At 40.0% G+C, this 144,179-nt stretch overlaps 1 protein-coding gene across 8 annotated transcripts; it reads left to right on the top strand.

Moving 5' to 3' along the window:
- The first annotated feature begins 36,831 nt into the window (after positions 1-36,831).
- LOC126469654 (leucine-rich repeat protein 1-like) lies at positions 36,832-123,686 on the top strand. Of its 8 annotated transcripts, none has more exons than XM_050096777.1 (7): positions 36,832-36,900; positions 37,086-37,238; positions 69,320-69,592; positions 69,905-70,138; positions 76,068-76,180; positions 107,130-107,315; positions 122,840-123,686. In XM_050096777.1, exons 2-7 carry the CDS (start codon positions 37,089-37,091, stop codon positions 123,129-123,131), a joined length of 1,248 nt encoding a protein of 415 aa, XP_049952734.1. In that variant the 5' UTR covers positions 36,832-36,900; positions 37,086-37,088; the 3' UTR covers positions 123,132-123,686. The 8 variants fall into 8 exon arrangements, with proteins under 8 accessions (XP_049952734.1, XP_049952741.1, XP_049952736.1 ...); XM_050096784.1 differs by lacking the exon at positions 122,840-123,686 and adding an exon at positions 105,821-105,888 and having other exon boundaries at positions 107,130-107,228; XM_050096779.1 differs by lacking the exons at positions 107,130-107,315; positions 122,840-123,686 and adding exons at positions 83,296-83,446; positions 83,987-85,395.
- The last annotated feature ends 20,493 nt before the right edge of the window (positions 123,687-144,179 follow it).

Raw genomic sequence — 144,179 nt, 5'->3', positions numbered from 1 at the left:
TATTTTACAAGATGTACATCTTCCAAAACGACAGAGAATGATGAGCTTTTTCCACCAAATAAAAGAGAGATCCCACCCCTGCAAAATGAATTTTATAAATAAACAGTATATTGTTTGCTGGGTAATTGACATTGATTTGAATTTCCTGTTATGAGATCCTTCCTCTCCAGCACAGCCTAAGTATTTTTCCCTCCAGTTTCCAGGTGGGAGAAAGGAGGGGGCTGGGAGATTTACCAGAGGGAGAGAGCTTAATTAATTTATTAATTTAATTAAGTAGTCAATCAAACTGATAGACTGGGATGTGGCTATATGAATAATTCAGGCCTTAAACTGTACTTGTATCAGCGAGGGCGAGAGGGGAGGGTTGGAGGTTTACAGAGGAGTGGTGGTGGTGGAGGGGAAGGGCTGGGCATGTCTCAGGACAGATTATTCTCAGAGGGTGATAAATCAATTAACAGAACAATAGGTTAAGGTGCGGGGGAGGGATTACATGAAAAATCACTTATCAGAACAATAGGTTAAGGTCATAAATCAATGAGCTCGATTTGCATATCGATTTTATATCGAAAGTGGAGCAGAACACAGTTTATCCCACTACTAAGGGTATGGAGAGTTAAAAGTTCGACCCGACGAACGTCTGGAATATGGCCAAGATGGGTATCACCATTGTTCACAAGCCAAAAACGACTGTCGCTAAATGGGGAATAAAGCAAGTAGGAGCTATCACTTCAGCCAAAAGGGGCACCCTTGTCACAGCTGCTATTGCTATCAATGCACGTGGCAGCAGTACTGCTCTTCCCGTTGTATTTTCTAGCTTGAGGTATCAAGACCATTTTGTTCAAGATGGGTCTATTGGTTATAGTGTTGCAGGAAATGCGAATGGTTAAATGCAAGAGGAAGAATTTTTGGCATTCTTGCACCACTTTGAAAAATTTGCTAAAACAACTCCTGGGCTTCAATACTTGCTGCTTCTTGAAAACAATGAATCTCATGTATCCATCAGTTGCCTGAATTTATGCAGAAGCAAAGGCACTGTTATGCTGCCATTGCCAACACACTGTACACAGATGTTGAGCCACTAGATTGTTCACTTTATGATCTGTTTAAAAAGAAGATCAATCCTTTTGCCAACTGCTGAATCAGGAATACCATGCAAATTTGACATCTCTTCAATTGGAAGGGAAACTCTTCCATTTGCTGTAATTCCCAAAAACATTGCTGCATGCTTTCACTCCCCGGGCATACTGCTGTTCAGTACGAATGTGTTCAGTGAAACCGATTTTGCCCCATCTGCTGTCACTGATAGCCTGTCACCGCAAGCTTTCCATCATGAAAAGAAACTATGTCCTTAATAGAACCATTAGCGAGTTTTAGCGGACATTCAGAAGCTGTGAGGATATTTAATGCTGATGCAGTAGCAATATGCGAGGAACCACTTCCAGATGTCACAACCTGGGATGTGGGACCTAGTGGTTTACATTCATCTCCTTCATTTTGCCTAAGCTTTTCGTCTGATGTTGTTCATCTGTTCCCAAAAGGCAAAACACTAGAAAGGTAAGAAAGAGAAAAAAATCTGTAATTTTGACGGATACTCCAGAGAAATTGGCTATAGAAGATGAAGCATAAGCCTATACCCAGGGGAAGAAAGCGACAAAAAAGCTATATTTAAAAAGCAGCAAACCAAGAGTCCAAGAGCAGCAAAAGAAAAAAAATTGAAGAAACGTCATCAGAAGATGAAGACAGCTACTGCCTTGTATGCATCGAGCATTACCACCACTGTCATCCCAAAGAGAAGTGGATTCATTGTCGGGAATTTAAAGGTGAGTCTCATGTTGCCTGGACATATATATCTGTCACAATTTCGAATCTGAATAGGATTTACGATATGCACAACCCTTCTGTTATAGTGACTCACTGAACGTTAAATCATAAAGCCAGAATTTAGTCAGTGTTATTAATTGCTTTTTCAGATAATTTAACAACTGCAAATGTATGTAGAACTGAAATTTTATGTTTTCCCACAGTTTATGGATGTTTGTTCAATGGCCTCTAACAAGGGGAGGCCGCCAATCGTGAAATTCAGATTCGAGTCATACTGCGCATAAGAAAAGCTCATGGCCAGAGGTGTAATGTGGCAAAGCACCAAGATGCACTTCTCAGCCATTGTCGAGAAAATCGACAGTTAAAAGAAACCGTTGCGGTGAAATACTCTCTACGATTAATAATTTCCTACAGCGTCGTGGCGCAGCGGTAAGCGCTCGGGTTCGTAATCCGAAGGTCGACGGATCGAATCTCGCGCCATGCAACATTTTTTTTTTTGATATAATTCCCGGCAATCAGTTGCAACAATTATGCATATAATAAGTTGTTGAAAGTCGTTTGTCGTGCAAAAACTGGCGACTTCGAACATCATTGTGTTTTCCGCAAACAAAGTTGTATTTCACAAATGTTATTAATTGTCTTCATTATGTTAACCACGTATAGTTAACGGAAGACGTAGAAACGGTATTCCGAAACGAATACGTGTAGCGTAAGTCAAACGTTAGAATTAGAATAGAGACCCCACGAACACAAATTTGCTGCGGCATGTATGAAATATAAACTCCGTTACTCGCTCGTTACACTTGAAGGACAGATGTTGAATGGGCCGAAACGAGCCGCCGCATAACAGCGTAGTTGCCTGCTAACTTCGAAAGAAGGTAGATGCGGTCCCTAGCGCAACTTATAACATCGTCGAAAATCAGTGCGGACGGGAGAGCTTTGGTACACCCTGTTAAAAAAACGGAAAAATGGAGGCGGTACAATTGGAAAGCGATCCGCCTTCACCAGTATGCATAAGCAATTCATTAATAGTATATATATATATATATATATATATATATATATTTGAATTACATAAAACTAATAATAAAAAAAAATTGCATGGCGCGAGATTCGATCCGGCGACCTTCGGATTACGTACCTGAGCGCTTACCGCTGCGCCACGACGCTGTAAAAAATTATTAATCGTAGAGAGTATTTCACCGCAACGGTTTCTTTTAACTGTCGATTTTCTCGACAACGGCTGAGAAGTGCATCTTGGTGCTTTGCCACATTACACCTCTGGCCATGAGCTTTTCTTATGCGCAGTATGAATCGAATCTGAATTTCACAATTGGCGGCCTCCCCTTGTAAGGGCAATTTACTTTAATTTTCTTGTACTATGAGTCTGCAGCTTCTATAAGATGTTTAAAGGACTTCATCTTGCTTTCATCTGTAGAATTTTATTTAGCTATTGCAATTTCGGCATTAAGTCATTTTCAAGCATATACCAAACATAATACAATGTAATGAGAGCAATTTACAGTGGGATTAGCAGTAGTTACAACCAGGTTTGTAGTATACTATCGTTACAGGATTTTGAGATATAGGCAGTAATAAAAATGGAATACACACAACTGCACATCAAAGAACAACTAATCAGCGATATTAATCCATATTCCATTTTATGTGCAGCGATTTTGAGTGGGCTGTATATATCACACAACTACAACTGAACACGTAGAAAAAATTAGAGTAAATGTCTAAAACAATTGACATAATTTTTCTTTCTGGGGCCTGTTTGTTCGTTGAGTATGCATTGAGGTTGTTCTCTGAAGACACTATAAATTTCAGTTCCTTCTAGAGCGTCCATTAATCTATGTTTCTCTATCCCATTGAGTACATTTAAAGATTTCTTGATGCTGTTGGTGTATGTTTATAGTTTGTGCACTAAATGTAGATTTACAGTTCTTGCTTATGAACCTGCACGAGGAACATCTATCTGTTAGCCACAAATAGAAATTTTCACATTCACCACATTTCATTTTATAAATCTCTGATCGTGTAAATGGTTTTGTTTTGTGGGTTGTGTGTCTAATTATTGTCCCTACGTCTTTGTTTGCATGGAACCTGATTCGTACGTTAGTTTTACCAAAATTGTCAGCTATTTATCTGATATGGCATCATAATAAGGTAAAGCAACATATTCCGTTTCTTCTAGTTCTGCTTCTCTTGTTAATATTATTTCTTTATCGATATTGTTGGTTTTGTTATGTAATTTGGTAGTATATATTTTGTCTACCTTATCAGCTTTGTAGCAGTTATTTGTTGCTGTATGTTTTAGTATACGCAAATCTTTGGTAATTTCGTTCTGTTCTACTGGAAGATTAATGATTCTGTTGTTCATGCAGTGAAAAAAGACTTTCTTTTGCATTTCTGGTTAATATGAAATGTTGTGGATTGTGCTGTCAGTGCAGGCTGGTTTCCGAAATATTCCAAATTTGTGGGCGCCTTTGACATTTTTATGATCAAATTTAAAAAATTAATGTACTGATGTTTTTCTAATTCCATAGCAAAAAGGATTTTTGGATGTGCACTATTAAGTTGTGGCAGCATACTTTCTAGTTCCCATACCCCTTGTAATACAAAATTTTAAAAGTTGTACCAGTAAATTTTTCAATGAATTGGTTCTCCATATGGTTAATAAAAATATCTGCTAGTGTGCCAACAGTACTACTGCCCATTGGAACTCCAGGTGGTTGTGAGTGTATCTCATTTTGGAATTTAAAGTAATTAAAAGATAAGATCAATTGCAGCAACTCAGTAATTTCCCCAGTTTCAGCTATTCCATTTTTTTATGTTTGTGTAGGTTCTTTTTTATAATGTCAATGGTTTCCACTATTTGCACATTAACGAACAGATTTATCATATCAAATAAGATAAATTTTCCTTCTATAGATATGAGGATGTTTTTAATCTGGGTAGCTATATCAGTGGTATTTTTTAACTGCATACTTTGTTTCAAAAATGTAATATTTTTTTATCAGAGTATTAAATTTCTAACTAATTCTGAGTGCAGGGCTATTAACATAATTTACTCAGGACATGTGGTCTTATGAACCTCACGTTGAGCATGTAGAGTTGGTGTATGTTGGTTCATGATCCAACTTCCATTGACCTCCCTCTCAGCCAGGATGAAATTACACTTTTTAAAGACTTTCTGATAAAATGTTAAATCTGTTGGTAGTATCTCTATTCAGTTTCGTAATATTATTACTAGCAATAATTTCTGACACCTCACTGATGTATCAGTTCCCATTTATAATAATTACACTAGCACCCTTATCTGCCATGAGGGCAATAAATTTTTTTATTGTTAATTTCACATACAGTAAGATTGTCTTGGATCTTACTGTCCCTTTCTTTCTTGTGTTTTATTTGTTCTGCAATAATCCTAGCAACTTTGTTAGTGTAAGGGTCCACAGGTAGCACGCAGCCGCCGGCCTGAGTGGCCAAGCGGTTCTAGGCGCTACAGTCTGGAACCGCGCGATCGCTACGGTCGCAGGTTCGAATCCTGCCTCGGGCATGGATGTGTGTGACGTCCATAGGTTAGTTAGGCTTAAGTAGTTCTAAGTTGTAGGGGACTGATGACCTCAGAAGTTAAGGCCCATAGTGCTCAGAGCCATTTGAACCATTTTTGCACGCAGCCGTACGGTACGTAACACGCGCTTGCCAGACGACCTATCTGGAATGTAGGCAATTTGATTGGTCAGTACACGTGCATTCGGTCGCAGGGGGTAAGCGTCTGGCCGCCGTCCTCAACGTGCCGTATTAACTAGTGTGGCCTCAGGCGCGAATATGTCTCTTTTCTTAGTTCACCATGGAGGCTTTCGATACGACCATAATTAGGATGTATGACACAGTGATGATGGGAGCGCGTACTATGCGTGTTTTATCGTCAGCCTCTTAACAAAACTGTTTAAACTTCTTCTCGGTGTTCGCATATTGCCATACATCAAGGACCCACCGCTTACAAATGCTGACAAATATTTTGTCTAATTATCATCCAGGGCAACAACACAAACAACCCCCTTATAGAAGTGGTGTCAGCATGGGAATAATTATGGAAAATCTATAGCAGTCCTGACGAGGTGCAGCACAACGTGAACTTCGAGCAGCAGCAGCAGCATGAACATCTTCCGACTACTGAGGGGGGGGGGGGGGGGGGGGGGGGGACATCCAACGCTGGAATTCACGTTGGTCTACTCCAGTTTGGCTAGAATACGAAAGGCTGTGATGGATTTTTATTTTACGTTTGAGTGACTCATTGGCGTTAAATTAGACGAAATGTGACAATCCAGTCAGAGTAACGTTGTCGATCTACACACTGTTATTAAAGAACTGCAAGAAGAGATTCGGCAGTTAAAAGTAGAAATAAACCAGCATAACATTCCGAAAGACTTGGAAAATGGTAGTTCATGCAGTACAGGTACAACTACATAAAAGAATTTTTCATTATTGCCATCAGTTCCAGGGTTTAGTGGGAAATCCGAAGATAATGTGAAGCTGTTTTTCCGTAAACTTGAAGATGCTGCACTGTTAGGATCCTGGACAGATCCCGATAAGCTAGTGGTTGCCAAATTAAGAATTCAGGGAGCAGCAGAAAATTTCATTAGTGTGGAGCCTACTTGCGTGAAAACAGAAGATTACAATGAGTTTAGAACGATTGTTGTTCAGAGATTTAAATGTAAAAACGCGATCAGATTTTACATAGAGCAGTTTTCCAGTTTGCGAATGCGACGATACGAATCTATCGAGCAGTTTGCCGACAGAATTCGAAACATCAACGCTCAAACATACAAGTTAGTAGAAGATGAAAATGAAAATCGCATTCAGTTGTTCGAAGCCGACCAGAGAGACTTGGATACATTCATTAATGGGTTGCATGCAGAGGAAGTAAGCAAAGCTGTTCGTTTGGCACGATGTAAAACGTTTCAGGAAGCAGTAGAATCAGCTGTTGGTTTCGTTGAAGCACCAAGACGACCGAATGAGATGGAGAAACAAGATCGCAGAGTTTTCAACACAACAGTACAATGCTACAGATGCAATAAGTTGGGTCACAAGCGTAAGGATTGTAAAGAGAATCGAATCTGCTATTATTGCGGGTTGCAGGGCCATGTTTCGAGAGATTGCTACAACAAGAAGAAAGGTAATGCGAACAACAGACAATCTGCCAGATCTTTAAACGAGTATGGGGACGTACGAGCCACCACTCCGTCCGCCCCATGCCAGAGACATAAGCCCTTTTAGTTCCAATGAAAATCAGACCGAAAATGACTTCGTGATAGGTGCTGTATATCGGCGGAGAAACATCAAACTACTTATTGACATAGGAGCACAGACCTCATTAATAGTGGTGCTAGCGAGTGTTAAGCGGAGGAAAGCTACGTAACTATGGAGAAGGTGACGTAGAATTAATTCTTGGCCAAGGCCAAGATGAAGGTGAAAATAAAGATAAAGATAAATACACAGCAAGGGTGCAAGTAGTTTCAAATAACGAAACGCGCTACGACGTTGTCCTTGGATTTGATTTCTTGTCCGCTAACGAGGCAGAGATATTTGTCGCAGAAAGAAAGATCAGACCAGGCAGTAGCAACTACAACCTAGGAAATCGTTCTTCAGATCGTACTCAAAGGAGCAGCAATACTGACGTCATGGGAATGGACCGCCCAAACGATGCATCAGTTGAAACTGTCCGAGTCGATGTTCAAATTGATCAGCCTCAGCAAATTCCCAAGGGAGCAGGAAAGACGATCTACCTCGATGCAAGAAAGGAACTTTGTTATTAATTGAGCGATCCGAGAAAAATGAGTTACTGCTTACAATGCACTGTTATGTTGCTAGAAGCGTAGGTGTCGCTACAATGGTGAGACAGAATGTCGCAATAGTCCCAGTTACAATAACGAATGTGATCAATGAGGATGTTGTTTTGTCATGAGGAACGAAAGTTGCTGAAGTGTCGAGGATAAGTAACAGTGACGTAATACAGATTCCACATGAAGTAACAAACGCTGCAGCTATAAACACAGATTTTTGTAACAGTACCGCAAAATTGCAACAAGGAGACGAAGTTAATAATGAATTGAAGCACAAGATTTGGAAGAAGATAGAACATTTGACAGCTAATGAACAGAAGATTTTAGCGCCTGTTTTGTTGGAGTATGCAGATTTATTCCGAGAACGTACAAATTTACCTGTCACTCATTTAGTTCAGCATTGTATTCATACTGGGAATGCAGCCCCAATCACACAGAAACCTTACCGAATACCATTCAGTCAAAGAGAGTTGGTAGAAGACATGGTTAAAGAACAATTAGAAGCCGGAATTATAAAAACCAAGAGATCCTTCAGACCCATTGTGGGGTTCGCCTGTTGTAATTGTAAAGAAGAAATCAATTTCTGGAGAACCACAGTTCCGTTTTTGTGTTGATTAGCGATCTTTGAATGATGTGACCACATCCGACATTTACCCCTTACCAAATCTAGTGGAAACCTTGGATTATTTGTGCAGATGTCGAATTTTTTCAGTATGTGATTTAATAAGTGGTTAAGACCAGTCAACAGTGCATCCAAATGATCAAGCAAAAACTTCATTTGTAACAGCAACAGGAGTATACAAGTATCTTTGTATGCCATTTGGACTTCGTAATGCTCCAGCTACATATCAACCCCTGATGGATTCGGTTTTACAAGACCTCACCCCCAACACATGCACTTGTTTACCTTGACGATGTAATAATTTTTGGTGAAAACATGAAGCAGTACACTGAGAGACTACAAGCTGTTTTTGAGCTTATATGATGCGCAAACCTGTCGTTATCAATAGATAAATGTCATTCAGCACAAAGTAAAGTTAAGTATCTTGGTTGTGTCATAACCAGTGAAAGTGTTTGATCTGATCCAAAATAATTGAAGATGTAAAGAATTGTCCTGAACCACAGCATTTGAAAGAACTACAATCATTCTTGGGATTATCAAATTTCTATAGACGATTTACAGCCAGTTATGTGAATGTAGTACGCCCAATGACACAGCTACTGAAGAAAGGAGCCACATTTAATTGGTAAACAGAGTGCAAAAAGGCAACAGAAGAACTTAAAACTGCTCTAAACACAGCCCCAGTGTTAGCCTATTCGGATTTCAGTAAACCTTTCATTCTTTCAACAGATGCATCCAATTGTGGCATAGGTGCAATCTTGTCTCAAGAAGTTGATGGTCATGAACATCCAATCTCATTTGCTTCCAGACAATTAAACAAAGCAGAATGTAATTATACTACTACTGACAAGGAGAAGGAGCTTTGTGCTGTAGTTTTTGGTATAACACATATCAGATGTTTCTTAACAGGAAGAGAATTTACAGTTATTATAGATTATGCCACACTTAAATGGTTATTGAGATCAAAGGATCCATGTTCCAGATTAACAAGATGGGCATTAAGACTGAGTGAGTACCAATTTAAGATTATTCACCGACTTGGTAAACAACATGTGAATGCTGATGCAATGAGTCGAAAAGTCAATGTTTGTGTTACAATAAGTGTTGTGTACATAGTTCCGCGTAGTCAGCATATACGCAACTTTCCCACTAGAGGGCGCCCCACTAAGCACAACAGCGCAGGCGCAGCACTCGTCTGTCTCCGCACTACGAGATGGCGCTGCCATAAAGACGGACCAAATTCTGCTTCTGCCGATCCGTGTATTAATATGTCACGCAGCCAATGAGATTGCTGCTAACGTAGGACCTTTTCTCCTCGCGGATCACACTCACGCAGTCATACCTGAACGTGTGAGGTATTATAACAAGTGTACAGACCTCCAATTAGTCAGTCTGCATTAGTCTGTACCAGTTTACATTAGTCTGTACCAGTCTAAAGTCAAGTTTCAGTCTGTGCCTAATAAGATTATCATATTCCTGTACATAGCCATGAAGAGGAATGTATAGACACTTTGTCAAGTATCAGAGATTTGTGAAAATAAGATTAACGTATCAAGACCAAAGGAACTTCAGATTGTCAATTGTAAACAGTATCCAGAATCAAGTTATGTAATGTCTATGATTTTTATTATTTTAATAAATGTGTGTGAAAATTAATCAAGTTCTGTTTAAAGTTGGTCACCGTCAATCTGCTACTATAAGCGTGCAAGTGGCATTTCTATCGTCTGACCTAACGGCAAAAGATAAACACGCCACAATAAGACCCCGAGACATATTGCTGACACACGCCTACTTAGTTAGAGCGACAAGTCAAATAATCTGATGGTGTGTGTACCGAAGGTCTTACAGTATGCACACCACAATAAGTCAAGAAGAAGAGTTAAAGGCAGCTCAAGGAGAAGATTCACAATCAAAATTATGGAAAAATGATCAACATTTTGTCAAAATAGATGAATTACTGTACAAAATCATTAGTAAAGGAAGCCTCCTAGTTATTCCAGAAAGTATGAAAGATCAAATCATGAGAGAATAACACGATTCTTTATTATCAGGACATTGCGGTAATAAAGCAACAAACATTAAAGTAGCTCAAATGTTTTGGTGGCCGAGCCGTAAGGCTGACGTTTTCGAGTTTATTTCACAATGTGATTCCTGTAACAGACGGAATAATGTAGGAAAAAGTAGAGCACCATTGCAAGAACTGCCAGAGACAAGTGAACCATTTGAAAGAGTAGGACTAGATGTCATAGGACCGTTGCCTAAGACAAAAAATGGAAACAAATACATATTGACAATGTTAAATAATTTCTCTGTATACCTTCTCATGACACCAGTACCTGATCAGAGCGCTGGGACTATAGCCAAAATTTCTGTAAAAGAACAGATTCTTAAGTTTGGATCACCATTAAATATAATTAGTGATCAAGGAACGAATTTTATGAGTGAATTACATAAACAGACTTGTAAGCTCATGCAAATAACTCAGTTAAGGACTACACCAGCACACCCTGAAGGAAATGGCAGAGTCGAGCGAGTCCACAGAACAATTATTAAAATGGTTAGCCATTATATGAGCAGAAAACACTTGGTAAGTTGTTGCAATGCCAAAATGCACAGCTCAGCTGGCCTAAGTCCATATGAGATCGTCTACGGAAGAAGAATGCATTCACCCTTGGACTTTGCATGATCGATTGCCGGAATCAGCGATGAACATGTAAGGGATTTAGCAGGCAAGCTAAAGGAAGCATGGAGGGGAGTGAAACAGCGAAATCATCAATCCTTTCTTCAGCAAGCAAGACAACACAACTGCCAAGCAGCAGTGCCACAGTATCAAGTTGGAGATCTTGTGTATCTGAGCAATGTGGTGCTAAAGAAGAGTCAAGTCAAAAAGTTTAAGAAGTTTTGGAAAGGACCATATCCAATCTTAGAGCTGTTGTCGCCAGTCACTCTTAAGCTCCAACTGCCCTTTCGTTCAATTGTCGTTCATGTCAATCGTGTTAAGCCGTTTCAGGGTAGACTTCCTGTATTATCGCAAGACGACGAGGACTGACCGAGAGGCAGACCTGCTGTTCTCAAATGCAGGAAGTGAGAATCGCGAGGTTGCAGTCCAGACTTCGAGGCTGAGGCATCACCACGTTCCAAGTGATCCTGTTCCAGACATCCCTACAATCTGCATAAACGTGTATAGTGTATGAGGGTGCAATGCATATGTTTATTTCTGTGTTTATGTGAATGTGTTGTGAAAATTTAGTTTTGAAACTATTACACGAGTGCACCAGTGAAACTGAACCTTTTATTCCACAGGTTACCACAAGAAACTCATTTATTTTATGTTCATTGTTAACTCTAGTATTTAGAACTAGTTAACCATGTTCATTTTTATTCTAATGTTTGCTATGATAGCGTATTCTACTATTGCTGTAGTAATAGTACCACAGAGTACAGGTGTTTTGTTTGAATCATGATCAGACATCGTAGTTTCAACAAGTAATGTAAAAATTGTACTCAAGTACAATCTGAGTGAAATCCAGCAGCAGTTCAATTCTGTAAAGAAGCAAATTGATCTACTTTGCTCTGTTAAGGGTAATGATACATTTTTGGAAATGGGTACATCTTGGTATAATCACTGGATCAAAGCCAAACTGGAGGTATAGTCTACATTTGCTAATTATGAGCAAGAGATTTACTGTATTTTAAAGCATATGCCACACAAAACTTTAATTGGGCGAAAATGTGCCTGGTTTGACTTTGGAGGGAGTACCCTTCGTACTGTATTTGCTACTTTAACTAATCGAGATCTACTGGAAGTAAAAAGGCAAAATATTAGCTCTTGAACAACAGCGCAGTACAGATTCAACTAACCTCTCTAATAACATTATCGTGTTAAAGAATATGCAAGGAACCATTACTAACCACACAGTTTTCATTGAACAGATTGTAAAGCAATTTATCTCACATTTCCATGTAATTCGTAATGAAACGAATGCAGATATCCAAGAACTATTTCAAGGATTAAATGCTGTGAGTGCACACTTAGATTTAAACACTCTTTTGTTAAGGGTTGCTGATAGTTTATCGAATCCTAGAATTGATGCCCCTAACTTAAGAACAGCCTTAGAAAGGTGTTTGAGCAGTGTACTACTACATCGAGAGCAATTTTTAAAGATCCTATTATCAATTGAACGAAAGCTAGATGCAACATATACTATGATTTACCCTGTTAACTCTTACAATTTATATGCTTACTACAAGTTAACCACCACACACTCTTTAATGATGGTAGATGAATTAACTGTTATTGTTTCTGTATCCATTGTTAGATCAAAGCATAATTTTGAAATCTATAAGATTTATACTTTCCCTGTGAAAAGGAGACAGGCAGCTATTCATGTACAGTACATACTGCATGATTATCTACTGATCAGTAAGGCTCGAAGATATTTTGTGTCCCTAAATGAAAAGATTTGCGTATGTGTAAACGTAGTCATAAGTTAATTTGCCCTGAATCGGCAGTATTCTTAGATAGTAGAGTGTACAGCTGTGAGAAAGAATTGTTTATGAATCATCCCCCAAGAGATGATTGCCCTACAGTTTTGATGCATCTTTATTATCCATTTCTTAAGCGATGTTCTGAAGGTATCATTTTCTCATTTAACTCCACCCTTGATGTCACATTTACATGTAAAAATTATGATATATCTGAGCTACCCTTTACACTCAAATTGAATAATAGTGGATAAATCTTGAACGTCACGCATTGTGATTTATCATGTGAACTATTTGATATGCCTAGTGTATTGCCAACTACATTTCATGCAACTGGACATTCGCCATTAACGAAAATGTTATCTGTTTATTACAATGATTCATACATATTATCACATTGAATGCATTCCTTATCAAGTTTTTCTGAGGACAATAATTTAATTAAGGATAGCCATGAAAATTTGATTTCTTCCAATAATGAGTTAAACTTCATTGAAGCAGCAAGTAGAATTAAGTCCTTCGATTCATCCAGTAATGTTAATGGATGCTTGATTGTCAGTATTGTGTTTTATTGCTTTCATTACTCTGTCTTTTGTCAAAAGCATTTGTCATATATGAAATTGTCATCCTGCAGGCACGCTTCTCTGTACTGAACGTTACTGTGTCTGCTAATGAAATACATGTTGAGATGCCTTCTGATGCCACAAATAGAAAAATAGATTCATATCGCTCAGCAGGTCGTTTTGAGCCACCTATGGTTGCCCTTTTTCTCTGGGGAGAGTGATGTAAGGGTCTATGGGTTGCACACTGCCATACGATACATAACACGTGCTCGCCAGCCGATCTATCTGGAATGCTGACAATTTGCTTGGTCAGTACACGTGCATCTGGCCGCAGTGCGACACAGGGAGTAAGCGTCTGGCTGCCGTCCACAGCGTGCCGTATTAACTAGTGTGGCCTCGGGCCCGAATATGTCTCTATTCTTAGCTCACCATGGAGGCTTTCGATACGATCATAATTAGGATGTCAGGCACATGAAGATGGGTGCACATAGTGTGCGTGTTTTATAATCAGCCTTTGTTAATAAAACTGTTTACACTTCTTCTCGGTGACAGTGTATTGCCCTACCTCAAGGACCCACCGCTTACAAATCCTGACAAATATTTCATCTAATTATCGTCGAAATTTTAGCCTCGACATCATCATTCTGGGACTTATTAGTGAAAGAAGCAATCGAAATTCGGCTGGCGACGAATTTAATTAATAGAGATAGCGGCTTCAGATTGGGCAAATCATGGAATCTGGCACTTCCTGGAATAGACTCACAAACATGTCGCAACGGTGCAGCTCGCAGTGACACATCGACATCACCATGTGGATCAACTGTGCAGCCATACACCTAATTTCGTGTATATGTTGTACCTCTTTGCCGCCGATCAACGTCTCTGGCGGCTTGTGTATCTTTGACCTCATGCGCAATGGTGCGGTCTGCAGGTTTAAAAGGACGGAGCAAGCGCTGAAGCGTTAGTCACCTCGGCTCACTCTGAAGATGGCTAGACGGTATACAGCCGATATATCAGAAGAAGAAGTGAAATTTATTCGTCTGCGCGCCCGGAATTTAATGGAACAATAATTGCGCCGGGAAAATATGAAGATGCACAGGTAGATGTTTCTCCATCAGATTCGGAGATCACACTAACATATGCGAAAACTGTAAATATTCATTATTAGTGCATATCGCCGCACGGGGTTAGCCGAGCGGTCCAAGGCGCTGCAGTCGTGGACTGTGCGGCTGGTCCCGGCGGAGGTTCGAGTCCTCCCTCGGGCATGGGTGTGTGTGTTTGTCCTTAGGATAATTTAGGTTTAGTAGTGTGTAAGCTTAGGGACTGATGACCTTAGCAGTTAAGGCCCATAAGATTTCACACACATTTGAACATTTGATTTTTGCGCCTCTACGAAACTATAGTCATAACACCAGAGCATCAAGGAATGTCTAAAGGTAGGATAGAGAAAGGTACATTAATGGACGCTTTAGAAGGAACTGAAATTTCTAGCGCCTTCAAAGAACATTCTCAATAGATACCAATAAAAAAACAAAAAACAGATCTCAGGAATAAAAATTTTATCGATTGATTTAGAAATTTACTCTAATATATTGTAAGCGCTCTCTTGTAGCTGTGTGACAGATACAATCAACTCCAAATCACCGCACGTAAAATGGAATAGTGACAAGTGTCGCTGACTAGTTGTTCTTTGATGTGCAATTGTGCATATTACGTTGTTATCTCTGCATTTATGTTAAAATTTTATCAGTGCGGTATATGAATGTCAAAAAACTGCAAAACTGATTTTACCTGCTGTTAATCCCACAGAAAATTATTCTCATTACCTTGTTTTATGTTTTGTAGATGCTTGAAAGTGGCTTAATGCTGAAATTACAATAACAAAATAAAATTCTAACAGCTGAAAGCAAGATGATCCTTTAGAAAATTTACTTTCAGTTACCATACAAACAGTTTAGATGACAAAATGAAATTGTACCTGTTATGTTATTTTCACACCCTACCTATGTTACTATCGCCCCCAGTAACGAGATCAAAAGTACCTCATATATTCGTGCCATAAAACAGATTTCACGAATACAAATTATATGTTATTTTAGGGAAACTAAGTTTGTGTTGGGAAAGTCTAAGAGAACACGCACATTAGTCCATTTTGTTTCATACATTTACAGGGGCCTAGTAAAAAAATGCAATATTCAAAATGTTACTTTTGTCCCCAGTCTCCCCTACCTCAAGAGTGTTATAGATTCGCCACTGCTTACAATGCATAGAAATGATTTAGTAGACGACACTGAAAGCTCTATATGGTGTTTGCGGGCGATACTGTTGTCTATAGGGATATCGCTTTGCCAGAAGACTAGAGCGAAATGCATGAAGGTCTGTGGAGGGTCGATGATTGTTGTAGGGATTGGCAGTTGACCCTTGTGTGAATAAATTTGCTTAGAGATCCTGTACTCTTCGATTACATTATTTGCGATAAATCATTGTAAACAGCAGCAACCGTAAAACACCTTGGAGCAATTGCCCGCTGCGACCTAAAGTGGAATGATGAATGATCAGATACATCAAATCAAATTCAGCAAAAGCAAATGCCAGGCTGAGATGCCCTGGAAGAATCTCAAAGAACTATAAGTCATCCACGAAATAAGTGCCTCACAAAACACTTATGTGACTGATTCTTGAGTATTGTTCATAAATCTGGGTCCCTTACGAGGTGAATATATATAGAGAAAATCCAACGAAGAGCGGCATATTTCGTCTCTAAATCATTTAATAACAGAGAGAGCATTATGGAAGTGCTCAGTAAACTCTTGTTTCTGAAGCTACGAAAGAGGCATTGTGCATCACGAAGATGAGTTTAAGGATGTTCTCATCTACTTTTTCAAGTTTCTATTGCGTGTATTTTTTTATTGTATCTCACAATATTTACAAATATATACGACAGGGGAAAGATGTATGCAGTCATTCATGGGCAATTCGTCAAACAGAAAAGGCAACATGTCAAAGTGAAAATTCTGCAGCACTGATATAATAGCCAGAAAATTTAAACTATAGAAACACACAGGTCCCCATAAATAAAAGAGGAATGTACAAGATCAGTGCACAAGAGTATGGTTCATATTTGAGTGGGTGAAACAGAAAGATACAGAGGCTGGACAAAAATATGGAAACACCACAAACATAACACATTACCAAACCCAACCGCTGCCTTTCAAAACAGCTTCCAGTCGTCTCAGAATGGGTAGATACAGGTTCTAGTTGGTTTTTAAGGGAATCTTATACCATTATTCCTGCAAAATACTGGTGAGTTCAGGTAACGATGATGGAGATGGACAGCGATCATGCAACTTTCTCTCCAAAATAGGCCACAAAGCCTAAATAACATTCAGATCTGCTGACTGTAGTGGCGAGGCGAGATGCTAAAAATCATTCTCATGCTCATGATACTAGTCCCGGACGATACGAGCTTTGTGAATGGGGGTCCTGTCGTTTTCGAACACAGCATCATCGTTGGGGAAAAACATTGTACCAAGGAATGAACATGATCAGCCAGAATCCTTGACAGTAATGCGACCTTACAGAGAAATCATGGGGAGCATGGAATACCACGCTATGACTGCCCAAACAATCACGGAAGCCACGTCATGTTTCACTCTTGGGATGTAAACTCGGCCAGAAATTGGAAAGAGCGTGAAACAATATTCATCCGAGCAAATGACATTCTTCCATTGCTTCTTAGCACAAATTTTATAGCTCGAGCATCACGGTTTCCTATTACGGACGTTAGCTGCTTCACTGACGAGTGATTTTAGAATCCCAGCTCGCCCTGCTTATGGAGCTCCCTTCGCGTTGTTATGGTGCTGACAGGGTTCGCGAGTGCTACATTCAGTTCTTTAGTAATTTTTTCGTCACCATCCTCCTGAATGACAGTCTGTCACAATCACACATCACAAACTTTCGTCCACGGACTTAGCGGATGATGTTTTCCTGCTTCCCCTGTATGTGGTATAAATCTTCGATACAGTCTTCAGTTGAAACTTCTGGGCAGTGTCTCTTGAAACACCAAACGTTTCTGCTCGCTTGGTTATAGGGGCACCCACCATATGAACACAAACAGTTTACCACTTTCGAAATCACTTACACTTAGTTACGATGTAATGCACTCACAGCTACACAGAACTGTTTCCTGACCATGATGGACATTCCACGGATGCCGCTAGTAATTAAAAACAACAGTGCAACCTCCAGGCTTGACTAGCATCTGCATTTATGTTAAAGCACGAATTTCTCGTGGCGTTCGATATTTTTGTCCAACCCTGTATCTTCTCCTACCATCCCTGGAGCTACATGCGCACGCCCACTGTATATCGTGAAGAAAAAAATCCGCATTTGGCGGTCGGCGATTGCTCATCCCAGTTCAAGACAAAAGTGTATATATTAAAACCTAGTCCCGCTAATAGGTTTAACACTAATGCAACTTAAAAAAAAAGGCTTTGGCAACGCTGTAGCTGTGGACAGCGTGGCTGAGAACAGGTAACATGAACTCTGTGCTGTGTGTGAGCTGTCCCATTAACTCAGTGAGACGAGGCAACACCATTGGGAACGAGATGCAGACTCCCCAGAGTTTGAGTTGTTTTCACGCCAAACAAACTGTATCCAATTTACACCTCCACATTGCAGTGTATTTCTTTCTGTTACCATTACCTTTATTTAAACACTGAGTCATAACATGAATTTTATACAGACACAGACGAACACTTTGTAAATAAAGCCAATAGAAAATAATAGTGGATACAGTAACATCTTCTTATCTTCACAAAGCTGGTACTTACAAGAGCGAGTAACGTTCACTATAGAGGAGATGTTCAAAACGATCACCTTGCATTTGGAAAAACTAGGCCACACTCTGTATTTTGCTGGACCCTATGCAACACACCTGCATCCAACATTGCCGAAGTGGCATGCATGTGAGCTATTAGGTCGTGTAATTCGTCAGCCGAGTACTATAAACTTGTTCCTTTAAGTGTTCCCACAAATAAAAGTCCAGGTGATTGAGCTACAATGTACGTGAAGGTTAGAACATTGGAAATCCACTACCAATCCATTTCCCTGGGAACGATTCATTTAAATAGTTACACACATTCATTCTAAAGTGTGGCAATGCACATGCTGAAACCATAGCTGTCACTGAACACCAAGCAAAATATTTTCTTATGTATCAGGCAAAGTATTGCAATGAAACGTAAGATACTGGGGCACATTCAGTTTGTCCAGCAGTAGGTAAGGACCCAAATGCACTCCTCTCGCGATTCCAGTCCACAGATTTATGGCAAAGTGTGCTTAAAAGCCACATTCATGGGTGACATGTGGGTTGTGTTCACAGCAATAATAGCTCTTGTGGACATTGAGAATACCTCCGCAATTGAATCTACATTGGTGAATCTGTATCCCATTATTTATAAATTCTTCGTTATCTTCCACTTGTGCAGAAGCGATTAACAAAACTGTAGGCTACTCATCGAATGTGGTCTTCTGGCCACTGATGGTGAGCTATCATATAGTGGTACTGATGCAGTTCTTCATCGTGCAGCATTTCAACAACCAACCTTTGAGATATCTGGAATTGGCTTACAGTGTCATGGATATTTTGCTAAGGTGAATGGTTTCAAGAATCGCACCCTCTGTTTATGAAGAACATCTAGTCCCTGGACGACCTCTATCCATTACTTGAAGATGAAGATTACCACTCTCCAGAGGCGTTGTTCCAGGTGATGAAAAACATTCTTATAGAGATGTGAGAGTACTGTGCAGCATTCACATGAGCAGCGGCAGCAGCAACTTGGTTATTGCATGCACCCAGTGCCAAAAGCACATCGATGTATTCAATGTTTCAGTAGGCGGACCTACATGAACTTGACAGGACCCATAAAGTAGTAGGGCTGGGGGGACATGGCCCCACTCTGCATTGTTGCCAAATTTATTCAAGATGGCGGATCCAAGATGGCAGTAGTAGGTCTGGCAACGTTGCAAGGACGTCAAGGTGGGAACTTCAGACTTTGGTTAGTTAGGTATCTCCACTAACCTAAGTCATCTGACCAACACTCAGCCTATGCTGGGATGCTGGAAAAGGTGGACGGGTAGCTCCATCCAGTGTATTCAGCATGAGGTCCAGAGTCCAACTGATCTAGTACACAGTACTGGCACCAGAGGGACCTATGGAGATCTGGGGGAAAATGGCGGGAAAAGGACTGAGTCTGCGTCCAGCTGCTGGAAAGAGGAAGGAGAGTACTTTTATTTATTTTTTTCGGCAGAAGTTGGCACAACTTATTTAGGGACGGATTTCACGTAGTTTATTTATTACAGATACAAAACACTCGCCCTCACGTGCTTGGGGTCACAGTAATAGCCTACAGACCTGCAAAGTACTCGTAAATCATCTCGTAAAGTCTCAAAATAATACATGTATAACGCTCTGCAAACACACTCACTAATTATAAATTTTCGAAATAATGCATTGTACAGCATACAGACCTGCAAACTACTCGTAGATCAGTGAAATAATGCAGTACACTGATGTACAGACACTTAAACAAATCATAAATTGTCAAAATAATGCATGTATAATGCTCTACAAACATGGACACTAATTGTAAATGGTCGAAATAATGCACTGCATGAACACTCATTGCACCTAAAAATCCTTTCGAGCTATTGTTAAGCAGTTTGACAGCGACATATGACTTAACCATAACCTACAGAGTTCCAAGGCAGAATGATGACCGGATGCATTCTTCCTAGCGATCCTAACAGCACATCCCGTAACACATGAGAGACACGTAGGTCACATGCATGTGTTTACCTGCCCAGTATGGCTCATGCACAGATGCGATAGGTTTGTGTAGCATGGCTGGAATTTTCGGTGTCCTACTACTACTGGTCTGGAGATGTCCTAATGCCACAATGGCGGAAGAGGGACAGCATCATGCCAGGGATGGATGGTCTCTTTCAACTTGTCTTTGAACACTTGGACAAAGAATACATCTTCTTACTCTCAGAACTTTGTGTAGATACCTTGCCCCCATCTTGTTCCAATAAGACTGTAGAGGTTCGTATGTCCCAGCACAAAGGATGTCTTGTGAATGAATGGAGCATTCTGATTGGCTATTACTGAATTTACCAGCCAAACTGAAGCTGCTGCCAGTGTGGGAGCACTGTCTGACATTTTTTTCTGCATACAAGACTTTCAACAGCAAAACTATTTTGTACATCAACTTTAGTGAGGTGGAGGGTGCAGAAAACCACTGAGTACCTAGAAATTTATCTCGTCTGCCAAGACCTTTTGATGAAAGCTCGAAAAAAATAGAGGAAACTGATATTTCCACTTGTGAATACCAATGTCGATGATATACCAGATTCCAAATCATACTTATAATTTATGAAGCCAACTAAGGTGTTCCTCGTGTCTAGAGAACCAGAAAATGTGTCTTCCACTTCTCCTTCTGTGTTCTAAAATTGCTTGTAAATGTAGCGTGGCTGCCAATACCTAGCGCAAATATACTGTTTATCTGGTCAGGTGGCACAGTATAGCACTGTAGTCGATTGCATCCAGTCGTCTCCACCCACATATTCTACATTTGCTGTGCATTTGCTCTGTTTACTGTATGTGTCCCAGGATGGCTCCCAGGACCCACAGTAGACCTGAGTTAGCGTTCAAGTGTGGATCCATACACGGTATATCTGTAGCGATGTTGGGTTGGGAATCCACAATATGGCATGTCCAGGATAGGGTTTGAAGGTGGATTCACCATGCACAATGTCGGGAGCGATGTTGGGATGCAGATCCACAAGATACCACATCTGAGTTAGTGTTTGAGTGTGGATCTGCCACGCATTGTATGTCGAGAGCGATGTTCAAAGACGGATCCACAACATGGGACATCTGGTATAGGGCTCACAGGTGAACCAACCACACGTTTCCTCCGAAGATGTTTTCTATGTTCGAAGTTGGGTCCATCAGTGGGAGGACCGGGTCTTAGGAGCCGTTCGCGACACATTCACATATACAAACATTCATAAAATAGAGCAAACGCACTGCAAATGTAGAATATGTAGGTGGAGGCGACTGGATGCAATCGAATACATTCTAGAGAGAGAGGTTTATGTTGCTACAGGTCATCTGACCATTTCTTTCTGATGATCTGTCAGGATGCATCAGTTGTGTAACATAGCTTGTGTTCGACTCATATACAGCCACGTATTCTGTGTGTGACTTGCGAATGTTAACAGCAAACCTCTTTGTCATCACAGGACTTCCATCTAATGTGCAATGAAACGTGACCATCCTGTTTCGATACTTTCATCTACACGAACGACGATTTATGTGACGTACTCAATTCCCATGTCGCATTTTGGGTATAAAATCGAGACTTCAGTTTCATAACTGAGGTGATTCTAAGTTAGTGATAGGTGTTTGTAAGGCACTGCAATCCCCATGTATACATCTGCTTGAGAGATGTACTATTTACAGAGTTAGTGGCAGGATGATGTGTAATTTCACTTGTCAAACGCCTCTGCTATGAGATAATCTGTTTCATCGTTCTCCGTTACTAACGATCATTTTATAAAGAACTGAGGTGACCACAGTATAATTTTTGAACCGTGATCAGATATGAACAGTGGACGCTGTACATCTCTGGAAAGTTACATTGTGCATGTATCACACAGAATCGATGTTTTAAGGAAGCAGTATTTTCATTTTACAGTTCGTTACCATAGTTTATCATAGAGAAAACTACAAGAAGGATGCATGTCATGCGCTGGAAATGCATTTCTTACATTGGAATATTAATAGCGTTACATTCCATACGACTAATAGGTCGGAAATTGAACCGATGAAATATTATAGCCTTTTTTAAGTGCAGAACCGTGTAGCTTTAGGAGTATGTGTGTTTGTGTTCTCTCTTACCAATACCTTCCTGGTACTGATTCCAGACACTATAACAATACTTTAGAATTGATAGCGTAGTTGATTTACACAAAAATGCTTGAAACTCCATCCGTTTGGATCTCCATCATGCATAAAAACCACCCATTTATTGTTCTTCATAACTGTCTGCTATTACATCACAACACTTTCAAATCTACCACTATACACTGATAAGGGGTGATAAGCTCCTCAAAATGCGCACATCTGTAGAAATCTTGTGCACTTGCAGGGGTGTGGAACACCAGTTATGGACTCGGCAAGTTCCATTCATTCACAAGACGTAGAATGTAGCAGTTTACTTCTGGTCAGCTGCCGATCAGATCGGTATCAGTGCTGCAGAATGGGTCGGTCAAAGACAGTGCGAGGGGGTCTTTCATTCTCTAACGTTATCGTAAGAACGCGAGAATGCCCTGTGACTCCCATCTGCATAGAGACAGATCGTAAATTAGGCACTAAGCTCAAGGTGTTAAAAATATGTGGATCACTGTCTGGTATACTTTGATGATGTATATGTTCGAGAATTAACAATGAATTAACGTACTGCACACTCATCTATCTACATCCGCAATGGTACTCGCAAAGTAGAGGTGGGGACGGTTTAGCGACGATACTGAAACTGGGAAGCATGCTGTTGCATAATTGGTCGGTGTTGAAATTACTGTAAAATTGCTCAAATTGTTTGCACTATCCACTGTGATGCTTATTATTACAGTACACCCACGACATCTTTTCAATCCCATCCATCCAATGGTATGCTGTTGGTTACTACATAATGATTGACTGACATCACTTGTTTGAGATGGAGAAAGAGTTTTGGTGGATGGGCAACACCTCTGGGGGTTTCTAGCACCAAAACAGTGATCACGTACATGACTTCAGTATAAGGAAGCAATCGAAACAGAACACAGAGTCATCAGCTTTCTTGTCACTGTGACAGATGAGTTTATATGTAGAGGTCATCAGTCACCTTCGGAGAGCAGATTGGAAACGCTCCACAACGCTGCAAAAATCTTCCGGTTTCCTTATGTTGTAACTGTCTTTTACTTAAACTTTTATTTAAAATCGTCCAGTGCGTGTGTGTGTGTCATTGTAGCAGCAGCAACAACATGATTTACACTGTGCTACATCTAGTATTCTGTGAGAGGCAATGGTTTGGAACGTGTTATTGTCAGTTTAGAATCTGACGCAAACATCGAAGTCGTGGCGGGAAAAAACAAAAGGTATGGCAGTGTACAAAGGGTGTTACAGCAGAAAAAAACAGTGTTTGAAACAAGGAGACAGGGAGCCTCCCTTGCGACTGACAGTATAGTCTGTGGGATACAGTCATACTCCTACAGCACAGGCGTAAACACTTTACACTGGTCTGGGCAAGCGACTTCGATCACTGGCCGCCTGCTCCAATGGATCAATACCTGTGTATTTAATAGGATCGCCACATGCGCCCGATGCCAGCATGCAGACGGTATTTGTTTTAGATATATGGGAAGAGAGAGATGCGGTAAAAATCATGTCAAGTTCTCTATTGTATGAAGTTAGCAGAGCTTTTATAGTTCGTAATGTTGGGGTGATAGACGTGAATGAACCCTGAGGGACGTGGATCTGCTTCAGACTGTAGTACCTGGATTATGTTGAGTCTTCCTCATTTTCCCAATAAGAAACACCAACATAACTGTTCTTATAGTCTTTATACTACCCCATGTTGCAGGAGCGGGTTTCCTTTGGCACTGACCTTACACGTCGTACACTGTTGGTGGAGCTATGCCAACATGTTCCCATTTCCATTGAATTGTCAAAACACGGTTCTGTCGCTCTAACTCAGCTTAGCCTGTTTCTACACAGGTTGCAGAATGTGGTAGATATAGCTTTCTCTTACTTCTGCTCAGTTCCGACTTAAAATGGAACGACCGCATGTGCAAAGCTGTAGGGTGGCAGCACAGAGTCTAAGGGGCAGTTGCAAGATGCATAGGGACTATCTAAAATTTTACTGTAGCAGATAGGTTCGAAAAAGGTGACTCATTTCGAGATATGAGAGTGCCAGAAATATGATTCACTCATGGCTGTAGTCATTAAAAGACTTCTCCATAGGATCCAACGCAGGTATGTAGTGGAATGGAAAGACTTGATTCCAAATGACAGACATATTTTCTACCAGAAAGCGTAGCGCTAGAGATCTGAAAAGCTAGTGTACATTACTTACAACTTCAATAAGCACACCATCTACTGTTTGTGATCCTTCTCAATCGATCATCGCCCATCACTCTGTGGATATATCACTGAACCTCTGACGTGGCGTCGAGACAGAATGCGTTACAGATACTGGAGAAATATATAGCGACGGCATGAGAGAGTCGCAAATACAGACTTCATCCACGTTCATTAGCTGTATCACTTTTTAAATTCCATGATTTTATTATGAGCTTAAATCCATCGGCTACATGTAACCGCACTGTTGGTCTGATAATATAAACTCCGGCGCTCATCGTCTATATTCGGTGTCGCGGTATTTGTCTGGAAAAACTACCTAGATTTATAAGACTTGTATAGCTTTTGGCATGGATATTGTTAGCGATCCTTGTGAGCGCCTGTAGAACCAAGACCACTTGTGGCAGGAACATAGTCTTGTTTTTAACATCTGGCGGCTTGTAAGACGGTTACGTTTCTCTTTCTAAGACAACGCGGTACCACTCGCAAGAAAAACTTATGAGGCATGTCCACCCATCACTGATTTTCGCTCAGTATCGTTTTGTATCACCAGCAATCAGTTATTGACGAAGTATTATACTTGGTAGTAGGTTTTTTTTTTTAAAATACAGTCAGAGAGAGTCCCTTTAGTCAGCTGTAGTGCCAGTTCTGCCAGTGTCGTGGTAATTGACGTCTGCTTCACATCTCCTATGCAACAAGCTGCATAAATTTAGGTATTAACTGTGTTTTTCTTACTTGTCACTACTTTTTCCGTGTGTTTTTGCTTTTAGGAAACTTTAATTTTCGAGTACTAGTAATAGTGTTCCATAGATTTCGTGTTTGTTTTGAATACAGTCCAGAAACAGTCAGCTTCCAACAAGAAGTGTCTAGTAACCACAGTTTAGTCAGCTATCAACCGCCTTTAGTGAGTTAGAAGTCTAGTTAAAAGTTGACTACTTAACTCTCTACAGTGAATTGTTGATTTCTTAGGATGGATACGATGTGTGACTGCTGTGTACGGTCGCAGAAGGAGCTAGTCACTGTTCGCCAATGGCTGAACGTGCTGATGGCCGCGGTCAGCCGTCTTCAGGCTGCTGCCATGGAGTGTGGCGGCAGTAGGGAGTCTGGTGCGTCGCATGGTACACCCCAGGTGTTACATGCTTCACTCAGTCCCTGCTGTCGAGGCATCTTCGCGGGTTCCGGGCGCCGTTGGGCCACCCTCTCCCCAAGGGGAGTGGCGGGTTCAACGGTGTTCGCGTCACACGAGGCGGAGGGTCAATGTAGAGGCTGGCCATGTGGCATCGCCTGCTCTGCCTGTAGGTGAACATGTGGCTGCTCCTTCAGGAAGGTTCGAGCAGGCACACGGGGGGTGGGGTTTATTAGTGATTGGGAGCTCCAATGTTAGGCGGGTGATGGAGCCCCTTAGGGAAATAGCGGAAAGCTCGGGGAAGAAGGCCAGTGTTCACTCTGTCTCCTCGCCAGGGGTCTCATCCGAGATGTGGAGGAGGCTCTTCCGGCAGCGATAGAGACCAGTGGGTGCACCCGACCGCAAATTGTTGCTCATGTCGGCGCCAATGACTCCTGCCATCTGGGTTCAGAGGTCATCCTCAGTTCATATAGGCGGTTGGCGGAGTTGGTGAAGGCGGAAAGCTTCGCTAGCGGGGTGGAATCTGAGCTAACTATTTGTAGTGTCGTTCCCAGAACCGATCGCGGTCCTCTGGTTTGGAACCGAGTGGAAGGCTTAAACTAGAAGCTCAGACGATTCTGCAGAGATCTGGGGTGCAAATTTGTCGACCTCCGCTATCGGGTGAAGAAATGTATGGTCCCCCTGAATAGGTCAGGCGTGCACTACACGCAGGAAACGGCTACAGGGGTAGTGGAGTACGTGTGAAGTGCACATGTGGGTTTTTTAGGTTAGAGAATGTCCTCCCTAGGCCCGACAAGACGCCTCCTGAGACACGACAAGGTAACAGTAGGCAAAACGCAACAGGGAATGACAATATTAATGTGTTAATAGTAAACTGCAAGAGCGTCTATAGAAAGGTCCCAGAACTGCTCTCATTACTAAATGGTCACAATGCCCACATAGTACTGGGGACAGAAAGTTGGCTGAAACCAGATGTAAACAGTAATGAAATTCTAAACTCAGATTGGAATGTATACCGCAGAGACAGGCTGGACAGTGAAGGGGGAGGCGTGTTTATAGCAATAAAAAGTGCAATAGTATCGGAGGAAATTGACGGAGATCCGAAATGTGAAATAATTTGGGTGAAGGTCATGGTTAAAGCAACTCAAACATGGCAATTGTGTGTCTCTATAGGCCCCCTGGCTCAGCAGCTGTTTTGGCAGACCACCTGAAGGAAAATTTGGAAAATATTTTGAGTAGATTTCCCGACCATCTTTTAGTTTTGGGTGGAGATTTTAATTGACCAGATATAGACTGGAAGACTCAAATGTTTATAACGCGTGGCAGGTACAAAGAATCCAGTGAAATTTTTTAAAGTGCATTATCTGAAAACTATCTTGAGCAGTTAAACAGAGAACCGACTCGTGGCGATAACATATTAGACCTTTTGGTGACAAACGGACCCGAACTATTTGAAACAGTTAACGCAGAACAGGGAATCAGCGATCATAAAGCAGTTACAGCATAGGTGATTTCAGCCGTAAATAGAAATATTAAAAAAGGTAGGAAGATTTTTCTGTTTAGCAAAAGTGACAAAAAGCAGATTTCAGAGTACTTGACGGCTCAACACAAAAATTTCATCTCAAGTACAGATAGTGTTGAGGATCAGGGGACAAAGTTAGAAACCATCGTACAATATGCATTAAATGAGTATGTGCCAAGCAAGATCGTAAGAGATGGAAAAGAGCCACCGTGGTAGAACAACTGAGTTAGAAAACTGCTGCGGAAGCAAAGGGAACTTCACAGCAAACATAAACATAGCCAAAGCCTTGCAGATAAACAAAAATTACACGAAGCGAAATATAATGTGAGGAGGGCTATGCGAGAGGCATTTAACGAATTCGAAAGTAAAGTTCTATGTACTGACTTGGCAGAAAATCCTACGAAATTTTGGTCTTATGTCAAAGCGGTAGGTGGATCAAAACAAAATGTCCAGACACTCTGTTACCAAAATGGTACTGAATCAGAGGATGACAGACTGAAGGCCGAAATACTAAATGTCTTTTTCCAAAGCTGTTTCACAGAGGAAGACTGCACTGTAGTTCCTTCTCTAGATTGCCGTGCAGATGACAAAATGGTAGATATCGAAATAGATGACAGGGGGATAGAAAAACAATTACAATCGCTCAAAAGAGGAAAGGTCGCTGGACCTGATGGGATACCAGTTCGATTTTACACAGAGTACGCGAAGGAACTTGCCCCCCTTCTTGCAGCGGTGTACTGTAGGTCTCTAGAAGAGCATAGCGTTCCAAAAGATTGGAAAACGGCACAGGTCATCCCCGTTTTCAAGAAGGGACGTCGAACAGATGTGAAGAACTATAGAGCTATATCTCTAACGTCGAACAGTTGTTGAACTTTGGAACACGTATTATGTTCGAGTATAATGATTTTCTGGATACTAGAAATCTACACTTGTACGCCCACTGCTTGAATACTGCTCACCGGTGTGGGATCCGTACCAGATAGGATTGATAGACGAGAGAGAGAAGATCCAACGGAGAGCAGCGCGCTTCGTTACAGGATCATTTAGTAATCGCGAAAGCGTTATGGAGATGATAGGTAAACTCCAGTGGAAGAATCTGCAAGAGAGACGTCCAGTAGCTCGATACGGGCTTTTGTTGAAGTTTTGAGAACATGCCTTCTCCGAGGAGTCAAGCAGTATATTGCTCCCTCCTACGTATATCTCGCTAAGAGACCATGAGGATAAAATCAGAGATATTAGAGCCCACACAGAGGCATACCGACAATCTTTCTTTCCACGAACAATAGGATACTGGAATAGAAGGGAGAACAGATAGAGATACTCAAGGTACCCTCTGCCACACACCGTCAGGTGGCTTGCGGAGTGTGGACGTAGATGTAGATGATGTGTGATAGGTTCACCTTGAGCATCAGGCTTATAAAGTATATATATATATATATATATATATATATATATATATATATATATATATATCTGTGTGTGTGTGTGTGTGTGTGTGTTACGACATGTGCAAAGAAAATGACTATGTCCACTCGAAAGGAACATATGGATCTGATGTGAAATACTGCGTAAGCAATGGGAATGGAAGTTTTTTTTTTTACTTGGAAATGTGCGTCAAGTCATAAGAATGGTACAGATATTCCTGTTTCCAGAGCCACAGCCATCAGCAGGGTGTATTAATGATACTTCGCTCGTCGAATGTCGTCCAATTGAGACTGAGATCGTAATATTAACGGTAAGTAGAGTGATAAAATATATATGTAGCCGCTTTCCTGGGATGATTCTGTCTGGAGGTGGGTGGCGTTCGGCGGCGGTGCCCTGTAGCGGGAATGATTCACATTTCCGGCTAAAGGCAGGAGCTGTCCGAATGGGAAGGCCTGTTTCGATACGTTGATGTACCTGACCTAACCATGTCGCCCTCTAGACGGCTCAGTATCGAACTAAAACTCTGTATGTGTTGGGCAGCCTCCGTCATCGCGTGTGTTCTCCATGGAAATTTGTGAAGATTCAATACAGACGTGTGTTTGCACTGGACCATTATTTCCTTCCACGTAAATTGTCCGGTTGACCGCGGCTTCGTATTTCCCGTGGTGCGTGGTGTGTGTTGTGTGCATCTAGCAGGTGAAAGACAGGTGGAAGACATGTTTGCTGGTTCTCTAAACATGAAAAACACCTTATTTGTTTTGTAAATTACAAGGATGATTTGGAATCTGGTATATCACCCACATCGGTATTCGAGAGTGGAAATATTAGTTTCCTCTATTTTTTCGGGCTTTCATGTAAAGGTCTTGGCAGACGAGATAAATTTCTAGTTACTCAGTGGTTTGCAGCACCCTTCACCTCGCTAAAGTTGCGGGTTTCTAGAGGCATAATTACCAGTCTATATCTTCGACATTATAGTGTGCAAGTGATCGGTAGCATACCGCTTAGTGCTTGATATCGAGCAGTATCGCGAAAATGGTATGATATTCTGGCAAACCATGTGAAAATACATATGCTCATGTAATCCCAGAGTCTTGAGATGGGTGCAGAAAGCAAGCAAGTGAGCAAGCTGGTAGGGGCCAGAAACTGTAACCCCTTTGTGCCAAGAGGAACCGACCCAGTCTTTGTACAATAGTTTGGAGAGTCATCTCGGACCACTGAGGGTGCTCTGGTCACATGTTAGGCCAGCTGAGAATGAAATAGATATACTATGCCTGTCTGAGCATCACATTGTTACTGATATGGATAAGGTAAATGTAAGTGGATATAAGCTCTCTGCGCATGTAATGAGAGAAAATATGGAGAAAGGAGGAGTTGCCATATATGTCAAAAGTTATCATTGTGCAAAAAGTATAGAAACAAAAACGTTTTGTGTAGAGAAACATATAGAAGCATGTGCCTGTGAGCTTAAATTAAATAAAGGCACATTTATAATTGTAACTGTATATAGGTCCCCATCAGGAAATTTTCATCTATTTCTGAAAAATTTGGACTACTTGTTGTGCTATCTGTCAGACAGGGGGAAGCAAATTATTATTTGTGGGGACTTCAATGTAGATTCTCTGAAAGAGGGTAATAGGGAAAATGACCTTGAAGTATTATTCGGTTCTTTCAATTTGACACCTGTTATTGATTTTCCTACTCGGGTGGTAAAGGATAGCAGCTCACTGATAGATAACTTCTTTATAGACCAAGATAAGTTTAACCAGATAAATGCTCAGCCTGTTGAGAATGGTCTTTCTGATCATGGTGCACAGCTAGTTACAATATATGACATAGCTCCATTCAGCAATACTAAACAGTCCTCCAAAGTAGTACGTTCAGTCAACGATTTAACAATTGCAAATTTCAGGGAAAGCCTACAGCAGTTAGACTGGGATGAGGTGTGCCGTGAACCTGATGCCAATTTAAAATATAATTTATTTCATGACATTTTTGTAAATGCATTTGAAAACTGCTTCCCCAAGAAAATAGTTAAATATACTCGTAAGAAACCTTGTAACAAACCATGGCTTACTAAGGGTATAAAAATATCTTGTAACCGGAAAAGGGAAATGTATCTGACAGCAAGAAAGAGTAGTGACCCAGAAACTATCAAAAATTATAAAAACTACTGTGTTATATTAAGAAAAGTTATTAAAAAATCCAGGAGTATGTGTATCATGTCTGAAATCAGCAATTCTGATAATAAAATTAAAACAATTTGGAATATTATTAAAAGAGAAACAGGTCAACCAAGAGCAGAGGAAGACAGTATTACCATCAAATTGAATGAAAACTTTACGAACAAAAAGTAAGAAGTTGAAAATATTTTTAATAATCATTTTCTAAATGTTGTGGATATAGTAGGATCCAGGTGTTCATTAGGCTGTTAATGGAAGAGGCCATACCTATGCAATTTGATACAATTGAAATCTCACCCACTTCTCCCTCTGAAATTAGGAAAATAATAAACTTGCTTAAAAGCAAAAACTCACATGGAATTGATGGCATTTCCAGCAAAATACTAAAAGCTTGTTCTCAACAGATAAGTAAGATTCTCAGCCACCTGTGTAATAGCTCTCTGGAACAGGGCATTTTCCCTGATAGACTGAAATATGCTATTGTTATACCTTTGCATAAAAAGGGGGATAGATCTGATGTCAACAATTACCGTCCAATCTCCCTTCTAACAACTTTATCCAAAATTTTTGAGAAAGTAATGTATTCAAGAGTAGCTTCACATATCTGTAAAAATGAAGTACTAACAAAATGTCAGTTTGGTTTCCAGAAAGGTTTTTCAACAGAAAATGCCATATATGCTTTCACCAGTCAAATTTTGATTGATCTGAATAACCGAACACCACCCATTGGGATTTTTTGTGATCTCTCAAAGGCTTTTGATTGTGTAAATCATGAAATTCTGCTAGACAAGCTCAAGTATTGTGGCATGAGTGGGACAGTGCACAAATGGTTTAATTCGTACCTAACTGGAAGAGTGCAGAAAGTTGAAATAAGTAGTTCTCGTAACATGCAAAGATTAGCTTACTACGCCTATTTTCACTCATTGCTTTCATATGGCATCATATTTTGGGGTAATTCATCACTGAGGAATAAAGTATTTATTGCACAAAAGCGTGTAATCAGAATAATAGCTGGAGTCCACCCAAGATCATCCAGCAGCCATTTATTTAAGGATCTAGGGATATTCACAGTAGCTTCTCAGTATATATACTCTCTTATGAAATTTGTTATTAACAACCAAACCCAATTCAAAAGTAATAGCAGTGTGCATAACTACAATACTAGGAGAAAGGATGATCTTCACTATTCAAGATTAAATCTAACTTTGGCTCAGAAAGAGGTGAATTATACTGGCACTAAAGTCTTTGGTCACTTACCAAATAGTATCAAAAGTCTGACAGATAACCAACAAGTATTTAAGAAGAAATTAAAAGAATTTCTGAATGACAACTCCTTCTAGTCCATAGAGGAATTTTTAGATATAAATTAAGAAAAAAAAGAAAAAAATATTTAAAAAATAAAAATAAAAAATAAAGAAAAACAAAAAACACAAAAAAATAAAGTTGTTATATTAACTTAAGTATGTTGTTAAATTAACCTAATTATGTCATGTATTAGAAAATTCGACTCGTTCCACATCATTACGAAATATCGTATTCATGATCCATGGAACTAGTATTAATCTAATCTAATCTAATCTAATCTGCGTGTGCGGGGGCAGATGACTTTTGAGCGTCGGCTGTGGTGGATGACCGCCCGACCTTGCGGCAAATATCTAGTGCTGAGAGGAGTATATACGGTGCAGGTGCTTATGCTGTCTGTCTTCACAGTATATGTACGAGTGTCTGATGGTCGATAGACACATGCACTATACAGAAGTGGCGATTTTGTATGGCGCAGGATACGAATTGTGTGTTTACTACAACGATATGGTATGTGGACATTGGTTTCGTGCTAAAATACTCAAGCTGCCGTCGTCAGTCGCAGAGCAGTGTAATTGAGGAAGTGTCTTTCCATATTTGACCATCTGTAGACCCCTTTTGCAGGGTCTAACTGTCAGTACAAAATGGCAACATGCACAAAATAGTTTTGCTGTTGAAAGTCTTGTATGCAGAAAAAAATGTTTGACAGTGCTCCCACACTGACAGCAGCGGCAGTTTGGCGGGTAAATTCAGTGAGAACCAATCAGAATGCTCCATTCATTCACAAGCCATCCTTTGCGCTGGGACATACGAGCCTCTACAGTCTTATTCGAACAAGATGGCGGCAAGGTATCTACAGAAAGTTCTGAGAGTAAGGAGATGTATTCTCTGTCCAGGTGTTCAAAGACAAGTTGAAAGAGACCATCCATCCCTGGCATGATGCTTTCCCTCATCCGCCATTTTTTTTATTTATTTATCTCTTGTTCCGGTGATCCATGTTGTAACAGTATCACAGGATATGGAACGTGTCAATTTTACAAGCTTTTGGCCAGAATTTATGGTAATACATAAAATAAAACAAAAACAGTAAACAGTAACTTAGGTCCCACTACAAAAAAAAATACATTTTAGAAATAGATAGAGATTACAAAACAAAAAACAGTAAACAGTAACTTAGGTCCCACTACAAAAATACATTTTAGAGAGAGATAAAGACTACAAAATAATAAGTGTTACAGAGAAATAAATATTGCAAAATATATGTTTACAGTAAAAATATTCGGTATTACAAATACAAATTTGGGCATACATTTGCAATTTACAATACAAGAGATGTTAAACACTGTAGTTCAGGAACTCTTCTAATGTATAAAATGATCCTTGCAATAGGAACTGCCTTAAGGTTTTTTTAAACAGGAGATCATCATCTACCAAACACTTAATTCTTGAAGGGAGGGCATTAAAAATCTTACAGCCACTGAAATGGACTCCTTTCTGCACCATACTTAGATTTGGCTGTTCATAGTGGATATCATGTTTCCTTCTAGTATTGTGACTGTGATATGCACTATTCAGCTTAAAGATGGATTTTTCTTTCCTTATGAAGCACATCAATGAGAATATACACTCCTGGAAATTGAAATAAGAACACCGTGAATTCATTGTCCCAGGAAGGAGAAACTTTATTGACACATTCCTGGGGTCAGATACATCACATGATCACACTGACAGAACCACAGGCACATAGACACAGGCAACAGAGCATGCACAATGTCAGCACTAGTACAGTGTATATCCACCTTTCGCAGCAATGCAGGCTGCTATTCTCCCATGGAGACGATCGTAGAGATGCTGGATGTAGTCCTGTGGAACGGCTTGCCATGCCATTTCCACCTGGCGCCTCAGTTGGACCAGCGTTCGTGCTCGACGTGCAGACCGCGTGAGACGACGCTTCATCCAGTCCCAAACATGCTCAATGGGGGACAGATCCGGAGATCTTGCTGGCCAGGGTAGTTGACTTACACCTTCTAGAGCACGTTGGGTGGCACGGGATACATGCGGACGTGCATTGTCCTGTTGGAACAGCAAGATCCCTTGCCGGTCTAGGAATGGTAGAACGATGGGTTCGATGACGGTTTGGATGTACCGTGCACTATTCAGTGTCCCGTCGACGATCACCAGTGGTGTACGGCCAGTGTAGGAGATCGCTCCCCACACCATGATGCCGGGTGTTGGCCCTGTGTGCCTCGGTCGTATGCAGTCCTGATTGTGGCGCTCACCTGCACGGCGCCAAACACGCATACGACCATCATTGGCACCAAGGCAGAAGCGACTCTCATCGCTGAAGACGACACGTCTCCATTCGTCCCTCCATTCACGCCTGTCGCGACACCATTGGAGGCGGGCTGCACGATGTTGGGGCGTGAGCGGAAGATGGCCTAACAGTGTGCGGGACCGTAGCCCAGCTTCATGGAGACGGTTGCGAATGGTCCTCGCCGATACCCCAGGAGCAACAGTGTCCCTAATTTGCTGGGAAGTGGCGGTGCGGTCCCCTACGGCACTGCGTAGGATCCTACGGTCTTGGCGTGCATCCGTGCGTCACTGCGGTCCGGTCCCAGGTCGACGGGCACGTGCACCTTCCGCCGACGACTGGCGACAACATCGATGTACTGTGGAGACCTCACGCCCCACGTGTTGAGCAATTCGGCGGTACGTCCACCCGGCCTCCCACATGCCCACTATACGCCCTCGCTCAAAGTCCGTCAACTGCACATACGGTTCACGTCCACGCTATCGCGGCATGCTACCAGTGTTAAAGACTGCGATGGAGCTCCGTATGCCACGGCAAACTGGCTGACACTGACGGCGGCGGTGCACAAATGCTGCGCAGCTAACGCCATTCGACGGCCAACACCGCGGTTCCTGGTGTGTCCGCTGTGCCGTGCGTGTGATCATTGCTTGTACAGCCCTCTCGCAGTGTCCGGAGCAAGTATGGTGGGTCTGACACACCGGTGTCAATGTGTTCTTTTTTCCATTTCCAGGAGTGTATATTGCGCAGTGGATGTAATTATTTCAAGCTATTTAAAAAGATTCCTGCATGTGGCTGTAGGATGGACTCCACACATGACCCTTTTGGCTCTTTTTTGTACACACAGTACTTTTTTAGCCAGTGGCTGATTTCCCCAAAATATAATTCCAAATGCCATAATTGCATGAAAGTAACCATAATACGCTGACTTCATGGTTTCCATATTTCTATAAGAAGAAACAATGCGCAATGCATATGTTGCTGAACTTAGTCTTTTGCACAGATCCACGATGTGGTTGGACCAATTCAGTTTGCTATCAATATGCAAGCCTAGGTATTTTGAGGAATCTACCCTGGTTATTGTCTGCTCACCTACCTTTACAAATATTTCCTCATCTTTGGATGTTTTGTGGAACTGAATGTAGTTTGTTTTACAATAATTTAAAATAAGACCATTAATGTTGAACCAGTTCACCGTTTCATTTAAAACCTTATTTGCCGTTACCTCAATACCAGTAGTTGTAGGACACCGAAAATTCCAGCCACGCTACGCAAACATATTGCATCTGTACGTGAGCCATACTGGGCAGGAAAACACATGCACGTGGCCAACACGTCTCGCATGTGCTGTGGGATGTCCCGTTAGGATCGCTAGGATGATTGCACCCTGTGTTATTCTGGGAAGGGTTGTAGCAGATTTCTATAGCGCATCCAGAGGGAGACTTGGCTGTTATTTATATAGACATGTGACGTCAGTATACTATTGACAACCTTTTAGCTGCGCCTCTGAGGGTGGGCTGCTATACGAACATAACTGCCTGGCAAGGACCTGTTTATGCTATTAACATAAAACGCTTTTTTATGCTTTGTGATTTTTGATGATATTGACATGTATTTCACAGACTTATTACTAGTCGTTACGGATATATGACGTATTTTTCAAACTTCAAGCCTTTTCCCAAATTGCTATATAATATACCAGTGTGTTATCTATTTTCAAATTAATGATGTAAGCATGTCTTAGGGGATCCTCCGTTAACCATTCTAAAGTGGTGTATACAATGATTATCCTTGCATAGATCTATTAACATTCTTTTGTATTAAGACTCCTTAAAAATTGAATCTGAGATATGATATACACAACAGCCTATTGAAAAATAAATAGTCCACACTAACGCCCCATGGTTGGATTCCTGAAGCTCTGTCATCATCTGACTAGAGAATTTTGTCAGACCATCAATACTTGACCTCACTCGCTCACTACCATATGCATTGACAATACTGCTTGTCAATATTACTAATATTGACAATACATCAATACGCGCTCTCAGACGGTCAATAGATTGACCGTTTGACAATATTATTGAACTTGTGATGGCCTCTTCGTATTGAGTAGGAAATCACAACAGTTAGATATCTACTTGAATGTATGTATCCAGGCGACAGTTTCTTGTGATGAAAACCTTTCTATACGTTTATGTGCCTTCGTATGAATACATTATGGCTTAAAATATTTCATACACTGAGGGAGATGTCTCGGCACCTGCAGCTCGAATATTAAAAGGTAAACCACCTGCACTATGAGTCTTATAAGTTAATATATTACGTGGATATAACACCAACGTAAACATTCAACTGGTATTCTGTCTGCTCTGTGAACCGCGAATGGGAACTTCCCATACATTTAGTAGGCGTATACATGGGCGAATGTACAAATAATATCTATGGAAGGTGTTGAAGTAGCTGTTAACTGCGCAGTGTGTGGTCACTAGTAGATGTATCTGTAAGTGCGGATATTGTACGTAATTATTGTTATTCGAGCTATCAATATTTTAAAAGTTTTATCGATTTTATTACCTGACTATCTTTGTATTAAGCTTGTTAACTCTTCACGTTTGAAATGTGTCAATTGTTTTTGTTGTGATCATTTTGTGATTCGAATAATTATTTGATGTTTCATTATCGAAGACGATGAGGCTTGTGGGTCTCGTGGAAGTTTTCGACTATTCAAAACATCTCTCTCTTCAAAAACGTGAGTCAGTCGTTTCTCTGACTCATGCTCACGGCCATGATTTTCTTTTACTACAAAATCCGCACAACAAAGCTGGCATCAAATACAAGGTAGGCCCTACTTTACATCTCTCTTCAGTTGTGTGTTGCAGTAGGCTTTCACTGTGGTCGCTGCCTTACTTGCAAATGTGCACCGCGTTTCTTCATGTGTTTTAGTTGCCCGTCCGTGGACAGCTATGCAAGTTGTGTCTGCATCATATCAAGGATATAAATCGCTTTATTTTTTACGATATACACAGAGGTACCGAACTTTTAGTTTTTCCGTAAGTGCAGTCTAATTCTAATATGCTCACTGATGTCAACGCTGTGAATCCAGAATATAATTAACACAGTTGTTCAAGTTGAATTGCTGCACTATTCATCCTGCCATATTGTTTAAAGCATTTTGCTGTTATATTACAACGGTCATGTTAATGCACTACACTAACATACCTTTTTTAAATTTAAATGAACTAGATTATTCTCTTTTCTTTAAGGAGTAACAGAAAAATTATGCAGCTTTTGTGTGATAGAAATCCAGAAAAATTTCCTATCAATGAAAAGTTGCTGCTACTTTCCATTATAGTGCATATCGTAATTTGTGTCATTAATGCAGTTGCATTGTTTAATATGCATGTTGTATTCAATGTATTTTGGAGACTGCATCACTGTATGTGATGTTTGCATTCTTAAATGTCTAAAGCTTTGTTTTGTTTGGTTCAGTGTTGCTACTATGTTCTGTTTTGCCCAATCAAGCGAAGAGGAGGGGGGGGGGGGGGAGAGAGAGAGAGAGAGAGAGAGAGAGAGAGAGAGAGAGAGAGAGAGAGAGAGAGAGAGCTACTACACATGGAGCCAGTACAATATGTTTTAGATCACAACCTAAAAATATAGAAGTGCTAGCTGGACATGTAGTAACCACACTGCTGGGGCCATTGACAGACACAGTTTCAAGCACACAACCTATTAAGGCCATTCATTGGGGAGTAACTGAAAAGCAATACCATATTTATTTTGGGTAAAAATGAATCTCTATTGAATGTATAAGTTTTGTGTGGATTTCATAACCTCCGTCGTCCTTTTAACTATTTTTTTCCTGTCAGTCATTGAATCAAAGTGTATTTCCTGAAAGACTAAAATATGTATCGTAAGAAATTTAATTATTTTTATTTTTTATTATTTGTCTTTCATAGACACCAGAAACCAGATCTGTGACACAGCTTTAATTACTGTTGTTATCAGGATTCTAGGGATATAACATGTTTGACTTCATGCAACCCTGAATATGGTTACCAGTGCCATGAAAATGATACAGATAAGATCTTTGGAAAAGTTATTAATTGGTTTTCGGCAAATGGGCTTGCTCTGAACTTTGAAAAAACACAGTACATCCAATTTTCTGCTGCAAAAAGTATAATTCCTTCAATAAACATAACACATCAAAAGAGTCAGTAGCCAGGGTAGATCGTACTAAGTTTTTGGGTGTACATATAGATTATGATCTTAATTGGAAAATTCATATTTTGGATCTCCTAAAGCGACTAGGTTCAGCAACTTTCGCAATCAGAATGATTGCCAATTTTGAGGATGTAGAAATCAGTAAGCTAACATACTTCCACTCTCTGACATCATACGGAATAATCTTCTGGGGTAACTCAACACTTAGGCAAAGGTATTCATTGCTCAAAAGAAAGTAGTTAGAATAATGTGTGGAGTTCATAGTTGCACATCTTATTTATTTATTCATTCGTGTTCTGTAGATCCAGTATACAAAAGAATTGCATGGATATGGAACGAGTCACAGGATAAATTAACACAGTAACCTACTTGTATATGCTAACAAATGTAAATTGCAATTGGTGTATAAGAAACAAAGTATGTTAATAGTTACAGGCGTAAGCAGTTTTTATTGTGAAACAGGAGTATAAAATGATAAAATAATAAATTACAATTTTCCATATTACAAACTATACATTAGCAGGAATTTGATAGTGCCAGTTGCCTGAAGACGAATCCCCATACTGGTGTAAGATGTATTAAGTTACAAAGTGGCAATAGCAAATATTAAAAGTAAAGTATTACATCTAAGTTACAATGTTACATTAAAGAATTGATTAAGAGAGTAAAACACTTTTTCCAGAAGATATTCCTTCAATTTACTCTTAAATTTTGGCATCTCACTGGTAAGATTTTTTATGTCAGATGGGAGTGCATTAAACACCTTTATGCTTGAGTAGTATACTCCCTTTTGTATCAGACTCAAGTTTTTTCTGTCAACATGAAAGTCATGTTTTGTTCTTGTGTCATAGTCATGATAAGAAGTATTGGTTTTGTACATGTGTAGGTTCTTAGCTGAAAAGCACATAAGGGACAGGATATATTGTGAGGTCAATGTTAATATTTTGTGTGTTTTAAAAAGATTTCTGCATGAACGATTACTCTTAACTCCACTTATAATTCAAACTTCTCTTTTATGAGTTACAAATACTTTATTTGCTATTGGTTGGTTACCCCAGAATATCTGTTTATAAGGTTAGGAATTCTTACAACTGCCTCACAGTACATTTACTCAGTAATGAAATTTTTTCTCAATGACATGGACCAGTTTAAAATCGACAGTGACATTCATGATTACAATACCAGAAAAAGGAAATACCTACACTATTCTTTACTTAACCTATCTTTGGCACAGAAAGGGGTAAAATATGCTGCTATAAAACTTTTTGATAAATTACCAGATGAAATAAAATGTCTGACAGACAGCAGTAATAGTTTCAAAAACAAATGGAAATCATACCTCCTTGACAACTGCTTCTATACCACAGATGAATTCTTGAATATGAGTAAATAAATCTGGAGATATAATATATGCATTTTGTGCCATTTAAGGGGATGGGAAACATAATAGAAATATTTAGGTACAACACAAAAAAAAACTTGTTTCCTTTGCGCATTTCTTGTGCATTTGACACGTTCTGCATCATAACGATTTTTCCGTGCTATTGATCAATGGAACACCTAACTAACAAACGAAATGATCTGTTCAACTCTTGCCACATATACACTTGTAAATAAGACATTATGAATGGGCAAACCTTTGCAGGAGCAGTGTTTATTGCTGTCTAAATTAACTGCAGATAAAAAGTGAGCCAGCAAATAAAGAGCATTTCTCGTAGGTATAATACACACACTTTATCTCAGTACGTGAACTCCCCAAATCTGAATTAGTCGAAGCTGGAAGATTTTCTATCAGGTTCCCGCTAATCTTTGCTTTCAACAATACTGCATATAGTAGCATTACAGTAACCATTACTGAATGTGATTTCATTTGACTTATGCATATTTTCATTGCAATATGTGTCATAGAAATATGTGACTCTGTAAGGTGAGTTCAGAGTCACTTACACACTCATAAACTCTGATACATCTGCTTTCACGAATACTTGCTTGAAACACACATTGTAGGTACGGTTCCTGCACTGCATCAGAAGTTGATATCTGGTAGCATTGCACTTCTCCTCTTCCAGCATCGGTCTGCGTGGAGAATGGGTTGTCGTTTCTCCTTTCCTCTACGTATAAGCTTACTCGAGCTAAAATGCAGGCACGATGAGTCCCTTTCATCATTTTAGGAAAATGAACTTCCTCGGAATGAAACTGTTAGATTCAATTCACACTTTCCATATTTCTCCCTACTTACAGCTGATGTCACCATTTGTTAAGCTGTGTGAGACAACATTTCAGCACATGACATAGTTTTAAAGAGACGTCATTGTAGGTCTTAATTTTGCTGGCTGGTTGAATTGTAAAATATCCGTATTTATGGGGTGTTTGGAAGTGGCAGTGGGCAGATGTTGAAATTCACGAGAATGTAAGGACAGGCGTACTTGTTTGGAATTCATGAAAACATGAGGGCAGGCATACTTGTCTCCAAGATACTGGTTCACCATGTCTGGCCATCACAAAAGAGGGTAGCCTCGTTACGCACGAAGAACATCGTAGTCCCTTCAAGTCTTTGCCACCCGTCTGAGAACAAGTAATGGACTCCCTGCAACAATCTGTCCTCCCACACCTTTGGTGAGAGTCTAGCAGCACCGTGACTAGGAAATGACCATCCCACGCATAGGCCGCCATTAATACCGCAACACAAACAACTGCATTTGGGGTGCTGCCACGAGTAGCAAGTGTGAACTGCTGACGAATGCCATCACATTGCATTCAGTGATGTATTGCGGTTCTACACTACCCCTCACTACCATCATTTTCAAGCACAGATTCTTCCAGCATTTTGGAGAGAGTCAGCATTCTTGCTCCTAGTGTCACAGTGTGGGGAACCATTGCACGTGAATTCGTGTCTCGGTCGGTAGTGATTGAGGACACTCTGACAGCACACCAGTATGTCACGTACGTACTGCGTCCTCGTGTGTTCCTTCTCATCGGACAGTATTGTAGTGCCATTTTTCAACACAGCAATGCTCATGCACACTTGTCACATGTCTCTATGAACTACCTATGTGGTACTGAGGTACTCCCATGGCCAGCAAGAGCCCCAAATCTGTCCATGAGAGAACATGGCTGGAACGTCAGCTCCGTCCCAGTGCCAGTATCTAGGATATCGAGGACCATTTACAACAGTTGGGGGCCATCTTGCATCAGGAGAGACTACATTGGTTTTATAACCCCCCCCCCCCCCCCCCCCCAAATGAATCGGTGCATACGTCCAGGCCAGAGGGTGTGCAACGTCATGTTAATATCAGAATGAAATTTTCGGTCTATGGTGGACTGTGCTGTGGAGTGTGTGCTGATATTATGAAACTTCCTGGCAGGTTAAAACTCTGTGTTGGACCAAAACTTGAACTCGGGACCTTTGCCTTTTACGGGAAAGTGGTCTAGCGACCAAGTCACCCGAGCATGGCTCACGACCCACCCTCGCAGCTTTACTTCCGCCAGTACCTCGTGTCCTACCTTACAAACTGAGGTACTGACAGAAGTAAATCTGTCAGGATGGATCATGAGTCATGCTCAGGTAGCTCAGTTGGTACAACACTTGCCCGATAAAGGCAAAGGTGCTGAGTTCGAGCTTTGGTCTGGCACACAGTTTTAATCTACCGGGAAGTTTCAGTGTCATACTGATACGTAGGCTGATACTGCTAAGTTCTTTGTAAAATTGACTAGATTTTGTAATCACTGAAATGACATTACATACCCTCTCAGACTGTGAAATCTCATTTCCACATCCATCTCTGGGTGCTTCACTTTTTTCTTTTTTTAAATAAGTCCACATGTATACTTTTTCAGTAATACTCAACTTGTGTCAAATATCTAAAGTTTATAATGTTGAAATGTGAATTGAAGTAAAATTGCATTTGGTTTTACATGCATCTCATTTGTATGAAATCAACTTTGTTGACGGGAAAGTAGTGTGGAGTGCAACTACGTGATTTGGGTGTTAGAATACAGGGAGATACTGTCGTCATCAGTTGCGAACAAAAGATATATTTCCTTTATAGATTCATTTGTAAAAGGCTGCAATATAAGATTTCTGAGTGTCTGTTTTTAAATTTGTGCTCATCTTTTTCCTTCCTTTATTTGTGGCAGTTGTCCACTAAAGAACCGAGTGAAGTTGCGCAGTGGTTAGCACACTGGACTCTCATTCGGGAGGATGAAGGTTCGATCCCACGACCGGCCTTTCTGATTTAGGTTTTTCGTGATTTCCCTAAATCGTTCTAGGCAAATGCCAGGATGGTTCCTTTGAAAGGGCACGGCAAACTTCCTTCCCTAATCCAATGAGACCGATTACCTCGCAATTTGGTCTCTTTCCACAAACAACCCAACCCAACTCCACTAAAAAGTAACTTGAATATTGTAATGAATATTATTTTTTGCTACAAGTTGTGTTTCTGTTCATCCAGTAGGTATTTAAGGACCTTATATCTGTGTATCAGAAGTTAACAAGTCGTAGTCTTACCTTTTGTCTTCATAAATGTCAGTTGTAGAGACTTCACAGAAATGACAATGATCCTTTGTCTTAAACTGAGAGGTGCCCTGAAGAACTGACAGGCTAATGAGAGATGTGGTCAACTGTAGTTGTTGTTATAAAGCCACAGGTCACTAGTAGAAAGTACCAGTAAAAAATGATTGTTCTGTCAGGCTTGTCTAATAAATTATTTCTCAAAACATAAGAGAATTTGCACTCATTTTTGTAGTTATGGTTGAAAAATTGAGAGCAAGTGTAGCTTTGAATCATACTAGTATATATCATTCATCTCTTCCTAGCCTACTTCCAGTGGATTCTGTAAGCATCTAGAAGTGTCTTGAACAGCAATGCAAATATTCTAAGAAAGTTGTTGGTGGAATATAATTAATTTAAAGAGTGATGATAACAGCTGCTTAAGGCACCATGTCTTTGCTAGGCATGTAAACAAGAGTGAGAACTTTCGGTTAAATCGTTCTTCAGAGCTATAGAGTGAGCATCCTCGCATGCACCTGTATGGCTAGACTGCCTCACCATCATTCATCTGCCACCAGATGAATGAAGAATGCCTCAAAACTGATGTAGCATAGAATGATACCTGCGTTTGTCATCCAAGTTGAGTTCAACTTGCTGCTCATATGATTTACAATCAGTGTTGCTGCAAGAGGCAGCAGCTGTGTATAGAAAATTTTGCATCTGTATACCAGCTAATCAACTACAAATTTAATTAAGTTTGCTGAATAAATACAGTACAGAATTTCCTATCCTTCATCAAGCTGCAATTTTAGTGGTTAGCAGTGCAGAACCCTTTCCAGGGCAGGCATCATGAGAAATTGATTAACAAGACTGTATAAACAGTTCCTTATTCATTTTATGTTTCTGACAGCACTAACTACAAGATTCTACTGCATATGCTGTCCACTGGAGGTTGGACATTGAATTTCATGACAAATACAAACTAAAATCTCAAATACCATGACTTTTGATACACAAAAAAATCTACAATACTGATATTTTGGGAAATGAAGTGTACAATTACTGAATTTTACAGCATATCTGAATTATGGCTAATGACTTCACATAACAAGGAGACATCAGGAAGGCTATAGTTTACTTTCTCCACAGACAAGGTTACTATAGGTAAATCACTAACTCAGTTGGACAATGTTGGAGGAAGGAATCAGCTATGTGCTGTTGGAGGGACAATGCATAGGATTCTGGTAATTTGTAGAAAACATAAAGGGTGAACTGATAGAGATTTGAACACCATACATCCTGAATCCATGTCTAATGCAACAACAACTGTGACACCTCAAATGACAGAAATTCACTCTGCTTTTTGTTGATGCAGTGCTACACACACACACACACACACACACACACACACACACACACACACACACACACACACACACACACACAGAGAGAGAGAGAGAGAGAGAGAGAGAGAGAGAGAGAGAGAGAGAGAGAGAATGCAACTGTGTGGCATTGAGCAGAAGCTTCAATCCAGACTGGGGCGAGGAGGGGGATTGGACAGCACGGTATAGGTGAAGGGAGAGGAGTCAGCTCTACCTGGCAGAGTGTGCAGGAACTGGATGTCTGGACAAGGCTCCCGGGCACTGCATCGTGTTGGTTCGGGTCGCAGTGGTAGGAGGAGGGGAAAAAGCAGGTGGGGAGGGTAACAGGGAATGAAAAAGGACAGGATCAGAGAAAGGGGAAAAAGTTTGTGGGTACATTGGTAGAGCGTGGCATAAAGTAAGGATGAGGGGACGTGACTTGGGAGGTGTGTTGAGACTGGGATGATTTTTGGAGCAGTGAAAGTGTTTTAAGTATAACTCTTGTTGGTTGGTTTAAAAGGGGGAGGGGGGGAAGGCACCAAACTGAGGTCATCGGTCCCTTGTTCCCAGTAAAACAATTACCCTGGGGAAAGAAGAAAACAAAAAAGCAAATGGCACAATAACAGGAGAAAGGAAGAACCAGAAGAACGACAGGAGGACAAACAACACTACTATGGACAAAATGGAAAGGAAAACCACAGAGAGACACAAGAAACAGGGAGAAGAGATTAAAAACAAGGAAGCAGATTACCATGGCTGGCTGACCATGAGAATAAAAAAGGAGAAGCCAGCCACTCTGCAACACATTAAAACCTCCACCCTAAAAGCCCTAGGGTGGAGGACGCAGAGAGACAAAGGACATGCACTAAAACTCAGATGAAATGATGTCACCCACCCTCACGAATAAAACAAAACTAAAGCTGCTGTTGAGGCATTGTCAGCCAACACCAAAGGTAGGGTGCTGAGAAAGTTAAAAGTCCACCACAGAATGGCTAAAAGTGGGCAGTCCAACAAGAGGTAGACAACTGTCATTTGGGAGCCACAGCAATGGAGGAGGTAACCATGTGTGAGCCACATATAGCCAATGTGGAGCCAACAAAGGACAACTGATTCCCTGCAAGAAGCCCGCAGGGAAGGCTTCCTTAATGACACGCAGTTTGTTGTGCATACTGTTATGCCACTCCATCTCCCAAAGCCCAAAAACTCTGTGATGTAAGACAGAACCCAGGTCAGTTTCAGAGATGCCCACCTTCAGGAGCGATTTCTGCGTAGCCTGTTTGGCCAACCTGTCAGCAAGTTCGCTGCCCGGGATTCCGACATGACCTGGGGTCCACACAAACATCAAGAAATAACTGGACCATTCCAGGGCACAGACGGACTCCTGGATGTTCGTTACCAAAGGATGGTGATGGCAGCACTGGTTGATAGCCCATAAGCTGCTAAGGGAGTCAGAACAGAGATGAAACAACTCACCAGAACAGGAACGGATGTACTGAAGTGCACAAGACATGGCCACAAGCTCTGCAGTGAATACACTGCAGCCAGTGGGCAAGGAATGCTGTTCAATATGGTGTCTGTGGACATAGGCGAAGCCAACATTACCATCAGCCATTGAGCCATCAGTCTACACCTCAGGGCCACCTGCTGCCATGGACTTATTTCCTGAACAGGCTACATCCATTGCGTCTGAGGGTCTGGAGAGATCTAGGTCCTCAGTGGCTGCCAGAATCTTCACCTCATCCTCAGATGCAGAGCTTGTAGGCAGCAGTGATGTGGGTGCTACTGCAATTCCGTTGGTCTTGGGGGCCATCTTTCTGAATTTCTCACCCTGATCTTTGGGTTTCTCTGGCTGACAGGGCTTCACTGATTCGGTCTCCAGAACTGAGGATATCCATTGAGCAGATATTTTCACTGCGTGAAAGATTTGGAAAACTTGTTGGTATACCCTCTGTATCGAGTTGAGTTCAGATGGTGTGGGGAATGTGTGGCCTCATATTAGCTCATTGAAAGATACTCTTACGGAAACCTCAAGGATAGCACACACCCATAGGCCTTAATGTGTCATAAATATAATTGTAGCTGTCCAAATTACTATCCATGTTGTGCTGAACCGCCGATCCTGTTGCGGCAACTCGGCAACAATGTCTGCAGCAGGGGAAACAAAGGAAATCTGCAAACCAACAGGCTTCACAACAGCCTAACCGTGTACCCAATATCGACAGTCCGCCGCAGATCAAATTATATGTTCTTTCCCCAGTTACTTGAAAAATCCATAAAGGAAAATATTAATCTGTAGCAGATTCAACCTAGAAGATAAGGATAGATGCAGTAAAATTCACCAGTCCCTGTTGGAGAAAAGTTTTATCGAAAAAAAATTTTTGACAGTTCAACAAAGTCACAGAGTTTCCATATGTTCATTGTGCGGTCTGACACTCCTTGATATCTTTGCCAGAATAAATTGAAATTCTCCAAATTTTCCCTTAAATAATTAATTAACGTCCCTAAAGAATCAATCTTGTTCTCATTTAATGAAATATTCCACTTTAAACCCGATCTTATTGACCACAATCGTTGATAAAGTTTTAAAACAGAATTTTAATACACATCACAGTATCGAGTGTTTTCAAAATATCAGTATGTGTCGACTTCTCATTAATAAAACTTTAAACTAGTTAATTATTGAAGATCGTCCACATGCCTGATAAAATTCTGCCTGAATCTCTTCAAGAAGTCTGAATTTTAATAAATTTGCAAATTTCACACATAAGTAATATTTACGATGTATGTCGTAACAACAGTGTCAACTGCCTGTTTTAACTTCAAACTCGAAGTTTATTTAATAGTTGATAACCAATTGACATCCAGTTACAAACTTTATCATTCCACCTTCAACATTGAACTCCCTTTCATTAAAAAAAAACATATTTTAATAATGATTAGCATGATGTTTCAACGGTTCTTCCAGCCGCCGGCCGTTGACCACGATGCAATAGTGGTTCTCTCTCGTCTGGAGTCCCCACTGGATCATCTTGCTGCCACGCTCGACATGAAAGAACAGAAACAGAATCTTTTTAAATAACAAGTCTCCACTTAACATACTACAAATAAATAAATAAATATATATATTAACATTTCTTACCTGGCGTCGCTCAAGCAGTAAAGAAACGCGATGTTTCCTGATTAGACTTTTGAAACACCATATATCCCCACCACTAGCTGAGTGACTCCAGGTCTACTAAACCTATTATTTTCTCATATTAATCTTAAAATGTTACTATTAACTTAGACATAATTCATTTACTTTATGATTAATTGTTAGAGTTCATTTTTGTATACACTCATGTTTTTCTTTTCCAAAGTTTATTAACATCTTTTCCTTTATTCCTCTTAAACCTATTAGTATCCCTACCAGCCATTCATAGGAATCATTCATATTACTCCTTTTAAGAATATTTGAAGAAATTATTTCAGACTACACAGTAGTCTCCTTTAGGTAAGTTCCTTGTTAGTTGTTTTAGTACTAAATAGTTAGACTAAAAGTCATTCTAAGTTTTTAAACTCTTAAATTTGTCACCCATTATGGTGGTTACTCTTAAAAACAACATTATTTTATAACAGATTACAGCATTTTATCTTTGTTGTTTAATACAACTAGTTTATCCACTTATATTATACAGATCCGTCCTATCCACCAGAACTCTATTAATTACTCACAGATCAGATTTTCAGTAACTTTTCATGATATTTATTCTTTCATAATATCGTAATCATTGTTTACTACCAAAATACCGTCTGTTGATGAAATTTTACTGTGTTTCCACGTTATTTGTTTCTACCGATTGATGTTTAAGTTTTTGATAATTTATCTTGATTTATAAATATATATTGTGATACGTTTTGGAGAGATCAGGTATCTGATCCTCTATGGATATGAACTCTTTACAGTTTCTTTAATATTTTAAATTAACACAAGTTTACTGGTTTTATCCCAAGGGTTTGAATAATGCATATTATCACACTCCCTATATGAACTTTATAAACTACCATTTGAGACTGCTCTTACTAGTTGTCAGAGTCGAACTTTAATTTCATTAAGTATATACAACGATCTTATCATCATCCTACTTCCAATTGCTCTGATGGGCTTCTTTTTGTTAATGGGAGTTGATTACTGCCCTTTTCCCTAAACAGGCGCCCATGGCCTCAATGATCACCATATTCCAGTTAGGTGTCATTGCAGAGTATATTTACAAGTCATTCCGTGAACAAACCTTAGTCTCAATGACAAAACGATTTCCTCTATTTCCTCTATATATGTTTGCCATTGCAGAGAAGCTTCATAGCAATACCTGGGTACTATGTACCAAGAGAAGGGATTACACTAAAGTGAGGCTAGTAAAACCCATATTTCCTTCTAATTAAAACACCACCAGTATGCAACTTAAAATTATTATAATCACTCTCCTTACACCCTCTGTAATATTATTAACGCTTCATTAAAGTTCACTTGTCATTTAGTTTTTGCATTCTGGACGGTTAACTTTTATTTACTGCTTATTCTTTAATAGATTTTATTTCTATCTGTTATCCTGAGGTATCCATTCCTTTTCTCTCACTCTCTCTCGTATCTTATTATTTATCCAGAACCTCTTTGCTTGACACTTTTTACCTTCTCGTACCTAGGATAAGATATTCAATCCTCTTAAAATGATGAATCCCTACTAACTTAACCCTTCCTTAGATGAGTTAGAGAGTGTGTGTGTGTGTGTGTGTGTGTGTGTGTGTGTTTCATGTGCTGTATTATACCTCCCCTACAAACAACAATATAAACCCACCCTTCTTGCATTCATTTGGGTTAAAAACATAGAAATAATCTTTCCTTACAAGTCAATAAACTTATTTCGATGGAAATATGTCATTATTAAATGCAATTTATAGATAAATAATCTATGTACTGTAAACTTTGATTATTGTAATAGTCTTTCTCTAGATTTCATCCTCAAATTGATTACAGTGGGCATCAAAACTATCTGCTTTATTCTTAGATCATTCGAATAAGATAGAAAATGAGGAAGGTTGTCGTAAAATAACCACTGTCACAGCTTGAACCCTGTGATCACTACATCAACTAAAAAACAGTGAACCTCCTGAGGTTGTTGTTCTCTAATCTCCCGATATATTCTAACTTGTGTCATGTTATAAGTCCCCTTCTCTTTATTACTTATGGGGTCGTATAAATGTAATACTTTGCGATGGGGACTATCTATATCCTCCCATGGACCCTGATAAATATGAGAAAATTTCACAATTTGTTTATTGATCTTGGAACTCTTAATATGGATCTTAACCATAACCTTTTCTCCCTTATTAAACTGGAGTACTTTTGCATCCTGATTATACTGCTGTAGTCTTTTTTTCTGCACTGCCGTAGAGTTTTTTCCCCATGTTATATTGATTCATATCTACAAGCGGGCTGTTATTTTCAGGCTGTGGTAAAAGATGTAATAATGGTTCTCCTAACACTTCCTTTTTCATTACTTCCAAGGGCACTACACCTGTACTAATATGAGGCAACTCATGTAACAATAATTCAAATTCAGTTAGTATCTCAGGCCACTTTGAACGTTTACGTACGATTTCTCGGATTACCCTCTGCCGGGTTACTTTGCGGATAATATGTTGAAGTTGTAATGTGGAGAATATTAAATTTCTCCATAATTATTCTAAAGATTTTACTTGTAAACTGACCCCCGTTATCTGACAATATTTTCTTCGGAACACGCACTTTTACTGCATAATCTCTCTCAATGCATCTAGTCAGGTTACGTGCATTTGCTGTGCGAAGTGGATATAACTGAACGTATTTTGACCAACAGTCAACCATCACAAAAATATATTTCTGTTTTCCTTTTCCAGCCGGAAGGGGTCCTAGGAGATCCACAGCTACAAGGTCTAGTAACCTATCTGGAATTATAGGGTACATACGATAACATAAGGCTGGTGCTGTTTCTTTCACCTTTTGGCATAACTTGCATACACAGATTATTTTTCTTGTTATTCTTCCCATATTCCTGAAATAATAATGTCTGATCATATGCATCAGACATGTTCTAATACCACAGTGTCCGTAATCTTGGTGTATGTATCCAACAAGTTGTTCAGTTAGGTGAGAGGGTACACAAATCCTCAATCTACCTTGTTCCTTATCACTCCTCCTATACAAGATCTCATTACGAAGTAACCAGCAACCTATCTTACTAGATACCAGAGTATGATTTCTTAAAGATTGTATTATTGCTTTTAAGTTCTCATCTAATTCTTGTTCCTCCATTATTTGCTTAACTGACTTTTTAATCCCTTTATTATGGTCCCCTTGTTTAAGGAAATAGATCCTAATTTGTGTGTTGTTGCTTAACCTTTCCGGATACTCTCCAGTTCCTACTGGCAGTCTTGACAAAGCATCAGATACTGTATTCTGTGAACCTTTTATATGTACTACTTCGAAATTAAATTCTTGTAGGGCTAACAGCCACCACATTAGTCGCTGATGTAATAATTTACTTTGCATCAGGAATGTAAGCGCCTGATGATCTGTATATACTATGGTTTTATTTCCTGCTAATAAATATCTAAAAGTCTTGAAACTCCACAGAATGGCTAAGGCTTCCTTTTCTGTTACACTGTAGTTTTGTTCGTGCTCATTCAGTGTGCAACTAGCGAACGCTATACTACGGTGATCCTTTGAATCCTTCCCAAAATCTCATTAACAAACCTCACACGCTATCCCGTAATTTGAGGCATCTATAGTCATTTTAAATTCTTCATTAAAATCTGGGTGGTACAGTAACCCTGAAAATAATAATTTTTTTTATATTGTTAAAAGCTTCCTTCTTTTTATCACTCCAATGCCAGGGTGTCTTTTGTTTAAGCAAAATTGTAATACATGGGTTAATTATACAGTCTCCTGGCGTGAACTTTCTAAAAAAATTTACCATTCCTAGAAAGGATTTTAATTGTTTTTTATCTTGCGGATTGGAACATCGCGCTATAGCCTCTACTCTACTCGGGTCAGGTCTAATCCCCTTAGCATGTTATATGACCTAGAAATTTAACCTCTTTGCTACCAAATGTAGATTTAGCTAACTTAAATGTTATTCCCTTTTGTTTAAACTTATCAGATACCTTTTCCAATAATTGTCTGTGTTCTTCCCAATTATCAGAGATTACTAACAGATCGTCCACATATAGTATGATTTTCTGCGCTAACTCATCTCAAAGAGCTAAATCTAACGCCCTCATAAATACCGATACCGATACGTTAAGACCGAATGGTAAAACTTTGAATTGGAATGACCTGCCCTCAAATAAAAATGCAGTATATGGCCTAGAATCTGGATGGAGTTTTACTTGCCAATATCTGTCATCTTCACGGGATTTATTTAAAATATCTAATTGTTCTAAGTAGCTTAAAATACTACTTACTCTTCCCCATTCTCTCAGTCTTAATTTCTCTTTTACATATGTCGGCATGAGACTTATTAACACCTTAATTAGATGTCCTTCATAGATAGGTTCATCTAAAAACTTTACTCTTGTTAAATGCCACTCGAAGTGTGTTTGGAATTATCCCCAACTACGATTGTAAGGGGCCGGATCCAATAATTCTAACATCAACTTTTGTTGCTCCCCTTCTGACCAATATTTTTCCTTAAACTGGTAGACAAAATCCTCCCAATTACAAAAATATTTAGCATTTAATATGCCCCATTCGGCGGCTTCTCCTTCCAGATGTCCTACCACAAAGCTAATTCTTTTCTTACTATCCCACGTTCGAGGTAAAGCATCCTCAAATGTTTTTATAAACACAATGGGATGTACTGAGCCTTCGGTTTTAAAACCAGGAAACCGGTTTGATAACTGACCACTATTTCCAATCCAAATTTCTCCCCACAAATCTTTAGTACAAGGAATAACCATAGGTTCTTTTCCATTTACGTGTGCATTCTCCGTGCTCCCTTCAAAGGTATTGTACTGTACGGGATTTTCGTCTAATATTATTTTATCTTGTGCTTTTGAGCTAGCACCTGAAGTCTCTTCCCGTTGTCCTCGGGGAGGTAAAACGGACAATCCATCGCTAGTTACATCACGGTTAATGTCCACTACAAAATCTAAATTACGATCGGTTCTAATTGTCTCGTTTATTTCCCCACGAAGTCTCTCCAACCCGCATTGTTAGAAAGATTCTCTTTGCCGAGACTCGTTTAATTCTATTTCATTCCTCTCTATTCTTTGCTTAAGAGAAGAGAGTTTTTGTTTTTCCTTTTCTAACTCACTTGTAATCTGAGATAATTTTTCTTCCTGTATATTGTTTATAACAGTTTTAACTTTCTCCAGAGAATCAGTAAATTCATCCCTGGTATCTTTAACAATGTTTTGAATCTCTTCTCTTAAATCATTGTTGTTAGTTTCGAGATCGGTGGAGAGATTTGATTTCAGACTAGCAAAATCTTCCGAAAGCTTATGTATATCTTGTATCAGCTTACCTTTTTCTTCCCTAGACTCAAAAATGTGTGTTTGCAATTGAGAAGCTACTTCTGTTATGTGTTCCATAACTTCTTGTATGAAAGTATCGTTATCCTTTCTATCATCATTTATCTGTCCACCGATCTCCACTTTCAAAGCATCTAAGGACTGCGACAATTCGGTTTTCGTTCTGTCCATAGACTGAGAAAATTCGGTTTTCGTATCATCTAACTGAACTGAAAGAGCCTGAAGAATACTACTAATTCCTGCCCATTGAGTAGCTACAGATAAATTTTCCTTCTCCAGCTGTGCACACCTTTCGTACACATGCTTCGATTGTTTGGCTATTTCTTTTCTAATTTCTCTGTGTTACTTTCTGGCTTCCCTACGGTCTTGTTCGACCTGCTCCCTTTCATCTGTTATCAATGGTTCACCTTCTTGCGTTTACATTTTATAGCGAAAACCCACAAATACGATGACTCAATGTTATACTGTTGTTCCATGCTCACTTCGGTCCTAACCTTCTACAAATTAATACTCTCACTCACACTTCGCGTTACACTCCCGTAATGAAAAGACTCACCGAGTCTGTCCTGCACTGCTACGACGACGAGCTGCCGGCCTCGTTGTCTACAACCCGCGTCTACTGCAACTGTGTCGCTGTCTCTGACCAGCGACTCTGTAACGGCGTCGCTGACCACTAGCAGCTAGTCTGCACAGGCATCGTCGGCTGCAAACGGCGCTACGGCAATGGGCGTCGACGACCGCTAACTGCTACGCAGGTGTCGGCTGCAAACTGCGTTGTGGCAACGGGCGTCGCCGAGTGCGAGCAGCGACAACTCGAACCTGTACAAACTCTTTACCAAAATTGATGGTGGGGTTTCTTCCTCCCCACCACTGCAGTCATATCAGCTGTCTTGACCTCAGCCGTTCTGCACTCGGATCACTGCTGCGCTCTATCCAGCTTTGGGTTCTGTCACTTGGGTCGCCACGTCTGCGCTGAACCGCCGATCCTGTCGCAGCAACTCAGCAACGATGTCTGCAGCAGGGGAAAGAAAGGCAATCTGCAAACCAACAGGCTTCACAACAGCCTAACCGTGTACCCAATATCGACGGTCCGCCACAGATCAAATTATACGTTCTTTTCCCAGTTACTTGAAAAATCCATAAAGGAAAACATTAATCTGTAGCAGATTCAACCTAGAAGATAAGGATAGATGCAGTAAAATTCACCAGTCCCTGTTGTAGAAAAGTTTTATCGAAAAAAAAATTTTTTGACAGTTCAATAAAGTCACAGAGTTTCTATATGTTCGTTGTGGGGTCTGACACTCCTTGATATCTTTGCCAGAATAAATTGAAATTCTCCAAATTTTTCCTTAAATAATTAATTAATGTCACTAAAGAATCAATCTTGTTCTCATTTAATGAAATATTCCACTTTAAAACCGATCTTCTTGACCACAATCGCCGTAAAGTTTTAAAACAGAATTTTAATACACGTCGCAGTATCAGTTATTTTCAAAATATCAGTACGTGTCGACTTCTCATTAATAAAACTTTAAACTAGTTAATTATTGAAGATCGTCCACACTTCTGATAAAATTTGGCCTGAATCTCTTCAAGAACTCTGAATTTTAATAAATTTGCAACCACGATGCAATAGTAGTTAGCTCTCGTCATCCGCCACGTCTGGAGTCCCCACTGGATCACCTTGCTGCCACCCATGACATGAAAGAAAAGAAACAAAATCTTTTTAGATAACAAGTCTCCACTTAACATACTACAAATAAATAAATATATATATTAACATTTCTTACCTGGCGTTGCTCAAGCGGTAAAGAAACGTGATGTTTCCTGATTAGACTTTTGAAAGCCCGCATCTCGTGGTCGTGCGGTGGCATTCTCGCTTCCAACGCCCGGGTTCCTGGGTTCGATTCCCGGCGGGGTCAGGGATTTTCTCTGCCTCGTGATGGCTGGGTGTTGTGTGCTGTCCTTAGGTTAGTTAGGTTTAAGTAGTTCTAAGTTGTAGGGGACTGATGACCATAGATGTTAAGTCCCATAGTGCTCAAAGCCATTTGAACCATTTTTTAGACTTTTGAAACACCACAATGTGAACCAGAAATGAATGTGCCATCTTGTGTATCCTGTGTCTCCTCCCCCATATTATGTTGCCTGATGCTGGGGCATTATGGCATTGATGAATGTAACTTCATTCTCTCAGTACCACCACACATTCATTGTGATGCTGTACGCAGAACCAGAACTTGTCTGTTAAGACAGTGTTGTAGTGCAGTTCTGTTGTCCAGTGTTTTAGTTGGCTTCAGCACTGTCGGTATGCCTCTGTGCAGCTGTGTCGAGGGAAGCTGCAGCAGTGGTAGCTGTGCTGACATTTTGTGATGCTCCAGGTGTCATAGCACTGTTTGTGTGGATACCTGTCTTGCTGCAAACAAGCCAATTTCCTGATTCAAAGTACACAGTGGACTGTATGATCCTGCACGGCTGAGTGAATGATATGTTTGTCATCTTGGTTGCTAGTTGTGTGGGGCCTCTGACATCCTGTGCAACAATAGAATGTGGTACTCCTGAACCTGTTGATTTCATGTTCACATGAAAATTGCAGGGTCATGGCTGCCATGATCTACGGTATTGTGGAACAACAAACTGAAGTCTCAATAGACTGCAGTCCTCCCACTGTTGAGTTTCTCCTTCTTTGACGATTCATAACCTGATGTTCTCAAACAGCATTCAAATTCAGTTTCTGAATTAGAAATATGATGCATAAGCTTTCCTTATATATATTAATTTTCATGGTGTTGTACTGAAATGCTAATAATTTTTGTATCCCAACTTTTAGTACACTTCATCCCAGTTTGATGTTTGTTTCATGCTACCTTCGTGGTATTGCCATTGTAATGGCAAGAAGTGAAGTTAAAATACGTGGCTGAAGCTAAAATTTATTTCTGAAGTTTTTGTCTATAACTTATCAGCAAAATGCTATAAGTAAAATTTTATTACTAAATAGTGCAGAATTGACTTCTTTTACTAGAGGTACATAAAGGATTTTTATGAAATGCTTATGGGCGTCAGTCAATATCGGTATCTGTGAGAGCTTGTGGTAACAGTTGTTGTATCCTCATCTACTAGTAGTACAGACACAAAGATGTTTGATCTGTTGCTGGTTGTAGATATTGGTATGACCAGCATATGGCATTTATTGGGGGGTTAGAGCCTGACAGCAGCCACACACAACACTGGAGGCCACTGGAGATGCCGACTACATAGGTAAACCTTCTAGCATCAAGTTGTTTATAAATTCTGTCACATTGTACACCAGACAGATCACTCTGCTGTATGAAGCTATTCAGGACACACAATACAAGCCTGTGTATTTGGATTTATGTTTGGATGTCTAGTATGCTAGTGTTCTATTTAGTCAATGGTTGGCTTGCAACTTCCCCTGTGAAGTTGCTTGCCTCTGTCTTTGGGCAGATACAAACTCTGAACATAACCTATATATTCTCCGGCTCATCCATCTATGTTCAGTGGTTGTGGATTTGAACCTGAGTACGGCTTTGTGAAACTCGTATTGATTGCAGACTTGAACCTGAGCCCACTTGAGGGGCTCTCATTCAAAGCATGAACTGAACATTGTTTGTGTCTTGTGGAATAAAAAAGTGCCACTGAGGATGATATGTGTGCAATGCCCATTGGAATATGCCAGACTGTTTAGAGGCACGATATGGGTGGGGATGGTGTATGCACTCTGTAATTTTCCCTATGTGGCCCATGTGTTAACAGCTAGTACTGTTGCAACTATCGAGGCCCTCGCAAACAGTTTTGTAGAGGAAGTACCCGACAGTTGTATCAGACAAGGCCCGCAGTTTGTGTCATCTGAGTTCAGAAATTTCTCTCAGAATAACACAGTATCCCATCTGACCACCATTCTTTTCCACCCAGCATCAAATTCATAAATGTAGTTGCCGGTCAGAACGTTTAACCTAAGACAGAAAAGAAAACGCTGACATAATTTCTCACAGAAACCTTAATTGGCTTCCTCACAAGCTGTCAGTCCATCTCCATTAACGGTCGCAGTCCAGCAGAACTGCTAGATGGGTACTGACACTGTTCACTACTGGGCCTACTGTGGCTGACCCAGAGAGCTCAGATCCCAAGGTCAACATGTATTACTACGTGTGATCCAATGTATGGGATGAGAAGGTTGGCAGTACTCTGGGCTTGATTGAAGGCATTGTCATAGGTCATAGGTTGAGTCAATTATTCAAAGTTGCAACCAGTCAGAACCAGCTGATCCATTGCCCTAACCACCTGTATGAGTCTCCTGATTTTCCCACAGCACAGATATCATCCGCACCTCCACATATACAGCAGAATGACCTCTGTCCTCTGTCACTTGGTGTCACAACTACAACTCGCATGAGGCAAACCCATCAATGTTAAGTCTCTTCCCACACGATGCTGTTACCTCGCGCCCCCCCCCCCCCCCTCACCTCCTCCACAACCACCCTGACCCCCACCCACACCCCCATCCCCTACCTGCACTGGAAAGCCCAATGCTGACCATCCAGAAAACATGTCACCCCTGTTTTTACCCTTAGAGGAGGAAGATGTCACCATCCCTATCTCCTCCCTCAGCCCCTACCAATTTCACCACCCGTGATGTTTGAGCCACTGACTGGATTACCAGCATCCCTAGCACACCCATGATGGTAGAGCCACTGGCTGGGTTACCAGCATCCCAAGCAAACCCGTGACGGTAGAGGCACTGGCTGGGTTACCGATGCACCTAGCAACTAATACTACCATGCTGTCAGATGAATCACTGCCCAGGGCCATTTCCATGCTGGTTAGGGGGGGGGGGGGGGGGAGTTGTGATGTCCTCATGTCCTCATTTGGGACTGATGAAGATGAAGAGACGTTTGCACTCATATCAGTATGACCAACATAGGGCATATCTCTAGGAGGCTGAACCCAACAGATCCTGCTGCAGCTGCTGATGCCAGTTGTATTTGGCAAACCCTATGGCATCAAGCAGCCTATAAAGTCTGTCACAATGTATGCTGGAGCAGATCACTCCACTGTAGGAAACAGTTTCAAACCCATCGTACTAGCCCAGTGTTTATGATCTCTCTCTGTACTTCTCTTTGAATGGCTCATAGTCTGCTGCTAACAGACTTTGATATGCGTATGGAATGGTTGACTCGGAGATTGTGCTGCGTAGTGGTTCTCCCACATCTCCAGGCAGATACAAACTCTGAAGGTATCCTTTATGTTCCTGAGTTAATCCTTTGGTGTTCAGTGGCTGTAGACTTGAACCCAGGCCTTCTTGTGGGGCTCTAGTTTGACCCATGTAACACATAGTTCTTGTTTTTATCTTGTGGTATACAAAACCCACGTGAATAAATCAGAGTGCAAAGAACGGGACTAGACTGACTAGAAGATGTGACAAGTATTTCTCACACTAGTTTTACCACTCCATTTACACTGATATTTTCAGTTATTACTTTCTTTTGTCACAATGGAAGAATCTAGGGTATTTGACATTTTTGTCTTTATCAATCAGCTTTTGTCTCTGCCTACATGTGTGCACATTGGAGATAGACATGACAGATGAAATGGGAGAACCAGATTCCATGGTTCAAGTTATCAGTGCTAGTGTTACCTTCATTTTGCTGCACGGAAGTTCTTTATGACATGTATACTACCTGGTGGTTAGTTTCATGTTCCACAGATCATTTGTACAGTTAATTTACACTCACATTACTCATTCGTATGCAAATATGGCTACTTGCTGACCAGTTACAAGTTCATGTCCATTATAATTATCCGGGCTGTTATGCCGTGGTCGGGTGATGAATTCTGCGGTGATTCCCAACATTTCGTCTCAGACTGCGGGAGACATCTTCAAGGGGGTCCGTAGCTCGATGGAAGGTCCAACACAAACACTGGCTCGCTACTGACTCAACGTTGGGAATCACCACAGAATTCATCAACCGACCACGGCATAACAGCCCGGATAATTATAATGGACATGATATTTCCGGCCGTGAAAGTCTACATTTTAGTAGTTACAAGTTCAATTTTTAAAAAATATAAATGTGAATTAGTAATTGTTACCCGTCAACCTTTACACATTTCAAACCTAGAAATTATTCTATGGAATGGGTGTGTCAAGGAGAAACTTTCAAATTTAATGTAACTGTCTGTCAGGCATTTTACTTCATTGGGTAAGGGATGAAACATTTTGGCGGCAACATTGTGCACCCCTGTTTTGTGCTAAAGACGACCTTAATGTGGAGTAATGAATGTAATTTTTTTCTTCTGGTATTGTAATTAGGTACACTGTTGTTCCATTTGAACTGTAGTACATTATTTACCACAAACATCATGAGGGCATAAGCATACTGTGAAGGAATAGTAAAAATGCCTAACTCCTTCAACATATACCTATAAAAAGATCATGGGTGATAATCTTATAGCATCCTTACAGCATATTTTTGAGCAATAAAAACCTTTTCTTAAAAATAAGGCCCCAGAACATCATTTAATACAGCATTATTGAGTGAAAAGTATGCAGAGTATGCCAACCTACTGATTTCTCTCCCCATAAGATTTGCAATAATTCACAGTGCAAATGTGGCTGAACTAAATTGTGTTAGCAGTTCTAAAATGTGGTTTTTCCAGTTTAAATTCTTATCAGTATTAACACCTAAATATTTTGAAGTTTCCACACTAGTTATTATTTCCGCACCATCTGTTACACTTATCATTGTTTAGTACTTCTAGATGTGCTGAACTGAATATGTTGTGTCTTTTTGAAATTGAGTGTGGCACTGCTTCTCTCTGTGTGAAGAATCACTTAAAACTGCCACATGAGGTACTGTGGACTAGAAAATAATACACATTTCTGCAAACTACATTTTCTATTCAGTGCCACTTATGAAGTGCTATCCAAAATTTTTGGGACTGGTGCGCTGCTATCTGTTGAAAACTTTACCTTTGGCCTAATGGTCACCATCACCCTCGAAGTAGTTCCCATCCACACGTACACACCGGTCCCAGCGCTTCTGCCACTGGTCAAACGTTTTCTGGCAGTCCTGTTATTTGACGGTGTTTATCACTGCCAGTGATGCTTCTCGAATCCTCTCTAGAGTGTCGAACCGACGGCCTTTCAACTTGAGTTTCAGTTCTGGGAATAGTGCGAAGTTGCGAGGTGCCAAATCTGGCGAGTACGGTGGGTGGGGTACAACCGCTGTGTTGTTTTTTGCCAAAAAGGCCCCGGTGAGCAAGGTGGTGTTACAGGGTGCGTTGTCGTGATGCGGCAGCCAGTTCCCTTGATGCCAAAGTTCGAGCCGTCGTCGCTGTGTGTGTTCAGAGCCACCGCAAAATGTCACAGTGGTACACGGAATTCACTGTTTGGTTGGGTGGCGAATTCTTTGTGCACAATTCCCTCGGTATCAAAGAAAACAATGATCGTGCTCTTTACTTTGCTCTTCACCTGTTTTGCTTTTTTGAGTGTTGGAGAGCCCGGGCTCTTCCACTGGGATGATTGTTGCTTTATCTCTGGGTAATAACCGTAAATCCAGCTCTCGTCATCTGTGATAACCCGTGACAAGAAGGTCGCATCATCAGATGCGGTGTGTTGAAGGTCCGTGCTCACTTCAACACGCTGCACCTTCTGATCGGCAGTTGAGATCCTTGGCACAAAATTTGCGGCGACATGATGTGTGCCAAATTCATCAGTCTACATTCGTTGACATGTCCCGTAACCGATACCCACATCATCTGCAAGGTCTTGAAGGTTTGACGTCGATCTGCATGAACCGATTGTTGCAGTTTGGCAGCAATGTCTGGCATTGTGCTGCTAACGGGCCTTCCAGTGTGAGCGTCATCTTCGATGTCTGTACGGCCGGCCCTGAACAGAGCGTGCCACTTGACAGACACACGTACGGCTCGTGCTCTGTCCGCCAAACACTTGCAAGGGTCTCAGTAGCACTTTTCCCAAGATTCGCACAGAATTTGATACACGTGTGCTGTTCTGTTCGCGGATCCATTGTAAAATCACCACACACCAAACTCACAGTATTACAGAAATCACTGTGGACACACCACACATCCTCCCAGATGAATGCCACTCTGCACACTGACTCATCAGATATGCAGCTCTCGCCAGCAAGTGGTGCAAAGATTTACTACTCCTACTTTCCAGATGGCAGCACCAGTCCCGAAAAGTTTGGATTCCACCTCGTATACTTACCTGTTAATTTTGAACATATGAATAATGTATGAAGGCTTCTAATGTGTAGATATATCTTATTATGCTGGACACATGTCCTGACTCCATGGGGCCTGAGCCCCCTCAAAAATTCGTTTTTGGGGGGGGTGGGGGGGGGGAGGGAAGTGGAGCCCCCCCCAATAATTTAAGAAAATTATTAGCTATATTATGCTGTGTAAAATCGCAAAATTATGTTGGAATTTTTTATTTTCCTTGGTTGACGATAGTTACCTTTTAAAATACATTCAGTAATGAGTTAAAACAAATAATTATTACGGTAGTAAGCAGGTTAACTGAAAGCAAGTGGTGTGAATCATGATAGTTTTACAGTGCTGTGGCCACACTTAAAATTTGTCCCAGTGGACGAACCTTCAGGTAAAGTCTGGCACTGGCATGTCAGCACTGCAGCTGCGGTGACATCAAAAGGACTGGAGCTGAAGCCCCTGGAACCCTCTGCCTCGCGTCGCCTTGACGCTTCGAGACATTATGACACTGCGGCTATATAAAGCCCACCCTGCTGTCGCAGTCATTCAGTGTGGATAGTTTCGTTCAATGCATGCTACAGATCTGTTTAGTATTCCGACTTTAGTGTCTAGTTGACTATTTTACAAGACTATATTTTATTCATTTACTTCAGACTCCTATTGTATTGTGAATTAAGTTTACAATGGATAAATTTGTTACCAAAAAAGGCGTGCTTGGAAGTTGATGATACTGCAAGTCAACCTCCAACAATTATTGTGTCGTCAGTTGCTTCATTGTCTTGAGGCAAGAACCGTTCACAGCCGAAACCTGGACAGTTCAGTAAGGGAAGATCGTTTCAGAAGTCTTGGTGTCTTGTTTGATCAAATATACATGGATAGCGTATGAAGCATCTACCGAAAAAGTTTTTTCAAGACCTGCAAAGAGGCAGATGATAAAAATTTATTACAATGTTCTTCAAAAAAAGAAGATGCATTTACTTCCGTAGGGTTCTCTAACTGGAAAAAGGTTTTGGAAAAATTCTGTCTTCATGAAAATACATTTACGCGTAAAGAAGGTGTTCTTAAACTAAATTGTATCACTAACTGAAGTGTGGCCTCCCAATTGAATGAACAGTTAGATAGTGATATGAAGAAAGGCTGTTTAGCTCTTGAGACAATTTTTACTACCGTGCAATTTGTATGCCGAAAAGGACTAGCAATTAGAGGGCATGAAGATGTAAACTCAAATATTTTTCAATAGTTGGAACTCCAAAAGAATGGCATACCTGAGTTTAAAGATTGGTTAGGGTGTTCAGTGTATAAGTGGACGTCCCACAATATTCAAAATGAGATCATTGATCTACTAGGAAAGTCTGTGTTGAGAAAGGTATTGGCTGCAATCAAGAAGACTGTGTCATTTTGTATTCGTACTGTCGATGATTCCTTAATCATCAACGAAGACTTTATTGGCTTATACGAGACCCCCAAAACTGAATCACAAACTCTGTTTAGTATTTTAAAAGACATTTTTGCTCCTCTTGATTTGTCAGTGGATAACTTAAGAGGACAGTGCTAGGGTGGTGTCTCGAATATGAGAGGTAAATTCAAAGGACTAAAAAAAGTTAGTTTTGGATATACAACCAAAAACACATTATGTGTACTGCACTGCACACAGTTTATACTTGGCAGTTGTAGACAGTCTCCACCATCTTACATCAATGATGGATATTATGGCTTTAGTCAAGGACTTAATAAGCAACAAAGGGATGGGACTTTTCAGAAGCATATGCTGTGAGAGTGCAAATGACCAAGCTGGTCTACGACCCCTTTGCCCGACTCGATGGACTATGCGAGCTTCCAGTATCTTGAGAATATTGGAAAACTGTGAAGGACTTCTAGAGTCTTTTGAAACATTTTCTGCAGAGGACAAAACAGAGGCAGGTTACAAATTTGCAATGTTGTAATTCAAGACTTATTTCTTGTTACGTCTTTATTGCCAAGCAGTGAACACAGTAGAGGATGTCAATGAAAAAATTCAATGCCCCCATCTAAGTGTTGCTGATCTGGAAAAAATATATGAGGGCTTGATTTGTATATTGAATGGAAGGCGTGATAGTTTTGAACACTTTTGGGAATTGTGTTAAAAAGAAAAACCTTCACGAGTTGATGATCCTTCGCTTCCACGGAATCGAAGTATACCAAAGTAGTATGAAAACAACGAAGCCAGCTCACCGCACACTTTCATAGCCCCAAAGGAATACTACAAAGCTATTTACATTGAAGTTTCTGAAACGGTGCAATCTTGCATTACTGAGCAGTTTGCTTCAACTGGACTCACACGGGTCATTGCAGTTGAACAAGAGTGCTTGCTTTTAGTAAACAGAGGTGAAACAAATTTGGAAAAATCAGAGTTTTTCAGAAATGACCTAGACATTGAGAGACTGCGCTAACACTTGAATATGTTAGCTTATATCACTAATAAAAAAACAACTGGTCTTAAAAACCATGCGTGATGTAAGAAAGTACATTACACAAGAGCCTGCAGTTGGAGAAATGTTATGTGAAGTAGTGAAGTGCATTAAGCTTCTCCAAATAGTTCCAATCACTACAGCAATATCAGAACAGTCATTTAGTGCCCTTGTATGTCTGAAGTTATATCTCCTAACAACAATGGTACAGAAGCTATTCAACAACTTGGCTGTTCTTCATGCCTACCGAGATGTTTTGGGTGAATTGGATATCCGACCAGTCATCAATGACTTCATATTCAGTAATCCAGTCAGGCGGTTGACATTTGCACCTTTCTAAAGACACTCTAGCACTAATAATGGCATTTAGAGCAATATTAAAAATCTTTATTTTATGAAGAATTAAATACATATATAATGAAATTTTCAGTTTAAAAATATTAGTACTAGTTTAGTACTGTGTTACTATATTACTAATGTACTGTATTAGTTATTTTCAAATACTTAAATATTTTTAGGGTGTAAGACCCAATTAAAACCCACTATTTACATACTTTTGACTGAAAGTATTAGGCATACTGTATTAACTTTATTAACTGTATTAAGCATTAACTTTGAGATATTGTTTTTATTTAATGAACCCTTAACCTTATTCAAAGTAAGATTAAATTTGCTTTTTCACTTATTAATCAATGTGCTATTACTGTGCGACAGCAATATTTTTTTATGTTTTATTCTTTTAATGATAGTTTAGGATTTATTTAAATATAATTTGTCTTTTCGGAGCTATATATTAACTGCTCTGTAATAGTCTATGAGCATGATTATTACTGTAAATTAAATTAGCTTTTTAAGAAAAGCCAAAAAATGTCATGCTTGTCGAGTTTCCCGGAGTCTAGAGTTATCGAGAGTCCAGTTTTCGGGGTTGTAATGTTGATCATATGACTCCAAAATGCTTAAAAAACTTTAAAACTCACTATTTTTCATGTAAAATTTAGAAAATTTCCCAGGGCAAGAGCCCCAGTATGGGCCTCCCCAATATTTTTTATAAGTCGGCGCCCCTGATGCTGGAGACACTGAAGGAGGTTTGGTGAAGCTACACTAAGAGTATACGCAATAAGCAGAAGTTGGTATGATCCAATTTTTTATGGTTCAGTTTTGTTTGATTACAGATGTACACACAGAATGAGGTCTCATTTGCTGTACTGATGTTAATGACATAGTGGTGCAGTGATACTACACTTTTAATGGTCCAAAATTGCTAATAGCAACTTGTAATTGATTCAAGTTTGAGTAAAACATTTCAAAAAAAAAAGTTTCATTCAAAATTCACTTCCTACTTCATTGAGTGTTATGCTGCACTGAACTGTTATTCTAAGAATTGACTAATTTTATGTGAAAATGCTCTAATTGCAAGTATCTTGATAGAAAGGACTGGGTTTAGTGCCTAGACTGCAAGTACACAGTCATTTACAATGAATAACAGGAGTAATAATCAGTCCAAATAATGCCATCCTGTAGGTGAAACTTTTTCACTAGTATACTTTCATGAACATTTGTGGACTACCTTATATATAGACCTAACTTCATTTCAGATTGTGAACATCTTCAGGTGGATCTCCACAGCTTGAATGTGCTTTTGGGAAGAAAACACAATTTACATTTGATTCAGCTATTCTACTGAGAGTATTTTTTGCAGTTTAAACAGGTAATAGTTGCTGAAATACAGCACAAAAAGCATTATTTAAGAAAAGAAATCTTCCAAAGGTAGATAGGTAGGTAGGTAGGTAGATAGATAGATAGATAGATAGATAAAGAACAGTTGGGGAAAGTTTTTTTGCATATGTTTATTGCAGTCATACCTAGTTTGTGGGGTGGTACCTGTTTTGGAACATTTGTTTGTAATCAGTCATTGGTAGACCATGGGTAACATATTTGTTTTGTTCTGAGAGGACACCATCATTTTTATTTAGATGCTATCAATACATGTTAATAGCTTCTGTTATGGGTACATGGTAAGTGCAGACTTCCACCAGCGAAACGACAGACTAGAAGTAATACTAAATCTAGTTTTGTGTGGACATCCACTGCAAGAGTAAGTAGTGGCTGAGTAACAAGTCCTTAACATGATTGACACTGAAGTAGTTCAGTGAGTTTGATTGCATTATGTTATTTCAAGACTGACTCATGGTTTAATTAAAATGTAATTAAAACAATCATTAATTGAACTTTTCATTTCCTATTGCATATTACTGACTAAAGTATGACAGTAAAATAAATCTGAAATTATTGCAGGATGTGATTTATGAAACCGAAGAAAATGAAACAGGCAGGTATATTATGTATCCATAGTTGTATGTTGGTAAGAAATATTACCAGAGCAGATGCATTTCAGGCTAATGTCTTCAATCAGTTAGGACTCCACAAACTTAATCCTGGATCCATTTTCATCATAACTTCTACATAATTTTTCTAGAGTTCATCATCACTGGCTTTTGCACAGCTTTAATTGGTTTAAATAAAGGCTTATGTGGGATAGAACTGGCATCATTAGCAGTCAGGCAAAGGTTACAGCATTTGTGGTGTCCTCAAAATTATAAATATTGTTTTCAGAATTTTCTCACAGAGCTCAACATGTATTGAGAAGAGGTGTGCATATTAACATACTAAGAGGGAGATGAAAGTTCAATTTGCAGACTATTTTGTGTGTGTGTGTGTGTGTGTGTGTGTGTGTGTGTGTGTGTGTGTGTTTCTACTGCAGAAAGAGGACTTTTTGTCCAAAAGATTTAATATTGTAGCAGGATTTTTTCATTGTGCCTGTCTGCAACCCAACACCTCTTCTCTGTGTTGAGTAGCAATCTATCCTTTCCATATTGTTGTTATTGCATTCTCTACTTTCTGTTGTTTAAAAATAAAAATAATATTTTCAAAAGATATACCGAAATGGGAAGTCCAAAAATTTTAAATTTTGCATAGTATACAGGCAACATAAATACTCCCATCTGTTCATGTCGAAAGTGTGAATGGAACTGTTATTTTGGTCTAGATTAGCTGTGAGCAGAATACCAGTAAAATTGTCAAAATACTATCTGTTTTGTAGTTCAGTTTGTCGGTAAGTGCATGTGGTTGATTTTTAAAATTATTAAAGTTATTAATTCTTCTAGAATATTCATTTTCTTTCCTTTCTTTGCATGATGAAGGATTTGGAGTTTATGATAAATATTTTGGAATGTCTTTGTGTGTTTTATATCAAATGCATCATGGATGCATTTTGATTATTTTTGTTACATTTTGCATGTTCTTTCAATCAAATCCAAAAACTGTGATGTGGTATGCATGGAGCAGACTTCAAGGGAATCAAAAGTTTGTCATTTTCAAAATCAAAACCCAAATAGCAATTCAGTTCATAGTTTCCACTCTAACAGATAAGAGTATTTACATTGTTTGTGTAATAATATTTACATTGTTTGTCTAATAAGTGGAGTTTAAAATTTTTGAGCTTTTCCTAGTAGTTAAATTTTTGTAAACCAAAATTAATGGAAAAACAAAATGAAAAAAATTTGCTACCATTTTTATAGATATGGTAACTTTTTTAGGTAACTATCCTTCAGTTAACTCTCTTGCACACCATTGTGTTTCCATTTCATAGTAGTAATATATTGTGCCTTTCTGTTCAGATAATCACTAAATAATGGCTGAAAAATCTGAAACGCATTGTGGAATGACTGAAGAGTTTAAATAAATAACAGCCTGAGTGAGCGAAAAAAAATGTTGCATTCATTCAAACTATGTTAATTTTGAATTCACAGTTTTCATGGTTGCTGGGGGACTGGGGACAGGCCCCATGAATATGTGACATGAAAAGCATAACTGTGAAATTCATGGAGCAATTTCAACCAGTCTTGGTACACATTTGAAATGTGAAAAAAATCACATGCAAAACAACTGCTTTTAGAATCAAAAAGAGACATGTGGTTTATGAAAAGCTAGTGCATCTCATGGGTTCAAGGAACTTGCCTTGGAAAAGCTATAGAAAATTTTTTATTGCGTCTAATAAAATGTCATTAATATAGTTTTGCAGCACAGTTTCATCAATTTCAGAGTTTTCTTGTAGTCAACAATTTTTCAAAGAATTTGAAGTTTTCGTAAGTTTAGATGATTCATGTTCCTAATCATTACTTGAGAATTTACTGTGAAGTACTGTATAATGGTGGTAAGATAGAGTATTCACTTTATTTTGTTTTCATTGGGCATGCTGTTAACACAGAGGGAACCTTCCATATACTTAGCATTTGCGGGAGTATTTTTTGTGCATTTCCATGCATGTTATGATGTGGCACTGAGAGATTCGTGCTGTAATTACGTTATAAGCTTTTAAATTTATACAATGTTCTTCTCTTTTAGTTGTATGTAGATATTCAGTGAGTGTTTTCATGTAGCATGCATGTGAAGTGTTTATTCTGTTGAAAATGTTCCAAAGTACAATTCTCTTTTAAGACTGAAGATGATTTTATGTTTGTCTAGGAAACTGTTGAAATGTTAAGTTGCTCTCTTTGAAAAGAACTTTCCACATCATTGCACCTTAAAAATTGGATTACTACTCTCAAATCCAACAAAAATGCCATAAAACAGGCAAACTGCTAAATGTAAAGGAAGTAAAAGCAGGGAAAGAGAAACCTAGAATTTCATACACGAGGGGGCCCTACTGAACTCAATATAAACTTTCCTCCTCTGATGAAATGAGGCAGAGTAAGCAAAGCCAGTTGCAGCAGTGAAATGTTCATATCTGAAGGAATTTTTGTGTAACCATGTTTCATCCAGCCAAAAACAGATAGAAAACAAAAATATGAAGTAGTGTTGTTTTTCTATGCTAACTTTCTCACAATTTTTCATCCATTATCATCATATATACACTCTCTCTCTCTCTCTCTCTCTCTCTCTCTCTCTCTCTCTCTCTCACGCACACACACACACACACACACACACACACACACACACACACACACACACAACATCGTACCTCTAATTACTTCTCATGTGGTTTTTTTTCTGTCTACTATCTCTCTTTTTTTTCTGTGAGTATCATGTACCTAACACACCTCTTGTTGTGTCATCAGTTCCTTGTGCTGTCAATTACTAATCCTGTTTTAGTGTTCATTCCATAAGATTTCCTTTTGTCATCTTCTCTGTATTGTTTAACACTCCACTTACTACATGTTTGTGATAAATTACCATCAGTTATATTAATGGGACTTCCCCCTTTCCTCTTCTCTGCTAACCTTTTCTCCATTATTTCCACAGAAGGAATCTGCATTCAAAAGACTAGAGGTAAGACTGTTTTTGTCAGATTTACCACATTTTTTCATTGTTTGAGTGTGCAACCATTGTAGTTCTCAATATTTATACTGTAATGTTACAAAATGGGTGTAAAACTTCAAACCTTATATTTCATTTATATTCATAAAACCATATCTTGTCCCATCATTGACGTCTCTAGACATAGGTAATGTAACATTAGGTGGGGAAGTTAACTTGTTATTTTTTTTATGATTTCTAATGACAACTGTTGCACTAGAGTAATTCCATTTTTGTTTTCCATAGCTTTCAGCAGAAAATGTGGAGCAAGTATTTTTTGGAGTCTTACGCAAAAGACAGCTTACCATTAGGTTGAGGGAACCACCTCATGAAGTGAGAATAACTAATAATGTGATTTTTATTCAAAGCTTTGGAAATCTTGTGAAGTTTCTAAGCAAACCAGTAGGTCCATCAGAAACTGTAAAAGAGTCAAGCAGTCAGAAACAGTTGGAAGATTTCAAAAATAAGAAACAGTTGGAAGATTTCAAAAATATGCCTCAGAACCTGAAAGTGCTTAAGGTATGTGTTGTATTATTGGAGTAAAATGTTTGTTTCAAATGTTTTTGTAGTGTGTTAGAGGAGGACCACTGTGTCACTAATTGAATACATAGGTGTCAAACCTGGGATTCAAGGGACCTTTATCATATACATTTGAAATAATGGTAATTATTACTTTCTGGTATTACGGTATTCAATATTCTCAAAAAAAAAAAAAAAAAAAATTATGTGCAATTTAATGAAGTGTGATTGTTCAGAGGATGTAGTAAGTACTACACCTTAAATATAGATTAACTCAGCTAAGGAATTTAGTTATTCATGTTTCCTTTTCAGCTCCACCACATTGAAATGGATTATCTTCCAGATGAAATTGCAGGACTTCAGCAACTTACTCACCTTGAAGTTGTAAACAGCAACCTGGTTGAAATTCCAGCATTTGTTGGCACTCTTCCCTTGACTGTGTTAAACCTCTCACGCAACAGATTAGGTATTAAAAGTAATTGGGACTTCCTTGCAAGCCCTCTTCTGAAAGAGAACTTAAGACTACTTGATTTACAGAACAATATGGTACGTTCTCGAAATGATTATTAATCCTCTTGTAATACCTGTTATACTGATTCTATGATTTCGCATTATTTACATACTTTAGTTTTGTAATCAATCTTCAGCTCACCATTTGGTACTAATATAAGGAATATGCATTACTGTTAACTGGAACTAGTAGCCACTAATTTTTTAAGCCAACAGTGATAATATTAGTTACTTCATTCATACTTGTCGTGTAAGTTCTACATCATTGGGGTATTTTCCTTAGAACGTGATTTAGATGTTGGATTTCTGTGCTGCAGTAAAGTGACTGAGGAAAGCAAGATTGTCACACTCTGCTGCATAGCAGGTGGTAGGAACTGAGAAACAAGGCATGATAGCATTAATTCCTATTAATTCAACTTGAAGTATTAGCTTGACAATCCTCCATCAAAATATGCAATCAATAAAAAATAAAGTACAACTATTAGAAGTTGAGCTCCAATATTTGAACTGCACAGTAGTTAGTGTTACTAAGCACTGATGTAGAGACAGAAATCCAACAGATAGTGTTATCATCATATGGAAGGGCAAACTCTTACTGCAGGAATGCTTCAAGGAGTGGAGGATCATGCATTTGTATCAGAAAAGGAACACAGTTCAAATCCAGACATGACCTCAGTACAGCAAGTGAAAACAAACACTTTGAAATATCAGCTATTGAATTAACAGGGCTTGATATCACCAAGAAATTAATCATTTTATGTGTGTATAGATCTCGCAGTGGTAGTGCGGACACTTTTTTCAATAAATTAACAGAAGTTTTAGATAAATTCTCAAGTACAAATGTCAACGTAATTGTGTGTGGGACATTAGCATCAACACTAATACCATAAATGAATCCACCAGCACCCTTATAAATATCCTTCAAAGTTTTGGCATGTCCCCATTGGTCAGTAGTGCAACAAGGGTTACTACAATGACTGCATCAGTAATTGACCATGTGGCCACAAATATGGACAGGGAAAAATGTGATGTTGCTGTAAAAGATCCCGGACTATCAGACCATCTCTGTCAAATAACAAAAAACTCACTTTACTCTTTTTGCTGATGACACCTCTATCCTCATCAACAAAACTCCCAACCTCAATCTTGAGGAATCGGCCAATATTTTCTTTAGTGAAGTATGTAATTGGTTTCTAAATAATGGGTTATCACTAAATGTTAATAAGACCCAGTTCGTGCACTTCCAAGTAAGGAAAAAAGTTGATGATCAATTAAGTATTACATTGAATGGTAGTGAGTTACTAAAAGTTGAGTCAACCAAGTTTCTGGGTGTATACATTGACAACAGTCTAAAATGGTCTGAACATATTTTGCACCTCCACAAAAAACTCAGCTCAGCAACATTCGCTGTTCATATTATTTCCACTGTATGTGACCGAGACACCACAAAAGGTGCTTATTTTAGTTATTTCCATGCATTATTGCTGTATGGCATAGTTTCATGGGGTAATCAGCCACTATCCAAAAAAATATTCATTGCCCAAAAGAGAGTTATTAGGATAATGAGCGGAGTCCAGCCTAGACATTCTTGTAGGAACCTTTTCAGAAAATTAGGGATACTGACAGCTGCATGCCAATATATCTACTCCCTGTTATGTTTCATTGGTAAAAACGGACAATCGTACAAAACCAATGATTCATACCATACCCACAATACCAGGAGGAAGATGGACCTCCATTATGGATCAAAAAACCTTACTATTGTACAAAAAGGAGTCCATTACATGAGCTGCAAGGTGTTCAATGCTCTCCCACCATCACTGAAATTACTTATCCAAGAGCTTCCCAAATTTAAACAGCTCAAACAGTATTTATTAGATAATTCCTTCTATTCGGTAGAAGAATATTTCAGTAGAGTTAACTGTAATTGATTTTTTTCATTTACTAATTTGATGTGCTATTGTGCATTACGATACTCACAATCACTGATAACATTACTGTGTCTTTCATTTAGCTATTAAGATCTACCATATTTTTTAATGTAATTTTTTCTATACCTATTGATGTGTATTTTGTCTTACACCAGATACCCTCTTGCATGAGGTACTTTTATGTATTCCTTTTGTATTATTTGTAATAATTCTGACACATCCTACATCCATGCGAATGCCTCGCAGTATTGGATTTATGGGATATAAGTAAATAAATAAATAAATAAAGTATCGAATCATTCCCTAAATTACAAGCCTACATATGAAATCTATCAGAAATCAAAATAAAAGATTTTTCAAAGGAGCTAGCAAAATAAAGCTGGGATGAAATGTATAGGGAAACCAATGTGAATAAGAAAGTTTCTAAGTTCTCCACATTATTTAAATTGAAATTTGAAAAGGCATTTCCAAAAATATGCGTGTCTGTATCAACATCTCACAAAAGCAGATGGATAACAGCAGGTATTAAAAAGTCCTCCCAAACACTTAGGTATTTTAAGTTCCTTGAAAAAGAGTCACAGTGATCCAGAATTCCTAAATTTCTATTATAGCTACAAAAAGATTTATAGAAGGTGCTGGTTGCTGCAAAAAAGTCATTTAATGACAAAATAATATATAATACAAACAATAAAAACAAAGCAGTCTGGGATGTTATAAAAAAGGAAAAGGGGAGAGGCAAACAAACCCAGAATAACATACTGCTAAGGGAGGAGGATAAGGTAATAAATAATCCACAACACTATGCAGACTACATGAATGAGCATTTTTCAAGTACTGCAGAGAAGTTACAGCAATAATTCCCCAAAACAAATAATATAACACCTGTAAATAATGTTGCACTAAATGCAATGATGTTACTTCCAACCACAGAGAATAAAGTCAATAAAACAGTTCAAAAACTAAAACTAAAAAGTCAGTAGGCTTAGATGAAGTACCACTGTGTGTACTGAAACAATGCATAGAGATTATACAAGGCCCCTTAAATGAATCCTTCACATCAGGGACATTTCCAGAGCAGTTAAAACAGGCAAGAGTTGTACCTTTGCTTAAGAAAGGTAATGCAGAAGACATAGAAAATTGACTGCCCATTTCCCTGCTGTCACCATTCTCAAAAATAATAGAAGCAAAGATTAATGAATTACCTGAATAAATACAATCTTTTAAGCAAATCACAGTTTGGTTTCTGAAGTGGCAAAAATGCGGAGTTGGCCGTAGTAGAATGCACAAAGGTTGTACTTGATGCTCTTGACTAAGATGAATGTGTCACAGGCATATTTTTGGATCTTTCTAAGACCTTTGATACAGTTGACCACAAGATTCTATTAAATAAATTAGAAGCATTAGGAATAAGAGGGGTAGCTAATGACTGGTTTCGATCATACCTAGCAGGTAGAGTACAAAGAGTAGAGATAATACATACTTCAAATAGATCCAAACATTTAGTAAAACACTTATCAGAAATAAAATACATTAATATAGGGGTTCTGCAAGGTAACATATTAGGGCCAATACTATTCCTGATATGCATCAATGACGTTGCCAGTAGTGTTACTTATGGTGAAAAAATTCTCATCACTGATGACAGCAATATTATAGTCACTGAGAAAACAAGAGGACTCCTTGCAGAGAAAACAATGAAGCCCTCAAGGATATTCATGATTCGTCAATAAGCAATAAAGTGACATTGAACATAAAGAAAACTAAGGCCATGAATTTCAGTTTGAAGAGGAAAAATTATGATGTTCAGTTAAATGTAGATGGCACTTCGATAGACTGTGTAACAAACGCAAAATTTCTAGGAATGACTATTGATTCTCAGTTGAAGTGGTGTGAACACACAGAGGTACTTGCAAACAGAATGTCATCAGCATGTTATGCTTTTAGTCTCATATCATCAGTATGTAACATGCAGTGTCTTTTAGGTACATACTGTTCATATGTACATTCAATTCTTAGCTATGGCATTCTTTTTTGGGAACAAATGCACAAAATATGTACACAAGTTTCAGACTCCAGAAAAGAGCCATAAGAATCATAATCAATATGGTAGTCGAGCTCATTGTAAAGATCTGTTCAAAACACTGGGGATTTTAACTGCTCCTTGTGAATAAATTTATCAGTCAGTTGTACACATCTAAAATAACATTGGTAATTACTGCACAAACAGCTCTGTCCATGACTATGCAACAAGAGCTAGTCTCAACTTACATTTCCCAAGAAAAAATAAACATAAAGCTCAAAACAGCTTTTTGTACCAAGGAATAAAACTGTACAACAAAATTACCAAAAGAGATAAAAGAAACTGCAAAAATACAATTATTTAAAAAGGCAGCTAAAAAGTACCTGTTATGCAGTACATTTTATACATTGAAGGATTACTTAGATAAAACAAGGTAGGAGTTTGGTAAAAAAAAATGTTATACAAATAAATAATAATAATAATGATAATGATAATAATAATGATTATAAAACATCCAACATTCCACATAACACCTTCAAACTATGTTTTTTTTCCTTTTATAGAAAACCTTACCCCCAAGCTATTCATTGCACAACAGTAACACTTCTTCCTCTTTCTGAGCTCAACACCTCACTCATTATAAAGGGATGCTGCCTCAGTTTTTCAGGATAGCAAATGGGAAGTTGTGGCACAGAAAATGGCCCAGAGATGACCTGTGTGTGTGTGTGTGTGTGTGTGTGTGTGTGTGTGTGTGTGTGTGGGGGGGGGGGGGGGGGTGAGTGAAGTGTTTTGAAACAATGTATGTATGGTGTGTGCAGTGACTGGTAGTGAGGTAAGAGTGAACAGTGTGGCATTACATTATTAATAAGTTATTTGTAAAGAAAAATTATATACCAGGAGTAAATCTAATGATTGTCTTTAACTAGAAGCTTATTTTAAATTGGTCTAAACTTGTAAATGGCCTATATTCTTGTAAAAAGAGGTCTACAGATGAATAAAGCTGCTGCTGCTGCTGCTACTACTACTATATTAAAAAAGGAAACAATGAGAGCATACCACAAAATGTTTCACTTACCACTGCAGAAGAATTTTTAAATAGTATAAAATGGGGTGTCAAGCAGATAACCACTTGAAAATGACCCTGTCGGCTGAAAGCCATTGTTAAAAAATAAAAGTGTAACTGCTACTCTAATTTGTTTCCAATTGATGAGTAGTTCATTCTTATGAATGACCACCACAAAACTATTAATCAAAAGCAATTTTGACCATCACATTAGCGAATCATTCTACTAAACACTGCAAGATTAACTTTAGTGACTGCTCCACAACCCTTGCACTCTGTATTTTTACCTAAGCTTCATGAATTGTACAGATTAAAACTGTCCTCCCCCCATCCCTCCTTGGGCCATAAATACAAGGCCCTATTTTACACCTAAGTCTGGCCCCACTTGTTATCTAATTCCTTGTATCTTCCCCTCAACCCCTGCCCCAATATCAGAGTCTTACTTTTCACTACTGCTTAACTCTGGACGTATGACTGGTTTGATTTATAGGTTTCTGAACTCTTATCCACATTGTTTTCTGTAGTCTTTCTGTACCTCCATTCTATTCTGCCCCCTCAAATCGTCAGCAGGTTGAGCTTTCTCTTCCCTTGTCCTCATTTTCTCGTCATCCTCTTCCTAGCCATATCTTTCTTGCTCACATCACAAACTCTGCACAAGATGACGACTTACCCAGTCCAGCAAGCACTTTTTTAATAAAAATAATATGTTTAAACTTTAGTGTATGTGCCTGTACATTATTCTACACCTCCACTATATAGTCAGTTGTTGACAGTAATCATTCCATTGTTTGTATTCTGCTTAGACTTTTTGAGTGTAGCTTTGCAGGTGACAGCATTAAATAATTACTGCAGAAGCCTTGAAATGTTGCATTGATAGTGTTCCTCCTGAGAGCTTCTACAAGTGAACACATTTTATAAGAATTTATTCATGAGTTTATTTTGTTTTTACAGATTCAGACTGTGCCCAATGAAGTAGTGAAACTTAATGGACTTTGGGGCTTACATTTGGATTATAATCTTTTACTTTCCATTCCAAATGGTGTTTTGGAAATGAGGAATTTACGGTATGTTGTTTATGCTCAGATGGCTGCAACTGCAATTGAATAGTGCTGCATAGTAGTCTTATGCAATAAAAAATGTTTCCCTGCACAAGAAAACATATTTTTCTGTGTTACAAAAATTGTTTCTTTCAAATGATCTAAGTTCAGGGGTAAAAGCCCATTTCTCTAGTTTTACTGTTTCAAAGATGTTATTCACATCATCTTCTGTGCCATGAATCAAAGAATCTACGACAACCAAAGAAATTATGTGATAATTCAAAACTATAATAATAATTATTACTACATCAAGATCTTACAATATATACACCAAAGAACATAAGGATATTAGACATTATCCTAAAAACTCCGAAAATAAGTGCACACACCTACACTACCACAGACTTCAATGCAACAAAGGAAACTAAGTTAAAAAACATATCTCCAGCAAAACTGCAAACTGAAGAACATTTAGAATACGTGCAGCAAAAAAACAACACTAGTCAGGTGCAAAGAAAAACCTTAAATCCTCTGGTTACAAAAAGTGTGAAACACAAAACAATCTGTGTTAGGTGATAGTCACGGCCGTGAAATTTCTGCAATCTTGATGAGAATATGTAGTTTCAAGGCATCTGGTTTCGTAAAGCCAGGGGCTCCATTGAGTGAAATAACGGACCTAACAACATCAACTGACATAGATAGTGTGAATAAAGGTGATTTCACTGTGTTAATAGGAGGATCAAACGACATCTATAGAAGCGAGACATACAAGGTCATTACAGAAATGAGGAAATGTTTAAATAATTTAACCCACACAAATGTACTTATTGTGAACATCCCACATCGTCATGATTTACCACCCTGGTCGTATGTGAACCACGAAATTAATGTTGCAAACGAGTGTATCACGGAAATATGCACTAACTTTAAGAATTTTATTTATTTATTTATGTATTCATTTAGCATCCAATAGATCACACATGTGATATTGTAGATATAAACAAATTGGAGCGAATATTCCATAGAGTCCGTGGACTTCATTTAAATACGCCAGGAAAGAAATTACTAGCCGAAAAAATATGTACTCGCATTTTGAAGAAGAGTGAAGTAAAAAGTCTAAGTGATAAACAAACGGAGATTAAGAAGTGTTTTAGACGAGTTACAAGCTTTGCCATGGACCAAACGCAAATTATCAAGTGGCTTAAACCGATTAGGCAAGAAACAAACAATCACGTCATCAGCCAAACGAAATTACGAAATGGTTTAAACCAAGGAGGACAGATGTGGATGAAGCAAAACTTATACAAGCTCCAGAAGTTAACTCACATGCTGATTGCCACTAGCAAACAGAAGCCACACACAAGAAAGATATCGAAAAATTTTTAGGGTAAGTGCTGTAGTAGAAACGCCATTAGATAAAGAATCAGAAACCATTTCAGCCAAAGTTACTAAATACCCAGATTTTGCTATACTACACCATAACGTTCAGTCACTCACAAATAAAATTTCCATGTTGGAAGCACTACTCCAGTATGCACTAAACGTAGACATAATTTGCATTACTGAACATTGGCTACAAAATGAAGACGTAAAATTAACCTCAATCTCAGGATATAGATTAGCAAGTCATTTTAGTCGAGAGTTTTCCAAACATGGTGTCTCTGCTATCTGTGAAAGTACAAATAAAGTTCTGTGATGTCAGTGAAAGTTGTATTGACTCAATTGAAAAAGACTTTGAACTTTCCATTACCAAACTGCCAGAGCTTAATTTCATGGTTATTAACATATATAGAGCACCAAGTGGAAGCCTGTCAGTCTTCATGAATAAACTAGAGGTTCTGCTGAGTAGGATCAGTACACTAAATATGAAGATAGTGCTTTGTGGGGATTTCAATATTGATTTTTCAAAGGACAGCAGCACCAGAGATGCTTTGATAAATATGACCAACACATTCAATATGATCCCCACAATACACTGCACAACAAGATTAACAGAGTGCACAAATTCCATTATTGACCTTATATTCATCTCAGAAACAACTTACAGATTCACAAGCAGAGTACTGAGGATGGGTTATAGTGATCATGAGGCAGAGCTCACCATCTGCAGCATCTTTGACAGAACCGACTGCGGACCTTTGGTGCAGAGCCGGGTGGAGGGTCTGAATCAGAGGCTCAGACGGTTTTGCGACCGTGTTGGCTGCAGATTCCTTGACTTGCGCCATAGGGTGGCGAGGTTTCGGGTTCCGCTGAATAGGTCAGGAGTTCACTACACTCAGCTGGCGGCTACACGGGTAGCGGAGGCTGTGTGGCGTGGACTGGGCGGTTTTTTTAGGCTAGAAGGCCTCGGGAAAGTACGGGGTGGGCTGCAATCTCAAAGGGTGCATGGCAAACACAGGACATGCTTGGATCAAGGAACAGTTGGAATTGTAGTTGTAAATTGTTGTAGTTGTGCTGAGCTTCAAGCGCTAATAGAATGCACAGAAGCTGAAATCGTTATAGGTACAGAAAGCTGGCTAAAGCCTGAAATAAGTTCTGCAGAAATTTTTAAGAAGTCTCAGATGATGTTCTGGAAAGATAGATTAGGCAGAATTGGTGGTGGAGTGTTTGTGTCTGTCAGTAGTGGTTTATCTTGTAGTGAAGTTGAAGTAGATACTCCGTGCGAATTGGTATGGGTGGAGGTTATACTTAACAGCCGAACTAAGTTAATAATTGGCTCCTTCTACCGCCCCCAGACTCTGATGATATAGTTGCTGAACAGTTCAGAGAAAATTTGTGTCTCGTAACAAGTAAATACCCCACTCATACGGTTATAGTTGGTGGGGACTTCAACCTTCCCTCAATATGTTGGCAAAAATACTTGTTCAAAACCGGTGGTAAGCAGAAAACATCTTCAGAGATTGTCCTAAATGCTTTCTCCGAAAATTATTTCGAGCAGTTAGTCCACGAACCCACGCGAATTGTAAATGGTTGTGAAAACACACTTGACCTCTTAGCCACAAACAATCTAGAGCTAATAGAGAGCATCATGACTGATACAGGGATTAGTGATCACAAGGTCATTGTAGCTAGGCTCAATACCGTTTCTTCCAAATCCACCAGAAACAAACACAAAATAATTTTATTTAAAAAAGCGGATAAAGTGTCACTAGAAGCCTTCCTAAGAGACAATCTCCATTCCTTCCGAACTGACTATGCAAATGTAGACGAGATGTGGCTCGAATTCAAAGATATAGTAGCAACAACAATTGAGAGATTCGTACCTCATAAATTGGTAAGAGATGGAACTGATCCCCCGTGGTACACAAAACAGGTCCGAACGCTGTTGCAGAGGCAACGGAAAAAGCATGCAAAGTTCAGAAGAACACGAAATCCCAAAGATTGGCTAAAATTTACAGACGCGCGAAATTTGGCATGGACTTCAATGCGAAATGCCTTTAATAGGTTCCACAACGAAACATTGTCTCAAAATTTGGTAGAAAATCTGAAGAAATTCTGGTTGTATGTAAAGTACACAAGCGGTAAGACGCAGTCCACACCTTCGCTGCGCAGTGCCGATGGTACTGTTACCGACGACTGTGCCACTAAAGTGGAGTTATTGAACGCAGTTTTCCAAAATTCCTTCACCAGGGAAGGCGAATGGAATATTCCAGAATTTGAAACACGAACAGCTGCTAGCATGAGTTTCTTAGAAGTAGATACCTTAGGGGTAGCGAAGCAACTCAAATCGCTTCATACTGGCAAGTCTTCAGGTCCAGACTGTATACCGATTAGGTTCCTTTCAGATTACACTGATACAATAGCTCCCTAATTAGCAATCATATACAACCGCTTGCTCACCGATAGATCTGTACCTACAGATTGGAAAATTGCGCAGGTCGCACCAGTGTTTAAGAAAGGTAGTAGGAGTAATCCATCGAACTACAGACCTATATCATTGACGTCGGTTTGCAGTAGGGTTTTGGGTAGGGTTTTGGGGCATATACTGTATTCAAACTTTATGAAACACCTCAAAGGGAACGATCTATTGATACGTAATCAGCATGGTTTCAGAAAACATCGTTCTTGTGCAACGCAGCTAGCTCTTTGCTCGCACGAAGTAATGGCCGCTATCAACAGGGGATCTGAAGTTGATGCCGTATTTCTAGATTTCAGGAAAGCGACTTCTAATCAAGCTGCGGGCCTATGGGGTATCGTCTCAGTTGTGCGACTGGATTCCTGATTTCCTGTCAGGAAGGTCGCAGTTCGTAGTAATAGACGGCAAATCATCGAGTAAAACTGAAGTGGTATCAGGTGTTCCCCAGGGAAGCGTCCTGGGACCTCTGCTATTCCTGATCTATATAAATGACCTGAGTGACAATCTGAGCAGTTCTCTTTGGTTGTTCGCAGATGATGCTGTAATTTACCGTCTAGTAAGGTCATCCGAAGACCAGTATCAGTTGCAAAGTGATTTAGAAAAGATTGCTGTATGGTGTGGCAGGTGGCAGTTGACGCTAAATAACGAAAAGTGTGAGGTGATCCACATGAGTCCCAAAAGAAATCCGATGGAATTCGATTACTCGATAAATAGTACAATTCTCAAGGCTGTCAATTCAACTAAGTACCTGGGTGTTAAAATTACGAACAACTTCAGTTGGAAAGACCACATAGATAGTATTGTGGGGAAGGCGAGCCAAAGGTTGTGTTTCATTGGCAGGACACTTAGAAGATGCAACAAGTCTTCTAAAGAGACAGCTTACACTACACTCGTTCGTCCTCTATTAGAATATTGCTGCGCGGTGTGGGATCCTTTCCAGGTGGGATTGACGGAGGACATCGAAAGGGTGCAAAAAAGGACAGCTCGTTTTGTATTATCACGTAATAGGGGAGAGAGTGTGGCAGATATGATACGCGAGCTGGGATGGAAGTCATTAAAGCAAAGACGTCTTTCGTCGCGGCGAGATCTATTTACGAAATTTCAGTCACCAACTTTCTCTTCCAAATGCGAAAATATTTTGTTGAGCCCAACCTACATAGGTAGGAATGATCATCAAAATAAAATAAGAGAAATCAGAGCTTGAACGGAAAGGTTTAGATGTTCATTTTTCCCGCGCGCTGTTCGGGAGTGGAATGGTAGAGAGATAGTATGATTGTGGTTTGATGAACCCTTTGCCAAGCACTTAAATATGAATTGCAGAGTAGACATGTAGATGTAGGTACAGCGGCTGTGTATAGAAATGCCAACAAGTAGTAGCAGTTGCGGAAAAGTAGTTGAAAAAGAACCTTTTCCGAAGATAACATTAGAATTTTTAATCTCTTACTGGCAAAGGAAAACTGGGAAAGCATCGCCACTCAGAACAATGTTGACAGCATGTACATGAGTTTTCAGAGCATCTTTCTTCACTATTTTAATGTAGCATTTCCAAAAGTAGTGAAAACAGTAAAACCTAATAATAATAATCAATGGGTAACTAAAGGCATAAAAATTTCCAGTGAGAGAAACAGATTTCTACAGTACTGCCGTGAGAAACATAGAGTAACCCAGGAATTCACAGATTATTCAAAAGCCTACAAAAGAATCTATGGTAGAGTAGTCAAAGAGGCAAAAGTTATGTGGAATGACAAGTTGATAAGAAACTCATCTAACAAAATGAGATCCACTTGGAGAGTTATAAAGAAAGAAACTTGTAGTTCAGTGCCAAAGAAAAAGAATGTATCATTAACACTAGAAGGCTCAAAAGCCACAGACCCAAATTCAGTTGTGGAAAAATTCAATGAATATTTCACATCACTAGCTGAAGACCTCATTCAAGTACACTGCCAAGGACCAGTCCCACGTTTTTAGAGCAAGTCAGTGATCTCGACTGCTTCTATGTATGTGTAAGAAACATACCCCAATGAAATTATAAGTAAAATTAAATCATTAAGCAATAAAATGTCAGGTGGTCTTGATGAAGTACCTGATTTCATATTAAAAGCTTGTGCTCACTACATAGCAAACCACTTGGCAAAAATTTTCAACCTCTTTAAAAACTGGTGTATTTCCAGATATTTTTAAAGTAGCAAAAGTTTCACCACTGCAAAAATATCAAACTACTGACCCATGTCACAGTTAAGTTCCTTCTCAAAAATTCTAGAAAAACTCTTCTATGACAGGCTTTTAAGTTGCATAAATAAATATGCACCTCTTACAGTATAACAACATGGTTTTAGAAAGTCTAAATCTATACAGACAGCAATTTTCAAATTCTTAGATTGTATTTTAAAATCCCTTGATCAACATAAATTAGTTGCAGGTATTTTTCTAGATCTACCTAAAGCCTTCAACATCCTGGACCATAACATTCTGCTCGAAAAATTAGAAAGACGAGGAGTAGGAAATGTAGCACATAGCTGGTTGTGTTCATATCTAAAAAACCGCAGGCAGAAAGTATCACTTCAGTATGAGTTAAACAAAATGAATAAAACAAGAAACAACTCCTTTCTTTCTAGGGAATTACCAATAAAGTATGGTGTATCGCAGGGCTCAATCTTAGGTCCGCTACTCTTCTTGATTTATGTGGACGACTTAGTTGAATATATGAGTCCCACAAAAACTATCCTGTTTGCCGATGACACGAGCATATTGCTCACTGGATCCAGTCCAGAAACTCTGCGGTCCACAGCAGAAAGTTCTATGAAAAGACTTTCTGATTGGTTCACAAAAAACAAACTCATTACAAATACTGAAAAAACTGTGTGTGTCGATTTTCATTTAATTCCTCCAACTAATCAAATGTCTATTCAAGTCTAATTAAAAAATGATCCCCTAGAAAATGTAAGTGTCACAAAATTTTTGGGTCTATGGGTTCTGCAAGACTTAAAGTGGGACATACATATAAATAACTTGTGTAGAAAACTATCATCTGTGTGCTATGCCCTAAGAATTTTAAAGGCTACAACAAGCAAAACAACAGTACTGCACAGTCCCACTCACTAAACCGATATGGGATCATTTTCTGAGGATCCTCAACTCACAGTGTAAAGGTTTTTAGAATGCAAAAAAGAGCTTTAAGAATAATTTGTGGTCTTAAAAAGATGGAGTCCTGTAAATCTCATTTTACGGAACTTGGTGTTCTAAATGTTCAAAGTTTATTCATGTATGAAACTATCTTGTTCACTAGGGACTACCTCCTGAAAACAGGCAAACTGCTACAGAACAAAAATGTACACAACTATAGTACCAGAGCGGAATCAAATATACATCAAAAATATCACAGAACAACCCCCTATCAGAGGAGCATAATTAACATTGGTGTAATACTACACAATAAGGTAACAGAGGAAATAAAAAAGACTACTCATCCAATATTTAAAGCTAAACTAAAGGCATTTCTAATAAAGCACTGCTTCTACTCTGTCAGAGAATTTCTGAATAAGTAACAAAATTAATTGTAATAGGTACCTAATTTTAATTTTCGTACTATTTTGCTAATACTGTGTATTATTGTAACTTATCTTTGACCTGTCCAATACCAATTGTACAATTTGTGCTATATGATAAAACTGGACCAATTAAAAAACCAATCTATCTATCTATCTATCTATCTATCTATCCAGTCAATTATAACTTCATAAATTAAGTATAGAGTTTTTCACAACACAATAGGGTACTAGTTACTGTTCAACATGAGGTTACAACTGTTTCAGGAACTTGAACTGTGCTTAATGATGGAGGTTTTAATACAAATTACACAGGTTTATTAATAAGTACCTATGGGGTTTTGGGACATGACTGAAAAAACTACAAGACATATAGAAAATACACACACATCAGTCGCTGGAGAAGATCTCTGTTTCTAACTCACATTACAGGCACTCAATATGGGAACTGCTCGCGACATGGTAAATGTCAATACCTGCATGCAGTTAAATTGAATCGCTGAGACAAATTGTCAGGGATGGCATGACAGCAGCCCACTTTGGAAATCTGTTCCTAGGGATGTCTATCTGCAGGTGTGAGCTAATTAGAGATGACAATATCTAGTGTATGATTTTTGTACATGTTGTACCCACTAATGTAACTATGCCACAGTACATATTATGAATAAAAAATTGTAGGGATGCTCTATTCACTGATGTATATAGCTTTTCTACATATCGTGTAGTTTTTTCTCAGTTATATTCATAAACCCCAAAGGTACGTAGGAATAACTCTGTGTAACTGAATAATACAGTGTGTTTGGGAGAAGAGGAGGGATCAGTCCAGTTTTTCGTTAGATAGTATGGCAGTATACAGAAGTGTTGAAAAAGTAGAATGTGTTGCTTATTCAGTTGCAGTTCTGGGTGACTTCCAATGCTTTATTTTTTACTTGAAAAAATAAAAAACTTCTACATAAAAAACACATAGGGACAGCTATATAGAACTGTTTCTGTCCAACCAGAGACTTTTGCTATATTGTCTCTTCTGCATACTACCAGAATAGCTATATGTAAACTAGGTTGATCTCTTCCCTCCCCAACACACTACATGTTTTCCAGTTATATAATTTTACTGAAAACTTCATCCTTAAAAAACTATAAAAATTACTGAAAGAACTGTGACCCTGTCATCCCTGTTATCTCATTTGTTGTATAGTGACAAACTTTACATTGAACGTGTAAATTGGCACACTCTTAGATTATATTGGTGATTGTAGATTCTTTGTTTCATAGTCTACCAGAGGAAGTAAATAACATGTTTGTAACGAAGACTAGAAACATGGGCTGGATAAAATAAAATGAATTTTTGTGAAATATAGGCAAAAATGTGTTTCCTTGTGTAATAAACACTCACACTATTTTGTAAAGTGATAATTATGTTTAAGTCAAACACTCTTTCCACACCCTCTCTCTCTTCTCCGCCACCTATAGCACTAAAAGTTTTGTTTAGTATTTTCTATTAAAAGCCAAATAAAATCTTTTGTTATGAGAGATTTTCTCGTCATAAAAAAATGGAGAATGTGCTGCGTGGCTTATGGTTTCTCATCTACTTGTGGTGCCTTCTAATTATGAAGACATTTATTTCTGATTCATCATGACAGTGCAGTGAAGACAAAGAACTTAACTGATGTATTTTCTGATAAGAGCCAGTAGGTATGTGACTGAAGGTGCATGCAATACTGTCTTTTAATATGAATTGCCTTTCCCCCATCCATATAATTCAAAGGTATTTTGAACAAGGTCAGCAGGGTAAATTAATAGGTGTTATTATTATTATTATTATTATTATTATTATTATTATTGTTATAGAAAATAGGTTGTAAATGAAAAATAATTATTGTAGAAAATTACAGAAAATAGGTCTATGAAGTCACAATAAGTGCAGTGTCTTTAGTGTTAAAGTTGCTGCCCTTCAGCATTTACACATTCCTGTAGTCTGGGCTTGACACTCAAGCACACTTTGGCACAGAGTTCTTTATTGTTATGAATATGTTGGCATGCTTCTCTTATGAACTCACACATCATAAGGACCTTGTGGTTTTCTTGCAAAGGCATTATCTTTGATAACACCTGAAAAGAAAAAGTCAATTGGAATAAGGTCTGGTGATCATGCTGGCCATACAGGTGGCCCTCGATGGCATGTCAACCTATTAGGTATTTGTTGTCAAGAAACCCACATACTGTTAAAGCATAGTGTCCAGTGCATCTTGCTGGAAATATCTCTCTTCATTACCCTGCTGTAGATGTATTTGTGGAATGCCAGCACCTTGCAGCATAAGATAGACATTTTGGATAACTGTTGTATGGGAAAAAGCTGGCCCAGTGATCCCTTGACATGAAGGTCATGCCCAAACTCTAACTCCAGTTTGAGTCAGTTGTTTCTCAGTTACAACAGTGATATTTTCCGTGGTGCAGTACACACAGGTATGCCTATTAACAGCATCTGCCAACTTAAAATTTGCTTTGTCAGACCAACAAATTTATCGACTTACACTATCACCTTGCATTTCTTCATTCAAAAGCACCTTGCAAAATTACAAATTGCGATCTGGAGCATCCTGTAATCCTCAAAGTAATAGTGGCCGATACATTTACAAACCTCAGTCTTGCATTAGACAATTAAAGGATCTACGGGAAATGTTCAACTCAACACTGGGTGTCCCTTAGGATTTCTTTGGGCTTTGGATAAATGCCTTTGCAACTACCATTTCATTTTCATGGGTAGTAACACTCACTGCTCAACCACTCTTTGGTGCATTACAGATAGATCCAGTTAAGTTAAATTTGTTGCAAAACCTGTAAATTGATAGCCTACTTGATACTGTTCAGCATTCTCTGTCTTCCAGCATTGTTTAATCACCCACTTCTGTTGTTTGTTGCTTGAATTACCAGCCATTATTATTGAAATATCTGGAAAAAATAGAAAATCATCTTAGAGCAGATTAAAATATAGTATACTACTGTATACTTGTGTATCTCCCCCCCCCCCCCCCCCCCCCCAAGCCCCTGCATAGAACAGTTGTCCATTCACAGGCTGTCTCTTGCATGACATAGTTCTAATAATTGGAATATTCAGTCTTAAGCAGAGTAACTCAGACTGAGTCTCTGAATAAAACTGTATCATCGATTTTTGTCCTCTTGTGTCTTGAGTCACACAGACAGAATGTACATTATATCGACGTTACAATATTGTAGGACATTGTTCTGTATCTGAAAACATATCTTCCTCTGTATAATTTCAAAATGAAATAAAACTTATCTTAACACAATATGTGATCTCCTGTATGATCCCATAATTTTGGCAATTGTATGTACTCAATCTGAAAAATTTTCAGTTCCCACCAAGTGTGTGGGAGTGACAAGTCGATAGTTGACAGGACACTGAAAGACTCTCTTTGCGAGCAAGGTTCTTTGGAGGAAACAACCAGTGTTTGTTTCCCGTGTTAATGTATGTATCTATTGTGTTTGTGTGGTACAATAAAAGTGGTCATTCACAGTATAAAATCCACACAAGCATTTTCCTTTACGTAGTGAAATTACCCCTACATAAGTGGTGACCCCGTAACTAAGTGGTGTGACAGTAGACAAGTTTCTTTAGATATTTTCCGTGACGTCTCCTATCGACATGTCGTCTGCACAGAACCTCTTCCGTGACATCGACGGCGTCATCCAGAATATCAAGAAGGAGCTCGACACGATGCAGCAAAACCCTCAGTTCACAGTGCCACGGACTCCTACATCTCAAACTGACTTCGTCCACGATGTTACATTTCCAACCACGCCATGTGTGCTGGCGGGTCCCGTGCCGCCGCCACAGGATATTGCCTCGCACAACCAGTCCGCAGGGCTGCGTTGGTACCGCTCCCACGAGTTTCACACTTTCCGTTCGCCCCCACCTTTCGTTCCCGAACGTCCGGAAATTTGGTTCACTATTATGGAGAACATTTTCATGCAGCAACAAATAGTCAACGATTTTGAACAGTTCACGCTAGTGATATGCAACCTGGACTAACGTGTGTAGTCAGTGGTATCGGATATAATTATGCAACCCCCAACACAGCAAGCCTACGCCACCCTCAAGACGGCTTTAATTTTGCGTTGTACAAAACCTGTGGACCAGCAGATAACACAGCTCCTGTACCACGAGAAATGCAGTAACAGGTCGCCTTCAGACTTTACCGGCATTTACGTGCTATGGTGGACCCTTCCGTGTTCTCAGACACATTACTTGTGCACATATGGCAACAGCAGTTACCTCCGCAGGTGTGCTTAACCTTAATTGCTTACGAGGGCCAGCCATTAAGCGAGTTGCTGCAAGTGGCCGATAGAGCGCACTCCCTGCTCGACTCGCGCGCCACAGTGGCCGCTGCTGCAACCACCTCAGCCAACAACACCAGCCGAGCACGGCCGGAGCTGATTGACGCGGCGCCTCCAGCTTGTGCTGCCACGACCGCACGACGAGCGCCGGACGTGACCGAAGATTTCCGATCTCTCCGCGCTGCCATCGATCAGCTGACCGCCCAGCTGCAGGGGCTAGAGCCACGTGATGTTGCAGCGGCTGACACACACACGCGTCGTTGCCAGCCGGCGTGCCCGTCCCGTCACGCAATCGACGGAACCGGTTATTGCTGGTTCCACCAGCACTTCGGCGCGCAAGCTACAAAGTGTAAGGTGACGTGCTCGCACCCAAATGCATCCCACGGCCTGCTTTAGGCGCAGCCGACCGTGACAACAAGCAACTGCGCGTAAACTCACAGACGCATGGAAGGAGACCAACCCCATTTCAGCACGAGCCTACATTATGCGGATCGACTTCTCCCACAGCTGTAAGGTACATAGCTTCACAAAGACTTTTCGTTCCTGATCGCTCTACAGGATGGATGTTCTTGGTTGACGCCAGCTCAGATGTCAGCACTCTGCCTGTAAATTTCTTCCCATCAGACAAATGTGCTGAAGAGACCACTTTGAAAGCAGTCATCCACACGTATGGTTAGAAAACACTGGCAGTGGACATTGGGCTACCAGAAAAATGCAACTGGACCTATACTAATATGCATTATGCAAGTCACAACTCGTCCATTCTGCCAATGGATGGGGTATTCCGGGAATACAAGGACGTCTGACCTCTCTTGCATGCCAAAGGGTAGATAACCTCAGCGCACCCACCTGGGAGGACACCATAGCGACAAAGGAATCTGACCTGAAGATGGCTCAAATGACATCAAAACAGTTGACGACACAACAGGCTCCTGCTGTTTCAACCGCAAAGGCGACACCCAAACCACAACATGGAACAAGAAAGAGCAGGGCGAAGCATGAGACAGTGCACCACATCCGTACAACTGCAGGCCCACCAGTCTCCTCACGTGTTCGCAGGCTTGCACCTGATTGCTTGTGGGAAACCAAGACCATTTTCAATGAGATGCCACAGGAAGGAAATATACAGCCATCCAACAGGCTATGGTCCTCTCCTATGCACCTCGCCCATAAAAAGAATGGGTCATGGCGCCCGTGCGGTGATTATCGAGCTTTGAATGCCCGAACTGTTCCAGACAGATACCCTGACCCACATATACAGGATTTCACCCATTCACTGGCCAGGGCAACCATATTCAGTGTTTTAGATTGCCATAAGGCTTATAATCAGATCCCAATGGCAGAGCAGGACATACCAAAGACTGCAGTGACACCCCCATTCGGGCTGTTTGAATTTTTGGTGATGCCATTCGGGCTGAAAAATGCTGCCCAAACATGGCAACGGTTTCTAGACAGCGTGCTAAGAGGGCTGCCGTATTGTTTCGCCTATTTAGATGATATTCTGGTGTTTTTGGGGAATGTTTCTGACCATCAGAAACACGTAAACGAGGTGCAAAGCAGGCTTAGTGCTTATGGAATAACACTTAACAGGGACAAGTGCATGTTTGGTGAACCCGTGGTAACCTTCCTGGGTTATAAAGTATCAGCTCAGGGCATTTTGCCACTGCCAGAGAAGCTGGAGTAGTTGGGTACCCTACCACGGCCTCAAAACTACCACGATCTCTGACGATTCCTAGGGATGATAAATTTCTATCGTTGCCATCTCCCCGGAACAGCAGCAATCCAGACGCCACTGAACAATGCCTCGGCCAGACACAACAAAAGTGGCAAGCGCCCACTCCCATGGACACCCGAGATGGACTCTGCTTTCAAGGCACTGCAAAACAGCCTTCACGATGCAGCCTGCACCAGGAGCTCAGCTAGCCCTAGCAGTGGACACAAGCCAAGTTGCAATCGGTGCAGCTCTGCACCAGAGAGTGAAGGGTCATTGGCAGCCACTAAGTGTTTTCTCACAAAACTACAGATGAGTCAAACTCATTGGAGTGCATACGATAGGGAACTCCTCGCAATGGATGAAAGTGTCAGGCACTTCTGCCCTTTCGTTGAGGGCAGGCAATTCACCATATACACTGACCACAAACCTCTTGTGGCAGCTTTCTACAAAGCCAGCGATTCATGTTCCCCACGTCAGGCCCGACATATAGAGTTTATATGCCAGTTTTCGACAGACGTGTGTCACATCCATGGTGCTGACAACATTGTGGCAGACTATTTCTCACGTATTAATGGGATAAGTCCAATGTTGGATTATTCTGAATTGGCAAGGGCACAGGCTTCAGATGCGCAGCTCCAGTCCTTGTTGGTGGACCCGTCCACTGGCCTATGTTTACAACTTGAGGACGTCCCCTGCAGCCCATGTAAGGTATGGTGCGACACCTCCACGGTTAGACCACGCCCATACATCACCCCCCCCCCCCCCCCCCCCCCCCCCCAGTTCCGACGAAAGGTATTCGACAGCATTCCATTCAAAACCTGGCACACCCGGGAATCAATGCCTCAGTGAAGTTAGTGACGGGCCGTTTTGTGTGGTCTTCAATCAAGAACGATACATGGGAGTGGGCCCGCAGCTGCTATCAGTGTCAACATAGCAAAGTGGGACGCCATGTTCATGTTCCAGTAGGACAATTCCCAACCCCAACGGCACGTTTTGGGTATGTACACATTGACTTGGTTGGACCCCTCCCCCCTTCAGAAGGTTATAGGTACTTGTTTACGGCAGTGGATCGTTGCACACGGTGGGCAGAGGCTACACCAATCAGGGACATTTCTGGAGAGACTACTGCATGGGCATTCTTGGAAACTTGGGTGGCTTGTTTTGGGTGCCCATTTTTTGTTACCACCGACCAAGGACGCCAGTTCGAGTCGACACTGTTCCAACAACTGTCGAAACACTGCGGCTTCCAACAAAGCCGGACTACTAGCTACCACCCGGCCAGCAACGGTTTGGTGGAAAGGTGGCACCAGACTTTAAAGGCTGCCCTGATGTGCCACGAGGACTCATGGACTTGAGCGTTGCCATTGGTTTTGTTGGGGTTATGGACCACATTGAAAACAGATATCAATAGTTCCTCGGCAGAGTTGGTATATGGAGAACCACTCTGTGTTCCAGCAGAATTCCTTGCACCAGTTCCTCTCCCAGATGACACACAACTACCCCACCTCTTGCAACAAATGAGGAAGCAGGCAGAGATGCTACGTGCAGCCCCAACGTCTCAGCACGGCACGCATCCAGTGTTCATACACGAGTCCCTCGATACTTGTTCCCACATCATGCTCGGCACAGACCTGGTACGTCATTTGTTTCAGCCACCGTACACTGGACCGTACCGAGTGCTAGGACGGGATACACACACACAATGGATATCCTCCACCAGGGAAAGTCGACCAAGGTTTCCATTGAGTGGGTAAAACCCGCTTGGACAGTGACAGCACCGACTACAGTCTCGCAGACAACTTCAGACACAACTCGCAAAGAACCCACACCTTCCGCAGAGCCAGACAGCTGTGACCCACCGGAGCTCTACACCAGGGGACCTAATGCAGCAGCGGAATAATCAAGCAGCACCCACACCCACTCTATCCGCAAGCCGAGAGGTGAAGTTTAAGTACCCCACCATACCGGGTGCTCCGCACTTCAGGGGGGGGGGGGGGGGGAGAGGGGGAGATGTGTGGGAGTGACAAGTCGATAGTTGACAGGACACTGAAAGACTCTCTTTGCGAGCGAGGTTCTTTGGAGGAAACAACCAGTGTTCGTTTCCCGCGTTAACGTATGTATCTATTGTGTTTGTGCGGTACAATAAAAGTGGTCATTCACAGTATAAAATCCATACAAGTGTTTTCCTTTATGTAGTGAAATTACTCCTACAAGTGGTTTACTTGAGAGTGCAAATATAATTTAAATTAAAAAGGTGATTCATTTTTGACACTATAAATTGTATTGTTAGTCTCAGCTTAATTTGCATCAACTGAATAGCTCAAAAAAATATGATGCTGCTGCTGCAATTGATTTTTACCAAAATACTGTGCCCATTGCAAGTAATGACAATGGTTTCTGAACTGTGTCATATGTATTTAGTGAAAGTATTGATTTTTTATTTAAGAACATTCTACCACTCATGAAACAGAGACCTATCCTGATCTAAAACAGTGTTGGGTTGCACCAGCCTTCCTACAATATTTCTTTCATATAGATCCCAGCAATAATGAAAAGAATACAAGTCTGAGGAACAAGCTGGTCAAAGTGTTTAGTGATATTGTGCTTGTTGACCATCTGAGCTATGTGTGAAATAACATTGTGATCCATTAAAAGGAAAGACTCTGTAATGAAAACAGCGTACAGCAGAATGAAAGACAGGTGGTATCGGCCCTATACCTTTAAGCCTTAAAAGAGTACATTTGGATAGTGCATATGTGTTATAATGTAGCAAGGTGGAACTACCCCACCTGCTATGATTACACTACTGCTGTTTATTTATATTTTTTCTTTACTTATTTTTCACTTTTCGTCCTAGTATCTACATAATGCATATATATTACGTGTGTGTGTGTGTGTGTGTGTGTGTGTGTGTGTGTGTGTGTGTGTGTGTCTCAAAATATTAATCAGACTTTGCCTCACTTTAATTTATTTTTCACACTATTATTTTCAATATCCTTATCCCAATGTCCATTTGGTTTTGCTGGAAACTATGTTAATTAAAGGTAATTCATAATTCACATTATCACTATAGCACGTAATAGTAAGTATGGACTGAGCTAATATTGGTACTACACACTAGAGAGACTGGCATTCAGACTTTATAGTAACATGTTTCAATTTTCTTGAATCTCAATAACTTACCAGATAATCAATATTAAAAATTCACACATATCCAAAATTTCTATTGCAAATTTAGCCATTGTACTTGTTAAATTGCAGCTTCTACCATTATACTGTTGCTGCCCTAATTTGCCTGGACCAAATGACTCTTTTCATTAGTTAACTCAGCCATTAATTAAAAAATTACATAAATTATCATAAATCTATCCTCAGTCTTTTGAGGTGGCATACTCCAATAAAAGTTCCTCAGTTTACAAACCGCATCACTTGAAATAAAACACTGAAGCTGTCTTTGCCATCAACATCAGGATTTAAAGCCTCTGACTACTGGGGCTGGCTCAGTTTTCAGGTTATGTAAATGCAATAGCAGATCTGGAACCTTCCAGAGAGGGCCAAAGTGATGCAGGCATAGAAGGCATGTTTGACAGCTCATAGCAAATCTGTCCCACTATGGGACTAAATGACATCATTGTGTCACAAGGAGCTGGTGCCATATTTGAAACTGCTGCTCCTATCTCCCTACAAGTGTCAAGCTTACTTATTTTCTGTATTATTCAATATAATTTCAGGTATAAACATGTACACATTCAGAAGAAAAATGGGAACTTGGAAGAATATCTATTGCAGGCAAGTGCTGGAAACACTGGGGAACACTCTACAATCAGGAATTTGATGTTGGAGACTGCTACAGCATTCTTAGACAGCAGGAGGAGCACTACAATTGCAGACGCTGTAAACTGACACCATATCTGCATATTATTCATTAGTGTAGATACGTGGCAGTTAAATAAATGCGTATCAGGAAACCTATGCTTCTATCTATACTCTCAGTTCTTCTCACTACTTCACTCACAACACATCATGGACAACTGCAAATTCAACAAGCTAGTTTAATAGCAGAAGAACATATAGAGCAAAGTGACAGACAGTGATGTAGTAGTCTGGGCTAGAATAAAATGTCAGAGTTCAGGTGGTTAAGACATACACGGGTGCTTGCCACTAGCCAAAAAATAAACATACATTAAATATGCTCTCTCTCAGAAACCATTAGAAAAGGACACATGTCCATATGATGTTCTTTGCTTCAAATGAGTGTCCCTGTCATATCCTTGAACGTTGTACATTCCTTCTGGGATGTCCTGTATATGACTGACATACACTGTTTTTTTTTATAAAAACAAAGATATGTGACTTACCATACGAAAGCGCTGGCAGGTCGATAGAAACACAGACACATACATACACACAAAATTCTAGCTTTCACAACCAACGGTTGCTTCGTCAGGAAAGAGGGAAGGAGAGGGAAAGACGAAAGGATGTGAGTTTTAAGGGAGAGGGTAAGGAGTCATTCCAATCCCGGGAGCGGAAAGACTTACCTTAGAGGGCAGAAAGGACAGGTATACACTCGCACACACACCCATATCCAACCTCATATACACAGACACAAGTAGACATTTGTAAAGGCAAAGAGTTTCGGCAGAGATGTCAGTCGAGGCAGAAGTACAGAAGCAAAGATGTTGTTGAAAGACAGGTGAGGTATGAGCGGCGGCAACTTGAAATTAGCGGAGGTTGAGGCCTGGCGGATAACGAGAAGAGAGGATATACTGAAGGGCAAGTTCCCATCTCCGGAGTTCTGACAGGTTGGTGTTAGTGGGAAGTATCCAGATAACCTGGACGGTGTAACACTGTGCCAAGATGTGCTGGCCGTGCACCAAGGCATGTTTAGCCACAGGGTGATCCTCATTACCAACAAACACTGTCTGCCTGTGTCCATTCATGCGAATGGACAGTTTGTTGCTGGTCATTCCCACATAGAAAGCTTCACAGTGTAGGCAGGTCAGTTGGTAAATCACGTGGGTGCTTTCACACGTGGCTCTGCCTTTGATCGTGTACACCTTCCGGGTTACAGGACTGGAGTAGGTGGTGGTGGGAGGGTGCATGAGACAGTTTTTACACTGGGGGCGGTTACAAGGGTAGGAGCCAGAGGGTAGGGAAGGTGGTTTGGGGATTTCATAAGGATGAACTAAGAGGTTACGAAGGTTAGGTGGACGGCAGAAAGACTCTTGGTGGAGTGGGGAGGATTTCGTGAAGGATGGATCTCATTTCAGGGCAGGATTTGAGGAAGTCGTATCCCTGCTGGAGAGCCACATTCAGAGTCTGATCCAGTCCTGGAAAGTATCCTGTCACAAGTGGGGCACTTTTGTGGTTCTTCTGTGGGAGGTTCTGGGTTCGAGGGGATGAGGAAGTGGCTCTTGTTATTTGCTTCTGTACCAGGTCAGGAGGGTAGTTGCAGGATGCGAAAGCTGTTTTCAGATTGTTGGTGTAATGGTTCAGGGATCCGGACTGGAGCAGATTCGTTTGCCACGAAGACCTAGGCTGTAGGGAAGGGACCGTTTGATGTGGAATGGGTGGCAGCTGTCGTAATGGAGGTACTGTTGCTTGTTGGTGGGTTTGATATGGACGGACGTGTGAAGCTGGCCATTGGACAGATGGAGGTCAATGTCAAGGAAAGTGGCATGGGATTTGGAGTAGGTCCAGGTGAATCTGATGGAACCAAAGGAGTTGAGGTTGGAGAGGAAATTCTGGAGTTTTTCTTCACTGTGAGTCCAGATCATGAAGATGTCATCAATAAATCTGTACCAAACTTTGGGTTGGCAGGCCTGGGTAACCAAGAAGGCTTCCTCTAAGCGACCCATGAATAGGTTGGCGTACGAGGGGGCCATCCTGTTACCCATGGCTGTTCCCTTTAATTTAATTCACAATTAAAGCGAACAGCCATGGATCCTTTTAAAGTCTGAATCCATTTCTTCTAATCTGTCTGTCATATTTTCTTTTCGCTGATCTGATGATTTTTGCTGTCTTTTTCCTTTCTTCTTTAAACTCTTCCCCGTATTCATGTTTCTTATCACTGTCCCATTTTTTCCATGCCTTTAGTCGATTGTCAATTGCTTCATCACACAGCTCGTTCCACCATCTGTGTTTTGGTATTATTTGTGGTTGTCCCATTTCTTTAACTGACTCTAGCATTGTTTCTTTAATTTCTTCCCAATCATCCATTTTTCTTGTGTTTAGTATACCACAGAATTTTTCCTGATTTTGCGTTTGAAATTTAGTTTTTACTCTTGGAAATCTTCTTGGTTTTGGTTCAGGTTTGTTCGGTTGGAACATGGTCTTTATTTCAGTCAGATAATGGTCTAGGTCTATGTTTAGGCCCCTCCTCACTCTGACATCCAAGATTTCCTTGTACTTGCGAGTCATTATTGCCACATGGTCCAACTGATATTCACCTTGATTTGGATTCCTGAAACATGTCGACATTAGTTTCAGATTAAATTGTTTACAAAAATCTATGAGTCTTTCCCCATTTCTGTTGGTTCTTGTATGTGCTGGATAATCTCCAACTACTGATTTAAATTTTATTTCTTTGCCAACTTGTGCATTAAAGTCGCCCACTAAAATTTGTATATGTTCTTTTGACAATATGGATGTTTCGTGTTCTAGCATTTCCCAAAAATCTTCCACTTTGTCAACATTTGTTTTTTTATGTCGGTTGATAGGTGCATGTGCATTTATAATAGTGTAACGCTTATTGCCCGACTTGAACGTCAGAAATGAAATTCATTCTGATGGGGAGCTAAAATTAGTTATTGATTCTGTAAGTGCTGTTTGACCATAAATGTGGTCCCTAATATAGTCGTATTATTGGAATTTTTAATGGCTGGTTTTCTTTTGTAGATCCACCTGACTCAAATGCATTTTCATCCAGATACCTTGTTTCTTGAAGTGCTAATATAAGTATGTTGGGTTGATCGAGATTGTCTGTTTGGTGTTTTAGTTCTCCAACTTTCGTAAGTGTGTTGATGTTCATAGTCACCAGTAGATGTTTTTTCTCGGGTCTTATCTTTGAAGAAGCATTAGGAAGCTCCGACTCTTCCTTACATGATGTTCTAGGCTCTCCAGAATTCAAAGGCCTAGTTGCACTGCCACGAATGGCAATGGAAGATTGGTTACTTCCTGGAGTAGTTTTCCTTTTGAAATTTACCATCATGTCTTAGGTTAAAGTTTGGTTTGGGAAAGGTAGTTGAACCTTTCGATGATAAAAATTCAAGCATTTAGCTTAGAATTGTAAGTGAGGCCGCCACTAATATGTGGGACAGACGCCTTTTGTAGCCGCCCACTGTGGGAACAGATGCTACAGTCTGGTGCTTTTATACAAAAGCCTGCCTCTTCTGCCATTCTGACGATCTTCATCACCGCCTTCACTGCCGTTGAGGTCTTCACCGTTTCCCTGGTGAGGGACCCTCACGAAGTACTATCACCCGGGCCAGGTGAACCGAGGTTTTTTAACGAGGTGTTACTCCTCTCCCTCCTCCTTTTTCAACTGGGCTTGGGTCCGGCTTCGGTGGAGTTTTATATATATATTTTTTCTGCAGAAAGACGTTTTGTAACTTGCAACTTAAAAAAAGCACAAAACAGCACCTCCAGAACAACTATATTTAACTATCTCACAGGACAATAATTCACAAGAGATGGAATGTATGGCATAGCCACGAGGGCAAGACAGGTACTAATGATGATTGCCAGGTGGCGACCGCATATGTAGACAGCGTGTTGCAGGTGCCACTGGGAGGCACTGTGCAGCTGTTGTGCTCGGTCACCCAGCCGCTGTGTCTCCTCCTGGCAGCCACTCTTCACAGTAGTGGATGTAGATGACTGTCATATGTGTCAGTCGTGTGATGTTGGCTAGTGCCTGACATCTAGGTGGCAGCCTAGTGGGATATCCCACCCGTTCTTCCATGGGAAAGCAGCGAGCTGCGTCACAGTGCGTTGACTCGAACCTAGCCACGTGCCCGTGCAGCAGTACAAACCGGGCAGATCTTGTCAGAAGAGTTGGATGGCTGCTTCAATTTTTCCAGCTCATGACTGGTGCGGACAGGGGCGTTTCACAGGAAGACTTCACTGTAGTTCCTTCTCTAGATTGTCGCACAGATGACAAAATGGTAGATATCGAAACAGATGACAGAGGGATAGAGAAACAATTAAAATCGCTCAAAACAGGAAAGGCCGCTGGACCTCATAGGATACCAGTTCGATTTTACACAGAGTACGCGAAGGAACTTGCCCCCCTTCTTGCAACGGTGTACCGTAGGTCTCTAGAAGAGGGTAACGTTCCAAAGGATTGGAAAAGGGCACAGGTCATCCCCGTCTTCAAGAAGGGACGTCGAACAGATGTGCAGAACTATAGACCTATATCTCTAATGTCGATCAGTTGTAGAATTTTGGAACACGTATTATGTTAAAGTATAATGACTTTTCTGGAGACTAGAAATCTACTCTGTAGGAATCAGCGTGGGTTTCGAAAAAGACGCTCGTGTGAAACCCAGCTCGCGCTATTCGTCCACGAGACTCAGAGGGCCGTAGACACAGGTTCACAGGTAGATGCCGTGTTTATTGACTTCCGCAAGGCGTTCGATACAGTTCCCCACAGTCGTTTAATGAACAAAGTAAGAGAATATGGACTATCAGACCAATTGTGTGATTGGATTGAAGAGTTCCTAGATAACAGAACGCAGCATGTCATTCTCAATGGAGAGAAGTCTTCCGAAGTAAGAGTGATTTCAGGTGTGCCACAGGGGAGTGTCATAGGACCGTTGCTATTCACAATATACATAAATGACCTTGTGGATGACATCGGAAGTTCACTGAGGCTTTTTGCAGATAATGCTGTGGTGTATTGAGAGGTTGTAACAATGGAAAATTGTACTGAAATGCAGGAGGATCTGCAGCGAATTGACGCATGGTGCAGGGAATGGCAAATGAATCTCAATGTAGACAAGTGTAATGTGCTGCGAATACATAGATAGATCCCTTATCATTTAGCTACAAAATAGCAGGTCAGCAACTGGAAGCAGTTAATTCCATAAATTATCTGGGAATACGCATTAGGAGTGATTTAAAATGAAATGATCATATAAAGTTGATCGTTGGTAAAGCAGATGCCAGACTGAGATTCATTGGAAGAATCCTAAGGAAATGCAATCCGAAAACAAAGGAAGTAGGTTACAGTACGCTTGTTCGCCCACTGCTTGAATACTGCTCAGCAGTGTGGGATCTGTACCAGATAGGGTTGATAGAAGAGATAGAGAAAATCCAACGGAGAGCAGCGCGCTTCGTTACAGGATCATTTAGTAATCGTGAAAGCGTTACGGAGATGATAGATAAACTCCAGTGGAAGACTCTGCAGGAGAGATGCTCAGTAGCTCGGTACAGGTTTTGTTAAAGTTTCGAGAACATACCTTCACCGAAGAGTCCAGCAGTATATTGCTCCCTCCTACGTATATCTCGCAAAGAGACCATGAGGATAAAATCAGAGACATTAGAGCCCACACAGAAGCATACCGAAAATCCTTCTTTCCACGAACAATACGAGACTGGAATAGAAGGGAGAACCGGTAGAGGTACTCAAGGTATCCTCCGCCACACACCGTCGGGTGGCTTGCGGAGTGTGGATGTAGATGTAGATGTAGATGTAGGTGGGAAGATCCTCATTCAACGGTGGTATACAGTGGGGGCCGTTACTGTATGAATGTAATATTATAAAAATTTAATTTTTTGTATTTCAATTGATGTTCGCCAGTGACTTCTGCCTGGCAGCTAGTTTCAGCTTTTAAGTCACGTTGCATTATGCTGGAACCACTTCGAAACTCCCATGTTGAACCATCAGCAGCTAAACTCACGTGTTGCTGATGAGGTAACACTATTGAACCGCGTGTCTACAATTTGGCTGTCCAGTAGGGAGGTTTGGAGGTGGTCACGTGGGGGTGGAGCCCAGCCAGCTGCTGGGAGCGGAATGCCATCTGCTATCTTCTACTGGCAGCTTCTGACCCGGTTAGACGCTCTCCTCTCCTGCTCTCTTAGGCAGCAGCCCATTCAGTTTCGGCGGCTTCTCTAGGCCTGCCTTCAACCACTTTTTACTGAACTAAACCATCATGTCTATCATAAAATGTTTAACTTCATCACCTGAACAGGTGCCTGCTGCTCTCCCTTCCTCGCCAATCTGGACACACTAACATCTGGTGTCCGAAATGGGATCGCTCTCCGTTATCGACCTAATTGAAGTTCAACCTGCCGTACCCAATGAGGCTGCCAGGAGTACTTCGCACTTGACGCACCAGATGCGATGCGCAGTAACAAGAGCACGCATTCGTGGTCCGCCACGCAGCCTTCTGCCATTTTGGCACTCTCTCCTCCTCGCTGTGCGACACAGCCAGCCGCCACCACTGCCGTTCTCAGGCAGTCCAATGGTACACCTTATTGTGGGTAGCCGTCTTCCACACCGCTCCGATGCAGCACGGTGGCATGTTCCGGCTACACGCCACCATCCAGGAAACGCCCATCTTCCGGCCTACTAGCTGAGGCACATCACACAGCTGTCAACACTGCTGACATCATCTTCGCCGCTGTTTCCTGCCGCCGTCGTCCAACGGGATGCAGCCGTCGACGACCCACCACCGCTGCAACTACAGCTTGTGTGCATTCATTGATCAATTTTTCTTTGTCACTGCCTCCTTCCTGCCAGCTACGCCATCATCTTGTCGAGTGTAGGTCTTTTTTTTGTGCTGTAATTGTAAAGTTTTCGGCGAGCACTAGGTGTCCTAATGTTGTAACCATGCCTCAAACCCATAGTACCGCCACTGGCGAAGGGAACCACCACGTATGGAAAAACCAGACCCAGTAGTTGCCCTTCAACTACAAGTCATTAAGTTAATGTTGAGAAAGATAGAATTGATGGAAGAATGCCAAAAATTGGCTTAAACCCACTCTGTTGATCTAAGTGCATCAGAAACACACCCTGCTGCACCGCAAATGATGGCTGCAAGCACCTTAAGTAGCACAGTACCCCAGCCTTCCATTGTAACTTTGGCTAACAGTTTCTCTTCAGTCAATTTCATTCCAATGTTTTCTGGGAAACCTAATGAACAAATAAATTCCTTTCTACAAACTGTCCAAGGATTAGGCCACGCTCGCGCTTGGCCAAACAATTTCCTATTAAATATACTCCACCTTTAATTGGCAGGTGATGCCCGTACATATATTGAATCAGTTCACACCCTTAGGGACAGCGTCTCTTTTGTCATGTTAGAGGCTGGGTTGAGAGAGAGTTATTCGGACAGGTGTGACGCCAGCTATTACAGGGACAAGTTGTCCACCCTCCACCCGAAGCAAGGGGAGGATGTAGAGACAGTTGCTGACTGTATCCGCACTGTGGCTTGCCGCACTTCTACGCTGGGTTCAGATTCTGACCGTAAAGAGATGTTAATTGAGCAGGCGACCTGTGTGTTGGAGGAGAGGTAAAAATAGCATCACCTGCCTTGGTTCACAATGCCTTAAGACTCATAATGATGCAAGAGGAGGTAGGGCATTTTATTACCAGTTCGGTGCATCCGAATGAACAACCGCGTCCAATTTTTAAATACAAGCAGGCATACCAATGCTGCCGAAAGGCAGGCCATGCTGCCGTGCACCTTATTGTTCTTTGTTTGGAACTATACGGCATATGAGTAGAAACTGCCTGCAGAACCCGGGAAACGGGGGGGCCCTCGCACAATCAGCTGAGGCAACAAGTCAAAAACAATCCACCACAACCCCAAAATCAGCCGAGAAATTGTCGGGGGGGAAGTCACGCTGCCCGACCATGCCCTCTGTAAAATTCATGCACCCAGTCTGCCACGGTGTCATAAATGAGGCGGCAAGTATCCTCCTCAATATCAAAGTTTGAGGAAAAAATGTAAGAGTGCTTATCGCCACTGGGGCCCAAACCAGCGTACTATTCATAGGACATGGGGATAGATGAGTGTTAAAACCACCCCGTTACCACAGTAGTGGTCTGAGCGAAAAAATAATCGTACCCGCTGGGTATTGCCTACTTAAATTGAAAATCGGAGCCAGCCACTAGTCTTTAGAAATGGATGTAATCCGAAAACAAAGGCAAGATTTGGATGTCATCCTGAGGAAGGATTTCCTCCACCCCTATCAGAGTGTAGTAGATTACAGGATGCAAGCTGTCCATCTCGGTGCGGAAACCCACCGTTTTGGTGGCCTCTACGCCATTCCACTGCAAGGTGCTTGTGAAACGTGGCCACTTCCACAAGTTCATTCCGCGCAATCGTGGGCGTTACGTACAACTACCTCTGTTAAAATCAGTGGTGGCACGGGATGCGTTCTCTGGATTGGGGTCAAATCCTGCAAACTGCCGAGAACAACCATATTCGTGGACCCTCTCCATCAAAATGACGTCCTCGCTGATTACAGGTACATGTTAAACATGGCTTAACGACAGCGGAAGTGCAGGGAAAGAAATTTGATGTTCTCATCTTAAACCTGGTAGTCAAGGCATACAGGATTTGGTTAGATCTACATGATTACTCTGCAATTCACATTTAAGTGCCTGGCAGAGGGTTCATCGAACCACAATCATACTATCTCTCTACCATTCCACTCCCGAACAGCGCGCGGGAAAAATGAACACCTAAACCTTTCTGTTCGAGCTCTGATTTCTCTTATTTTATCTTGATGATCATTCCTAGCTATGTAGGTTGGGCTCAACAAAATGTTTTCGCATTCGGAAGAGAAAGTTGGTGACTGAAATTTGGTAAATACATCTCGCCGCGACGAAAGACGTCTTTGCTTTAATGACTTCCATCCCAGCTTGCGTATCATATCTGCCACACTCTCTCCCCTATTAGGTGATAATACAAAACGAGCTGTCCTTTTTTGCACCCTTTCGATGTCCTCCGTCAATCCCACCTGGAAAGGATCCCACACCGCGCAGCAATATTCTAACAGAGGACGAACGAGCGTAGTGTAAGCTGTCTCTTTAGAAGACTTGTTGCATCTTCTAAGTGTCCTGCCAATGAAACACAACCTTTGGCTCGCCTTCCCCACAATATTATCTATGTGGTCTTTCCAACTGAAGTTGTTCATAATTTTAACACCCAGGTACTTAGTTGAATTGACAGCCTTGAGAATTGTACTATTTATCGAGTAATCAAATTCCATCGGATTTCTTTTGGGACTCATGTGGATCACCTCACACTTTTCGTTATTTAGCGTCAACTGCCACCTGCCACACCATACAGCAATCTTTTCTAAATCGCTTTGCAACTGATATTGGACTTCGGATGACCTTACTAGACGGTAAATTACAGCATCATCTGCGAACAACCTAAGAGAACTGCTCAGATTGTCACTCAGGTCATTTATATAGATCAGGAACAGCAGAGGTCCCAGGACGCTTCCCTGGGGAACACCTGATAACCACTTCAGTTTTACTCGATGATTTTCCGTCTATTACTACGAACTGCGACCTTCCTGACAGGAAATCAGGAATCCAGTCGCACAACTGAGACGATACCCCGGTATGCAGAGGCACGAGTGTGAGTTTGTAGCTGAACTTGTTTATTGTGCAATGTGAGCATGATGAACAGTTTTTTATGTAAAGGATAAAAATATAGGAGAACTTGTAAGCAACAGAAGTTGGAGCCCAGAACTGAAACAACGCCAAGGCCAGATAGCAGGTGCTGCATGATCAGCTCCTGTGCCATCGGACCACGAGTGCCAGAACCAGGCCACAGCCCAATGTCACCTAATTGATGCAACTTGGCTGAGCTGCTGCCATTTATGCCACACCTTCCAGTCATAAACACACTCCAGATGCTTCTGCAAACCCCAGAAATACCACTGTTACTATGGAATCAGCAGGCAGAAGCAGCATTTAACTGCAGCTATACCAGCTTATAATTGCTTGGCCAGCTGGACAGTAAGTGACACCCAGTCTGTGTCACTCGGAGCCATCGCCATAACTCTGCTGCCAGTGGGTAGTGAACCAGTGACCCTTACCTGTCTGCCAAACCGGGGCAGGCAACTCTCCACCAGCCACCTGCCCCTGCTCTGCAGTCGGTTGGTCCACAGGTTGACCCTGGCCATCACCGTGCCTCTGGGCATTGTGGCCTGCCATACCGACAGATGACTCTGCAGGCTGGCCTTGCTGTGCACCACAGCTGTATGAAGCCTTGTGCAGCGTCTGCATCATTGTTGCAGAGTCAACATGCCATGTCACCATTACACTGTGGAGCAACTCACCTGTCTGCACCACTGGCCATTACTTTGCCTGATGCTCAATGTGGAATATTATGTGGAGGACAATATGTTGTGCAGTGACTGTACTAATGGGATGGAATAATTGAAGACTTGTTTTTGTTCATGGAAGAGTGGAATTCAGTGATTAAGTAAAGGATTGTGAGTACATCCATTGTTGTCTTCCACTAAAGTCGCACACCCATCCTGACAAGCAAGGATTGCCCGTGTTTAACTCTGCTTTTCCCACAGCTACATTAGACCCGCTACACTTAGATGACACCACTGTGGTATGAGACTTCAACGAATTCTTATAAATGTTTGTTAGGTCCTGCCAAAGTGAGTTTTTTGTCAAGAGCACAGTAGACACACAAGATGTCCTTCCTTCTAGCGTGCCTCACACTGTGCTCACATGTCGATACAGTCTTGGCTGGCGTGTTCGTAAACAGTCCAGGCGTGATGGAAATGAGCACTGTTTGGAGGGCCGAGGTCCTTTTCCTTGTTTGAGATGAGCCGGAGTGGGGCCCGGGTCTAACATGATGGCTGCCACCTTGCCCCAGAATTCTATTCGACACCCCATGGCCTTGGAAACTTCAAAGGATTAGTCCCATTTTAAAATGGCCTACAAAGTCAGGTTCTGAAATTTCAGAGCTTTCTGACACACCTCCATATCCAGAGCTGTCCGAATGATTGCATCCCTATCATCACCTTTGCCTACAATTCCTTATTTACAGGAGTCACAAAATGACATTCCCTACTGAATCTCCGCACTTCCGCTGCCCATGCATGGTGATAAAATGACATGGCAGTGTGGGTGAAATTAAGTAATTGGTAGAGCAAACATTTTGTCAAAGGTCAGGTGTGCCAGTTCCGTGAGAGGGGCCGGTTTGCAGAAGAGCTGTTATGTATTTGCTGAGATCCATAATAGGAAAAGTGATTTTACTACAGCTGGATCCATCACCTGGAATGCAGCAAAGTGCTGCTGGACGCACTTCCCATATGCTTCCCACTCTTTTGCTGGCTCATCGTATGGTGGGAACTTCAATGGCAGATTTGTAGCCGATGGGCAGGAGAGCAGCGCATACAGTAAAGCTTCCTGGCATTTCTGTCCCCCAACTACTGTTGTTGAAACTGCCATAGCACAACTTCCATTGACACACGTGGTAAGGTAGCCTGTTGCACAGGGCTCACGGGTACATAATAAACATGAAAAGATGCCGATGATCTTCACCGATTATGTTGTAACTCCCAATGCAGAAAAAAAAAAGACAGCTTCTCCAAAACCGGTCAGATGCAATGCATGACATAGCCATGTGGCAAGACAGATACAGTACAGCTCTAGCTAGTGCAGTAAATAGGATGATGAGTGAGAGCAGACTGAGAGCAATCGCTGGGTGGTGATCACGTACATAGATGGCATGTCACAGATGGCACTGAGAGGGGCTGTGCAGCCATCATGCATGGCCACTCCAGCTGTGATTTCTCAACAGGTGGCCATGCTTTGTAATAGTGGATGCGAAGTGATTGTCACATCATATGTGCCGGTTGTGTGATGACAAGAGACATAGGAGACATTGGGTGGTGCCTAATGTCCAAGTGGCAGCCCAGTGAATTACCTCAAGGCGCTGAGTATGCTGATAAAAAATTTTCAACTGATTTTACATAGACTTAAAAATCTTCAGGGACAGTGAATCCCTTTTCAACATTGCAATACATCAGATATCTGCCGTATCACTCTTACTACTCTGTTCAGGAATTTGTGAATGGGAGCTTATAAAATAAGTGACTGCTTAAAATAGTTTCATGATTGTTTAATGTTAATAAAAATATTATAGAATTTGGGTTATTTGCATTTAGTCATTACTTAGTTTATGTAATTCTGTTAATATGTATTGCAGACTGACTGTCCAACAGTATGACAACAAGGGGGCCTGCCAAACATGGTTCTCAACATGACACCTTTGAAGTGAGAAGATAGTCTTACTTTATCACTTGTATTATTTTTGTGATATTATTTTCATTGTAAATATGTTGAGTTTTCAATTATGTAAATACACATACTCATAATCTTGACAAATTTCACACCCGGGGCAAGCTCATCACTATTTGAATCCATGGAACATGCATACATTTGATAAATAACTAAAGTAAAATAAACACATCAGTTGTCAACTTCAACAAAAAATCATTAGCTCAAGGAAAAAAAAAATGAATTAAAATGCCAGGTAACAGTAGTTAGACACTTTCCTAGTAAAGAAATGTGTGTATTACCAATTTCTCTCTTATTTTTTCCAATCTGTAAAATTTGTTACAGAAATATTAAATGGTTCTTGGAATGGCTCTAAGACTATATACACAGCTTGCTATAGTGACTGTCTCTGTTGTTACACACACTCTGTCTAGAAGTGCCTTGAATTAAAATCCTAAAACATTGAAATTGCAGATCTTATATTTTATTCCACAATTTACTTTACATAATCTTGTCAGTTTCCCATCCCATGTTAAGAGGGTGATCATATTATTTTGACCACTCCATGTCTGCTTCACTGATTAAATATCATAAATATGTTAGTGAAACTTCCAATGAAATTTGGAAAAATTTTTTTGCATTGTGTAATAATATTTTCATTGAATAATAATCTTATAGGAGAAGTAAATTTAATAGCAAACTTAAATATGAAGTTCTATACAAAGTTACCAAAATACATTAAAATTATTACGTCGTACCAAGACAGCCGGTGTGGTCGAGCGGTTCTAGGTGCTTCAGTCTGGTCGCAACCGCTACAGTCACAGGTTCGAATCCTACCTTGGGCATGGATGTGTGTGATGTCCTTAGCTTAGTTAGGTTTAAGTAGTTCTAAGTTCTAGGGGACTGATGACCTCAGATGTTAAGACCCATAGTGCTCAGAGCCATTTTTTGAAGACCTTGTTTTGCAGCATTGCCCTGTGGAGTAAATACACCGATCTCCAACAACTTATTGTTTTGCATATTTCTTATCATATTCAATTAAGATTAAAAGTGGGAGAAAGTGATGTCGATGTTACATAATGATTCACTTCGATGTACATTATACCTCCCTTAGAAATCTGTTTGTTTATGAGTGGAAAGCAAAGTTGGAGAAACATTAGCTTCAGAAGCTGTCATTTTAAATGATAATGGTTGCTCTTTCATTAATTGATACTATATTTTAATTATTTTTTTTCCAGAGTTCTCTCAGTATCCAACAACAGGATGCGAATATTTCCGTACAATCTTTTTCCTCATGCCACTTTCTCCCTGAGTTTGTCAAACAATCCATTCATTGCACAGTATTTTGTGGTATCGGAAACACCTCAGAATCAAGAAGCACTAACTCTGAAAGAATTAGCCAGCCGGGTTGTAATTGACTACAGGTAATTATTTTATATTTCTTCTGGAGCTATAGTGTTCCTGTAGTAATTTTGATGCACAATTCCCTCATAGTTTTCTCCCTGGATCACTTATTTGCCTCCTGAAATGTGATCCTTTGTACCTTTGCTTACTTATCACATTTTGAGATTGATTGACCAGAAAACTATGATCCTGTGACAAAAAAATAATATTGCAATGATGAAAAGTTTGGAATGGACTTAAACAAAAGTTTACAAGACATACCACCATTCACCTTTAAAGACAAACCACCAATTCGCACACAGGCACTTAAAAAGAACAAATTATTGCAATACTTTACAGTTTTCTTGCGAACAGGAATCTAAAATACGTAGGTACTAGTGAGTACCCACATGCGTTGAGTGCCACTCAAAGAAAGAAATTATTTGTGTTTAAATTCTTTTCATTGAAGTTTTGCTGGATACATAATTTTTCTGTTTCTTTTTCCTTCTGGTGCATACATGAATAAGTCAAAATGTTTTCCAATGCATGAGAAGGCCACATACAGCTGTCTACGTGAGAAGCATGGATCTACCAAATTTAGCCCACACACTTTGTCATTGTCCCTGCACTTTGTTGATGGTTGTTGTAAATGCAAGTTGCTCCAGACACTGCAAATAGCATACCTGTTAGAATCAGTGGGATACATGGCAACAGTAAATCTCGTATTGTAATTTTCTGGTTAAAAACATAGGTTTTGATGATATTGTTTATCATCTTTTCTCGGAAAGTCTGGTGCTGTTGCAAAGTCATGGTGAATTTATGTTTCGAAGAATGGTAAGCTTATGTCCTCAGTCAAAACCAGTGCCTCATTTAACAAGTTTGGTGTGAATTAAATGCCATAGCATGCAAATGATGTGGGGTGTTTTCACTTGTGTAGGCTTTGTGTTTTTGTCAAGGATCTAACGGATGGAGTGGGAAGCACATCACCATGATTGCAACTAATGTTCATATTTGTTGTGCCTGAGCAGTATTCGATGCATTAGTGAATGAAATGTCCCAATATGCATCATTTTCAAGATGATTTAATTCTTGGCAAGCTTCATGACAAGTGGTACATACTTCACCATTCACTGTTCTCAGTTCTTGGAAGGAAGTTGGTTGACATACAGTGACAGTAATCACAAGCAGAAGCATTCTGCATTGTGTGGGTGAATAGTATACAGACGGCCTAATGTGTTGATTAAATATAATTTGGAGTGTCCCGCAACTGCTTTACCTTATTTGCGAGGTTGAAATTTGTTGCTGATGCATTCCATATGTAGTATGTTGGCAGTTGAGAGTAGAGTAGAGTCTTATCAAACACATCATCCCTGCCCAATGAGAAAAATGTAGTTAATGTTGTTCATGGTGGTGATAACAATGCCCTTGCATGTGCATTTTATGTTATAAAGTACACACACTGTCCATTTTCAGGTGCACTGCCCAATGAATGAGTGTTACATGTCGTTCATGGATTGAAAGTGATAAAATGTGCCATACTGCTTTGTTGCTACTAATTTAACATTCCAGTTGATGTTGGGAAATTTCATTGAGAGATGAGGTGTTTCCCACTCAAACAAACTGCCATATTGCTACATTTGCTAATTTACTTCATAGATTTCACTGAATTGCAATACTTGACATTGATATGTGCTTTGTTTTCAAGAGTAACAATGAATACAGTACAAACAAATGCTCATTAAATTCAGCATAACTGTTTTATTGTTTAAAGTGATCATTGATGTTTGAGTAGATATCTGTCTTTGCCAGAGATAGTCTTGACTAGTAAGTCTCTTGGGTTTTATTTCGTGCATTTTCTGTCAGACGTGCATGATGAATTGTTTTTGGTGACACTCTTCAAATAATTTTATGTCAGTGTCAACATATGGTATTTTTGCCGAGATAACTTGAGTAATTTGATGTGCGATTTCTTCCTTCCAACCAAACCAAAATGTATGCTTGTGGCAATTCCCTATTTCGTAATTCAGTATAATACATCAAACAGTACATCTCTCCAAAAACATGTTGCTTGACAATGAAATGCATTGAAGATTTCAATTTCTGTTTGAACACACGTGGAAATAGCGTGAGAATCCAATGATGATTGTCCAATTAACAAAAGTTCTTTTATTTCCTCTCATGTAGGACTGCATGTGAATGTAATACAAAAATATAGGCAACTGTATTGCAAACTTATGTGATTGGCTTCTTTTCAGATGGGCCCACAGCATGCATTAAGTCAGTGAATGACATATTACTTATTTTCCTGTTTTCTGTGGCACACTGATTTTATAAGCTTGTTATTTGCATACAAAGAGGCCCATTTTGGAAGTTTTCCATTTTCATGTAATTGTTTTTATGTGTCGCAGTATAGTATCTTGGAGTGTCTGTCAGTATTGTTTCTCAGTTTTTGTGCTGTTAAATTTTGTCAGAACCCTATGTATTGTGTGCACTTTTTATGAGCGCTTGTGATTGTTTGACAGCACAGTCCAGTCCATTGATACATATGTTTACCATTCGGCAGTTCTGTACAATCATATTAACAACATTATGTGGACTGAATAAAATTTGTAATCCGGTGACCATTTCTCACTTAGTACCTTTGTTGAATTGGAAACATTGATCAATTTGTCAATCAGTGTTTCCCATGAAATAAATTTAAATAAATTTCGGATCTGTGTTTGGCAGTGGTGGTAGTAATCCTGCTTGATGATAATTTGCATTTGCACTTTGACTGTTGTCATGTAATTCTTACACAACATATATTTTGCACCGAATGATGTCATTCAGAAACATGGATTGTATTTGTGTTTGTTTTCAAGAAATTTTTCAATTGGCTTGTGTCACTTGATACCTACGTTATAGTTTGGATGGTGAATTTAATTATAGCAATTTAATTTCTCCATCCATGCAGCACATTCCATGTATTTCATTTTTAAATTTGAGGACACTATGATACACATGTAATTAAACCATTTTCCCCATAATTACCCTTTAATGAAGACTGTAATCATAATTAGCATCATAATGGAATGCACCATGCTGTAAATTAGCATACAGTGTTCTTCTGGATCGAGTGGTACGTACTCAAATGGTATCCAGTTTTGCTTTCCATTACTTGACTGTTTCAGATGAGCAGGCTTGAACATTGCATACTCCAGCAGTTGTGTCTTGCGTCTCTTTTGTCATCTGTTTCTGAAGCTCGTGATGCCTTTTTCTTTTATGCTTGATGTGTAGATCAACATATCACTTTGTCATTTGGGTGGCATAATTGATTTGGGAGTGAAAGTAATGCCTTGTGATGACTATTACAAACTCATTGGGGAAAAAAGAAAATGTGTGTGGTATCTATTATCTAATGTCAACTGGCAATGGGAATTGCACAATCAACACCAGGTGTTATATAACACACAAATGAAATTTCACTGTTGGTATTTGAGTCAATTCAATTACATCATGTATGCTCACTTTTACACCAGAAACACGTGTACCAGTGCTAAACTACATGAAAAACATTTGTTAAAATGACTCTTGTGCCACCTGTTGCAAAATGGGTGTACTAATTCAGAAAACTATGCAGATTGCACACAACTACTCACCAAAGTTTCATTACAGTTGAGTATATGGTGTAGGACAGGCCTGGCAAAGTGTAGCTCATGAGACAGACTCCTCCAGTGAGTGCTTCCCCCTCCAACTCTAACCACACATTGTTATCATGACTTGGCCACAGACTTCGGTTTCCTCATTTATCAGGAGTCGAGTGGGGCAGCATCTCTTTGAATTCGAAGAGGCACTGTGGTTTTGTTCGTCTGCATGTTCTCGACATTCTGTTCAGATTTACTCTTCTTTGTATTGCACTATCATTCAGTTCGTCATTTGGTTATTACTGTGACCACCATTCTGGTTGTGGTTCTTGTTATTGCTCTGGCTATTTTTCTATTATGGTTCTTAAGAATGTCAAAAATAAAGAATACTGAAAACTTTCTTTTTAATGAGGAGTAGGAGAGTAAGTACTTTTTTGTACACAAACCCTGTGAAAATGATTAAGTGAAAGTAAGAACTTTTTTGTGCACAAACCTTGTAAAAATACTTAAATCAAAACAAAGGTAGTAATCTTGCTCAACATTTCTCTTCACTCCATGACTTCACACAAAACAAAAGCAGTTTAACTACATCATCTCTGATATGCTTAAAATTATCAGAAGCTCAGAAATGCTTCTCTGATGGATTACTCGTGAAAGAATGTGCACCAGGAATGTCAAAAGCATTGGGCCATGTTGATGCAACTGTACATTTTAAAACATATGCTTGTAATGTAACACTGTTAATTCTTGATATGTGAAATAGCATAAAGAAGAAACAAAACAATTTAATTGCAAAGCATCCATATTATTCTTTGTGTCTCACCAAGAGTATTGATTGAATAGGTCTCAGTCAACTGATAACAATGGATGACTTTTCTGTACATGAAAAGTTACGTGCTTTAGTCTCAGTGTTCAGAACAGGTTTGGCTATTTTTAACACTGTCGAAAAGCCTGTCCGCAAAATAGGTGGTTTTTAAAAATGCTCTGCAGTTAGTACCTACGATACACCGGCCACGGTTGACAGGAAAAATAGGTTTGTTTGTCAATTAAGAAAAACTAGAATAAATTATTTAACTTTTCATGGCATCATTCATCGGGAAGAACTGTTCGGGAAAAGTGACAGCCTTCTGTCCTCAGTGAAAGCTGCAACGAAAATTGCAAATACAATACACTGACGATATCAATCTGTATTCCATTGAAAATTTGAACAATTTTTGGAAGGAGACATGGAATATGGAGATATACTTCTTCATTCTGAAATTTGTTGGTTAATTGCAGAAAAATGTTTAACTTTTTCCCCCATGTAGAAAAGAACTTCCCTAGATTTTGATTAGAGAACTAAAATTGGATGCTTCAAAATTTGAAAATTATTATTTTCATTTTTTTTATTATCAGAATTGGAGTTTCAAACAGATTTTACAGATAATTTAAATAATTTGCATTTATGTTTTCAAGGAAATGAATGCACAATTTCTCATATGTTTAAGGATGTTAATAAATTCTGGTGTGAACTTGTTGTTTAAATTGCAACCAAACATGGAAAATTTGTCATTTCTCGAGCTGTTGCGAACTGAAAGAAAAACACAGGAAAGTAAAATTTTCAAGATTTACTTCTATAATTGGTGAAGTCTTCAATGAGTTACATATCTGTTATAAGGATTTTGAATGTATAGAGCTGGATATAATTTTATTCAAGAATCCAATGAAGAACAGAAAAGAAGATGCTGCAGTTTTTAAATTTTGCCGGCCGAAGTGGCCGTGCGGTTAAAGGCGCTGCAGTCTGGAACCGCAAGACCGCTACGGTCGCAGGTTCGAATCCTGCCTCGGGCATGGATGTTTGTGATGTCCTTAGGTTAGTTAGGTTTAACTAGTTCTAAGTTCTAGGGGACTAATGACCTCAGCAGTTGAGTCCCATAGTGCTCAGAGCCATTTGAACCATTTTTTAAATTTTGCCACAATATCGGTTCCCAGAACTCGCAGACATTGCTCTTAGTCTTTTTTTAAGTCAACATACATTTGTGAAAGTACACTTTCTTCAAAGAAGTACATTAGATCTCTCAATGTAATGCATTGTCAAAAGAGTTGTTGGGACATCAACTTCATTTCGCTACAGCACAAACTAAAACTGATATTGCGGAACTTGTCGAGATCGAGTTATATAAATTTAACCTAAATATTTAGATAACTCATTAATGTAAGTATAAGAGTTTGAGTCAAATAACTAAATGAAAATCAATGTCGTAGTAATGTACGTCTTTCGCTATTTACGTACGGGGAATTGATATTGTAGAGCTTGTGACCCACGACAACTGACGGACAGTTGTCCGTGCAATTGGCTGGCACGGCTGTGGTGGGCTTGTGATGGCACCACACAATGGGGAAGCACTCACTGAAGGGGAATGACTTGCAAGCCACACTTTGCCGGGCCTGGTGTAGGAACACACGTGGGACAAACAAACAACATTTATTTATAGGCATACTTCTATTGACTCAAATCATTCATTTATAGGTATACTTCTATTCACGTTGCATCAGTAGGTGTGTGTGTGTGTGTGTGTCGTTTCTGTCTCTCAACATGTAGTCTCAAAGGGGAATGATGATCCTATCATAGTCCAAAATATAGGTTGCTTCAAAAAGGTCAATCGGGTTTCACAAGACTATATTTTTTACATGAATAAAGATAGAAACTTGGGATGAATATTAACTTATGCATAGGACTGGAAGTTTTTATTTTCAATTGGACCATCCAATTTTATTAGGAAATATGTTTTTAAATGTATGGACATACAGCCTTGAAGTACTTTTTACAATTACATTTAGAATCAAAGTTTTCATTTATGTTTCATAAATGTTCCACAAGTCCTCCACTAGGCACACAACAAACATCAAGGCAATTGTCAAACTTGCCCTATATTTTTTTGAGCGTATCTGGAGTTAATGAATTCACTGCTGTTGTTATGCAGTGTCACATCTCACGCAAAGTTGTCGGAAGGGGAGACACACAGATAGTCTTTCGCAAACCCCTACAAAAAGCAGAAAAAAGAAGAGAATGAAAACCACACACACACACACACACACACACACACACACACACACACACACACACAAAATGTTCTCAAGTGCAAATGCTAATGTGGTGGTGCACTGTTCTGTTCCAAAAATGAAATTTTCAGCATCTTATTACAGTTGTGGAAAAAGGCAGATCTTCAACATATCGAGATATATGATTCTAAAAACAAAGATGATGAGACTTACCAAACAAAAGTGCTGGCAGGTCGATAGACACACAAACAAACACAAACATACACACAAAATTCAAGCTTTCGCAACAAACAGTTGCTTCATCAGGAAAGAGGGAAGGAGAGGGAAAGACGAAGGTGAACAGCGGATGGATATGTGTGTGTGTGCGCGCGCGCGAGTGTATACCTGTCCTTTTTTCCCCTAAGGTAAGTCTTTCCGCTCCCGGGATTGGAATGACTCCTTACTCTCTCCCTTAAAACCCACATCCTTTCGTCTTTCCCTCTCCTTCCGTCTTCCCTGATGAAGCAACTGTTTGTTGCGAAAGCTTGAATTTTGTGTGTACGTTTGTGTTTGTTTGTGTGTCTATCGACCTGCCAGCACTTTTGTTTGGTAAGTCTCATCATCTTTGTTTTTAGATATATTTTTCCCACGTGGAATGTTTCCCTCTATTATATTCATAGATATATGATTCCTTTAACTTTTTACTTTTTTTTTTGGAAAGAAATGAGTCTAAATATTTTCTTGGGAAATGATGTAAAAGATGTGAAACTTCAGAGCCTCTCTCATACTGAACCACGGTATGTGCCTGCTGTGTTCCTCATATGCTATGGCTGTTCACCTTTCCATGTGAATGGAACATTGGCCTCATCACTGAAAACTAACCATGAAAGGTAATTTTTATCTTCCATTTTCACAACAAGAGTGATTTCACAAAATTCTAAATGGTGTTATTAATCATCATGGAAGGCATGTAATGGTTGAATGTCGTATGGAATGAATGATTGAAATACATTCCATGCTGGCAGAATGAGTAGATGAGTAGATTTCTGTGAACTATGAGCAAAAAACTGTTTAATGCTCTTAACAAAACTAAGGAAGCACACAGGGGTGATCTATTAATTTCCACTGAAATTAACAATCTTTTGCCTTGAAAGTGCCGGTGGCTTCATCAAATGCTTTGAGCCTTATGAGGGCCAGTGCTGTATTCTCAAGAAAAATTGTGCACACAGTCATAACTGAAACACGACAAGATGGCGTCGAAGGTAAAAGTTCAAAATGTGTGTGTCCACAAAAACGTAAATTTTGCCCTGAAAAAGGATATTACTAAAATTCAAGAAAGAAAAACTGAAGTGAACACGCCACGTTTTCTGCAAGATAGTTAGACAGTTTCCAAAAAGTGGACAAAGGTGAAGTGGAGCGGCCACAAACAAAAAGTACAAGATCAAGAGAATTGTGAAATAAATGTAAGCTTCGTGCACGGCAACTAATTTCAAGTACTTTCCACAACAGATTGTGGAAGTGCAATGTCTAGTGATAGTGCTCATGAACCATGTGAAAAGCAAAAGGATATTGTAAGTAAGCCAGAACAAAAAAATTCGTTGACGCAGAAAAACAAGAAATCCGACGTAAATTTAGTAAACAAACTGCTGACCTTATGTAGTTCCGATGGATTATCGGCTTGTGTGAAAAAGAAAAGAGGAAATAAACAGCGCAGTTAGGCCTACATTTTGTAGCTCCAAAACAATTACAAAAATCGAAATATATTCAGACAGCCAAGGGCGAAACATAGCTAATGACTTTCGTAATAAAAGCAATGTGAGCTTAACTTCCATGGTGAAACCAGGTGCAAAATTCTGCACAGCAACTGCAATAAGCCACGAAAAAATTCCCACATTAAGCAACAAAGACTTTGCCGTTTTCCTGGCAGGAACAAACGACGTCGCAAGAAACGAAAAACAAGATCTGTTTCTTTCGCTAAAAAGGCGACTGTATGAACTAAGATGTACAAACATCATTGTATTTTCAGTACCACATCGTCATGACCTAGCGGAATGGTCCTGCGGTAACAAAGAAGTGGAAAGTGCAAATAGTGAGATGAAACAGATATGCAGACAACTTGAAAATGTGACTTTCATTGATATAAGCAAACTAGGAAGGAGATTCCATACTAGACATGGTTTCCACCTAAATAGATTAGGAAAAAAGTTCGTAACTGCAAAAATAATAGAAATAGTAAATGCCAAAACGAAAGTAAGTTGTGACACTTCAAACGTAATACCCCTCAAGGACAATACCCACAAACTAGTTGGTGAATCTGAAACTGAAGCATCACCACTACAAGACAAGTGTGATGATGTTCTGACATTGCAAGAAAACACTCAAAGTGCTAGCAGTTCACAAGGAAGCATATCAATAACAACAGAACCAACACCTGAAGTATCAAAAACAGCTACATCGTCATCATCATCATCATCATCAACAACAACAACAACAACAACAACAGAAATGACAGCATCAATGACACCGGGAGCTACACCAGCAGCAGCAACAAGCAACTCACTAAATCCCTGTGAACGACCTACAAGGTGCAGAACACCTGTCCTTCTGGAGGATTTTTGGTACCTCGCCATGGCAAGGAACGGAGTATGACACCACAAAATGTAAATACAAATATAACCAGTTCTCATCCTCATCACCTGCAGATTCTAAGCTTAAACATTCAGTGTCTTAGAAATAAATCATTAGAACTTGAGGTACCTATGAACAGTGCAAATATTGACTGCATGTGCATTGTGGAGCATTGGTGCAGAAGTTTTGAACTAAGTAGCATTAATATTCATCCATTTAAGTTGGCAAGCCAATATTATAGAAAAAGTACCAAAAATGGAGGTTTATGTATATTTACCAAACCAAGTATCAGCTATAAAAGAAGGTGTGAAGCTGAATCATTGAGTGTGGAAAATCATTTTGAAGCAGCAGCTGTGCAGTTGAATGAAATACAGGAAAAGTCATAGTCATAGCAATATACAGACCACCTACTGGTGATGCAGACATATTCTTTAACCAATTAGAAATATTGCTTAACACTCTGTTCACCGATAGAGCCACTGTAGTTGTGTGTGGTGACTTCAATGTTAATCTTATGAGTGCAAGTAGGCTAAAAGACCAGTTCCTAAATCTGTTATGTAGTTTCAACCTGCTTCCACACATACACACACCCACAAGAATAGCACATAATACAGTCAGTCTTATTGATAATACATTTTCAAATGTAGGACGCACAGAAGTTGAAGTAACAAATACTGGTTTGAGATTATCAGACCACAATGCTCTTGTCCTCAAAATTCCTTCAAGGCCACTGAAAGAGAAAAAAACACACTTCATGTATAAAAGAAATTTTTCTGCAGAAAACTGTGTAGAATTCATAAATATGCTAACTAATGAGGCTTGGGCAGAAGTACTATCCAATACAAATGATGCATATAGACCTTTTTCTTCCATTTTCATGGAATGTTTTGAAATGTGTTTTCCAAAAAAGCTGTCAACAATCAGGTCACATGGCAATACAAAGCCAAGTTCTTGGATCACAGCTGGCATCAAAACTTCCTGTGGAACTCTAAAGAGACTAATTTCTAAAATGAAAACATCCACAGACCCACAATTCATAGAATATGTCAGGAATTACAAGAGGGTATATAGAAAAGTAATTGCTAAAGCAAAATTCATGAGTAATGATAGTTTTATAAGACAGTCTGAAAACAAATCAAAAGCCATATGGGGTATTGTGAAGACTGAAACGGGGAAGAGTTGTGAAAACCAGGACATTAGCCTCAAAAATTTTAAAAATGTCAATATTAATAAACAAGATTTGCCAAATTATTTTAACAATTATTTCATAAATGCAACAACTTAATTAAGCTTAAAATTTACAAACGAAGAAAAACCTGAATATCCAAAAACAGCTTGTAAGATGAGGGTAGAGCCAACAAATGAGAGTGAAATGTGGAAAGTGATACAAAGCTTGAAACCCAAAATGTCGGCTGGCATAGATGAGGTACCTGTGTCAATCGTAACAAGGACAGCACCACAAATCGCAAAGCCCCTTGCACACATAGCCAATTTATCATTCAGTGAAGGAGCTTTTCCAGAAAGGCTGAAAATTTCAAAAGTGAAGCCATTATTTAAAAATGGCGACAAGTATAAGGTAAAAAACTATCGCCCAATATCTCACCTCTCAGCATTTTCAAAAATATTAGAAAAACTGATGAAGCACCGAATCAACAAATATCTAAATGACCATAATTTACTAAACAGAAATCAGCATGGCTTCGAAGCACGTAAAAACACTGAAACAGCAGTAATGTGGTACACTGAACAAATAATCAAAAATCTAGAAAAAGATTGTAGTGTAGTAGGAGTAAATTTAGACCTCTCCAAAGCTTTTGACACTGTGAACCAGGACATTCGTTTAGAAAAATCAGAAGTGTTGGGTATACATGGGATAGGAAAAAAATGGTTTGAATCATACCTAAAAAAACAGAACACAGGTTGTAGAACTGACATCAACTTACTCCAACCACAAAATAAATTCAGTATCAGAGGCAAAAAATATAGAAATCGGAGTACCACAAGGCAGCATCCTAGGGCCCCATACTGTTTCTTGCATATATAAATGATTTTCACACCTCAGATGATGCAGCCAAAGCAATAATATTTGCAGATGATACTAGTGTGATAATAAGTGCACCAAAGCAATTGCTACCAACAACTGCTGATAAAGTACTAAATTACATCCACTCTTGGTTCAATGTAAACTGGTTGACATTGAATGTAAATAAAACAAATTATATGCAGTTTGGGAAAAGATGTCAAAATGTAAATCTCGATCTGGTGTGGGGTGACAAAGCCTTGGACAGAGTGACATCCACAAAATTGCTGGGGATTCATGTGGATGAAAACTAAAATTTTAATGACCACGTAATAAAACTTGCACAGAAACTTAATTCAGCCTGTTTTGCCCTCAGAATTATTGCAAATGTTTGTACCTCAGAGGGTGCCAGAATGGCATATTTTGGCTATTTTCTGTCTCTTGCCACATACGGAGTAATATTTTGGGGTTCCACAACAGGGCGCCTAAAACAAATTTTTTTGTTGCAGAAGAGGGCCATCCGTATAACAACTCAGTCATCCACAGACACACTGCAAACCCATATACAAAAAGCTTAGAATACTTACTATACCATCATTATACATATACAAATGTGTATTGTATGTCAGGACCCACATTGCAGATTTTCAGCCGAATGCCGACTTTCATAACTACAATACCCGTAATAGCGCAGCACTCCATACTCAGCGAACAAAAAGAATGAATACACAAAGGCATGTGAGCCACATCGGTGCAAAACTGTACAACACACTGCCAGTCAACATCAGGCAGTTAGAAGATGATAACAAATTTAAAACAGAATTTAAAAAATTTCTAGTAGAACAATGTTTTTAGTCTGTAAATGACTATGTAGGTCAATAAATTTTTTCTGATGATATTTATAAAGGCAAAATGGAAAGTACTCTATCTGTACCTAATCATTCATTACCTAATCATTCATTACATTTACATACTTAAAGGACAGCTGTTGTGTGATGTAAATATATACTTAAGCAGTGTTGTGTATATAAGGTCTTGCCATTTAGGGAGGACAAGACTAAAGCCTTATGAAAAACAGACTATGCATTTAAAATAACAAGCAGGGATGTATATAAGCTATATTAATTTCATTGTATGATTATTAACTTCATTGTATTATTTTGTTTTGTACTTTTTTACGAATATATTGTTTTTTCTTTTTTTCTTTGAAATGGGACACAAACCCTTGTACCATTGACAACGTCCATACAATATTAAATGGAGACTGCCACACACTTGTTGTTGCCTTATCATCACCATTCCGACTTTGACATATTGCGTAATGACATAGCTGCACTGGGTAGTCATCTACGGGCAACTACATAAACTACCAGAAAACAGCTTTTAGCCTTCCACTTGAGAAATTGGGAAGCAAGCAGAACAAAGCACATACAATACAGTGACATCACCATGCAGCACCATGATACTGCCAGAGTATCTTAGGATAGTATTGGGTAAGACACTATCATTTAAGGGATGCTCTATCAATATCAGATAACAAGTGCCCGTGAGGAACAGCATTATGAGCTGATTAGCAAGCTCACAGTGGCGTCGCTCACCATTACAAACATTAGTGTTTGCTGCACAGGAAAACTGATTGAAGATTCAGTTGCATGAATTTCATCCACAAAATGGGCATTAGATTACTGAATGACAGTGTAATGTAATAACATTTTCTTGAGTACTTGGGTTCCACCTAATTACGGCCTGCCACAGTCCATGGTAGAGCTGTGGAAGACAAGTGGGGAGACATTGTAAACATAGATGCTGCCACAAGAATGTTTTCTGCCTCAATGTTAAACAGTCATGGCTTGTACGGAAGTCGCTGAACAGAATGTGTGCAGGTATTGGCAGATCCAAGGGCTGTCCGAGAAATTGGGATTTCAGTAATAGACTCCTCACTCTATAACTGTGAATATCAGATCATTTTGCACATGCTTCAGTACAAACAGTGCAGCTTGACTTACACTTCAAGCAAAGTAATGATAGAAAGCAAAAACACTAGCTGTGTCATGTTACTGGATGAATTTTATACGACTGAGTAACTGAATCTATTAGTACGTACTATTTTGCATTTAATTTGTTTTATCTTTGTGTCATTTGTGATCATTGTTTGTTATCTGTTATGTCATTATCCTCCTTGTGGTCATTTGGAAAGAAATATAGGGATCAATTTGAAATTTTATTTTCTTTCACAACTTTCCAAAGAAGGATGTACCGAAAAACCTGCCGAGAAGGTACATTCCTCTCTTTGCTTCTCTTGCAACAATGCATCAAATGCTATAAAATTTATACTGTGTTGGTAAGTACTGAAAGGAGGGAGAGGGGCAGGGGATGGGGAACATGACTTGGCAGCAGCATGGGAGAGAAGAATTTGTGGCATTCTTGTGGCAGGGGAAACTCACATCTGGGGCATAAAAAACATAGCGGTCTTAGTGAGTGTCACAGAAAGTGTACGGTTAGTTGAAAATTCCTCAATCAGGCAGTGAAATGCAATGTCGTTTATGTCAAAAACACACTAACTTCTCATCAAAGAGCATGAACTAAAAAGACTAAAAAGAGACTTTGTACAACATTCTCCAGTGAGTAGATCAGATCCTTCAAGTGTAATTATTGAAATATCTACAAAATTCCTGTCTACAACTGACATAAAGCTCTCATCACACTCAGAAGATCTATAGCCAAAAACAGTTTGATCTGTGGAAGTAAGTGATTGTTAGAGGGGTGCCTAATCTGGTGAATTTGGTGAGTAATCCAAGAATTTGTACTTGAAATTGCACAATTTTCTGTGCACCAAAGCACCATTGTGTGCAGGTACACTGATGTAACTTTTCCCAGGCTTCTCTTTACATGTTTTATTTCATTTAGTTTGTCTGGAAGACTTTTTAAGTCTTGCCAGTTATTGTTTGTCCCTTCTGCAAGATTCGCAATAACAAGAATCCCTTCTGTACCCCGAAAACATGGGCTACAATTCCTGTGGCAGGCTTTGCCTTGTGTAGTTCTGGCCCACAGTTTCCACACATACTTCGGTTGATTTTTTGTTTCTGGTATGAAGGGATGAATTGATTTTTCATTCACAGAAACAAATTGATGCACAAAATTATTGTAACACACCCATATTACCACTCTTCACTGGTGGCTACCTCCTCTGCTGCCAGTAAATCAGCAATTTTCCCCCTCGCATACTGAGTGAGGACCAATCAGGCCATTGCTGGTCTGGAAGCTGTCAGACCAGCACTGGACATTGCCTCCACCTCTGCAGGGCACCCACACGAGCCAATGCTGCCAGCTTGCATGCACCTTTGGTAGGCTCAGTACAGGCCAGCTGCCAGCCCGCACCACCGACGACCCCGGGGCAGGGCCTCACTGATGCCTGTGCCTACCAGTACTACTACGGCACATTGCGGCACCAACTGCTGACATATAAGCTGGGGAAGAGACCACAAAATTCATAATTCACTCTCACTTGCACTGTTACGATCATTACTAATACGCTGCTCTCATGAACTGAGCTTTGCTATTGTCATGGACTCTGTTTTTGGCTATTTTGGACATGTATATGCAAATGCTTGTCATGTATCATAAAGTTTTGTGTTGTCATCAAACTGTTTTACTGTTGCACATACTTTTCTCATGTGCTTTGTTACCACAAAAATCAGTAATGTTTGCTTCAGAACTGGTCCAAATATTGCTGAAAAATTTATTTTTTCATCTAATTTTTGTCGCTGTTCCACAAATGTGGTATTGTTCAGAGTTGTCCCTAACAGTTCTCAGTGTAAAATATGCGGTATTCTTCCTTCTGATAGGCTTATGGTGTCAGCTATTTTGAACACCTTTTAACTCCAATATGGTATTGTGCACTTTCTCATTTCCTCATCTGTTGTAATCTACTGAACCAAAGGTAGCAGCAGAAATATTACAGCTGTCAGGACAATGCAGCTGGCTTCTTTAGCTACCAAATTAACACACACACACACACACACACACACACACAAAAAGTGCCTTACTATTTTTCTAATTTATTACAGTTTTTCCCATGCTTATTAATCCCCTCTTGTGAAAATAGTTTTGTAATTCTAAACAGTGTGGTTTTGAGAAACATGTAGCCATTTTTTTAACTGACAGTTGTGATGATGTGGCAGATTTTGTAGCAATGTGAATCTGCTTGTATATTGAGTGGTACCATTATTTTTTTCCTTGATATTCACTTTGAAATGACATTTTCTTGTTTCAGAGTGCCTGTATCATGGCGCACTCTACCAAATTCTGTTGTGGAGTACTTGCAGAGGGCACGGAAGTGTGATGTTTGCACTGGTGCATATTTTGAAAATTTTATTCCTTGCTGCTTCATATCATATTCCAGGATTTATGCTGAGATTGTTCCAGAAAGAGAATACTTAAATAGTGTAACTGATGTAAGAAATGTGTGTTCAAGGAGGTGTATGCACCCAGAGTTGAAGTTTTGTGAGGTACTCAATCATTTAACACCCGATGAGTATGAGAATGTGGTGCGACATATCTGTTGAGCTATATTTACGGTTTCAGGGGTGTGTATGAAGGGGGGAGAAGTGGGGACTGCTTGTGTACCACCAGAGTTTTAAAGTAACAGTAAAAGCTACAGCTTGTAACATGGTTTCTGCACTTACATTTATGTCTACCATAACAAAAATAAGCAGCAAAAATTTGTAATATACAAAGTTCTGTGTATTATATGCTACCCTAATGTAATTTAACTGTATTGCATCTGTGTATCAGAATTAAGTCAGACTCTCAACAGACAACACAGATATCCTGTTTGAAATTGAGAACCAGTACTCTGGTGGGAATCCCAGTATGGTGGAAACAAAGGAGGGGTCCTGTTTTCTGTTTAAATGTGATCTGCTGTTCCTAATGGCTTTTTATACATGATGTATCACAGTATGTGTAGGTTACCTTTGTATTGTCGGTAGCTGCTTAAACAAAATACGAAACCATTTCCTTGGTTAAGGTCTTTGGATTTGATATTACAATGTACAACTTCTTATTGCATTCCATACACTTATGTATTGCATTCTGTGGTTTCATTAAAACGAGAAAAAGTACAGCTGTTTATATTTTGACAGTCTAGCTTCTGGCACAATAATCATTATATAACTTAACTATATGTGTCATACTTTGTGATGACAAGGAGTTACAATTTCAGCTGTTGGAGCTGACTAGGATCAGATCTGTTCAGTAATTGCATTAAGAAGTTATGACAGGTGCTCAGAATGCTTCACTTCAGATACAGAGGAAATCATACAAAATGCAATACACACAAGTTAATTTGAATTTTTTTTCCGTCTGGTTCAAAATGGAGCTGTATTTTCAGAACCAAGAAAATAAGAATGACAAACATTGCTCCTTAAAATGTGTTGTTGGTTTTGCTGGAATTGTAAAATCTTTCAGATTTACTTATGAGAAAAGGAATTACATAGTTCCTCTGTTTGGTAGTTGCAGGAATGTAAGAAGTGCATTAGTAGTTGGGAAAAGAATTCACACTGAAAAATTAAAAACTGTTTCATGTTTCCTGTTTAAAATACCAAACTCATGTGATGTTTAAGCTGAGTTGAGGTAAAATACTGACTCCTAAAGTGCCCCACAGTTCTTAGAATACAGAAGTATACAGTAATTCCTGTTTCTTTCAAGGATGGCATTAAGACAGAAATCACATATTGGTATTTCTTTTTTTTTTTAAATCTGGAACATTAAATGTTAGAATGTAAAGATGTTTCTTGATGTCAGATATAGCAGTTAGACCTATCTTGTCTGGGCACACAGACTCTAGATTAGATTTCCTATTGCAGGCTCAGCTAGTCAGCTGATGATCAGAATGTAGGGCACCGGTTAGTAAGGTAATGTAGTATTTACATCAGCTAGTCAGCTTATATGTAGAATGTAGGACACCGGTTAGTAAAGCAACATAGTATTTATATCAGTTAGTCAACTTATAAGTAGAAAGTAGGGCACCAGTTAGTAAAGCAGTGTAGTATTTACATCAGCTAGTCGGCTTATAAGTAGAATGCAGTGCAATGGTTAGTGAAGCAGTGTAGTATTTACATCAACTAGTCAGCTTATAAGCAGAATGTAGGGCCCTGGTTAGTAAAGCAATTTAGTATTTACATTATCACTGTGTCAGTGACAATTATGCTTTTTTAATGTACACTGGTGACTACTTTTTTTATTTCTGTTTAATAATTCCTCAGCTTGTATGTTCTTTGGCAACATAGTCGACCACCAAGTCCTTAGCCAGATTACTCGGGAATTGTCGTCTTGTTACTTTCATGCGTGAGATCAGCTGGTAAACGGCATACAAATTCAGAACAGACACATTAACGAATGGAAAAAAACCTACAGATGCTGACCTTGTTCTTCTGGCCAATACTGTAATTGCCGTGTAATGCAATGTAAGTGCCAGACTGTTCAACAAATGGCATAATGTGTGTATTAGTGTACATAACAGTGCCATCCATTCATTTCTTATCAAAATAAAGGGAAAGAATTGCATTGGTGTCTTCGTTTTTTGGTCAGCTCTAAAATGTCCAACTTCCAAGAAATGATGTAGCAGAATTTTGGTCTTCTCCAATTTTTAAACTGGTTTTATGTGTAATTTGATTTGCTCACTGTTACTTCTTCATTGGTATATCTATCTTATAACAGGTACCAGCCAAATGCTCTACACTTTCCGTTGCCCCATGCTTCATCCTTCATCTGCCTTTTAATGTTATCCAGCATTCAAAGTCTTCTTCTCCCTCTCACTCCCTTTCTTGCAATCTTTCATTCTGTGAGACTTGGTTGTTGGCAATTTCTTCCCAGGCAAGATTTTTTCCTCAGTCTTATCATTTCCACTGGTTTTCTTACCCCTCCTATTCTTAGAAATACTTCCTCATTTGCCAAATTGTCAGTCCATGCATCACCATGTGCATGTCATGTACAGTATTGATTCAGAGGACAATAAATAAATAAATTTGTTTAACATTTTTCTCCACAGCTGCATTTCAGAACTATCCAGGTAAATTTCCGCTTTCATTTTGACTGCTCATGATTCACTGCCATATGATACGACCCTCCAGACTTGGCAAGTCTCTTTTTTAATTTTATCAGAATGTTTTTTGGAGTCAGTGAAACTTTCACCTTTACAAAATCTATTTTACTCATAGATATTCTGCTTCTTATTTCCTGCACAGAGCTTTCATTTTAAGCCAAAAACATTTTAGGTATCCAAAAGATTTTAATTGGTCCAAAGTCTTTTGTTCCAATCATATTTTGACAGAACCTACGTTTGCAGATTCTCATCACTGTGGTCTTTCTTGTATTAATCCTCATTCCATACTCTTTTCTCACATTTACAATCCTCTACATCATAAATTATAGTTCTTCCTCTGTTTCAGCTGACACTGCTTGATCATCTGCATATTTAAATTGCCTTTGTTCTCCTCTTGCTCCTCTTATTATGCCTCTTGCTTTTTTTTTTAATAGTCTGTTTATTTCTCTGTATAAATATTGAAAAGAGTTGGTGACAAAAACCACCTTGTCTAACACATCTTCTGATATCAGCCCAGCCTTGTTTGTTTCCTCATAGCCAGTCCTTTGTACCAGTTTCGGTATTGTATATAGTCCTGTATGCGTCTCCTGTTCTTTTAGCCTACACAACATCTTCTAAGGTCTTCACGAGGATACTCCAATCAGCTCTATCAAATACCTTTTGCCAGCCAACAGAAATAATGTACTTATCTGTGTTAACTTCTAGCATTCTTTGCTGTAACATCCCCAAACATCTAATAGCATCTCGTGTTCCTTTTTCTTTCCTAAATCCAAGCTAATCCTTCCCCCATGTTTTCTTCAACTTTTCTTTCTAATCTTTTGAGTAAAAAGCTACACAAGGCCTTCCAAATGTGCAGTATGAAATTAACTGCCCTGTAATATTTGCATTCATTGGTATTGTTTCTTTGGTAAAAGTATAAGAAAATTTTTAAGAATATATTCAGGCCAAATGTCCTCTATATCCTATTGATGAGTTTGCTAAGATTCATATTACTCTATATCTCAAGGCCTTTAGAGCTTCAGCTAGTATTTTATCACAACCTATTGCTTTAATCTTTCTGAGAGTCTTAATAGCCTTCTCCATTTCACATCTTAATGTGGTGGTGTATGGTCTGTTTTGTCACATTCCTATTCACACTCCAATCTTCATTTTGTATGATCTCACACAGAGACTATTTGTCTTCAGTTTGCAGCAGCAGCTCTGCCATAATTCCTTTATTGGTGAGGAACTTTGACAATTTCTGAAAAGACATGAGAAACAACATTGGAACCTTTGTTGCATACAGTGAACACTTAACAAGACATGTAATAGTCAGAATAGTGATAGTGGTGAATTTACTTGTATGTTGAAAAAAATGAAACATATAGTATAATAACGCTATATGCTCACTTTTTATCAAAACACTGAAGTACTGAGCAACATGAGTGATTGTGTCAGGTCATTTTGCTGAAATAAGGAGCAAGACAGGTGGTCATGTCAGTTCAAAATGCGCCATAGAAGGAAATAATGAGGCTGACAATGGTTTTAAATACAGAGCATACAGGCTGAAACCAGAGAATTTTACATGGGATCAGCTGCATTTGTGCTTCACTTCATGAGAAAGATCAGCAGCAGAAGAAACACATTTGTCATGTTGATCCAATGTGAGCTGTTAAGGGTCAGTTATACAGGGTGAACTAGAACTCCATCGACAAACTTTGAGGCGGTAGTATGGATCAAAACAAGAAAAAAACTTCCAGTGAACATGAACTCTAAAGCACGTAACTTAAGAGATATGACCACTTACTCAGCAGAAGAGGTGTGTTTCAAAGTAGCAAAAATGGATAAGTGCCCATAGCTCATGAGATATGTACTTCAGAGTCCATATTTACAGGATTTTTTTGTCCATACTACCACCTACACAAGTTTGTTGTTAGAATTGCTGTTCTCTTTGTATAAATTTGCTGACAATGATGGTTGAGAGCTTGGTTCCAATTAGGTCAGCCATTCAGGAGAAAAAAAGTTGTTTTAGTACAGAATACTGTGTTGGTTGTATTGGCATCAGTGTTTTGCGGAGCACATAATCATCTGCAGTTTTGCGGGTAAAGAGAAAAAATTGTCTGCAAGCTAGTTGGACATCATGAAAGTTGGAGTTTTTCTTGCTGTTTCCTTGATAATGTACTTAGGTACCTTTGATTTTGTGAAAGAGATCTATTGTTTGGACCTTTCTTTCTGTAGCTATAATAATTAAAAACTGAAAAGATCTGTTTAAAAATGCACATCTTTTTCTTGTGCAGCTGGCAACATGACTCTTATTATTGAAGATAATTTAATGTATTGTTAAACACACGTAGTTTTACTTTTGTGTATGTCCCTTTTCTGTGTGGCATTTCATAGGGTTACCAAATGCAAGTTTAGGGAGACTCTTTAATGAATTTTGTGTAATGAAATAATGTGGCAAATATGCTCTTTTGTGTATTTGATTTACACTTATTCATAATATTTTTCCAAAAATATTTTGAGACTGAAACATAAAATGTACTATGAGTACCTATAAACTCAATTAATAAATTTTATTTTTCATTACTTACATTATAATTTCTTGGTGCTTTGTTGTGTAATAATGTATTCTTGTATGTCACGGAGGCTTTGTGTTTGTGTAATGCTTTGTATAGTGTATAACAGTTTCCTTGTATGGCTGAAATAAAGATTACCATTCAAATGAAACAGTTTCCAAGTCTTATTCACCACTATCAAATATCTGGTTAATTCTAGGTCAGAGATGCACAGACAGTGGACGAAATCTCTGTGACCTACCATTGATCTTATGGTGACCCACACCCCACTGTCCATTCTTTTTTGTTAAAAAAAATCATCTTTCATTTCCTCCAGCAAAAGAGGGTGAGCACTTGTGGAAACTATGAAATGGCATGTTTCAGCAGGATAATATTTATGAAAAAAAATTTTTCCCAGCCCTTATGTCGTTACCAGTGAGGGGTTTGTGGCCCACAGTACTAGCAAGTCTGTACACTTCTGCTCTAGGTTAACATGCTCCTCTGCCATCAGATACCCAAGTACAGTATTCTTTTCTATTTGCCTTCCTCCTCTTCCCTTATGTCGATTAGATTAGATTAGTACTTGTTCCATAGGCTCTGTGTATGCATCTGGGACCACCATGCATTGCAGTGGTGGAGCATTGTGTCTGACAAGGAATGGGAATCTTTACTTCACTGGCCAGATTGTGAGGATTGTACAAATCTTAAGCAAAAAAAAAAAAAAAAAAAAGCCTCTACCTCAAAGTGTGCTATTATTCTGATGTGGTAGAGAACTGTTTAACTGAACAGTCATTTCTGGGGAACCATTTGCAGAACCTGCCACAGCTCAGTTGTATGAAGCCCACTGAGACAATGAGTCTCTGTCTGGTTGAACCATTCATTCCCTAGTTTATCTGGGACTCAAATTACTTTTAGCAACAGAAACAAATGATGTATTCCCAATGGAAGAGTTGGTCACTAGAGATATCTACTACCCACTCTACAAAAGATATTACAAACAGCCCCCACCCTAACAACATATATTTCAAGAATGAGTAATAGTACAGAAAAACAATATTACATTATTATAATATACTTTGCGATGAAGAGAAAAGAGGACACATTCAATACATTGTCCTAAAGGATGTACAGGAACTTGCTTGGGCCTCTAAATCAATTAAAAGGACGCAAAATGGTACTTTGCTAACAAAGACAATGACATCCAGTCATTACTATAGAAGAAAAAGTTGGTGAATATTCTATTGTTGCTGAAATACACAACACCCTCAATTATAGTAAAGGTGTCATATCGATAAACTTATGAATGAGAGCCCCAAAGAAATTCCAGGGGAATGGCAAAACAAAGCTGTAATCAACATGCAGAGTGTATTAAAACTAGTGGATGATGAATTAGAAAAAACTGTAAATGTTCAGTAGATGGGATTGTGCCATGCAGGTTGTGGTGGTGAGGACACTCAAAAGCATTACTGCCAGTTATATATGTATTAATCACGAGTACACAGCTCTCCACAGAATTCTAGCAGCTTAGGCATGCTGGTGGAACACTCGCCAGGCCAGCAGGTGCTGCTGTATGCACACCTAGCAGTTTTGGAGTGGCAGAGATGGCTCACGTAGCAGGTTGCTATTCCATGAGCAGATCATGACCCACATAGTCACCTACAAAGCATGGGACAGTGGTCTGCAGTTCTGCTAATTGATATCCAGAGTATTCTCATTGACATCGAACATCAGCTCGCAGCAGTTTTAGTGCAGTAGTAGACAGTGTAGCTCACAGCAGCTAAATACCTCAACAGGTCTTGTTGCTCGACAGAAGTTTGAAGGCAACTAGTCGAATAGAGGGTTGACCATAATAAGCCTCCACTCTTGACAAGATCACTTGAAACTGAACAGAAAGTCACCAGGACAGGATTAATATTTATGCTGGGCACATTTGTGTATTCTTGTAAGGCAGCAGTGACATCATGCATTCTCATTTTCCTATTTGGTCAGATCTCAGGATTTCTTAACTTCACCTTTCAGATGCTCTTTTCTGCAGCATCGGTAACTGAATACTTACCCTTATGATAGATCTGGGCCTTCTTGTGACACTCCACAGTCACCATTATGATGATACCCTTCTGTTGCCACGATTCATTGTATTACGTTTGCTTGCTTGTGCGCTCGGCCAGTTTGTAATGTTGCAGTAACTTCTGTGTTAACTGCTACTCAATCAGTGTTTCTTTCTTACTGGCATTCTGCTAATCATTGGCTCATTTTGCACAGCCTCCAATATTGTCAGGGAAGAACTTTGACAATTTTTGATGTCCATCTCAAATACGATTCTGGGGTGTAACATTTCCCCCTTACTTTATAAAATTTGCCTCATATTTTTCTGCTTGGAGTATATCTGTAACAGTCTCATCATACACATGTGACATCAATGATTATACACTCTATGACTTAGTTATTGTTCCACTGCCATGGAATCACTTGAATCTTATAACCTTACATTTTGTATTCAGTCCATTGGATTAACCAGATTGACCTTTATCAAAGTCTTTACTTACATTTTAACACACTCCTCCATAAATTTACAAGTTTATCTACTGGGATAACATATAATCATGTAGTAATTGTTAGCTCTATTAACAAACCAATCAATGGGTATTTGGCATACAAGAAACTTTGATCAGTGTACAGAATAAAGCAAGAATAGGTTACACAAATGATAATCAGTACCTCTACAGCACTGGAAGATGTAACTCATATTCATTATGTTGTGATATTCTCTCTTGCACTATTCCTGCATGTGCTGGAGCATTTGCTCCAATCTGATTCACCCTTTTTGTATCACTACAAGTCATTTAGTGAACTAGGACACCTGGATTCAAGCTCTTATTCAGGAAGGTTAGGTTTTGGGTTTACAGCACCTGTAGCTGTTTGTCCAATCAATACAACATAGGCTGTGGGTCCACGTAAGTGTAATCACACCAGCACCCATAGCTGAAAGATGGAACATCATGCCTGTCATGTCACAGGTTGTACCATATTTCATTCGTAGCAGTTTATGATAACTACTTCTGGTGAAAAAACAGAGTAGACTCATGGTGTGCCTACTCTCTGTATATGAGTATGTGGAGTTAATAATTCCTTTTTACATTCAGTTGCTTCAGTTTTTCACAACAATAATTGTACCTTGCATGCCTGTGGGCAAATCTGTGTCATTCTACTCAAGTAAATTGTATACTTGCCTCTGATATCCCCATAAGTTGGTTTTTCCCTATAATTTTTCACTTCACTGGATAGGGGCATAGTGTGAAACATTGATATTGAGCATTCGTGCATGCTACTGGGAACTGAATTACCAAAAGTAACCTTGCTCCATCAGTATTCATTTCAATGGTTGACACAGTAAAATAGTTCCAAGCTTCCCATGGTTGGTTCCACTCTCTGTTGTAATTCCTTCTGTTCTCTGCATAGTCTGGCTAGGAATTACTGTGGAGGCAACAACATAGAACTCAGTTGCCTGTGGACAGCATGATGTACTGCTTCTTGTAATGTAGCCACTCCTGTCCTTGCATTGTTCAAACTGTCTGTCAATGCTTGCAGGAATCTAGCTACATCCACAATTCCATCTCGTGCTTTCAGTCAGTTTTGTACTTTCTGGCTCATAATGTAACAGTTAATTCAGCACATGTTGCTTTAATCTTCACAGCTGTGTGATAACAATGCTGACGATATTCATGACAGTGCATTACAGCAGAGTTACTAAACACAGTTTTCTGAAATTCCTTCACAAAAAAAAATTAAGTAAATATTCCAGAATCTGAATCAAGAACAAATGTCAACATGAGTAATTTAGAAGTAGATATCCTTGGTGTAGCAAAGCAGCTTTACATACTTAATAAAGACAACGTCTCTGGTCCAGATTGTATACCAGTCAGGTTCCTTTCAGAGTGCACTGATAAAACAGCTTCACATTTGGCAATTGTATACAGCCTCTCTCTGATAGAAAGATCCATACCCAGGGACTGGAAAGTTTTCCGAAGCTGCCGTCATTACAACCGGACAACCCAGTGACGTGGTTTACCTTGGTGGACAACATGTTGGACATACACGGTATTGCGGACGACAGCACCCGTTTCGTGTGTTTAGTGAACCACCTGGACAACCACCCTGATCTCATCAGTGACTTATTGCTGAACCCACCTAAGAGCAACAAATATGCCTCTGCTCATGCATTACTTATCGAATGCCTCTCTCGTCCGCTGGCCGATACTATTCACAACATAATTTACGACGAGACTTTAGGCGACAGAACACCCTCACAGCTGTGGTGATGCTTGCGTGCACAGGTCGGTACCGAGATCCTGCCGAACTTAGCGCTCGGTGCATTGTGGTTGGTGAAGCTGCCGCAAGAACTACAGTTACATTTGCTTCCACATACCAAAGCGTCACTCGAGGATAAACTACGGCTGGCGGACCAGGCATACACCATTATTCGACACAGCCACCTTCCCCCGCGCAGCACAGTGCCTAACACCGCCGAGGTCGGTAACCCTGTGGGTATACTTCCACCGTCGGGCGGTAGAGGCCGGGCGCATGCGTATCGCGGACAGCACATGGAACAGCAGCCACCTAGCGACCGAGACTGGGAACCGCCAGCGGGTCTGCAACAGCCGCTCCCCACCCCAACCGGGCTAGTGCCTGCCCGCCCCGCCTTCCCCCCGCCTGGCGCTTTGGCTGGCAGGACGAGTACAGCTGACTCATGCATATGCTGGTTTCACACCACTTTCAGGGACGCCGCTCACAACTGCCGTCCGCCCTGCACATTCCCAAACGCCGCATGCGGGCCACAGTAGGTGCCACGGCCTGCGGATACAGGCAGGGACGCCCACAGACATTGCATTCTGTCAGATCCCCCACCCCACGAGGACGTCTGTACGCCTTGGATCTAGGTTTGCGCTGGTATTTTCTCGTCGATACCGGAGCAGACGTTAGTGTCATACCTCCCACATTTTCTGTAAAGGACACGACACCAACCAAACTGTCCCTTCGAGCAGCAAATAAGTCGACACTTCGTGTCGAGGGTTTGGCCGAGTTACCTATTGAACTCGTACCTGGTAAACAGTTCACTTGGTCCTTCTACGTGGCTGATGTCAAAGATCCAGTATTAGGCATCGACTTCCTTTTCCACTTCGGACTGTCTCCAGATCTTCAGTAAGCCGCATTATTGCACCACGCCTTGTCCACGCACATTGCATGTTCAGTCGCCTCTTTGGCCTCCCCTCCCCCTCAGCTGCCTGACGACCTGGACACAGCCCCCATCAAGTGATCTTCATTGGCGGACAGCCTCACAATTTCCACTGCCCATCTCCAGCCCAAACGCCCTGCAGTCGACGATCTCCGTGCTCACAACGCCGAACGGAACTGTGCCAGATCATTGGCTACGCGAGCCCTCACCGAGGCACGACGCCTGCCAAAGCCGCCACCGTCTGACACTGGAGATGCACCTCATGGAACTTTGGCGCCACCGAAGCAGACAGCTTCCTTGGCACATCAGGTTAGTGACTCTTGTGTGCTACCGATCCCCGTTCACGATGGCCCCCGAATGAGTTCGCCAGCCGAGCTGAACGCTATCACGAATGGCACGACACACAAAATTGTCACGGCAGATGGGCCTCCAGTGCGCCATAAAGCGCGCCGACTGCCACCACATAAACTAAGCCTTGCTAAAGCCGCAGTGGAGGAACTTCTAAGGATGGGCATTGTTCGCCCATCGGACAGTAACTGGTCCTCCCCCATACATTTAGTTCCCAAAAAGGACGGCACTGTGCACCTCTGCGGCGACTATCGTCGCCTCAACTCGCGGACGGTATTAGACAATTACCCGATACCTCACGTACGAGACTTTGCGCAAGTACTTAGCAAAGCACGCATCTTCAGTGTCTTGGACTCCCGTGAGCCATATTTACAGATACCAATGGAACAGAGTGACATCCCAAAGACAGCAGTAATCACACCTTTTGGCCTGCACGAATTTTGTTACATGCCTTATGGTCTCAAAAATGCGGCCCAAACTTGGCAGCGTTTTATAGACTCACTTCTTTTTAACTGCACATATTGCTACACATACCTTGATGACATACTAATTTTATCCCCCTCTGACGGGGAACATGAACTCCACCTGGCCACGATACAGGACTTATTGACACGTTATGGAGTCGAGATCAATAATGACAAGTCACAACTCCGCTGCACTGCTGTCACTTTTCTGGGGTACACCATCTCCTCGGATGGTATATGCACCCCGCAAAAGGGGGTTGACTGCATTCGTGAGCTACCCCTCCCAGTGTCGTTTCGCGAATTATGCCGGTTTTTAGGAACTGTCAATTTCTACCGTCGTAACCTGCCGATGGCGGCAGCAGTTCAAGCCACTTTGATTGATGCATTGGCAGGGAAACAAACCTCAGGCAGTTGCCGAGTACCGTGGTCTGACAACATGGTGAGAGCCTTTGAAGACCTTAAGTCAGCGTTAGCACGTGGTGTCACTCTCGCCCATCCTTTGCCAGATGCCTGCATCTCCATTACAGCGGATGCAAGTGATTTCGCAATCGGTGCAGTCCTACAACAGCATGTCAATGACACAACTCAACCACTGCGTTTTTTTCCAAAAAATTATCTACAGCTCAACGTAAATGGTCAGCATTCGACAGAGAATTGCTTGCAGTTTATGAAGCTGTAAAATATTTCCGCACAGACATTGAAGGAAGGAATATAACAATTTTCACAGACCACCACCCCCTCGTGGAGGCTATCCGTAACCCCGCTACTGACCTTCCCCCATGTAGGTTCCGGCAAATGGACTTAATTTGCCAATACACAACACACAATCATTACATTCGAGGGTCAGAAAATGTGGTGGCTGACTTCCTATCACGTATCACTGCAATTTCATCCCCCATTAATTTTGATGAATTGGCCCACTTACAGGACAGTGACACCAAATTGCACAACCTCTGACAGGACCCAGATACTTCCCTTCAGATCGTTTTGTGCAACCTACCGGGCTCGGCCAAGCCACTGTGGTGTGATACATCCATGGGCACTGCTCGGCCTATTGTTCCCCCTGCGCTGCGTTGCCAAGTGTTCACTACTTTACATAACCTGGCACATCCTGGTGCTAAGGCTACTACGCAGCTGGTTACAGAATGCTTTGTATGGCCAGGTGTGAAGAGGGATTGTCGTACTTGGGCTCGTGCTTGTTTACAGTGCCAGTTAGCAGGCACACACAACCCAGTCTAGGTAAATTTGACATCCCGAAAGGCCGCTTCCGTCATGTACATGTGGATCTCGTAGGACCATGACCCGTGTTGGATGGTTTCAGGTATATCCTGTCTGCCATTGATCGCGTTACACGTTGGGTGGAGGCAATCCCCCTGCAGGACATCACAGCAGATTCCGTAGCATACGCTTTTGTATCCTTCTGGATAGCTCGATTTGGTTGTCCTACATCCATCACCACCGACCAGGGAAGACAGTTTGAATCCCTGCTGTTTAACAAACTCTGCGTCCTCTGTGGGGTGGATAGATTCCGCACTACGGCTTACCACCCCCAGAGCAATGGACTGGTGGAGCGGTGGCACAGAAAGCTGAAAGCGGCACTCATGTGCCACGGTGGTGAGTGGTGCGATGCCCTTCTCTGGGTTATGCTAGGAATACGCACGCCTTACAAGACAGACCTCCAGGCTTCACTCGCAGAGCTCCTGTATGGCGAGACCCTAGTCCTCCCCGCAGAGTTAGTCAACGATGAAGCAATTGGTGACCTATCCAACCTCCCCATGCTAGTTGAACGGGTCCGGACAAACATAGCCGTGATCCGCACGCCTCCTGCACGGCCACATACGCGCCCTCGGGTGTTCAGGCATGCGGCATTGGACTCTTGTGAGTTCGTTATGTTATGAGATGACACAGTCAAACCGGCATTACAGCCACCCTACTCTGGCCCACATCGAGTAGTGGCTCGCACGGACAATAATATGGACATTCTCGTCAGTGGTCGCCAGCAGACAGTTTCCCTCCAACGCCTGAAACCAGCCTTGACGATTGAAGAATCTGTAACACCCCCCCCCCCCCCCCCCCCCGAGTTGAGTGTTTTTCCATGACCCCGATCCCACACAGACCACCCACCCTCCTGCGCCCCACCATGGTCGTATGTGCACCGAGCCTACACCTGAGGGCAACTCAGCGGTTGCGTACAATGATATTCTACCCTCGTTTCAAACAGGCACTACGTGTGACAATCCACAACCTCAGGCTCAACTTCATGTTGCATGTAACATTACACCGTCCCAAGCGTTGGTACCCAATACCTACACAGAGTGTTCCAATGTTTCTCCTGAACTACATTACTTTTCGCACCCACCCACCCCCCCCCAGTGCACCCTACATCCACTGTCGACGAAATTTGCATTGCAATCAACGCCTCTGAGTGCCAACACGATGAGCTTTCCTTGCAGCTCCACGAGGGATCCATCTTCGTCCTCTGCATAGGGGACACTTCACGTGGGTCCACACCCACGTCACACATCACCATCCTGCGCACAGTCCCTATCCCAAATGGGATGGATATGGCTGCCATAACTGCAACGTTCAGCACCGACGGGATGCTGAAGATTCGCATCCCCCTCTCCGCCGGTACTGCAACGACATCTCCTGTGCCAGTCCAGATAACGCGCGCAGGTCGACCAGTCCGCCCCCCCACTGGATGGCGGACTATATGAGCGCTAGTCCACCCTGCACAGACAGTATGGACACTTAGCACACGCTGCTATCAACCAGCGAGCATTCCACATTGCCACCACACAGGAAGACACCCACGTCCTTCCCCCAGTGCTCCACACTCCCGGGCGGGGAGGGCTCTGTGGTGACAGTCGACTGCCAGTAACCTCACCGGCGAAGCGCAGAGTAAATGGTCTTTGGAGACTCGAGCTTCTTTGGCAGTCCCGTCTGCGACTTGACTAGTGATACACGTGTCCTGAAATTGTGCATTGTTTTTCTTGTGTTTCTGTAAATATACGAACGGTAATAAAAGTGTCTTATCGTAATAAGTTGGAGTTTTCGGTGCGTGGTCCGTCACTATAGCCATAAAAACCCACACAGTGCTCAAATATTATGCTTTACCAAACATTATATCACAAGTTGCATTAACTTATTTCATTTAGATTCTGACTACAACATTCTAGGCCACTACTCAAGGAACAAGGAAAGAGATGGTGTAGCTATTTTTTGTTAAAAATAATGTCATGTTTAGATCGCTAGATGTAAGGAAATGCTGTTTAGAACAACTGCTTGAAGCATATGTAATAGAAATTAAAGTAGCTAGTTCCCCAGTAATAGTGGTGGCAATTTACAGGGTACCTGGAGCCTTTTGGTTCAAATAGAATTATTGTGATCTGATTTATTTTCTAAAAATAATGAAATTATCTTTCTGGGTTTTTTTAATGTAGGCTCTTTAACTGAAAACAAGAAAAAAGTAGAACTCCAACAATGAATTCATATAACCTTATTCCAGTAGTTGACTTTCCCATTAGGATCACACCTGAGAGTCAGACTTTGATAAGAATATATTTATAGATTTAAGTAGGTACCATAGCTTACTGTCATCCCTGTCTTGAGTGTATTGTCTGACAGTGACAGACAACTCCTCACTCTGCATGACAGTACACCCCTCAAGAAATTAATCCCCACCTGGAAATCCATTAGGTCAATGACTAGTGACACACTGGAAGTCTTTAAACAAAAACTGCAACAGATGGACTGGTGTCCAATATACAAGGTGGCTGAGGTTAATGCTAAATTTAATATATTCATAAATGAGTTCTCAGCCATCTTTGAAGAGGTATTCCCAAAAACATTTATTAGAAGCAATACTGGTAATCACTGAACAAACCCTGAATCACAAACGGAATTAAACAATCATGAAAACAAGGGAAGAACATTAAATTGCAGTTAGAATGTGTAAGGAGACATAGTAAACTGGCCATTATAAAATGTACTGTATAAGCTACTAGTGAAGGTAATACAAAAATCAAAAGCATTGTATTATGAGCAAGAAATTGACAACTCTCATAACAAAATGAAGACTATCTGGAATATTGTTAGAAGGGAGACCAAAAACCATAATAACTTTAGAAGAACTCAAACATAAACACGAAGGAAATCTAGTAGACTATCCTGAAAATGTAGCCAATATTTTCAACAACCACTTCTTGTCAGTTTCAAAGAAATAGACTCTGTTAATTAAGTTCTGAGTCATATGCAAAAAACTATACCCAAACCTAAAAGTAAAATTCATATTAGACCTGTCACAGCATCTGAAAGTAAAAGAACAATCATCCCTCTCAAGAATACATATTCCACTGGGGTAGATAATACTTCTAATAATTTACTAAAACAGAGCTGTGCTTCTATTAGTGATGTACTTGTCCACATTTTCAATACATCCTTACAATAAGGAACAGTGCCTGACTGACTCAAATATGATGTTGTAGAACCCCTTTTGAAGAAAGGTGACAAAACTGAAGTCACAAATTACAGGCTAATTTCTATTCTAACTGCTTTTTCAAAGATTCTGGAAAAGTTTTCTATATGATAATTTTGGAACATGTAGATGAATATAACATTTTCAGCAAAAGTCAGTTTGATTTCCGAAAGGGTCTGTCAACTGAACAAGCAATCTATGCTTTCACAAATAAAGTTCTCGATTCAGTTAATGACAAAATGGCAACAATAGGATTATTTTTCGACTTGTCAAAAGCCTTTGAAACTGAGAACCTCCAAATCCTATTACAGAAAGCAAACCTATAAGGAATAAGTGATGCACCAAATAAGTGGTTAGATTCATACCTCAAAGATAGAAAGCAAAAAGTAGTAGTAGATAGTTCTGATGAGATCCATAGTGGTCTAGTTTCATCTAATTGGAGAACCGTTAAATGTGGAGTTCCCCAAGGATCCATTCTTGGTCCTTTACTGTTCCTCATATTTATAAATGACTTACCTCAATGTACAAAGCTGCAGTGCTGTTTTACCATTTTTGCAGATGACATCAACATTTTGATTGATGGTCATACATGTGAAGAACTTCAAGGATCTGTTCTTATTGATTTAATCAAATAGTTTAACATCAATTGACTGTTGTTGAACTTTAATAAGAATAAGAATCCTTATTAGCTATTCAGTATTTTCTTATACAATGGGCTTCATCAATAAGTTCAATTACAGTATAAAGATGATTATATTCTCATAACAATGTATATATAAATCATATGAATGTTAGTGTAGTACAATAGAAAACATTTGGAATCTTATATAGTGTTAATTTCACAATAAAAAAGAAAACATTATACAAATTTATATTAACCAGGGAGTATTCATGTTGATGACACTATGTCATTATCATGTACATGTTGATAACACTATGTCATTATCCTAAGATATTGATACAAATATAGAGCACTCAAAATAGGTCTATGCCTACATGTTAGATATTGTTTTTCCAGATTTAGGTCCTACTACAGGCAGAGGTATCTTTCTCCCTGTTAAAACAGAAAATCTGCCATATTACAATCTTTATATTCATCAACTAAGTAAAATACTTTACCTTTGAGCCAGTGATCCAATGTTGTCTTAAATTTATTTTTAGATACTGTTTGTGCAATTTTAGGGAGCATATTAAACAGTTCGAGGCCTACATATTTATAGCTATTATGTATCTTGGACAATCTAGAGTATGGCAGATCAATTGTGTGGTTTCGTCTTATATTATGGGTGTGGACAGATGACCTAAGGAGATATTCAGCTATGTTTTCTTTTACGTGTAATGAGCAATAGGCCCTAATAGATGTGCAAACAAGGAACTGTCATGATTTTAAGTTTTTTTGAAATGTTCCCTGCATGTATCCATAGGAGATAAACCCACTATACACCGAAGAGCTTTTTTTTGCCATCTAAAAATTGATACTGAATTTAGAGAATTTTCCCAGAACAGAATACCATATGAAAGATGGGGGTGGATATAAGCAAAATATGAATGCAGCAGTAAGTTTTGGCTGACATTATTCCCAAGCTTATAAAATAGGAACATAGCATGTGCAAGTTTAGAACAGACATATGTGATATGTTTATCCCAGCTGTTTCTGGTCAATCATCATTCCTAACAGTTTAACAGACTTATTTTCTTTGCTTGATACCTTCAACTTAAAGACTATTTCCTCAGTTTTTGTTTCATTTATTTATAGGGAGTTTGCACTAAACCAATGAACTGATTTTTCAAGTATTATATTATTTTTTTCTCGTACAGATTCAAGAGTCTGCCCTGAATTGATAAAAGTTAAAAGTTGTATCGTCTGCATAGAGGACTGTTTTACAGGGTAAATACTGTGGCATATCATTAACATACACTACAAACAGGAAGGGCCCAAGTGTGGAGCCCTGTGGCACACCTCTTCTTACTGTTTGTGGGTTTGACAGCTGTCCATTTACACTAACAAATTGTACTCTGTTGCTTAAGTAGGATTCTAATAATTTCAGTGTGTGCTGTTCCATGCCATAGTGTATTAATTTTATGATCAAAGTACTATGAGATACAGTATCAAATGCTTTACTCAGGTCTAGGAGAGTAGCACAAGAGATTAATTTGTTTTCAAAGCCTTCATATATATCACTAACAATATTTTCAACCACTTTAACTGTGGATAGTTTAGACCTGAATCCATACTGTGAGTTACTTAACAGGTTATTCCTCTCAAAATAGTGATTCATTTGTTGGTGAACACAGTCTCCTATTATTTTAGATATTATTGGGATTAATGAGATAGGGCAATAGTTACTTGGATTTGATTTATCTCCTTTCTTAAATATGGGAATAGCTACAGCTATTTTCAGAAAGTCGAGGAAAATCGCTTGCTGTAATATATGGTTAATGAGAGTGGTTAGAGGGGACAGAAGATCATTTGATATCTTCTTTATGACAAAGTTTGACAGACCATAGAAGTCATCTGCTCTGGAACTACTTAGTTTGTCTATTGCTTTGCTAACATCATTTTCAGTTACTGTTGCCCAGCAGAATTTATGAACTACATTCTTATTTAAAACTAAAATAGTTTTTTCATCAAGCATGGCTTTGGGGGGAGACAAATCTTGTAAACTGAATTTAACAAAGTGTGAGTTTAAGATATCTTGGGCTATGGGTATAGCTAGTTGAGTTGTTGGTCTATTTATTTCTCTTTTAATTATTTCCCAGGCAGCTTTACAGCTGTTTATAGATTTAAGAATATAGTTATCATTTGCTCTACATTTTGCCAAACTTATTTCAGATCTATAAATTTTTCTTAATCTAATGTACATCTCTTTGTACTCGCTCCTATTATGAGATCTGTCCTTAAAGATAAGAAGCATAATCGTGATGCTGTTGAGGTATGGTGTGAACCAATTATTTAGTCTCTGTAGTTTATGAGCTTGGTTATTATTCTGTTTCTTTCTTTTTTTTTTTTTTTTTTTTTTTTTTTTTTTTTTTTTTTTTCTAATCTGGGATAACACTCATAAAATATTCTTGCAATTTCCTCTATAAATAATTTGCTTGTGTTATTCACACACATATATTTGTATAAGATGTCATTCCAGTTAACTGACCTTAATCTAGTTCTAAACTCTCTTATGTTGCATTCATTCACAGGTCTAACAGTTTTGTGTTGTTCATCTGAAATGCTGACTGGGACTGTAATCCATAGGCCATCATGGTCAGCTAGGCCTACCTTGACTACTCCAATTTCAACATTATGTTCATGGATATTACTTATTATATCATCTAAACATGCATTATATCTAGTAGGCTTATCATTTAGATAATAGCAATCAAAAGCTCTTAAGGTATCCAAGAATTCCAATATGATATGACACCGTACCCTGATATCCATATTAATATCACCAAAAATTAAGATTCTTTGGTATTTATATTTAGACTTAGTTAGTAAGACTAACAGTCTTTTTAAATTTACTATAAATTCATATTCACTAGAATATGGTGCGCGATATACAGGTGCAACAATAATATTAAGTTTAGGTATGTGTACAACTGCAGCCTCAAAGGTGGTGGCAATACACAGATCTGTGACATCAAAAATAAAGTATTGTAGATTTAGTCAATTCTTAATATACAGGGTGTTACAAAAAGGTATGGCCAAACTTTCAGGAAACATTGTTCACACACAAATAAAGAAAAGATGTTATGTGGACATGTGTCCAGAAACGCTTAATTTCCATGCTAGAGCTCATTTTAGTTTCGTCAGTATGCACTGTACTTCCTCGATCCACAACCAGTTGGCCCAATTGAAGGAAGGTAATGTTGACTTCGGTGCTTGTGTTGACATGCGACTCATTGCTCTACAGTACTAGCATCAAGCACATCAGTACGTAGCATCAACAGGTTAGTGTTCATCACGAACGTGGTTTTGCAGTCAGTGCAATGTTTACAAATGCGGAGTTGGCAGATGCCCATTTGATGTATGGATTAGCACGGGGCAATAACCGTGGCGCGGTATGTTTGTATCGAGACAGATGTCCAGAACGAAGGTGTCCTGACAGGAAGACGTTCGAAGCAATTGATCGGCGTCTTAGGGAGCACGGAACATTCCAGCCTATGACTCGCGACTGGGGAAGACCTAGAACGACGAGGACACCTGCCATGGACAAGGCAATTCTTCGTACAGTTCTACATCTACATCTACATTTATACTCCGCAAGCCACCCAACGGTGTGTGGCGGAGGGCACTTTACGTGCCACTGTCATTACCTCCCTTTCCTGTTCCAGTCGCGTATGGTTCGTGGGAAGAACGACTGTCTGAAAGCCTCGGTGCGCGCTCTAATCTCTGTAATTTTACATTCGTGATCTCCTCGGGAGGTATAAGTAGGGGGAAGCAATATATTCGATACCTCATCCAGAAACGCACCCTCTCGAAACCTGGCGAGCAAGCTACACCGCGATGCAGAGCGCCTCTCTTGCAGAGTCTGCCACTTGAGTTTGTTAAACATCTCCGTAACACTATCGCGGTTACCAGTTGACGATAACCCTGATGTCAGCGTCAGAGAAGTTGCTGCTGTACAAGGTAACGTTGACCACGTCACTGTATGGAGAGTGCTATGGGAGAACCAGTTGTTTCCGTACCGTGTACAGCGTGTGCAGGCAGTATCAGCAGCTGATTGGCCTCCAAGGGTACACTTCTGCGAATGGTTCATCCAACAATGTGTCAATCCTCATTTCAGTGCAAATGTTCTCTTTACGGATGAGGCTTCATTCCAACGTGATCAAATTGTAAATTTTCACAATGAACATGTGTGGGCTGACGAGAATCCGCACACAATTGTGCAATCACGTCATCAACACAGATTTTCTGTGAACGTTTGGGCAGGCATTGTTGGTGATATCTTGATTGGGCCCCATGTTCTTCCACCTACGCTCAATGGAGCATGTTATCATTATTTCATATGGGATACTCTACCTGTGCTGCTAGAACATGTGCCTTTACAAGTACGACACAACATGTGGTTCATGCACGATGGAGCTCCTGCACATTTCAGTCAAAGTGTTCGTACGCTTCTCAACAACAGAGTCGGTGACCGATGGATTGATAGAGGCGGACCAATTCCATGGCCTCCACGCTCTCCTGACCTCAACCCTCTTGACTTTCATTTATGGGGGCATTTGAAAGCTCTTGTCTACGCAACCCCGGTACCAAATGTAGAGACTCTTCGTGCTCATATTGTGGACGGCTGTGATACAATACGCCATTCTCCAGGGCTGCATCAGCGCATCAGGGATTCCATGCGACGGAGGGTGGATGCATGTATAAACTCGCTAACGGAGGACATTTTAAACATTTCCTGTAACAAAGTGTTTGAAGTCACGCTGGTACGTTCTGTTGCTGTGTGTTTCCATTCCA

The sequence above is a fragment of the Schistocerca serialis genome, chromosome 3 (assembly GCF_023864345.2).
Source record: "Schistocerca serialis cubense isolate TAMUIC-IGC-003099 chromosome 3, iqSchSeri2.2, whole genome shotgun sequence".
NCBI lineage: Eukaryota > Metazoa > Arthropoda > Insecta > Orthoptera > Acrididae > Schistocerca > Schistocerca serialis.
The sequence above is the reverse complement of the archived record's forward strand: the minus strand, read 5'-3'. Positions and strand labels throughout refer to the sequence as shown.

Bases quoted from the DNA above. Each gene is read 5' to 3' on its own strand.
- LOC126469654 (XM_050096777.1), top strand. From the start codon at position 37,089: ATGAGGCTTGTGGGTCTCGTGGAAGTTTTCGACTATTCAAAACATCTC. The intron at 69,593-69,904 runs GTATGTGTTGTA...TTTCCTTTTCAG, and splicing joins AGAACCTGAAAGTGCTTAAG to CTCCACCACATTGAAATGGA. The intron at 70,139-76,067 runs GTACGTTCTCGA...TTGTTTTTACAG, and splicing joins TTGATTTACAGAACAATATG to ATTCAGACTGTGCCCAATGA.